Source organism: Polypterus senegalus, chromosome 1, assembly GCF_016835505.1.
Source record: "Polypterus senegalus isolate Bchr_013 chromosome 1, ASM1683550v1, whole genome shotgun sequence".
NCBI classification, from domain to species: Eukaryota; Metazoa; Chordata; class Cladistia; order Polypteriformes; family Polypteridae; genus Polypterus; species Polypterus senegalus.
Window position 1 is genome coordinate 82,537,936 of NC_053154.1, and position 122,591 is coordinate 82,660,526.

Sequence of the window (122,591 nt, forward strand, 5' to 3'; positions counted from 1 at the left end):
CTCTCAAAGATGCCCAGGTAGGATTCAATATCGTCCGCCTCTAATTCGTGCTTCGTTGCGGCCTGTTCAAGCTGCAGGGACTGAATCTGAGCTGCCATCCCTGTCAGCACGGTGTTGAGGTCCTGTCCTTCTGACATATCAGACGTTCTGTATCCTGCCGGCTACGCCACTGTAAAAGAAAGACAAACAAATCATCAAGGTTTGGGGTTTCCGGCCCCGTATACTGTAAGAAATATTTTAAAAGACAAGTAAATTCGTCAGTGCAGTATTGGATTGCCCTATGCAGCCAACAGTCAAAATGGCGGAGGGGGGAGCATTTATGAAGAGGGACCGGAAGTAGAGAGAGGTTTGCTGGGAAGGAGCCAAGATGGATGCTGGGAATGCTGACGTCATCAGGAGTTGACAGAGGAAGGGTGGAAGTGGCGGTGCGTGGTTAGCGAGTCGGGCAGAGTCATGGCAGCGGTGCGTCTTTCTTTCTGCAGGAAATAAAGAGACAGAGGTTAGTACCTCGCCATTCCCTTCTGGCATACGACTTCACGATACCGTTTAGGTCCGTACGCTGACCCCTAATCGCACGTGCGTGACAATATATATACAGGGCCAGACTGGAATTAAAATTCAAACCGGTAATCTCAAACCCACCAAGGTCTTTTACCTTGCCTAGGTAATCAGCAGGTACCACAAGACTTCACTGTTTTCTGCAGCCTTGTTAATTCTGCTGTCAGTGTCAAGTCCAAAAACAATTTCCTTCTCTACTGACACCAGTATAAAAGCCTCAAGGTGCTTCTGTGGAACAGAGGTTCTCAGCCTGTTCTTCACAAGCGTCAGTGCAGATGTCATTTGATGCTGAGCACTCCTTCACTGTCTTCACACAATTAAATTGTTTTATATCTTACAAATGGGTAGGCATGTTAAGGTCCATATTGTCGGATGTATAGCCCTGTTTGAGCTATGATGACAACAACAATATTAATTTTATTTATATAATACATTTCAAGCACAAAGTGATTTTAAGATTAAAATCTGACATCCATACAATCCCATCCATGCCACCTACTTGTATGACATGAATAAAAAAAACATTAGCATATAGGTTTTACAGGAATGAACCACAAATTCAATGCAAATATATTGCAGTACTGTACCAACACATAAAACAGATAAAAGTGAAGTGTTAATGTAAAAGCTATAAAACATTGTTTGTATAGGTCATCTTTTAAAAGTGTCCCTTGGGAAGGTGTTGTAAAGCTGCAATGAGCCTGCCATCCACTATAGTGACAACATTTAAGCTAGACATATTACTGCTTACAAAAAGGATTTGTCTTCTAACAGACATACAAAGGTTCTGAGTGACTGTCTTGTAAATATTCACTAACATCCAGAACATTGAGCTTAGCAAGTGAAACTGAGGTTAGGCTATACATGTGAGTGTAATTAGGAAATGTAAGTTGCGACGTGTTGTCATTACCCAGACATCCCAACCTCGAAGAAACACTATGTTTGTTTGTAAGGGGTCTTAAGGTCTTGTATTGATTTGGAGAGGAAGGGGCATGGCACCTTCAGATCCTTTCTGGGTATATAATTACATAAATCATTGCTACTTCATTACTCCAATTAGAACACTTTATTTGAAACTTTATAACAACATACATCATGCCTAGCTGACTAACAAATCGTCACATACCTCAAAATTATAGCTGTGTGTATTGATGAATTTATTCATTTTGCAAATTCACAAGAGCGAGCTGAATGCTGAATTCTGTCTTTATCTGAAAGGGTCTACAATAAAAGATGTTTCTTTCAGATATTCCTGTTGCTGTGTTGTTATGAAACCATGTTGTAATGTCCATGCCTTGCCTCCCTACATGATGTGCTCCAGGAAGAAGTACAAAATATTTATGCATTTTATAAAATTATACTGCAGTTTTTATTCATAAAAAGTAATGGCTTAAAACTGATAAATGGCATATAGCAATATTTGTTGTTTTTTCCAATTCTGTTAATAATTATGTTAGCACGAATTTGATTTTATTCATTTATATATGTGTGTGTGTGTGCTAGTGGTTTTTTTTTTCTTTGCATTGCCAAAAAAATTGAAAGGAAGAAGGATTTCTGGGAGTTTGAGAACCATGTGTGGGAATCTTGAAGAGAAAATGCTTATTCTCGGGAGAGTCAGGATATTTCATTACCTGCACTTAACACTGTTGTAGATTTAAATCAATCTGTGATTTTGTTTCATTTTGCAGTAATGACAAGCAGGGCTTTCTGCCTTTTTTCTCACTGTCCTATATCTCCTTGTCACCGTTTTCTCTCCATCTCCCCAATCACTCATGGAATAGGCCAAACAAGTTGAAAGAAAGGCCATGCCATTGGGAATTCTCCCAAGCCTTCTTATGGCTAGTCCGGGCCTGTATATATACCACTCCGTAAAATAAATAAATAAATTCATTATTGCCTCTGAGAAAGATAACTTGAAAGTTAAGAAGATGAAGGCCAGTGAGGGAGCACAATGTTCATATTGTACTCACAGTTCAGTGCAGAAGTCTGTTGTGGTTTTCACATTCTGGAAATGAATGCTTTTAAGGTAGACCTAACTCCCACTTCAAGCTCTCTAACTCGGTTGTGTTAGCTTTATTCAGGCAGCATTAGGCGCAGGCCAGGACGTCAGTCCATTGCAGGGCTCACTTGCACATACACACATACTGGACCGTTTATTCTGCTTATTGTACCAAAATACTGCTGTATGTTTTGTATGCAACGTTTTGTTTCGGATATTTTCATCAACGACTTTAAAGGTAGATCAGTTGTGTCTGTGTCACTGAAAGATCTGAGCCACTACATTGTGATTTATTCAAGCAGGTCCTTTTGCCGCCTGCTGTTTGTCATTTTGCAGTTCAGTAACTCGTTATTCTCCACTACAGTTTGTTCGTCTTCCGTGCCACTTCCACCTACAGTGAGCCACTTATGCTGTTGTGCCATATAAAAGACGTTATATGAAATTAAGATTTATTGATAATAATACAGAGGCAGGGTAAATGTGTATAAAACGAAACTGAAAATACGCGATGGATATTCGCAGCTCCTCCCTTCATTCAATCAGCGCTGGAGTCAGCTACTTCGACTTTCGGAAGGTCGGCTTCTGTCCCTTTAAAAATCAGACTTTCAAAGAAATCGCAGATTCCTGAATGGGAAGGCTGTGTGTGGTGGACGTGTGTGATTGACACTCCTTTGTGTCTGCCTTTCTCTCGCCGCTGGTTAGTGACAGTGCGCTACAGGAGCGGCAGCTGTAGTAGTCGGGACTCGACGCCAGAGGCGAGGTGCGATTTGTAAACTTCAGGAATCTCCACAGACTGTAGAAAAAAGTTGTCTTCACTTGAAACGCCTTCTGCTGTGCCTGAAATCCAGTTTAGGTGTCCTTCACTTCTTACCTTGGACCATGGAAGAAAACAGTTGGTTGCCGGTTTTGTTCTTGTTAACCGCAGTAATTGGAGCCGGAATATGCGATATAGACATCCAAGACATGCACGGTAAGTGAGCTCTGCGCAGCCCCAGGATTGCCCCCTCCTTCGGACCACCTCACATTTACTGTTTGCCTTCACCTGACAAGCAATGCCAGGTGCAAGTTTCATAGCATCCCTCGTCCGTTTGTAAGTTTGTGCGAGGGAGCGTGCGTGGCTACAGCGGCCACAGACGTGAATTTGTCATATCTGTTTATTTATGTTTGTTTCGGAATGATATTTGATTGAAAATGTTAACAACACTGCGGTGTCGGAAGGAATATATGGTTTAGTTTTTCACAAACTTTAAATCCTTCCAATGAATGCGGATTCGTTTTTCAGGAAATTTATTAGAAAGGAAAAATGAACGAAAAAGAGTGACGTGGTCAGATAGGACTGCATTTTTGGCCAGAGGTTCAAGATGCACATCTGGAATGCAGACGCAGGCGAACAGAATGTTGCAGCTTGAAATGTGTTCTGTGACTCAATATGTTGACCCTTTAAAACTTGTATGTCGTTTTATATGCAATCTGTGCTTAGATAAAAGAAAGAAAGAACAGCCATTCGATGTTCTGTTTTCTGCTGGTGGTCCGCCTAATTTCTTTAACCATTGCCGCCCACTTGTCAAAGTGAATGAGCGCACTGCTGTCCGTCAGAGTGTGAAGCGGAGCGCGGCGTGCGCTTCTGTATATTTTGGAACGAAAGCTTCAGTCAATGTATATATTGTGGTACACAGGCTGGCATATTAAAAATATTTTAGCCGTTTCTATATCTGGAAAAATGATCCCTAATGATAATTTCATTTTCCTAATGAGCAGGACCAGGGCTATTGGGTCAAAACACTCACAACCATTCAATGAGAAAAGTATTCTTTTAAGTAGATCCGCCCATCCATCAATAATCATATCCTCAGGTTCGGAGCCTATCCTGGCTGCGACGAAATCAAAGCTGCGACCAGCGGCGCAACTTATAATTTCACAGCAAAAGGTTACAACCAGAAAATATTAAAGATTAAAAAGCATTTCGTTGGAATTTTCTCTAGAAATTCGTCTTAGAGGAAGAAAGCTTTTTATTTTAACACAATATTATTTTTTCTTTAGAGTGAAATGCACCTTTAATATGGCTTTATGAAACTGAATCTGTAAATGTGGTAACTGTATCCTGGCAAGACGATGTACTGTGTTACGGAAAAAAAGAAAGAAAACATGCTTAAACATGATTAACACCTTTTTAGTCAATCATTCTAAAACACCCTGCAATCATAGGTTTGGTAAAACAAATCACAGTGATCTTTATGCATTTGCCATGAAAGCCTTCTTTGTTACACATGGTTGTATATAGAGCCATTACTGCATAATTAGGAACACAGTGGTTAGCACTGTTGCATTCTGCATGGCTTTTTCTCCTGCTACTGCAGTTGTCCGTCCACATCCGTAATGTCATACATATTGAGTCAAATGGTGGCTCCTAATTGGCCGTGTTTGTGTTTATGTGTGTGTCCTGCAATGCACTAATGTCCTGCCCAGGGCAGTTTCCTGGCTTGCACTCAGTATTGCCAGGATGGGCCCCGGTAACACTGATTTGGATTAAGTGGGTTTGAAAATGTTATGTTCATTTTACTTTAGAAGTGGACTTATATGAATTTATATAATGAAAGAGATAATTAAAGTTATGCTTACGTTTACATACAAAAATCTCCCTGTAACCTAAGTTTATTATTCCACAAATAAAACTGACCTCTTGAATTAACAGTTGCCAGAGTAATAAGCATAGCATTTCAAATGTGCCATAGTATGTGTATAAACCCTACAACACACTGCAAGATAATTCAGTTTATCTCATTGTTAAGCAAACGTCCAAATAACAGCCCTGCACTCTGTATAATAATTACAAATGGAATATACCTAAAGGGCTTTCAATGTGAACACAAAACATAATGTTGAAACATGAACAGAGACATCTGGCAATATATACCAAAAAATACAATTTCAAGGCAGGATAATTTTATTAATAGCCTTTGTATATAAAATATACTTGCTATAACGCAAAATATATATATCCATTCTAAAGTTTCCGAAATTGTTTTTATTGTCCGTCCTCAGTATTTACAAATAACTATAAATGTCATGTACATAGACAATACAAGATCCAAAGCCTTTGGAGAACTGAAATTTGAAACCCATGAATTATGACTTCAGGAGGAATTGGTTCACAATACATGTCTAACAGAATTGCCAGCATGGTGGTCTACCCTTAATGGTCTTGAAAAGGCTGTCAGTGCATTGTATCTTGAGGGATGAAAGGATGCTGGTTGACTAAATGAGCCCCTTCTGTTGACAAAGAATGAAAGAAGTGAGCCAGTAAAGTGCAAATCATTTGCATTTATGAACAAATATTTTGACCTCTTGTGATGTTTGGAGATTTGGATGGCGGAAATAGTATAGCCATAATTGTGCATATCCTGAACTGGCTTGTTGATTGGTGAGGTTTTTAAAAATCAAATGTTACTGAAAACTTCCAGCTTTTTAGAATGAAAACCTAGTAAGAACATGCAAAAAAAAAAAGTAGCAGACACCAATATAACAGGTGTCAAAGGAAAACGCTCGTAAGTTATCATAACCAATAAGCTTGTCTCACAGAAAAGAGTGTTCTGATAGCATGATTGGCCCATTTATCTGAGTAAATGAAATCTGATTTTTATAAAGTTTTCTTTTTCTATTTCTACAACGTTGTTAGCCCGCTTAAAATGAACCTGGTCCTTTTTACAAAACTTGCCAAAGTTTCCACCTAAGAGGCAATGGTGTTGGCTAACCTGGCAAATGAATGTGCCCAGTATGTATAACTCAGTGGCACAAAAGCCATGCTGTTTAGTTTTGTTATGTGAAAAATGCCAGATTAATGATGCTTGTAAATGTAGTAACATACTTTGTTTTAGTATACTTATCTAGTAAGAATGTCAAATGGAAAATATTATGCATCATTACATTTTAAGGAAAAACTGCAATTAACCAATACTATTCCATCATTTCACACAAAAATATGTTTCCTGGTGCTTTTATTTGCAACATATTACATGGTTACATGTGTGGTTGGTAGACATTTGGAAAATGTTTGTGGTATGAATGATCATAAAAGGGCAGCATGGTGGTGATGCTGCTAGCACTGCTGCCTCGTGGTTCCAACATGTTGAGTTTTAATGCTGTGCCCAAATGTTGTCAGTGTGGAGTCTGCACATTTTCCTTGTGTTATGTGTGGTATTTACTCAGAGGTCTCTGTTGTTCCTCCCCTACCCCCAAAGACAAGCTGTTTAGGTTGAGTGACAACTCCAAATTAGTCCTGTGTGGGTGTGAGACTGGTTATGTGTGAGGCAGGCCCTATGAAAGACTGGTGCCCCATATGCCCATTCCTTTCAGGACAGACTACACTCATTTTGAACTGGATTAATTGGATCTGAGAATATTATGTTATGTAAATTGTTCAGAGTATGTAACACAGACATTTTTTCTACTTCCCACATGCACACTTTTTGATTCCGTCCATTCATCTCCAAAACCCATTTTTTCCACAGCAAGTTTGCTGGACATCCATCCATGTATTTAGTAAATGTGCTTTTTATCTTTATATAGCCACAAGCCTGCAGTGGGCTGGCGCCCTGCCCGGGGTTTATTTCCTGCCTTGCCCCCTGTGTTGGCTGGGATTGGCTCCAGTAGACCCCCGTGACCCTGTAGTTAGGGTATAGCGGGCTGGATAATGGATGGATGGATGTCATTCATTCTCTAATTTGGATATTAAATTCTCTTAGTGGATGCGAATGATATAAACAATAGGGCAATCCTAGTGGCCCCTAATTCTATGGCCTTAACCTTTAGATTGGTGAAATCCACCCAATATTTTGTAGTTAGGATATTGCGGGTTGGATAATGGATGGATGGATAGCCACAAGCAGAACTGACGGGCATAAAACTGCAAAAACTCATTGAAAAGTGTCACAGTCCAGTATAAGCCAAACTGGCACATATGCACAGAGGGCTAAATTAGTGTGCTTAGGGTCTTTGTGAGGTGGCAGAAAAGCAAAAAGCTCTAGAGGAAATTATGAAAATATGCACTCAGAGAACAGGCCAAGAACAGAACATATGAATGTGAAGAAATGAGACACTGCACCCCCATGCTGTCGTTCACTCATTTCAACCATTCACTTACTGAACGCACATAAATTTTGAAGTCAGTAGGAAGTAGATCATACTAGTAATTGACTCAAAGCGGGTACCAGTTGTAGACAGGACATTACTCCATTGTATGGCACATATCAGCACTCACACAAACAAGGTCAGTAACCCACATGTGTTTCTGGGATTGTGGGAGGAACACTTAAGTATCTGTAGAAAAAGACTCCACACAGATACTGATCTGACTTGGGTTTTGATCCCAGTCTACTAGACCTGATTATCCCTGAACCTCAGTACTACAGTACTGTAATGTCTGGAGAGATAAAAACATAACCTATTATTACTTAAAGTGAAGAGACTGAACAGTCTCCTCCATCCTGCACTGAGGTTCAGTAAATGAACGAATGAATGAATGAAGGAATGGCCGTTAATCAAGAACCATTTTAGCATTTGATGTCCCCTTCTGTAGAGAAGGGATAGTTCACTGTGTATGCTTATGACTGGCACCATGTAAAAAATGCATAACAAAACTGGAAGGTGGAATTACCTGGAATAAGAAACGGGGTTCCAATCTCTTATTCCATGTGCTGCCCCAATCAGAAACAAATGGCACTACTGGAAAATGGCTATGCTTTAGTCTCCCAAGATGGGCCATGTGTTTAAAAGAGTCAATTACTGAAACAATCTGACCTCACATAGGCCGAGAGACATAGATATGGAAGGTACTTTGTTACAAACAGATGGATGGGATATATAGGTAGGTAGTACTTCATTCATGCTGAGAGTAAATTGAAACTATGTTTACATTTATTTAATTGTTTTACATTTTTAAATTTAGCAGATCCTTTTATCTAAAGTACCTTCCATGAGCACACAAAATGGGTAAACCATGCAAAGAAGAGGAACTTTAATCATTGTATGCACAAGTGTTAAGATACTATATAAAAGCTATTGACTAAGGTACATTCCAAGTCAAACAATGGATACAAATGCATTAAATACATAAATACTATCAGTTCATTCAGTACAAGACATGGCATCGTAAGGACTGTCGCTTGTACATTTTGTATCAACACATAAGCTACACTGGCCTGAATGAAATTGCAAGAATGCAAAAAGAGAAGACAGCCTTCAAATTGTTCACAGTTGCTGAGTGTAGGGTATTTATTTTATGAATAGAGACTGAACAGTCTCCTCCATCCTGCACTGAGGTTCAGTAAATGAACGAATGAATGAATGAAGGAATGGCCGTTAATCAAGAACCATTTTAGCAATTGCCATTCTATGTTGTCACCTGTATGCTTGGCTATATTCTGAATAGCTCTTGCTGTTATGGTAAAAGTGATTGCAATAAAAAAAATCAGTTGGCCACAAAGCCTTTCTAACAACACTGCCTAAGTCTAAGACAAAACAACTAAAATGATAATTATTCATATTCTGTATATACTGTAGGTGACTCTGCAGAATTATTCCAGATTAATGTGAGCCTTTTTGCCATTGAAAGCAAGAGTCCATGATTGTCCTTTACTTCTGAGAAAGAAGAATTTTATACCTCTAAGTTATTTGTCAGGTAACTGAGCTTCATAAATCACCATCTCTGTGGAAACTCTGGACTGCCTTCCATATGTTCGTATCCAGCTGTTTCAATAGAAAGAAACAGAAGTTCAACACTGCATTAGCTGTTCCAGTACCTCATTCAGAAAACTACATTGATGGGTCAATAAAAACCTTGACCTCAAAAAGGAAACCAAACTAACGATTTACACTATAGTATAAGGATGTTTGCTTCACTATCAATACTTTCTCCTTCAAATCTCTCCATATCAGTTGGGATGATTGCTGCTATAGTGACACTGACATCAGTCAAAGATGATCAGTAGTTAAGCTATGATCCCACATAAACAAGTATGCTGGATGGGCTACAGCATATGAATGCCCACTTCCTTTATCTGAGGCCAGTTCATTAATCTCAACTAACTCAGTATCAGAAAACATCTGATGTTACCGAGAGCCACAGTACATACCCTGTGGTGATGCCTGATTTGTCAGGCAGCAATTTACTGTGAGACCAACTGCCCCTTTGATGAGCTGAACAAAAGACAGTAATGAAAGAAGAGGGAGGAAAACCCAGATTTACAGAGACAGCTGCCAAATGGAATCTCTTGCCGCATGGTTACATGATCTATGGCTTGAATATTGGACTCCTCAGCTATCTAGAGTCAATCAAATAACTTTGATGGGTGCCATTCCCGTCTCAAGTTACTGCTGAGAGAGGAAGAGACAAGAAATAGTTGATCACTAAAATTTCATATACTGAAGGCTTCAGCTCTTTAAAAGTGTTGTTTAATCATAGGTGTGTTGCTTTGTTCAGACTATCTATCTGATGTGTTTTTGTGGTCACTGGTAACAGTACAACTTATAGACAAATATTCATTTCCATACATTTCCTTTTCAGGCTTTTTCATTATTTTCTACACCAAGTGTCCAGTTTTGGCCATGTAAGGCCACAGTGGGGATTTCTAATCATGTCCTAAAATGACATAAAGAAATGTGTTTCATAAACCTTGAGAACTGGTTTCTAAGTAAGAAAGCAAACGTCTTCTAGTTATAGTCGTCCTCCGGGGCCACCCATCCACCTAGTCATTTTTTCAATAATATGCTGCAACCTGGGCAACTAAAATCATGAGAACTGGATTGTAACTAAGAAGCTGGTTGAAGTGAAAGGCTGTAGCCACGGTTGCCCTCCAGAGTCAGGAGTTGGTCACTCCTAGTGTATACAATACTGTTTAGTACAGTACATGTGATGTAACAATTTGTATTCATTGTTTGAATGAAGGATGGCTGCGAGGGCTGTGAGTGCAGATAAGGAGGTGTTTGTTAAGAGAAATCTGTGAGCAAGTGACACACCATCTATGGTCTAGTGACCCACATCCTGCTTACAGGGCAAGTTATGGTACAGTCTTCAAAGATGACACTACAGTTGTGACCCACTGGGCTAGCTACCTTGAGCAGTTGTTTAAAGCTGACCCTCCGGCTAGGACGTTGGATATCTCTGGGTCCACAGTTCTTGAGGGTGATCCTCCAAATAGCTGTGAACCACCCAATTTCACTGAGGTGAGAAGTGAACTTCTTCAGGCTGGTGGTAAGGCTGTCTTCCTGGTATTGCAAGCAATGTTTGCTTCCATTTTGGAGACTGGCGTCATCCCAATTGAATGGAAAATGGGACTTTTCATCCCTATCAGGAAAGAGAAGGGTGATCGCCTGGATTGTGGCAACTAAAGGGAGGTAATACTGCTCTCAGTGCGGGTAAGGTCCTTGCCTGGGTTGTCCACAACAGGATTCTAGATCACATCTACCAGCGAATGGAGTAGTCTGGTTTTACGCCTAAGAAGTCTAACATCAACCACATCCTGGCACTGAGGGTTCTACTGGAGAGCAAACGCGACTATCAGCAGAGTTTCTTTGCAGTCTTTGTCGATTTTTGTAAAGCGTTCAACTTGGTTAATTGAGCTGCCATGTGGGACATCTTGAGGATTCAGGGGATCCCCTCAAGGTTGCTGGATATCTTGGCCAGGCTGTACACTGGTATTGTGAGTGCTGTGCAGAGTGGAGGCAGAATATCTGCATTTTTCCGAGTTGATTCTGGGGTTTGTCAGGGGTATATTCTTGCTCATACTCTGTTCAATGCTTGCATGGACTGGGTGTTGGGCAGGGTCATGGGGTCCAGCAGCTGATGGGCATCTGTTGGTGAAGAAAGATTCACTGATCTTGACTTGGCTGATGATGCTGTGATAATCGCAGAGTCAAATGAGGCTCTGATCGGAGCTCTAAAGAGACTGAGCGAGGAGTCTGAGATATCTGGGCTTACAAATATCCTGAATAAGAAACAAGATCCAGGCCTTTAATGACCTCTTAGGCACAGCCATTAGCAGAGTTTCTGTCTGCGGAGACAGTGTCGACCTTGTCAAGAGGTTTACTTACCTTGGCAGCGTCATTCATGTCTCTTTTTACTCTTCCTATGAAGTCAGTAAACAAATTGGGAGAGCATGGGGGGCCATGAAGTCACTGGAAAGGGGTGTGTGGCGCTCCAAGTGTCTTTGCAAAAGGAGGAAGGTCCAAGTCTTTAGAGTCCTGATGCTTCCTGCCTTGCTATATGGTTGAGAGACATGGACGCTATCCAGTGACCTGAGATGAAGACTGGAATCCTTTGGTACTATGTGTCTTTGGAGAATCCTTGGGTACCACTTGTTTGACTTTGTGTTGAATGAGTGGTTGCTCATGGAGTCCCGAATGAGGCGCATTACCTGCATTGTAAGGGAGCATCAGTTATAGCAGTACGAGGGTGATCCAGCTCGCAGTATCCTCATTGTTGAGGACCCGAGTGGCTGGACCCATGACCCATGCCCATGAAACACCTGGCTGCAACAGATAAATGGTTATTTCTGGAGGGTGGGACTGGACCGTGTGTCAGCCTGGGGGTTGCCAACCAGGATTCCGAGCTGTTTCATTGTGTGGTGGTTGTGGAAACACACTGTACCAACCTGACTTGACCCGAATGTTACATCATTGGTGTTGAACCTGTCAACATGAAATGTCAGACTGAAGTGAGCAGCTGTTCACGTTTTTTTACATGAGTAAAAATATTTTAAAACCTCAGAATCACTGAGAAGTGCAAAAGTAGAATGAGCATAAATGTGCAGAGTAACTGGATTCCTGCTAATTCCATTCACCTAATGTTAATGTACTACATGGATATGACTCCTAGACCTCAATATCAAACATGTGGTGTTAAAGTGGAAGGCCAGCATGTAGTAGAGTTCATGATTCATTATTATTATTATTACAAGAGCATTACATACAGAATCTGAAAACGTCTTTGTTGGGATATTGCAGTAACAAAATATGTATATATTGCTCCCACTATAAAAGCTGTCAAAACAAGCAAACCAACCAAAAAATACAACTGTATTTTGTTTATAAAGACAAGATTGTGATTTCTAACTAGAGTAATATAAATTATACAGTAAATATAAATCCATCCATCCTTCAATAAATTTATAAACCTGCTTAATCCAAACCATGAGACTATCTAACCTATCCTGACTGCATGGGGTACAAGGCAGGAAACAACTATGTATGGGGCAAGCATTTGTTAAAGGATACAGTTTATCTAACATGTCTTTGGAATGTGTGAGGAAAATGTGAGGCATTTCCTTTATAAACTTTTGTGTGAATTGGAGTGTAAAAATATGTACACAGCTTAAACAAAATCCAGTTTAATGCATATGCACATTTTTATACCATTTACCTTTATAAATCACAATCATCTTATAAACGTGTTTACGTAAGTGTGCCTCAATCCCCGCCTGGTTGCCACCCTGAAACAACAATATATGGATTATGCTAATCAGCCTTGTACATATGCAGTGAGGATGCTGCAGGTCGTCTTTGACTCCCTCCTGATGCTTTGAGTCCTATGGTGCACTCTGCAGTCTTCTGCAGAAACCTTACCAACATGCCACCCATCATGTAAAGTATTATCATGTCTGCCCACACTACTTTGGCTCAAAATAAAAAAGTTACAGGAGGACACAGACCACTGAGCCTTTTGCCAGTCTCATCTTGGCATCACAGATGATTTGTGTGTTAATGGAATGTATCTGCTTATGGTTAACAAAAGCAGCTTCATTCTCACTTTGTGCCCATATTTCAGCGAGTTCAGTAAAGTGCTCCGGTAACATTAGCAAAACTGGATACTGCTGCAAACTGTCATTTTATGTTGGCAAAAACATAAATGTAGCACTTTGTCAGTTAGTTAATGGCTTCCAGCACAGCGGGCATGATGGAGTGAAGCTGAGATATTTCTGACTTCAGACTCCTTGAGATGTGTTAACAGGTAGTCTATACAAACTGATGAGGAACCAAAAAATTTCTTCAATGTAATTACTTAGAATTAGCCCTCTTAAAAGGACATTAAAAATAGTCTGAACATCACGCTAATTACTTTTAAGGTTTAATGTTTTGTCATGTTAAAACTTATCATTATATTGGCTTGGTAATATGAATTATTATTTGTGTAAGTTGTCATTTAGCTGGTATTTCTGCATTTCCATGCTTGATCATGGTTGTGGTCATCTCCGTTTCCCTGAAATGTTGCATACGCATGGCTCAGAGTAGCCATAAATATATACAAGTTCTTCCATCAAGTTTTCTTTTATGAATCTGACTTTTGCATGGAAAGCTGCTGACAGACGTTTTGGCCTCTTTTTGTGCATACTTAGGTTTGATAAATCTGATCCCAGGGCTGGGATTCAAATTTAGGCTCATGGAGCAGTGCTAACTTCTATGCCACCATGCAGCTGTTTGTTTATTTATTTAGCATCAGAACTTTTTATCTACTTAGATTGCATTTCCTAAATTGCCAACTGATGCTGGACATTAGCTTTATCATTAAGTGATAATGTGTGTAATGGAACACTACATAGACACAAGAAAATCAGCCACTCATTTTCTAACCCTCTTAGTCCTGGACACCAGGGAAAACACACACTAACACACCCCACCCACACATTAGGGCCAATGTAGGACCACCAAATCACTTAACCTTCATGTCTTTGGACTGTGGGAGGAAACCAGAGCATCTGGAGGGAAACCACACAGACCTGGAGAGAAGATGCAAACTCCACACAGGGAAGACCTGGGATGCGAACCTTGGTCTCCTTACAGTGAGGTAGCTGTGCCATCACTATGCCACACAAGAAAATGATTTATCATTTCCACTTTTTGTGTCCAGTATCTACAGAAAACATTTTTTAGAAATTTTGTAGATTTGTTGTGTAATACTCTTTTCCAGAAAATCAGGTGGGACATTGGTTAGTGCTGCTGTGTCATAGTTCTGGGTTCTGACAGTGTCTGTGTGGTCTTTCCTACAGGAGCTCTGGCTATCCCCCCACATGCCATAGAACTATAGCTTATGCTTATTTTATGACTCTAAATTGTGCCTGAATGGGCGACTTTGGGCATGTACATGGGTGAGTGAGTGTGCCCTGTGCTGGGCTGGAGTCATGGGGTAAGACTGGTTTGTGCCTGATGTTACAGGGATAAGATCTGTTCCCCTCAGACCCTATAATTGGATTAAAAGGGCTTAGAAAAAGGATAGATCAATAAAAATATGTCATTTGAACATAAAAGAAAAGAAAAAAAAGATATTAATACTTTAGAAAAGAATAAAATTAAACATGTTTTTTAAAGGAAATCATATTTGACATCTTTAATGTGCTCTTCATTGTAATAATCCTGGGTATCTCACCTGTGTTCACTTAGTCTCCTCTCCTTCAGATTTTAGCTGTAAGATAAACTTGGTCATTTTGAAAAAGATGATACACGTTAACTCACGGATGCAACATTCCTGTTATCTGAAGGCTTGCTGTATGTTCTGGTAGAAGCTTACCTAACTCTTTAATTTAGCTGTTTTTTGTTCCAAACATAAGACATAAGTAAAACCATTTGAATTACAAGAATATTTAAGCATTACTTGTTTAATAGATGATAAACTTTTCACCCCAATATTAGTTTGTAGTTTGTCTTACAGGTAAAGTAAAACAAAAAGGAATGTTAGCATCAACAGAGTGGGTAACTTTTGAAAAATAAAAATTCTGGAAATATTTTGGTTTTCTTCTTTGTTTTGAAAAATATTACAAAAATCAGAAATGATTCATTCTCATCAACATAGAGTGATAGCAAAGAAAAGGAACTAAATAACAAAATTTATATGATCCCAGGTAAAGTAGAAAGGGCTTGTGCCTCTTTAGTTAAACTCTTAATTTTTCCTTAGCTTGTGGGTGTTGGAACACCCAATGGATCTTTCACCTTCTCTCTGTTTTCCTTTGCAGTTCTTGACCTGCTCATGACCCAAGACCCCAAGGAGATGGCAGCAGCAGTGGAGAAGGTGTCTGCGGACATGGAAACTGTCAGTGACATCTATGTGGTATCCTCGTTCCGCCTTCCACCTAAACTGGGTGGAGTGTTGTTTGGTCTTTACTCAAAAAAAGATAACAGCAAGTTCCTGGAGGTGGCAGTCATGGGCAAGATCAACAAAGGTGAAACCAACCTGCCGTCTCTACTGGTCCTTTTTCAGGATTGTTTTAGCTGGTCTAATTTCATATTTTTGCACACATTCATATTTTTTTTTCATTTTAATGCATCACTTTTTTGAAACTCTTTTCTCTCCTAACATTACTTTTTATTTGTTTACAATAATGTAGCATGGTGCCATCTGGCAAAGTCCCCAGCTTCTGTTTTGCTGTGGTTCTGAGGTCAAGTACCATCAGAGGTGGCCAGAGTCATCATTCTGTGTTGCTTGTAGGCCGTTTCAGCTTTCAGTTTAGTCCGGCCAAGCCACCATATTTAAACGTGGAATTCCATGGCCTCAGCTAGAGTCAACAACAGCTGTCCTGCTACCATCTCAAGGGGAGCCCTACTAAGTCTTATTCATGTCTGTGGGGGTCCTCAGATCCTTTATGTAGCTGTGAACATTTGTATACATTTTTATTGTACTATAATATTTTATTATAAAAAAATTGAAATCAAGTTCTATAGATCCTTCTATATGAATTATAATTACAAAAAAGTAAGTGAAAGATTCCATAAATATTCATTTGCTTTGCTGAGACACACTAAAATAGACTTTGAATACACAATGAAGGGGTCACATTAATTACATCTCACAGTACCTGATAAAAAGGATACCATTAGGATAAAGGAACTTTCAATGTAATTCTGTAACAATCATTTCATTTACATGCACACACATAATCAGGTTAAGGTGAATAACCCAGTTAAAACAGAAACCTGCTTTCTTATTAATTTGTGTTTACATGCGCAATTAATCTTCTGGAGTTCTCCTGTGTTAAAATGCTCTGATTTCATTAAACTGCACCAAAAAAAAAACTTAAACGTCATCATCGGCCATTGTGAATCTGAAAAACGTATGACGCTAGCAATAATTTTCTTGTCTTTTATAAATGTGTTTTGTCAAACTGATGCTTTATAAGTTTCTGTTACTGGATTGCTTGCCTGTATTATTGAACTCAATAAAGAACCTGATACGTGTGCAACCTGACAATCCAGTGCTGTTGGAATAATAATAATGCATTTATTTATACTTCAATAAGGCAAGCATTACGTTAGGTTACTCATTACTTCAAAAAGTAATTGAACTACATAATGAATGTTACTTTTAATATGCTACCCTGCTCTCATGATTGTGCTGCTGCGCTTAGCACTGTACATTCAGCTCATCAACACAAATTTAGCAATTCCTGAAATACTGAGACAGATTACGAGGTGTGACAGAAAAGTAATGAGACTGGCAACACTGCAAGCGATCTGGCAACGCTGCGCTGCTGTCCTTGATAGAGCGCGTGTATCAGTACCCTCCCATAGCTCAGTGCGAGTTTCAACTCCTTCCGTTAACTACGTGATTTTTGTGACTGCTATTAGCGAAGTTGTGTTTTTGGTTGTGCGTCACGCAAAATGGAACAGCGGAATTTGGAGCAACGTTGTGCCATTAGACGGCAAGTGTGACATTTGAAAAGTTAAAACAGGCCTATAGGGAACATTTTTTATCCCGAGCTCAAGTTTTTCGCTGGCACAAATCATTTTTGGAAGGCAGAAAACACGTTGAAGATGAACACCGTTCAGGGAGGCCTTCAACTTCGAAAACCAATGAAAACATCGAATGTGTGAACACTCTTGTGAGATCAGACCGTCGTTTAACATTAAGAATGTTGAGTGAACAATTAAATTTGAACAGATTTACCGTTCATCAAATTTTGACTGAACATTTGCACATGCGAAAGGTCTGTGCCAAAATGGTGCCGAAAAACCTCACAATTGAGCAGAAGGACAATCGAAAAAACAAGTGTCTTGATCTTCTTGACAGAATCGCTAATGAGCAAGATTTTTTTAGTCGTGTGATCACAGGTGATGAATCATGGATTTTTGAATACGATCCTGAGACCAAGAGGCAAAGTCAGGAGTGGCACACTGCAAACTCTCCTCGACCAAAGAAAGCTTGAATGAGCAAATCGAAGATCAAATCAATGCTGATTTGTTTTTTTGACAAAGAATTCTCGTCCACAAAGAATTTGTTCCTCCAGGACAAACTGTCAACCAAGTTTTCTATAAAGACGTCCTTGAAAGGCTCAGAAAAAGGGTCATTCGCATGAGACCAGACATTGCAGACAAATGGATGCTCCATCATGACAACGCCCCATGTCACACTGCCCTCTCCATAACAGAATTTTTGACCTCAAAAGGCATTCCTGTGGTTCTCCAGCCCCCTTATTCACCTGACCTCAGTCCATCTGACTTTTTCCTTTTTCTTAAACTGAAAAATGTCAAAAATGTCAAAGGACGTCATTTCGGGACTTTAGAAAACATCCAAAAGAGTGTAACGGACATGCTGAAGACCATACCGGTTGAAGACTTCCAGCGCTGCTACCAACAGTGGGAACAACGTCTCCATCGGTGTGTAGCTGCCCAAGGGAACTACTTTGAAGGGGATAACATTGATATTTGAAAAAAATAAAAACTTTGGTAAATAAAAAATCAGTCTCATTACTTTTCTGCCACACCTCATATTTCAAACAAGAGAAGGAATCATGGGATTGCCTGAATATTTACCTCTGGAAATGTGTTTTGTGGATGCTTCTACCTGTGGCTGCTGAGAGCGTCTGCAAAACAAATACATGCGCAGGCTGTCAAAGTGCAATGGATGTGCGCAGACTACCAAATCCTTAACAGTGATCAAGTTAATTGTTTACATGGCCACATAGTTGGATTATTTGCAAAGAAATTTATCTCTGTTAACCAGGTTTCTCAGAGGCTAATAACCTAATTTATCTAACAAGAATAAGGGTTTATTTGTCATTTTAGAAATTAGGTTTCTGTGAACAGTTGGGTTACGGAAGCACATGTTAACATACTGTTGATTAAAAGGGATGGCCTGGTGGTGCTTACACTACCACTCATTGTCACAAAGTCCTGATTTTAAATCCTTGCCTGGTCTCCTTCTGTGTGACTTTTGTACCACCTTTCCGTGTCTGCATGAATATTTTCTCCCACATCCCAAACATGCAAACTTCAGGTTAATCAGCAATTCTTAATCAGTCTGATGAGAGTCAGTGTACTTGTAAGGATAATCTGCAATGACTTGGAACCCCATTTAGGATTGGCTTCTACATTAAGTCCAATTCTGTCAGAACAGGTTCCATCCACACACAACTCTGAACTGGATTAAATAGCTTTGAAAATGGATTGATAGTTATTGCAATTGAACAATTAGCTAAAGGGTAGAAAAACTTCCAAGTCTGCGAATATCCCTGAAAAGAATATCCCATTTCAAAGAAATGCATGGAAAGTGTATCTTCTAAACATGAGAATAAGGACAAGAAGGGCACTAGACCTAGCAGATCCAATGAAAGCTGAGGTGGACAAAACAGTGGGTTGGCTCCTTGACTATTCTTGACTGTGAATGGGATAAATGGGTTAGAAAATGAATAAATGAACATGCAGATCTGAGCTTCAAGGCAAAAAATCCAAAATTGAGAGTTGTAGTTGACATCTCACATCTCAGCTACAATTTTTTAAAAGGCACCTTTGAAACTCTGAGCCCTAGTTGGAAGAAATTTAAATGTCTAGATGAGACCTGAACTGACCATATTCAACTTTGCACTATATTTTGTGGAAACAGAACACCACACATTAATTCCAAACACTATTCTTCCAGTGGAAGCATAGTGCTCCTAGCATAAGGGAGTACCATTGCCTGAAGGACTTGTGAAAATGAACAATAAGGTTAGTGCAGTGTTGTACTTAAAATCCAGGGGAAAACCTACAAGAAAGATCAGCAATCTGAGGTTTATTCTTCACACACTAAAATTAACTCAAGAATAGGAAGAAAAGAAGATCTATGATTTAGAGTAGACTAGACAAAGCTGGCATCTCAATGTGTCCAAAATTGCTGTTCACTGATGCTCAAAAAGTATTTGGAAAGAGGAGCAGTTTTTGAAAAATAGAATGTAGTACTAGGGTGTTGTACTGTGTTAGCCATTATGAATGTAGTGAAAAGTCAAGCAAAATGACACCTTTTATTGGCTAAATAATAAGATTACAATATGCAAGATTTTGAGGCAACTAAGGCCCCTTTGCCTGAAGAAGTGGCCTGAGTTGCCTCGAAAGCTTGCATATTGAATTCTTTTCAGTTAGTCAATAAAAGGTGTCATTTTGCTTGACTTTTCACTATGGAAATAGTCATGCTGATATGTACAAAGATACTAACAATTCATCTCTAAAAAATTCATAGCTAAAATACACATAGCTGCTAAAGATCTCACTACTAAACAACATCTCAGCTAGGTATGAATAAGAATCTATTATTTTTGCTTCATATTTATAATTCATTTTAAAAGAGCTGTAGAATTACTGAGATCAATAATTGTTACTGTCTCATCAGTAAGACAGTTGTGTGTTTTTAAATGGCCAGTCATACTATTTACTGTCACTCAGCCCAAAGCCAGTCATACGATAAAGAGGGAGTTAGGACTTTGCATGTGTTACTTGATCTTGATTTTTGGCTTGTGCATTGGGCTTTGGTATTTTGGCTTTCCTGGCTTTTGACCATGACCCATTTCAGAAAATTATTCTTTTTTTTCTCCTGGATATTGTGACAAATATTTTTGTGTCTGTTGTTTTTCAAATCTAACAGAACACAACTAAAACCTTATATAATCTTATAATTATATGTGATCCACCAGAACTTGTGCTGACCAGTAATTCTTCATAGAAATAAGCCTATACAATTGATATTATGCTTTTCATTACAATAAAAATAATGGTTATAATTTAAACAGTTATAATGTGATCTCATAATATGTGTTTTAAGATATGCTAACAGCGTTTTCAGTCTAAAAGTGATCAAGCTGCCTACCACCTAGTAGTTTAGACTTGTCACGCTGTGTGTGCATGTGCCTTTGCATGGAGAGGTGGCTTCTCAAAGGCCAGCTTAGAAAATGGCTTGATCTGAAACTACCCTTTGCAGATAAATGAACTGCCTCCACCCCACAGCTCTAGTGCGCTATGTGCGAGAGGATGGGAAACTGCACACCATCAACATGCAAAATGCCAACATCGCAGATGGACGAACCCACTCATTGATATTGCGCATTGGGGGCCTTCGGCGTGACACCCTCTCGATGGAGATGTATGTGGACTGTCGGCAAGTGGACACCAGCCAGGGACACCCAGCACTAGTCAAACTGCCATTAGAAATAGAAACAGTGGATATCCGGACAGGTCAGAAGGCGTATGTCAGAATGCAGGTAAGACCTTTCTTAAAAATGTTTAGAAAATGCTGCTGCCTTAGTAATATTAATATAATAACTGCCTTAAAAGTGTTTAAATGTTAGCACTAATGTGCACTTTTTAATTTATTAGAACTAAATATAGCTAACCTATTTTAACCAGAAAGTGACCTAATGGGCAGCACAAAAACTAGGGCATACTGATCTGCCTTCAGAGGGGCCACTGTTGTTTCAAATTATTTTATTGCTGTGTTCTTCTATAGAGTTAACAAGACATGGTGAAATGTTGCTGCAGCATTTAGAACTGTTATTTCTCAGCAGCTCCAGAATTCAGATCCCATTCTAGACACAGTGTCAAGGTGGGTTTTCATCCCACATCCCAAACATTAGGTTGGTTGACAACTCTAAATTGTATACGTGAGTACATTTGGCAGCCTAGTATCCAATTCAGGGTTAGTTCCTGTCTTGCACTTGATGAACTTTGGGCTTCATGGGTTCAACAATGAATGCTAACAAGAAGCCAAATGTATCAGATTACATGATTCTGTATTGCTACTCTTTTCCATGCTTGTTTTCTTGTGTTTCTGCAGATAGCTCATGGCACTGTTGGAATTTATTATAATTTGTTTATATGTTTTATCACTGCCATTGGTTTGGTCATTGGCTCTGCCATTTTGTTCGCCTGGTCCCAAGGTTGCTTGGCACATGATGCATGTACTATTTGGTATGTGACTTCATGGCAGTCATGATATACAGTACAGGATGCTGACTGACATTAAGCAAGCATCCACAATTTAACAACACCTATTGATATAACTTTCTGCTATCAAAAATGAAAGCATGTAGGGAACCATCTGGTTAAGACTTGTGTTATGTTTTTTGATTTTGAATTCTGGTTAGTATTTTGGTTTTCATAGTCAGTCTTAAAAAATATGTTTACTTAAATTATGTCTGGAGGACTACTTCACCATTTCAAACTGTACAATACAACCACAATATAAAATAAAGCTAGAATGACTGCCTTCATTTTGTAATTTATGCATTGGCTATATTGTTTTTCTCATTAATCGTTTTTTCACACGGCATTGCAGCTTTATTAGCTGACTATAGTGCCCACAGGTTGATGAATAATACACTTTATATTGAATTATGCATTCTGATAGATGGTGTGGTTTCTTAAAGCTCTTTCTTTGAAAGATACTGTTGTGCTTTTTCATGAATCAGACTATTCCTTGCTCCATCTGACTTTAGTACACCAACATAAGTAAAAAAGGTGAGATGAGCAATCTGCTTTGTCTGGCCGAGCTTATTCACTCCTATTCAGCTGCCCTGAGGGTTGTTAGGTGGTCTCCTCAGTTCCTCTGACATGGAAGTCATCTCAATAAGATACAATGTATTACAGAGAGACAAAACTGAACAACACAGTAAAGTCCCACAGTTAAAACCTGCTTCTCATCTCTATTGACTGGTTCTGGCAAACTGGTTGTCTGCAAGCTTTCATAGGTATTGTCACAGTACAGCTCAGATGATCTTCAGATCCATAGAAAAAGTGACTTTTTTCTAGATTAAACCTGTGGATTTAAAGATAACTAGGGCATGAGGGTCACTAGTTGACAAATGCAGGATGCAACATCACCCCTCACATAAGGCTCAGGTGATTCCAACTGTTTTTTTGGCCGAAATGTTAAACCTCATCCATATCATTCCATCACCTCTACCATCCTCTTTGGTGAGACATGCCTGGCCCTCACCCAGCAGTGTATAATGCATTTTGTCCAGTAACTCACTAAGTTATTCTTGAATCTGTAAGGGTCTCTTTGTGACACATTAAGCTGTTGTCTGTATTTATGTAGTGCTGCTATGACTGAGTTACAGTGCAGTGCCATGTAGATTAGAAAACGTTAGTAAAACACAATGTCACCTTTTTAGACAAAGACATTACTTGCACAAGGTGTTTGAGGGGACAGATTAACTGCGACCATAATATGAGCAGTCCTGGAGGAAAGTATTATGCATGTGTGAATGTGTATGTATATTTGTGTATGTTACTTCTTCCATGTACACCGAGTTCCTTCAGCAAACCTTTGTCCTATTTTCAGGCGGATGAAGTAAGCTAACCTGCCAGGGACAATTCTGAATTAGTATATCATTCAAGGCACAGCCTTTATTCTACCTGACTCTTGCCCTGTGATCCAGTAAAGCAAGAATGCCAGATTGATCCGATGGAGGATACACAATGAGCCCTCTCTGGCCCTCCTTTTGAAAGGAACCCTCATTCAATGGAACGTCATGGCCTGTGACATGAATAATGACCTTTTATTGTTGCCTTCTAAAGTCACGTAGAAATATGGAGGCATTGTAATGCATTGCTTGACCCTTGCCTTCTGTGGTTCAAGCAGTTTATTGCTTTGAATGGTATAGTTTATTTAAAGCCCTCCCCCCATTATCGCTGAGCCCTAGAATGCACTGTCTTCTTTACAAATGTCACAAAGTGTGAGCAAGACCACCTATTAACTGCAGATGGGAAGATCTCAGAGCAGAACAACTGCGTGCTACTCAGCGCTCAAAGCATATCACTCTACTACTGGGGTCTCCAACTCCAGTCCTGGAGTACTACTATGTCTGCAGGTTTTCATTCAAACCCTTTTCTTAATTATTGACTAATTTTTTCTGCTAATTAACTTTTTTCCCTTCATTTTTATTGAGTTGTTTATTTTCAAATTCAGTCCTCTGAATTGATTTTTTTTTTGTTGTTAAAATAGCACCCAAACAGAAATGTGATGTGAAGTGAGCCAATAGATGACCAGCTAAGCTGGGGTCTCAAACACCAAACAATTTCACTTCAACCAGAGTATTAATTTGAAATATGGACCATATTATTCTTGTTGTTAATTAAACCTGTTATTTAATTCCATGGCTTGTTGTTTCTCTCTCTCTCTCTCTCTGTCACAACAGACATTTTCAAAACTGTTGATTTTCTTTTTCTAAGAAACATTCTAAGATCAACATTACTGAGACCTTCACCTTTCTTCAGATATTGCATAGTGGACTCAGGTTGCTCATCATGTGTTGGTTAATTTTGTGTCTCATTATCATTTACCTACTAATTAAGAACAAAAAAAAAAAAGAAAAATAGCACGTTAATTAAAATGAAAGCAAAAGAAGTTAATTAGCAGCAAAAACTGGTCACTAATTAAGAAGGGTTAGCATTAAGGGTTAGATTGAAAATCTGCACCCTCAGCAGCACTCCTCAACCAGAGCTGAAGACCCCTCCTCTACTAAGTGGAGTCAATCCCACCAGGCCACTCAAAAGCCAGCAGAGCATGGTCTCTTGTTCTGCCTGTTGAGTGGAGATTGCATTTGTCTCCCCCAGTGTTCAGATTGTTTCACACTGCAGAAATATTGCTACAATCCCAACCCCCTGCCCAACAATATAGTTACATGGGCTACTTGAGTTCTGCTTCAGTGCTCTAATTTTGCCATCTTTTCTCCTCTGTTCAAAGGGTGCAATAGAAACGCTGAAGCTTGTGCTGGGTGGCACTGTGTCCAAAGTTGGTGCTTTAATTGAATGTCCATTTCAAGGGGATTCATCTCTCTATAATACAGGTACAGCATGTAACTCTGCTTCTTAGATGTGGTACAATGACTCCCTTCCCTTTACTTCACACTGGCACATCACTCATAATTGTACATGCACAAGAACAAGACAGTATTACTCATCATTCTCTGTCCAAATCAGATAGTATGGTTAACATTTTTTGAAATATAATAATTATTTCAACTTAATTATAAAGACAAATTAATCACACGTTCAATAGTCACATTTACAGGTACACAATGGTGACACTGCATTCTTAATGATGTATACTGTACATATCTTAGACATATTTGACATTCTTACATAGCTATCTACACAACTTGTTCAATATGCCCTCCAGATTTTACTTTACTCGCCAACTCAGCTACAGTCTGCAGGTTCTTCTAAGCTCATGTTAATACCATTGTCACACCCTTGGCTTCCCATGAACAGCATGAATGACATTTGCCACATATTTTTCATAGACTTTAGTTTTATTACCTTTCTCAAGTAATTCTGTTTTTTTGTTTGTTTTATTATTGTGAATGTTCACATTTTTATTTATTCTTGCATTAAAATTGATAGTTTTTTTTATTTCTGCAGATATTTTATTGTTTGTTTTGCAGTGAATGGTTTATTATTTCTGTTTATTGTTCTAGTTAATGGTGGTTTGAACTCCATATTAGGTAAGTAACCTGTTTTTTTTTTTTTAGCATTGCTTACTTTCTCAACATGAAACAAACAGCATTAGCTTGACATCACTTGGCAAGATTTTTTGTAGCACACTGCCATCTACTGAGCATATGGTGGAATACATTCAGACCTCACATACTGAGTTTCATCAATTGCTGTTACGATCCAACAGTCTTTGAAAGAAAAAGACTATATCTCCCCAACAACTAAAGTAGAATATTTCAAAATTTCAAGAAATAATGTATTAAATTCAGTAATCACTTAATCATGGTTGTGCATACAAACAAAAGGTCCTACAAAAGAAATTATGAAATTATGTTAACAAAAAAAAAATACAAAAAGGAAAAATCCCAGAATAAAATGGTAAAAAAAGACTACTGTATACCCTCAAATACAACCAATAATTCTATTAAAAAGAGAATGCCCAACAAGGACCAAAGAATTGACAAGTACAAAATCAATGAACTAAAAAGAAATAGCTATCCATCCATTTTCTAACCCGCTGAATCCGAAGACAGGGTCACGGGGGTCTGCCGGAGCCAATCCCAGGGCACAAGGCAGGAACCAATCCTGGGCAGGGTGCCAACCCACCGCAGGACACACACAAACACACCCGGGCCAATTTAGGGTCGCCAATCCACCTAACCCGCATGTCTTTGGACTGTGGGAGGAAACCCACACAGACACGGGGAGAACATGCAAACTCCACACAGGGAGGACCTGGGAAGCGAACCCGGGTCTCCTAACTGTGAGGCAGCAGCGCTACCACTGCGCCACTGTGCCGCCCAAGAAATAGCTAACACAAATTAATTCAGTATCAAGTATATGATTTAAAAAAAAAACAAAACAACCAAACCTCAAGACAGAGATTGTTGGCATTTTCTTTATACTATAAAACACATTTTCTTATGTATAAATATAATATGCTAAGGTCAATCAGTCTGTCACACGATTACTCACAAAGTTCTGGGGCCATAACCTTGATCTTGGTCTTAATCACAAGCTTATAACCTGATACATTCTGGAAATTCAAAAATATTTAGGTAGTGGCAACCTCATCAAAGTGGCCTGTGGTCGAGTATTTATTATTGCAAAGTGATCTCCCCACCAAGTGGCATGGCACAAAGAAACAGAAGTGCAGCAACATCTACTTAACGTCAAGGAAATCTCAGAGGCAGAATCCCTGAAGGAAAGATGAAAAGAGCAGCACGATACAGAAAAAAAGAATAACAAGATGGAAAAATGCATGTAATTGTCAAATACATGTTCAGAATTCATAATTAGATGTGAATTCTTATGAGTGCAAAGTACTGAGGGAAAGCTTTGTTGTGTCACACAACCTGCTCCCTAATGCGAAGGGTGCCTTACTTTTACATCAATGTCATGCTGTATTATTTCATGTTGAAATTAAAAAAATATGTTACCAAAACAGAAAAGCTTTGTTTGCTGTAGATGTACCAGTAGGAATAAAACACATTTTCACTTCTCGAAGAACTGAAACAAGTAACTATTTAGAAAATATAAGAAGTATCGGCAGCTCCTTATCTTTAACTTGGTTTTTATTTGCATTTTACGTTAGCACAGTTGGTTCAAATGTTTCACTAGTTATCAAGTATAATAATTGCTGTTTGTGTCAGACAATGTTGTATTGTAATTTCTGAGTCACTTCCCTCCTGCAACCAATTGTGTGATGTTTGTGATTTGGGCATGTTGTAACCTTATAGTTTTTTCTGATATTACTTTTATTATTACTGTTCTTTTTTATTTTTTATCATGATGCCATTTTGTTTCCTGTTTCTTGGCTACAGCCATATAATTTTAGCAACAGGCTGGTTGTTATGTGTCATGTGACCTGACACTGCTTTGCATATGAGATGTCATCTCTACAAAGCTTAGAAAAGATAACAGTGCACAACATTCGATGAATTAGCTTTGTTAAGGAAAGTAATATTAGTGAAGGTTAGCAACTTTTTTCCTTTTTTTTATAATGAATTTTGCTTCACATTTTTTTTTTGCTATCCTTTTTAACTTCTGTTTTTGACCTGTGCCTGTTTTCTTACAAATCTGTTTGGCTAGCCCCTCAGGCTTTTTCATCTTCTGGTAAATGCTCTCCTTTTGTCCTCTGAGGATGGACTGTCGCTTTCCATCTGAGTTATAATAGTAGCTCTTAACCTAACTTTGTTAACCATTGCACAGTATTTCTGATCTTGCAAGTTCTCTTAAATAAAGCCATCTGCCAGGTACATAATAATAATCTTTAGCTTCCTAAATAGAAACATTTAAGTTGCTTTATTAATTTTCAAAAATTATTATTTGAGTGAAAAATAAATGTGGAATTTTAATGGCAAAGAATATGGCTTAAAGTAGTAATTGCCCTTCATCTGGAAAAACGGGATAATGTTTAGTCTGTAGTGTTGGTTTTATATCACTTCAATCTAACTCCAATTATTTTTATTTTTAGCAACATTTTAAATATTTCTATGTGACTAACAGAGGGAATGATCTAGTTTACTCATTAGTCTATTAGAAATATAATTACAAAAAAATACATGGGACATTCAAGATATCAATGCCTACTTTTTTATTTTAAAGGAGATTTAATATGAAACAGACATGAGCAGTACAGTTTTTCACCCAGCTACCCCATAGCCTGGATTTATAACTTGTTCTTGTTAATGATTATGATTTGTTTAATTAAAAAGAAAATTTGTTTTTTGAACTTGTCTTCCACAAAACGGTCATGGGGCTACAAGGCAGAAACCCATCCTAGACAGGACATGATAACTGAATTATGTCTTCTGAGTTCTTTCTCTTTTTCTAGGAGATCACACAAAGGCACTTATTGGACAGTTGATTCTTTTCAACCAAATCCTGGGTGAACTGAGAGAAGACATCCGAGAACAGGTAAAATCAGTTAGCCCTTAATATATTTAGGACTTTTCACAACAAGCAGTCTCACAAGATAACTAAATTAAACATCCATACCCCATTGTAGCTACACAAACTAATCTGACTTTGATCAAAGCCTTCTGATAATTTTGCTCAGTACAAACTTCCATCAAAGCAAAGCACCACAAAATAGGGTATTGTCAACAAAAACGATTTGTATAGCAGTTCACTTCGCCATTTCCTCTCACATCTACTACAGTTAAAACTGCAGCCTCTTGATTCTGTATCAGAATAACTGGGTGGAGAAAATAGATGGATGAACTGAAATTGTTTCAGGCAGTTAGAAAACTGTGAATTTTTAAAATAAAAAACTGTTGACTGAGTATGGAAAGAAATTTGTAATTATGTAGTGTCATATGTTCAAGTGTTTGTGCCAGTCTCGTGATGCGCAAGACAAAGAATTCAGGCCAGAACTTCATTAAGAATCTTTTTTGCTCAACTGTTCTGACAAGGTCACGCAGGGTATAAACAATCCAGGTGACTATTACCTCATGTAAAACTGGTCACACAAATAAGGATTCAGTTACTTAAACCTTCCTGTCTAACCAGTGTAGACAAATGGACTCAGTAATCTTTAGCAGAAGAAGGATTTTTTTTTTTGATTGGAGATTACATGAATTTGATTTCACTATAGTTTGAACTGTGTCCTTTCAGAAAAGACACCTTCTTCAGGGTGGTGTAGAGTGCAGAAATATTCATTTTCACGCACAGATTAACAAGATGAATAGCAAAAAAGCAAGGAGCTTTGAAAAGCAAATTAATCCTAAATGCTCCTCCAATTTAAAAACCATCTTGACATTGCTGACTCTGGACCCAGTGTGCCTTGTGTAATTGTGGCTGGTAAAGCAGACTACTGTATACAGCCAGAAAAAGGTTAGGGCATCACCCTTGTAACCCTTTAAATAATAAGAACAAAGATGACAGCAGGCAAACGGCTTAAACCAAAACAACTTGTTCTTAGTAGCGAGGTAGCTAATAATTTGGTGTTCTGTAGTTCTCAGGTGCCAGTTTTGACATCTGACACTTTTTGGGAGCAGACTGGCTTTACAGGGCTGGTACTGGAAGGAACCAAGCCTTCTCTGAGGGTGAAGATAATGTTCGCATTAGCCCCCCTCTTGTCCTGGAAGTGCTTCTCTCACCAGCGCTAGGAAGGTTGTCCCCTTGTGCACATGTTGACACTTGAGTTCGACTTACTAAACATTCAAAAGTAACACTTTCATTAACCTTCTCTCAAACCCTGGAACTCTTTGATTGTGACTGACATTTCTCGACATCATTAATCTTTGGTTCCAATTCTATGTAATTTTTACAGGAGATAAGAGCTGTGTTATGATTTGGGAAACGTGTTGTGGCTCATGACTTTGAAGGGAGGTTACATATCTGAAGTTGCTTTAAGATTCCACCACCTGGTGGCTCAGTTTAGTACTGCACCCATAACCAGAAACCTCAATTGAACTACTGGGCACCAAACTAATTAATTTGTTTTTCTGGTCTCCTTTATACACTCCTCATGGATGTCACCTATGAAACCCAAAGAAAGAAGGCAGTACCTCATACATGGCCCTATGAAACTATTTCTGAGACCTCGAACAGCAGAAAGGATTATTAACAAAACTACTGCCACACATTTCTATCCTGTTGTTCAAATGAATATCTACGATGGTTGCCTTTCACCAGGAGTCAATTTTTGTGTAATTGGGCCCATTTTCTATAATTTTAGATAAAAATGAGATTTTGCACTCTCAAAAACTCTGTGTCTTCTTGCCATACATGTTTATGCTCATTTTAGTAACTTCAATCCAATAATGTAGAAACACACACAGCATACAATATGTATTGTATAAGAATAACTGCAGCACATTTGTTTCATAAGGATCTTCTGTTTGATTCTATTGTGAAATTTTCCCTCAATCTAAAGAAATTACATTTTCTAAAAGGCAACAACAGGAGGATTCACTGTCTAAGAATTAAATGCATGGACATTCTCAAGTTATACAATTGGACAGCACTAAACTGATCCATACAGTATTATGATTTATAATGACAAGTTGGTCAGTGCTGCTACCTTACATTTATATTTACCTGGGTACAAATTCTAGCCCAGTCACTCTCTTTCTGTAGCTTATACATTCTTCTGATACTCTTTTGAGGTTTCCTTAGTTTACTCCAGTATCTTACCTGGTTATCTGACAACCCTAACTGACTCTGTGTGTTTTAGAGGGTCTTGTGATTGACCCTGCTTGCTGGAAAAAGATCTGAATTCCCTGAAAAGCCCTGCCGAAGTTTATATACATCACAAGTACTATTATACTCAGTTTCCATCTTACCCCCTTATTGACATTTAGCAACTTTAATTGCTTTCCTCAGCTTGTACCTGAATTTCTTGTATGTCTCCATATTGTCAACTCAAAATGCATTGTTGAGAGCCTAACTGAAGCAAATAGGTCTATTAGGTAGTATACTTCTGAAACTGCTTTCTTATCCTTTTAACAGGTTAAGGAGATGGCATTGATAAGAAACACCATTTTGGAATGTCAAGTGTGTGGTAGGTATTTCTAGGAGTTGTGCATACTATCGCAAATAAACCTCGTGAGATAAAGCACTATGTAAAATATACTTTAGCAAGACTTATTGGCTTGACATTTTTTGTGTCATATCAATCTTTATGCTGGATTTATGATTTTAGTAAAAATACTGTAATGCATAATCATGTTCATGACAGAAAAAAACACCAGTCCATTACTTTAACAATATTCAGGAATTTACCTTTTCAATTTATTAATATATTCTGTGCCTCAAAGTTCACTTGAAGATACACATTAATATATGCTGGACGTATAACGGGTTTGCACAGTGGTACAGCCTATGTCTAACTTCCTGCTCCTTCACTGTGGAGTTAGCATATTCTCTCTAGTTTTGCCACATACTTTTCCCACATCGCAAAGCCATGCAGGTTTGAATGATTGCAAAGTTGATATTGGACCGTGTGGTAGATATGGGGTGCTCTCGCTCCCTTGAACCCCTATCCACGACTCCAGACACCAGGTAAAAGTCCCAATAATGACTTTAATAATCTTCCACAGTGCACAAAGCACCCTCTCCTCCACAATACTCATACAAATCACTAATCACAAACAATAAACAATCCTCCACTCCCAGACGCCTTGCCACCCTTCCACCCAGCTCAGCTCACCGTCTGGGAGCTCCCACAGTCCTTTTATATCTCCTGAACCAGAAGTGTTCTCCATCCCCAGTCCATGTGACTCTCAATCACTTCCAGGTCAGGTACAAGTTCATATGGACATGGACAAGAGGAATGACGTGCTTCCGGGGTGTAGGGAAAATATCCATTATTCCTCCCTGCAGTGTCCCCTAGTGGCCCCCGTGGCATCCAGCATTGCCCATGATGCCCTGCTGGTCTTCTGGGGACCTCCATGCTGCAAGGAGGGCTCCACCTGGCGGCTTGGGGGTATTGGCCGGGATAAACAGCCGGCCATCCTCCACAACTGTTATGACTGAAGTGCCTTTTTGATGACCTTGCATCAAACATACTTCTGAGAATGGGTCAGGCACCCATAACCCTTTAATAGACTAAGCAGATTCAGTAAATGAATGGATATAAATGGAATAAATGCTGTAAATGAAAACAGAAATACAGAATTTTTGAACATAGAAAAGAATAGATAAAAAGATAAATGTACTGTACTTTCTTTCATTAAAATTTCAAGTAAAAGTAAATTCTGTCCAACTTATACAGTAAGATTCTTATTAGACCAGCTTTAAAAAAACAAAGAAAGACGTCCAGTAAATTACAATTCCTCTAGACCACCATTAAGCTGTAAGCAATGCCTGAAGTGGAGACACATAAGTGCCAATACTCTCCATTTAAGAGTCTTTTTAATATAATGTGGGATCCCTCTTGAAGGTTCAAGTGGAGAGAATAACTATTGTGAGATATGGCCGGCCATTCATCCCGGCCAATACCCCCAGGCCGCCAGATGGAGCCCTCCTTGCAGCATAGAGGTGCCCCGAATGCCAGCAGGGAATTATGGACAGTGGAATTATAATGTACAGCCCTGCTGGATACCAAGGAGGCCGCCAGGAGTCGCTGCAGGGAGGCCCAGGGATTTATATTTTCCGTACAGCCCGGAAGTATTTCCAAGTCACGGGAACAGAAGAAATGATATACTTCCGGGCTGAAGAAAAAGAGAAGTTTTTACCTGACCCGGAAGTGCTGGATGATCACATGGAGTGAGGGACAAACACTTCCGGGTCAAGGACTATAAAGGACTCTGGGAAATCCCAAATGGACGAGTTGAGTTGGGAGGCAGGGTGGCTAAGCGTCTGGGAGATTGGAGGATTTGTTTATTGGAGTATTGTTTATTTATTGGAGTATTTGGGAGTGGAGGGTGCTTTGTGCACTTATTATTATAATAAATAATAATTATTTGGACTTTTACCTGGTGTCTGACGAGTGGTCTGAGGGTTTAAGGGAGCAAGAAAGCCCTAATCTGTCACACTATCTATAGACTGAAAGAGGCAGTATTTGGACTGATATTAATTTAAATTAGATTGGAGTTTTCAGTATGAAAAAATAAAAGGATACATACATTTGATCGGATCATGTGAGTGCAAAAATATATGTAATGCATGATGATACGCTACAAAACATGATGTGCTGCTGAAACGCAACAAAGACTGCTGGAACACAATGCAAAATGGCTATAAGGGTTCATCCATTTGCTAAAGTGTGTATTTCTTTCATAAATATTTGTGTTTTGAAATTGGCTGGTTATCTTAAGTTTGGTGAGAGTGACTTTTGCTAACACGTTTTGGGGTTTGCCAGACATCTTTATTGTGTACTCACATCCTTGAACGTCATTCTTTAATGAGGTTTTCCTCATTCTTCTCATCTGGTTCAGTTATTAGTTTAGTGTAATTTCTGCCTCCTAAAGATAATCACAAGGCAGGTTTGAGCCAGTGTGAAGGAAGAACCCTATCTTGCGAGCAAGTTCAGACATCTATAATTTCTGTTTCTGATTCTCTAGGTTTCCATGAGCCCAGATCCAGATGTTCCCCAAACCCCTGCTTTAAAGGCGTTTCCTGCATGGAGACATACGAATATCCAGGCTACCGTTGTGGTCCATGCCCAGAAGGAATGTCAGGAAATGGAACACATTGCCAGGACATTGATGAGGTACTAGTGCTGCAGTCTCCATGCCAAAATCCTTTAAACTATTCTGCTCACAACTTAGGTGGTTTAGGTAATATATACTGCTCATAAAAAGCAAAGGAACACCTTTTAATCAAAGTATAGCATCACGGATATTGATCTGGTCAGTTAAGTAACAGAGGGGGTTGTCAATCAGTTTCAGCTGCTTTGGTGTTAATGAAATTAACAAACAGATGCACTAGAGGGGCAACAATGAGAGGACCCCCAAAATAGGACTACTGTAGTTTAACAGGTGGAGGCCACTGACATTTTTCCCTCCTCATCTTTTCTGACTGTTTCTTCACTAGTTTTGCATTTGGCTACAGTCAGTGTCACTACTGGTAGCATGAGGCGATACCTGGACCCTACAGAGGTTGCACAGGTAGTCCAACTTCTCCAGGATGGCACATCAATACGTGCCATTGCCATAAGGTTTGCTGTGTCTCCCTGCACAGTCTCAAGGGCATGGAAAAGATTACAGGAGACAGGCATTAACTCTAGGAGATTTTTAATTTTTTTGAGCAGTATAGATTTTTATAATTACCCCTCATCTTACATTAAGTGAACTTTATTCCGTTTAATAATACTGGAACACTGTTATTTAAAACAGAAGCATTAGTTAGTCTATGGCAAAGATAAACAATGTCTTTGAGAGCAGTGGAAGTAAAGCTAGGGAGAAAACAGATTTGCAGAAGCTCCTGTCCCCAATTCCCCAGGTTAATGAGTGGACTCCTGAACCATTCAAGGTCACACATATAATCCATGAATGAATGTCACTGGCATTTCAGAGAGCCAGAGAGTAACAAGCAAATCCAAGTTATAATGTCTAGTTAGAGAGTCAATGTTTTGGTGTTTTTACAATCAGGCTTTTTTGTGCAACTCATTAATATATCGTCTGACTGCATTTAAATGAAAAAAGGCACAAAAAATTCATGCAGGTCTCTTATAGTATGCACAGATGTGAATTTATACACATGCGTTTGGAAGAAAAAAGGTCTGAAATAGTAAGCTAATGTTTACATTAAAACTGAAAAGTAAACTAAAAAAGCACTTTAATTATGAAATATAAACAAAAAGTACTTTCAATTTCTGAATGCTATACAATAAAACTTGTTTTGTCAAATAATTCACTTGATGAACTACATATTGTACATTTGTGTGCATTTCCTGGTATTTTGTGCAATTTAACGTTTACTTCATTTAATTAGCTCCCAGAAAGCATACAAATGAAGCAAACAGTACAACAAAGGGTGTTTTTATTAGATAAAATAACAACAGGAAAGGGAATTAAATAATTAATAAAAGTAGTACTAGGATGTTGTACCGTGTTAGCCATTATGAATGTAGTGAAAAGTCAAGCAAAATGGCACATTTTGTTGGCTAACTTAAAAGATTACAATATGCAAGCTTTCGAGGAAACTCAGGCTCCTTCTTCAGGAAAGATTTAATACAGAAACTGGAGTTCCCTGTGTTTATATACACACTAGGACAAGAAACAACATTGATAAAGCTTTAAGTGAGGAATCTTAAATGTAAAAAATTAATAGATTCCTTCAGGCTAGGGTTCATTTAACAAGAGAGATGAACAATGTATGGTCAGGATCTTTTAGAACTTTTGTGAGACTTTATTACGTCAGTCGTTACAGTATCAACCATGTTTTAATCATGGTTTGTTATTTGAACTAAATAAAAAGTTTTTCTGTGTCTTCATTCAATAGTCAGTCTATGACTATTGATGTCCTGGGCTCAAGGAAGAGTATGCCGGTTTTTGGCAAGCCAAGCATCACATGCAACCATAACAGTCTTCTTTCTCACAGTTCTTATGTGTGTCACAAAACTTTGCCCTCACCTCCTCCCATAGATCGAACTTTTACTTCCTCTACCCACCAGACTCCAAGTGGGCGATGGCTGAAGTGAACCCTTTAGGGCTTGACCAACAATTACAGAACATCTGGTATCACCCCAGGAACAACTTATGGGGTGAACATTGGGATTGATTATAATGAGTAGCAGGATGCAATGGGTATCACAGCAAGACCCCCTCCTGCCACAAATTGCACTGGACTTCTATTGTATTTATAACAATGCTCCACTGTCCTTTCACCAATTTACCTACCCCATTTGGTGATGAATCAACTACATAGACCCATCTTTACAGGTAATTACTGCCAATGTGTTCTTCAGGAGTATAGTTTATAACCGGACTTGTATACTCCACCTTATAAAAATTCTTGCAACACTGGTGCTAATTCAGTCTTCTGAGATCTTCTACTTAGTTTCTTAGGGAAACACAGCAGTTGATGCTGCCATCTGAAAGCTTTGTGGACTTTGTTTTAGTGTTTGGCCTAGCTGTTGTCTGGGTGGGATTTATGCATTTTCTTTCCTTAAAATTCTCCAGGTACTTTTATTTTTTTATTTGGCATCCCAAATACAATAGAACATTAAATAAATTGCCCCAAAGATGCTATATTTGCAAATTAATTGTTTCACATTCATCAGTTCTTTATGCAAGCACCTGGCTTTGTACTGGTGTGAAACTGACAATATCCATAGTTCACATTTCAGAGCTCTGGTGTTACTGTGCTCTCTATATGGCTTCACCATAATGACTCTTGTTTTCACTTATCCCTTTGTGGTGCAATCATATTTATAAGATCATTTATCTTTGAATACTTTTCTCTTTGTTTTTTTCCTTTTGCTATATCATGTATTTCAGTTATTTTGTAGCACTGCTGCCACATAGATCCTGCATCCTATGTTCAAATGTCATGCCTGGTCCTTGCCTGTAAGGAGAATGCAAATTCTCAATTGTTTACATAGGTTTTCCTCCAGGTACTCTGTTATTTTTCCCACATTCTCAAAGGAAACAGATTTAGGTAACTGTCAGTTTTAAATTGTTCCCATTTTGGGTATGACTATAGGTGTATGTTCAGGGTTGTTTCCTACCTTGCTCCCTATACTACCAAGATGGCTCCTAGGCTCCTACATGAATCTCAACTGGATTAAGTGGGTTTTCTAATTTGCATGCACTGTATCTTCTATTATTTTGAAATCAACAAAAATGTTTTAAAAATAAAATGTATTTATTAAATATACTTCTTAATGTATCCTGCTAAAATGTACTTCCTGTCTAAGCTGCAATTTTAAGTGTATTAATTAATAACATTGAAATAAATGTGTATGCTTTCATGGATTCTTTTTCCACTTTTGTCACTTACTGGTTTATTCCTCACACTGAGTCGACTGCACCTTCAATTTCGTTGTTCCTTTGTAAAACTGACAATGACAATAAAGATCTATCTATCTATCTATCTATCTATCTATCTATCTATCTATCTATCTATCTATCTATCTATCTATCTATCTATCTTCTTCTGCTGTTAAGAGTTCCACTTCTATCTCATTATAAGTTTTTGTGTTTTCTCACTCTCTTTCCAGTGTCTGCTCGCTCAGCCATGTTTCCCAGGTGCTCGTTGCGTAAACACTGCAGTTGGCTTCCAATGTGAAGCTTGTCCACCAGGTTACTGGGGCAAGACTGTAAGTGGAGTGGGTGTGGACTATGCCAAATCACACAAACAGGTAAGGAGAGGAAACCTAATGTTAGTCACATTCACAACCTGGTTAACTTGCACTGAATCTTATTCTTCTAGGTCACTGCTATGACTGACATGTCTAATGTGTAATAATGATGTCAGATAAAAGTAATCTCATTTAAGTGACATATAAAACTCATCTCGCTTAAGTGTTATTTTAATGAAAAGCATTTTTTTAAGTGTTTCATAAACAAGTTAAAAAAAATGGTGAGAGCAATTCCTATTTGTGGTTTGCATGGTTTCCAGTTGTTCATGTAATTTTACTGTGGGTACACCAGCTTCCTCCAGGATACCAGAGAGATAATGGTTAGATTTATTGGCAACCAGCAAAATACCCGCGCTTCGCAGCGGAGAAGTAGTGTGTTAAAAAAGTAATGAAAAAGAAAAGGAAACATTTTGAAAATAACGTAACATGATTGTCAATGTAATTGTTTTGTCACTGTTATGAGTGTTGCTGTCATATTATATATATATATATATATATATACACATACACACACACATTATATATATATCTATATATCTATATATATATATATATACACACACACACATTATATCTATATCTATATCTATATATATCTATATCTATCTATCTATCTATATATATATATATATATACACACATATATATATACCCTTTGGGGTGCAAGCTGCTGTTGCTGGGGGTGCCAGAATCCATCGAGGAAGAAAAATGAAAAACATTATTTGTACAAAATCTTAATTTATCTATCCATTCCTAAATAATTAAATGGGCAGGCTATTTCGTATCAGTGCTTTACGCTGCTTGTTAAAACGGATGACTCCTGCTCTTATGTGCACTTAGTGCTGCGTGGGTATTATGAACTATCGTATCTGTTCAAGTTCTATTTAAATTTTAAATATAAGTAATTTTTATTTAGCCGACAGAAATATGTTTGGTAGGAATGTAAGTTAAATTTAGTCATCACTGCATACATTTTTCTTCACCATAGAAATTTAAAGGCTAATTCAACTTACATTCCTACCAAAGATATTTCTGTCAACTAAATAGAGCCTACTTATATCCAAATAGAACTTGAAAAGTTATATTTTTTAGAATCTGAACGCGCATTGTAGAGCGACTTGACGTGCACCACATCGAGCCTGCAAGCTATTGAGCTGTCGCCTGCCTGCCTCAATAAGTGACCCTCGCTTCGCTCTTACTTTTTTACCGTTCATTTAATCATGGGTAGTCACAAAAAATTTTTAAAATGGAAGGAGGATTACACGGAGTATGGCTTTACCAAAACAATTATTGATGGCGAATAAAGTATCCATTATTCATAAAGTTTCACTTGGTGATCTGTTTTTCTGCGTTTAACTTCATATTTTTTCATACTTCTTCTCAAACTAAGGGGGTGCGAGGGTAAAATGAATCGGGAAGCTCTGATTTATATATATTGAATATATTGAAATAGTTTTATTGTCAAATAATGCAAACAATACGCGGCACGTGTTTCGCCCTAATTCTGGGCTCATCAGGCATACACACTCACTGCACCCTCTGTCAGGAATTGAACCTCAGACGTCAGCACTAGAGGCGAAGCCTCTCGTGTTGTGCCACGGCGTGTGGTTCGTTTATTTGACAGTATGTAGATCGGGATATATATATATATATATATGTAAGATAATATATATATATATATATATATATATATATATATATATATACTGTATATATATATATGTAAGATAACTCCTGTAGCCACAATAAATGCCTTTATTGAATAGACAAACCGGGGTGAACAAGTTCCTTTCTACTGCAGCCACAGCCGCGACATCACATAAAAAACATCAATAATAATTCAGAAACTTGCAAAATTATTTAGGAAAATTGCAACATTTTACTCACCAAAAATTTGGATTATTTGTAAACAAAATCCATCCTCCTCTCTTTCCTCAAAAACAGTTTAATTACTCTGTCGTACAGATTATCCATGCACTTCAGTTCCATCAAATATCCCTTTCTATTGCATTCGAGCTAATGCTGAAAGGCGAACCCGCCCTATGGTATTTCTGGCATAGGTCTGAATTCGCTTTAGGACTGAAAATGTCCACTCGACAGAAGCAGTGTACACGGGAATGCTCACCGCCAAATAGACCAATGTGAACAGCTGCCCTATGCTCTCATTCAGATTTTTCTGATGAAGGAAGTCAAGGAGATCAGTGGGAGATTTTCCTAAAAAATAATCCATGGCATACATTACATTCAGTTCTGTTTTTAGCCGAGACAGATCAAAAAGCGCTCCGTGGCTCTTGTGTTAGACTGGAGAAGGCTGCATGCGTGAAATTTTTCTTGTATTCCCGAAACTTCTGGGGCTCGAGGAGCGTGACGAACATCAGGCTCTTGAAATCAGGTCTGTGTCTGGCAAATAATATTGTCCAGAATCCTGCCATGGAGTTGGCCGCAGTGCGCATGATGATCTTTTGCTCTGAGTATTTGCGGTGCGTTTAGTGGCCTCATAGAGTTCCTCATATCGGCTTCTATCCAATCAATGGGTCTGAATACGGTGACGTTGCCACACGCCTGCTAGAGGGCCCGACTGACACCAACTCAAAATCTGATTGGTTGAAGCAACAGGTTAATCGACATTTATTCTGTGTTAGAGTGCCTACACAACGGATTATGAAAGCCTCTCTGCCTGGCAACAAATGATGGCTGAAATGTGATTGGTTAAATGCTTTAATACGAAACTCCGCCTCCCACGGCTATCGAGCTGCAGTCTATTACAGTACAGTATATGGACGAAAATATGTTCCAGTTATGACCATTACGCGTAGAATTTCGAAATGAAACCTGCCCAACTTTTGTAAGTAAGCTGTAAGGAATGAGCTGCCAAATTTCAACCTTCTACCTACACAGGAAGTTGGAGAATTAGTGATGAGTCAGTGAGTGAGTGAGTCAGTCAGTCAGTCAGTCAATCAGTCAGTCAGTGAGGGCTTTGCCTTTATTAGTATAGATTCTTAGAATGGTTCTCTGTGAATGTGTGTAGGTGTGTGCCCTGTGAGAGATAGGTGCCCAATCAAGGGCTGGGTCTTCACAAGGCCCCAATACACCTTTGACACATTCTGTGTTGCAATGAAAAAGCATGTATAGAATAGAGGAATATAAATAAAAGCAAATAAATGTTATGTCAACTTCTACAACATCAGGTATTCAAATTCTTTTCTCTAATTAGAAAGATGTATATATATATTTACTATTAATACTTAATAAACTGCAAGGTTTTCTTTGAAATGCTCACACAATTTAATACTAAATTGTCTAGAATTTATCAGACCCTCTTTCAAAAAAGCACAGCTTCTCTGATATTATGTTACCGTTTTAACATAAATCTCTCTAAATATAAAAAAAAAAATCCTGGAATGGAAAAGCAAGGCAACGATACGTGATCTTCTCGGAAGTTCTCGGAAGACATTTTAAAGACCCACGAGACAAAAAAGACTGGCCACGGAGCGTCTCACAGGGGCCGTAAACATGAGGCATTTGCCAAGAGATTGCACCAGTACAGTCTAATGGGATGTGGAACGTAAGATTCTTGCAAGACATGCCCTTTTTATCAAATAAGAGCACGGACAGCAAGCAAAACATTCAGTCATGTAAAGTCACGTGGCACACACAGATCCTGTGCTCTCAGCAAAGAAGAAAGAGCAGCATGGAGAAAAGAGACCCAAGGCGCGATACATATGCAGAGAAAGGTACAGAATATGAAAGTAGTAACAGTCGAAAGTATTGTAGCATCCCAGCCAAGCTGAAGCCTTTTTTGTTTTAAGTGACTGGCAGTGTTAGGTTCGATCGAGGGAGGGCAGAGTACAGCATTGAAGACTGATAGCTGGGTGCTGATTGATGTGGTAAGGGGGAGGCGAGACCCGTGGGAGGAGGGGACGGAGAGGGTGCTAGAAAGTTGTGTTTGGGGTTACGCAGTCGGCGATTGTTAAAGTAGAACTTTTGTGACACTTTATTACGTCAGTTGCTACAGTATCAAAAAAAGTTAGCACAGATCACATTGACACAAACAAAAGGAAATTTGTTTAAGTCAGAGAATTTCAAAAACGGGGTTTAACTCACATGCATTTATTGGTTACTTTGCAAAAAAATTATTTAACTGCTGATGATGTGGATCATTTTGTCTGTACTGAAATTCCAAACAGAGAAACCTATCCTGAATTATGGTACAAAGTCATTAAACACAAGTCTCATTTAAAAAATTCAGCATATTGGGATATGAAAGATTCCAAATATTGTTTTTACAGAAGTTCTGAAATAAAAGTGAAACTAATGAAATAACAACAATTCAAAGGAAAAAATCTTACAAGTGTGTATCTGGAAAACCAAACACGGAGGTTGGCGACCGAAGCGAGTAGGGAGCGAAGCCCCCTAGTGTAACCATATAATTCAATTAATAAAGTTTTTTTAATGATTATTTGAGTACAAGCAAATTAAGTGATTTCCTAAGTGTCCCAAAATTGAGTAAGTAAGAAAGAAGCAAGTGCAAAGCGAGTAAGTGAGCAGTGTAGCAAGGAATTAACTTTAGGGGTGAAGAGAAAATATATAAATCATAATTTCCACTATGATCAATCACTTGGAGCTGAAATAAAATATACTTCGGGTCAGGTGGTTCAAACCCAAAATCCAGACCCCCTGGCTATACTAATGCCTAAAGTGATGGATACTTAACCTCATAAACCCAAGATCCTTAGCCACTATGGCCAATGACTACATGCCTTAAGAATTTTCAGGCAGCATTTGTTTGATGCAACATCTAGTGCTGCGCCTTATAGTCCATGACCTTTGTGTCAGTCTTTATTTTAGTAAAATAAGCGACAATCTGAATCTAGTGTCATTGTTTTACTTTTTACTACATCTTATTCAATCTTGAATTTTTAATGTTCTTTCTCTAGGAATGTGTGGATATTGATGAGTGTAATGAAAGCAATAATGGAGGCTGTGTTCCAAATTCCGTGTGCATGAACACAGTGGTAAGTAAAAGTGTCACCAGTTCCAGTACTTTGTTCCTGTGTAATATTATTTGGGGATATCTAGTGTAATCTATGAGGTCAATAGTGTGAATTTCCCCTTGGGATTAATAAAGTATCTATCTATCTATCTATCTATCTATCTATCTATCTATCTATCTATCTATCTATCTATCTATCTATCTATCTATCTATCTATCTATCTATCTATCCAGTCATTTCAAGCAGTGTTAAATGAGGACCATGCAATAATGATTGTAGTGTTGTTGTTTGTAAAAATATGGCCCTATTGGTATCAGTTTTCTCATACATTCTTATATGAATGAACAGCACAGTGGTGCCAATGCTTAAAGTTGTAGTCTTACAAGTCAAGTGATCTTGGAGCAAATACAGACTAAATAGTTTTTATATTTTCCTCTGTGTTCATGTGGGCTTTCTTTAAGGATCAAATTACATCCCACACAAATATGTTATTCATGTTAGGTTCATTTGCAGCTGTAAATTTGATTTATTTGGAAATGGCTATGTGCATGAGAGTGTCCTGCTATAGACAGACATACTATTTGGAATTATGTTCTGCTTTACAATCAATGCTGTAGTAACAGGTTTCATCTCTTCATCCTGTTGTGTATGTGTGTATAAGTGAACTATGTTGTGCTTTTTTCAGTTACTGTAATGTAAATGTTTAGCAAAGGAAAAAACTATAACACCAGTTAAGTAAAGTTGATCCTGTCCATATGTCCTGTGTCATCTTGTTTGTCTTTGTTTTACAGTTTATGTAATGAGTTTTGCAGCATAAGCTGTAAAGTTATCTTAAACATTTAGAAAAATACCAGCAGAATTTTATTCCCTTCATTGATGCAAATCTTTATTCTATTCCTTATTACTGGACTGAATTGAATGCACTTCAGTAGCACACGTGAAGTAGTCGATAAAGGCAATTGTCTTTGTTAATAATAAGCATGAAAAAAAAGTGCAATAGAAAAGTAAGATTTAAAATCCTAACTTCTTATAAGTACTAATTAAGTAAAGCTTAGAGATGTCAAGTCAGAGTGTTTAGAGCAGTTTTAGTGGGAATAAATGTCAGTAAAAAAACTGCAATAGACAGATTATAAATAATGTCATTTGTCATTAATTAGGTCATTACACTTACTTTTACTGTTATTGATATATACTCGGAAATTGAATAGTGCCAGTTTACATTTTACTTAAAATTAAAAATGCTTTGTAGTGGGCTGGCGCCCTGCCTAGGGTTTGTTTCCTGCCTTGTGCCCTGTGCTGGCTGGGATTGGCTCCAACAGACCCCTGTGACACTATAGTTAGGGTATAGCGGGTTGGATAATGGATGGATAGATTAAAAATGTCTTCTTGCATTCTTTGGCCTTGTCTCTTTATATTGTTAAACTTAGAGAGCAACAGTAAAGACAAACTAAAGAAACCACAGAAAGTTTAGTTTTTTAGTAAAAATATCTTTACTGGTTTAATGAAGCGGTGCCTGAACCAGGGCTTCTTTCTGTTGCTGGGCAAGGGCTAGCCCCTCTATGACGCTGAAACAGATTCAGGCAGTTCAAAATAAAATTGAAGGTTAAAAGGTGAGGGAAATCATACCAAAAATTCACAAGCACTGGTCACGTTGAAACAAATAGGCCAAGCAAGTTTCAAGAACATTATAAAACATTTAATGCAAGAAACCTGTCTCTCCTCACTACTTTTCTGATTACGTTACCATTTCTACTTTGTTGGTCCATCTCATTTAAGTTGCAGTGCATGGCTGTGGCCCATCTCTTATAAGCCATTCCTCTGAATAAAGTGTCCTGCAGACCAGGTACCTTCTCAGTTTCTATAACAGCCCTCTCTGGTTTACATCCAATCAGTCCCATTTCCCATCTGATACCAGAGTTCTCACAGGACGACACTATGATAACTCCCATAACTACAAGCTTTGTAACCAGAATATCAGGCTTCAGCCAGTTGTTGTGATCACAAAAATAATTTGTAAGCAGATAAATAAAAAAGAAGCAGAAGACATTATAGTGGTGTATAAAGCTAAATAATCTTGGAATGTTATTCTCTAAAAAATGCGCTATATAACATAGAAGCTGTTTGTTTGATTATATATGCTGCAGATAAAATCAGCAAGCAATGTTTCTGAAAATGAATGTTAAAATTTATTACAGAGTAAACTCTTCTGTTTAAGAAAGGAATTTAAATATATTTTCTTTTACTCTCTATGAGTAATGCTCTTTATTTCTTCTAGGGTTCTTTTAAATGTGGACAGTGTAAAGTGGGTTTCATTGGCAATCAGACAGTTGGTTGTTTCCCTCGGAAATCCTGCAACACCTTGACCTTCAACCCCTGCGATGTCAATGCACACTGTGCCATTGAGAGAAATGGAGATGTGTCATGTGCGGTAAATACAAACATTTTTTATTTCCTAAGGTGGTCTTATGCTATCATACTTTTTAACAGTTAATTTATAACCATGAATGAAAAATAGTTAACTGAAAACATGGACTATAAATTATTTGTCCCGGTGCCATTATATTAGGTATATTAAAGGAACAGAAAGGTAGTACCCCATTTTTGTCAAAACAGCTTAAATTACTTACGGCTTGGAATCACCAAACTAGCAAAAATACAGCAGAGTGAATCTAGCCCAAGACAGCTGCAATGTGTCCAATAGCTGTTGCAAATCTCTATCCCAAATTGCTTGTTTCAAGTTCTCCCACAGATGATTAACTGGTGTGAAATTTAGTGACGGGGAGACCTTTTGCATCAAGCTGGTTTACTGTTGTTTTTGTGAAACAATTTCCAAACATTTCTTTGCACGAAAGGCATGAAGTGTTATCCCAGTGAAAAGGACCTTTTCACCTATGGGTATACTGCCTCTATGAAGGTGGTGAACCTTATCTGAAATGATATTAAAATATCATGTAGCATTTAATCGTTAACATCAGCACATTGGCATATATCTCTAGGGGGAACCGGAATAATAGATAGGGAATATAGCTTCCTCCATTTTCTGGTTCTTCCTGGTTCTGGTTCTAATAAAGAGGCTTCTGAGTGTAAAGTAATGTTTTATATATGTCTATATATGTGTGTTTGGTTTTTTTTTTTTGACAGTGCAATGTCGGGTGGGCAGGTAATGGTCATACATGTGGTCCAGACACTGACATTGATGGCTATCCAGATGATCCTCTTCCCTGTATTGATAATGACAAGCATTGCAGACAGGTCAGTAAACTCATTTACTCATAAATATTTGGCAGCATACCTATTGGACAGTGGTTGAGTGGCAAAGTGGGTAGCACTATTCAGTTGTAGATCCAATAACCGATTGCCATGCCCAGAGTGTTGTCTGTGTTGAGTCTGCATATTTTCTGTGTCTGTAAGGGTTTCCTCCCACACCCAAAAGACATGCAGATTAGGTTAATTGGTGGCTCTAAATTGGCCTCAGTGTGTATGTGACTGGGCCCACAGCCAGTCTGGTGCTCTGTCCTGAGCTGTTTCTTGCCTTGTATCCAGTGCATGAGACTGTGTGACTGTGACTTGGATTAAGTGGGAGAATATAGCACAAAAAAAAATTGGTAAAATGAACATTAGGCATTCATTGATCTATATAGTTATTCATTTTTCCAGCTTGTTTAATTTCTCTTTATTGTATAAAAAAGTCTAATAAGGTTCTTTGCCAAGTACAAATGTTATCTACTCTCTATATATAAAATCCTAAGCCTAAAAGAGCAATGATATTGTACAAAGATTTTATGTGACAGTTTGATGTCATGTTTTTTGTCACGCTTTAAATCAGGCTTATTTTAAAACCTACATATATATGTTTGGTATCATTCTTTTCAGAGTTTGTCAAACTTTAATGTGATGTTGTTAGATTTTCAGATTCTTATTTCGTTTTTAAATTATAAACTAAAATATCAAGAAAGTCATGGTTTTTAATATCAAGAAAGTCAAGGTTTTTATTTTTGATTGAGTAAACTTACTTTCACAGGATCAAACTATTAAAAAAATGTATCTATTCATAACACCAATGTTTGTATTTAGGTGATTTAGTTAGCTGAAAGTCAAGTTACGATGACCCATTGCATACCACTTTAGTTTTCACGTGATTTGTCCCGTTATTTAAATTCGTTTTTTTTTTTTTTAAGTTTTTTTTTTCTATAAGAATGTCAGTTAAAACAAATGGATTATTTATTTAGTTCCTTATAAATACTCATCGAGCATAGTGGACCTCAGTTTAACGGGAATACTCCAAATCGGTAAATATATGAGTAAATATTTTATTCTCATTTCATGATTTTTACTCCATTAACTAATAATTAATTTTTCTTTTACATAGTTATAGAACTTTGTGATTTTAACACCAATAAATAATTTTTCTTTTGTACATTTACAGATTTTTTTACTAATATTCTGGCCCCCCCAAGTTACTAGATAATACATTTAACTCAGAAATCCTGTACATAAAATCTTCTGCAGAACATTGTCAATTATTTACTGTACATCAATGTTTCTATTTGTCCAGAAATGAAAAATTCTTATAAAGAACAAGTCATTTTGGTCAAATATTAAAGCAAGCTTCTAGATCCATTTTAAACATTTTATTTTAAAATGTTACTTCAATTAATTATACCTCCACAAAATAACAACATTAACAAAGTGTGAGTTATGTTTCATATTTTAAATGATATTAGGATACAATTAAGGGTGCAAGGCCACAGAAAATAGGTACATTCATAGGAAAGCAGCAAAAGAGATTCAAGCTTTTAAAGTGACTGCAAAAATACAAATATTTCTGATTTTTTTTTAAGAAATATGACACTACTGTAATTTTTTGAATGAAGAAAATCAGAAGAAGAAGAAAAAAAAGAAGAAAAAGGCCAGCTAATTAAATAATGATGTCAATTAGTCAGAAAATGACTCACTAATGATGAAACTGACTGGAACAAAAACATGTAGTCCCAGAACTGAATTTGAGAAGCACTGATAATACGTCTGGGCACTATATTGAATTTTCAATCTGATATTTAACAAAAATCAATATGCTAGAACCAATATCTGATGTTCAGTATTTTTAATTTTTGATAACTTCTTCTGAGAGTTAAATAAAATCTCCAAAGACTTCACTGTTCTTTCTAAGTGTTCATTTTGCATTAACATTTATAAATACCTTGTCTTGGTGATTTTTAAGTTTGTTAAGGTCTCTTAAGGTTACTGTAAATTAAAGGAAGTCAATTATATAATCATATTACTTTTTAGATTTCAGTTTAGTAATAGGATAATTGAGTACCAGTTAAAGAAATAAAATCTGTGTGATTTTATAATGGTAAATTGTAACAGTGATTTGTTACTTGAGTGTTAATTAGGATTGAAAGTGAAAGTAAATCTTCAGCGGGTGGCTGCAGGGTATCTATGTCCACTGAAATATCATTACTCTCCTCAGATTTTTCCCTGGCGCAAGCCTTTTAAAGTACCTATTTATACCATAGAGAAAGAAGGATTCAAGAAACTGTTAAGAATACTGATTGCAAAATTGCAGGTTTCCTGGCCACAATTGCAGTACTTACTATGATGGTACGGCAGCAATACAGGCAAAGTGATGAACAAAATACATCTCTCTATTATAAAAAAAAATCTTGCAACATGACGTGATCTTTAGAAGAAAAGGAACTGACTTTTCTGTACTATTCTTTCCTCTGAATGTCCTGGAGTACAAAAGAAACAGCACCATGCAGCAACATGTGAAGACTGGCAAGCTGGGGGAAAAAAAAACGCAGTCTCTGATTACAAGCTCAAGAAGGCATGCAAATGAATATGAATAATGTTGCATCAGTGCCACAATATTTTCCGAAATGTACTATACATGTCATAAAATGAGTTATTCCAAATATCATATACAGTGCATCCGGAAAGTATCCACAGCGCATCACTTTTTCCACATTTTTTTATGTTACAGCTTTATTCCAAAATGGATTAAATTCATTTCTTTCCTCAGAATTCTACACACAACATCCCATAATGACAACATGAAAAAAGTTTACTTGAGATTTTTGCAAATTTATTAAAAATAAAAAAACTGAGAAAGCACATGTACATAAGTATTCACAGCCTTTGTCATGAAGCTCAGAATTGAGCTCAGGTGCTTCCGGTTTCCCCTGATCATCCTTGAGATGTTTCTGCAGATTAATTGGAGTCCACCTGTGGTAAATTCAGTTGATTGGACATGAATTGTAAAGGCACACACCTGTCTATATAAGGTCCCACAGTTGACAGTTCATGTCAGAGCACAAACCAAGCATGAAGTCAAAGGAATTGTCTGTAGACCTCCGAGACAGGATTGTCTCGAGCCACAAATCTGGGGAAGGTTACGGAAAAGTTTCTGCTGCTTTGAAGGTCCCAATGAGCACAGTGGCCTCCATCATCCGTAAGTGGAAGAAGTTCAAAACCACCAGGACTCTTCCTAGAGCTGGCCGGCCATCTAAACTGAGCGATCGGGGGAGAAGGGCCATAGTCAGGGAGGTGACCAAGAACCCGATGGTCACTGTGTCAGAGCTCCAGAGGTCCTCTGTGGAGAGAGGAGAACCTTCCAGAAGGACAACCATCTCTGCAGCAATCCACCAATCAGGCCTGTATGGTAGAGTGGCCAGATGGAAGCCACTCCTTAGTAAAAGGCACATGGCAGCCCGCCTGGAGTTTGCCAAAAGGCACCTGAAGGACTCTCAGACCACAAGAAACAAAATTCTCTGGTCTGATGAGACAAAGATTGAACTCTTTGGTGTGAATGCCAGGCGTCATGTTTGTAGGAAACCAGGCACTGCTCATCATCAGGCCAATACCATCCCTACAGTAAAGCATGGTGGTGGCAGCATCATGCTGTGGGGATGTTTTTCAGTGGCAGGAACTGGGAGACTAGTCAGGATAAAGGGAAAGATGACTGCAGCAATGTACAGGGACATCTTGGATGAAAACCTGCTCCAGAGCGCTCTTGACCTCAGACTGGAGCGACGGTTCATCTTTCAGCAGGACAACGACCCTAAGCACACAGCCAAGATATCAAAGGAGTGGCTTCAGGACAACTCTGTGAATGTGCTTGAGTGGCCCAGCCAGAGCCCAGACTTGAATCCGATTGAACATCTCTGGAAAGATCTTAAAATGGCTGTGCACCGACGCTTCCCATCCAACCTGATGGAGCTTGAGAGGTGCTGCAAAGAGGAATGGGTGAAACTGGCCAAGGATAGGTGTGCCAAGCTTGTGGCAACATATTTAAAAAGACTTGAGGCTGTAATTGCTGCCAAAGGTGCATCGACAAAGTATTGAGCAAAGGCTGTGAATACTTATATACATGTGATTTCTCAGTTTTTTCATTTTTAATAAATTTGCAAAAATCTCAAGTAATCTTTTTTCACATTGTCATTATGGGGTGTTGTGTGTAGAATTCTGAGGAAAAAAATGAATTTAAACAATTTTGGAATAAGGCTATAACATAACAAAATGTGGAAAAAGATATGCGCTGTAAATACTTTCCGGATGCACTGTATACCTATGTCTGTTTTTTTGTCAGTGCGGCTTTGACATCATGGACCATAAGGTGTATGATAATTCAACGTGAGCAGCAACACTCAATAAAACTGAATAAAAAAAATTCAAGTGACGGTGAGATACGAATAAGGCAGATTCAGCAGTGTTTGTGTGTCAGCTTTTATCCCTCCAGATCAGAGAATTTTCAGTTCCATTGTCTCAAAACATCACTTCTCATCTACAGTTATTCCCAGTTTCAGGTAAAAAGTAACCGCGTCAGATCTTGGGAGGAGCTAGGGGCTATATTGTATTGTGATCGTGACTGAGAGAATAAAAGTGAAAAAAAAAAATGATAACTTTTACAAGTTCTATAAATTTACACTGGCTGTCAGATAATCAATCAAGGCAGGAACTTGGAGAACTTCTTGCCCGTTCTGAAGTGGTGAGGGGGATGGTATAGCAAGCTGCTTGCTGCTTGGGCTTATCGACACATTTAAGGTGGGCCGGATTTACGAGTTTTTTCATTGGCTCTGGTAATTCTAGTGTTAAGAGGGGTTTCAGAGGAGCAACTATGTCTCCTTGGAGTGTGTTCAGCTCCCCAATTCACAACGGCGCATCGTGCTGGCGAGTGGGGGAGGGGTGTGGGAGGGGTAGGCGATCGAAGCTCAGATCACGCAGCAAGCCAGCAGCTAATCGAGCAAAGAAGAGGTAAAAAAAAAAAAAGAATTTGTTTCCCATTGTATCACCGTTTAAGAGGGGTTTTGAAGGAGCGGCCGTGTCTCCTTCGGGTGCATTCAGCCCCCCTCTTCACAACAGCGCATAGCGCTGGCGGGGGGGGAAGGGGTTGGCGAGCAAAGCGAGTAGGGGTGAAGCCCACTAATTGAATGAAAACTCAAAGGCTCAACCCTTGTGACATTCTTAAATAGATTTAGCCAGTCCAGAACTGAAGGTTGCAATGTGGGGATACCACACAGCTATTCATTAAATTGTTACATTTTGAAGAAATAAACATGTTTCCTTCTTTAATATTTCATAATATTTATGTTTGAAAATACATTAGGTTTTGGTCTCTGTATGGAAAACACATTTATGTCTATATGGAGTCAGTCTGTTTTGTTAAAATACACAGAAATACTGAATATCATATTTCAGGTTAAATTTACTGCAATATTAACAAAAGTCCATTTTGCATGGCCCTAACTGACAAAGATTATGGGCAATAGCTCAGACTGGCTTAAACGAGTAACTTTAAAATGCAGTGCTAAAAATAACAACCACTATAGAACCATTTGGTTGCCTGTGGCTTCTGTACCTGAACTAATAATAATGTTGATGACAGTGGCGGCTTCTAAGATCGTGCTGACACATCTAGAATAGAATTTTCTTCAAATATCAGAAACAGGTTTACACAAAGTATTGTTACAATATTTAAAATCTGTCTTTAAACCCATTATTTTCATTGAAAGTTCTTCCACTGGTAGCTTAACTTTAATTCTATTTTACAGCATACTGACTGCAAGTAACCCATATTTAAGATCTCATTTCATGTCAGTTTTGATATCTTAATAGCTATGAATCATGGCTCACCATCTCTTTTTCCTGGTACATTATTTCATGTTGCTTCAAAGATATTTGCTCTGTCAGTGATAAATTATTTATATTTCTTCTTTGTTTCACAAGGACAACTGTCGATTTACCCCAAATTCAGGTCAGGAGGATGCAGATAATGATGGTATTGGAGACCAGTGTGATGAGGATGCAGATGGTGATGGAATCAAAAATGTTGAGGTAAAACTCTATATTTATGTTGTGATGCCTTTATTCAATCTTAAAAAGTATGCCTCAAATTTTTAATTTTGATTTGTTATACTTTGAGGGGAAACTGTCTGTTTGCATTACCTTTGGGGGCCAAAGTGCAGGGTCAGCAGCCATTGTACAGCAAACTGCACATTAAGGGCCTTGCTCAAAAGGCACAACTGGCATATATCCTTGAGCTGGGTAGTTTAATGTAAACACAGGAATTAAAATATTATATTTTATTTTTCTGTTGTAGGTTTAAAACTTCAAACTAAATCTTATGAGAGACACAAAGTTGAGTAGTCATTGTTCAGACATAGACAGAATACATAAATGATTAACACTTGAATCCCTGAAGCCTATGAAAAAACTTGTAATCCCAAGTCACGTTAAATTTCTTTGCACCTCTCCATTAGCGTCATTTGTTTTGTAAATGTGTCGATCAGCACAAGCAACAAGCACACTATTATCCCATCCACTCACCGCCACAGCTCAACTCAGGCAAAAAGTTCTCCCACTCAAGACTGTTAATCTGGGTGTGAGGTGCCTAGAGTTGTATAGGGTAAATAATATATTGTTATTTGGATCACATGCATTTCAGGTGTTCCATATCAACAACGATCTGGGTAAATACAGGTTGACAGGAAATGTTGAGCATATACCTAAAACAGAAACTTTTTCATGTTATAGTACTAATGACAAATTTTAACATGAAGTGTATAATGTGTCAAAACCGAAGTCCAAATATCAAATAAACACTTTCACAAAAGGTATACGTATAACAAAACAAGTGTGCTTTTATTCAAGAATATAACCAAAGAAAAAGAACTTGGGTTTGGGTATGATGCTGACATGACTGCTTGGGTGGTGTAGCAGTAAGAACTGCTGACTCATAATCAAGAAGTTGCAGGTTCGATTCCGGGCGCTTCCCAGAGTTACCGTTTTGAGTAGGTATCGTGCAAAGTTCTGTTTGTGACTATGTTTTGCGATGGTCTTTATATGAAAAACATTTATATTTTACTTATATAAAAGCCACATCAAATGTTGTTTACCTATATGCATTTGCTTATCTTTCTACTGCATAAAGTCAAAGTAGACTGCAGAGCTTCCTGTGTTTGATCGGCATAGGCATGCTGACAAAGTACATGTCCAATACCACTTCTTATTCAGAAAAAGATCCCAGTCGACACACGGGAGAAAGACTTTCCAAGACTAAGGATATAAAGCTTATGGAGCTGTTTCTGGACAAAGGCAGAACCATAACAAAAGTTGCACAAAGCGCAACAGGACCTTCAACCTGCAGCTAAAGTCATTCGCATGCTGAAGCAGCTTTGCACATGTACTTTGTCAGCATGCCTATGTCGATCAAACACAGGAAGCTCTGCAGTCTAGTTTTGACTTTGCACTGTAGGAAAATAACGTAATAAATATAGGTAAACAACATGCAATGTGGTTTTTATATAAGTAACATATAAATGTTTTTCATATAAAGACTTATCACAAAACATAATCACAAACAGAACTTTTTAAGTTACCTTGGTGAGCTCTGTAAGCCCTGCTGTTTCGTTGAAGGACATGTGTGTAGCAGATTGACTGGCAGGATGACACCAAACCTGTTGCTCCATCCATCTTTTGCCTTTACGCCTGATTCAGTTGCGCTGTTCTTATATGTGACTGGGCATTTTTTGAGGGGAGGGCTTCTGTTCTCTTTCTCCAATGTAGATCACTCATCCTCATCTGAGGTGACCTCTGTTACAGCACATTTTTATTAGAAAACAGCAGTGTCAAATTGGGGAAAGCGTGAACATGACTGAGAGAATAACCCTGAATAATAAAAAAAAAAAAACACTAACCTTTACAAGTACCATAAATTTACACCGGTTGTTACAGACTCAAATCAAATGTATGTTTTTATTCTATAGTAGTAACAATAAAAGCAGCTCACTACTCAAAACGGTAATTCTGAGAAGCACCCAGAATCAAACCAGCAAACTCTTGATTATGAGTCAGCAGTTCTTACTGCTGCACCACTCAAGTGGTTGTGTAAGCATCATACCCTAACCCAATTTCTTTTTCTTCAGTTATATTTTTGAATAAAAGATCACTTCCTCTGTTATACTTGTACCTTTTGTGAAAGTGTTTATTTGATATTCGGACTTATGTCTTGACACATTCATGTCAAAATTTTGTCAATAGTACTATAACACGAAAAAAGTTTCTGTTTTAGGTATGTGTTCGACATTTCCTGTCATCCTACATTTAACCAGTTCATTGTAGACACAGAACACAGATGATATGTATGTGTTCCAAATAACGATATATTATTTACCCTATACAACTCCAGCCACCACATACTCAGATAAACAGACTTGAGCTGGGAGAACTTTTTGCCCGAGTTGTGCTGCGGCAGTGGGGGGGTGGGTAGCAGTCTACTTCCTGCTTGTGCTGATTGACACATTGGCAAAACAAAAGATGCTAATGGAAAGTTGTGAAGGAATTTAAGGTGGCCCAGGATTATGAGTTTTTTCATAGGCTTCAGGGATTCAAGTGTTAAGACAGTTAAAAGAGTATTGTGCTACATTGAACAATATATTGAGCACTAGGGCTGCAACTAATGATTATTTTGGTAGTCGACTAATCATTCAATTTTTTTCAGTTAGTTGAATAGTCGCGATTATTTCATGCCTGACTATTTTGATGCCTGCGACCTGTGGTTGCACATCCTGTTCTGGGCTCCAGTGCATGTCTTACCTCATCTGCTCACATCTGTCCACCTGTGAATGTCACCCTGATGTCTCTGCATTAACATGATTAAAGTTAATAATAATCAAATTAAAATAACAACCAGTGAAACATATCAATTTGAAAATAATCAGATGTTTTTATATCAGTGTGACCATCACAATAAAAAAGAAATACATTAAACAATAGAAACTAAAGTGCACGTAGTCTTTAAACAAAAAAAGTGCATTTAACTTAACCAAAAATGGCCACTGATGTGTCTTAAAGTCCAAAAGTTTAAATAAAACTTAAATACAAATAAAGTAAAACAATAATGTACAATTTATAAAAGATTCAGTTCATATATTCCTGATTGCATTGCAGGAACATGAGCATTACTGCAGCATCAAAACCAAATCTGCGAGGCTGCAGGAGAGTTTTTACCCCCAAGCTGTTAGACTCCTTAACACCAGGCTGCCCCCTGGGACCTTCCACATGGCCTCATCCACCACTAAAAACAGAACTTTTATACATGAAAACCACTATCCTGCTAAGATGAGTGTGCATGTAGAAAAGAACTGAAAATCTCATATTGACCTCTAAGGATTTTGACACTCTTGATATCCTTCTGCTGTGAAACATTCTGACCTGTCATTATTTACACGTCTTAAACAACTATTATCACACACTGATAATTTCTGTATTATCTATATCTTTTATTTATTATTTATTTATTTATTATATTACATATCTTACACATCAATATTGCTGCTACTTGTTTGTCCTATCTTTGCACAATGTCTTGTCTTGTTTGTGTTTTAATTTTAAATTTTTATTCTATTTTTAATTTACTATTTGCACATCATGTTGTTACACTGTGGACTCTGAGCTTCGCAATTTCGTCTATCTGTATACTTGTATATGGTTGAGATGACAATAAAGTTCACTTTGACTTTGAGTTTGACATTTCAACATGCTTTGGTGTGAGGCTGGCTCTCTTCTTTGAGACAATGTTCCCAGCTGCTGAGAAGAGATGCTCAGAGGGAGTAGAGGTAGCAGGAATACATAAGAATGACTTTGCAGACAGAGAAAGATGTTTTAATCATCAAACTCTTAAAGAAAAGTATTTTAGTTTATCACATCATGTACTATATTATGCCAAAATAAAAAAATAACGGACTAAAATATGTAACAGTGTAATTACTGCCAGCACATCGGAGCTGAGTATATTCGGAAAAGTACGTTTGTTGAACGCTGCAACCAGCTAGAGTCGGTTTCCAGTGCGGTTTGGAAGCACACCGAAGCCGAGTATATGTGGCGACATATATTCGGCGACGTACATTCATTGAACTCCACAACCGGCTAAAGTTGTTTCTCAGTGCAATTTGCCAGCACATCGGAGCTGATCAGTCAGTGCCATATATTCGTTGAGCAGCCAGCTCATGACCAATGCCGGCCCCTGCAGCCTCACTGTCTCTGGTATTGAGCCACTGCACTAAACGAGCCTGTAATCATCAGCGTTTACCCCTGTGTGTTTGCATGCAGCCAGTTCAAGTGCAGTTGGCTCGGTGATATACTGAATTTTATCAATGACTTCATATTGAACATATAGTAATAGACTGTTGCAGTAGTTTTTTTTAATAGTTTTTACAGTTCATTTGCAGTGTGTAAAATGATCAGTGTTGCAGTGATTGTGGTGGTCTTTGCATGAAAAAAAATACATGTTCCATTAAAATTTCACATTTTCTTTGTGAATTGTGATGTTTACAAAAGGCAGCTAAAAAGTATTTGGGGTCCAGGGGTGCATTAACCTCCAAGTATGTGTCGGTTTACGGGTTAACTATTATTGTCGAAACCTTGATATACACATTATAGGATAAACATCAACATTAACACGTGACACTAACTTTACTCGCTAAAACTTACCTCTCGAGAGATGGCAGCATCGCAGCTCCAGGATGCTTGCATTGGCAAACAATAACAAACGATACTGCCCCCAGATGTTCATGTAGTGCATTGCAGTTACAAAAACCAATGTGGTTCTTTGTGACTGGAGCCTCTATTGAAGGTTCTGTTTATGACGTGTTGACAATAAAAAATCCGCGTCAACGATTTTTTGTAGTCGACTTCGTCAATTACATCGGCTAACATTGCAGCCCTATTGAGCACAGGTCATAAGCTGTACAATGCACTAGTGAGGCCTTATCTTGATGTACTCTATGCAATGAGAACATGGAACATTGTTAGAATCTTGTTGATTGTGCGTTCTGCACAAACATGTTAAAGTATTTCTTCTCATACATAAATTACACCATACAATGTATCTATGGTTACCAAGTAGTGTAGCTGACAGTTTAATGCTTTAGTGACTTTCAGATCTCAACTTAATGATATTTTAGATGAACACGGATTGATAAGTTATCCAGCTGCTTTGGACTGAAAAGACAATTTTATGGTTTTACATGTGTAAGGTAGAACTGTGATGGATTACTCTTTAATCCCTGGTTGGTTCTCCTTTTTCACCTGATCTTGCCAGAATAAATGCACTAAGGTCAAAATTAGATTGGATGACTGGATGAATGCATAGTTCAAAGGTTAGCAAGTTGCATTGCATCATTTGGTTCCAATATTACTGCTGGGGTATAGAGAGTTGGATAATGGATGGATGGACATTGCTATTTTAGTGTGTTCTGTGCAGTGGACTGGCATCTTGTCTAGTCAAAGTTTTAGCCTTGCACCTTTCGTGAACTTGAAATCATTTGAGCAAACGAAAGAAACATTTTATACAAAAAACAACTACAGTTTCTTTCAAATAAGGGTCATATAACATCTCATAATTTTCTGTTCTTATTAAATTTTTTTTCTCTTTTTCTTTTTTTTTCAATAAAATTTACTCTATTATTTTTATACAGGATAACTGTCGACTAGTGCCGAACAAAGACCAACAGAATTCTGACACTGATTCTTTTGGAGATGCTTGTGACAACTGCCCCAATGTCCCAAATATCAACCAGCGAGACACTGACAACAATGGTGAAGGGGATGCCTGTGACAATGACATTGATGGAGATGGTGAGAAAGGGTTAATTAAACCATTTTCATTTTTAACTACACTATGGCTGCCAATGCTTAACTGTTCCTGAAATACCATTAAGAATCTTTAGGGGTGGTCAGGTCAATAAACATGCATAATTGCTTCATTTTAACTTTGGGCCAGTTGCCTACAATGCAGTACATCTTTTAGGTTTAAAAACATTATTATTTTCTTCTATATTAATATGTTAGCTTTTTAGAAATCTAACTTTTACACCTTACATCTATAATTCCTGTTGTTAGGTATACCAAATGTGCTGGACAACTGCCCCAAAGTCCCAAACCCTTTGCAGACAGATCGTGATGGTGATGGAGTGGGCGATGCTTGTGACAGTTGCCCTGAAATCAGCAATCCCACTCAAGTGAGTTGATTTCACTACCACTGAGGTGAAAGGCTGAAACTATGTTTACTATGTTGACTGAAGACATAATAATTCTCCTCTGTCATAATGATTCTCCTCCTTCAGCTGCAATTTAATCTCAAGGTTATTAGATAGATAGATAGATAGATAGATAGATAGATAGATAGATAGATAGATAGATAGATAGATAGATAGATAGATAGATAGATAGATAGATAGATAGATAGATAGATAGATAGATAGATAGATAGATAGATAGATAGATAGATAGATAGAGTAAGAAAAGGCACTATATAGGTGCCTGACCTGACACAGATTTACACAGGAGGCATGGATAAAACCAATAAACAATTTTTTTTTTCAGCTGGAGGGTACGTCTTCCCCGTAATCCCTCCAGCCACAACACAGTCCCAAGCACAGTACAGTACACCAAGCACCTTCTTCTCCCATTACCACTCCTCCTCAGCAAGCTTTGTCCTCCTACTCCCGACTCTGTCCCCTGAGTGGTGGTCGCTGGCTCCCTTTAGGAGCTACCCGGAAGTGCTCCAAGTGCTTGGTTGCCGACATCTGGCTGCACTTCCGGGTGTGGTGAGACCAATGCACCTGGCAGCGCCTGCGGGACCCAACAGGGCTGAACTGGACTTCAACCCCCATGAATCCCTGGGGGAGTCTGAGGTACTACTGCAAACCAGGGAGGCTGCCATCTAGCGTCCAGGGGGAGAAACTGGGTTTCCCACCCTTGTCCCCCTGGTAAATATGGTGCAGGGGCGTCCCGGCCAGGCATGGGCCCCGGCTATCTGTCACAATAGATAGAATACACATTAAAAATATTAACATTATCTTACATAACCTATGTAACATATGTTGGGAACTTGGACTGGCTTTTAAATCTAGACTCTGCTTTTAAAAGACACTAGTTAATCTCCTCCCCCTTTACTTATGACCACCATTGCTATTCCATTTTCTTCTGCACACTTTTCAACTGCCCCATGTTGTTCCAAGTGGTTTGCTTCTCATTATTATTAGGATCTTACTACAAAAACTACTACATTTTCATTTAACCCCCTTTACAGCTTCTGCCAGCTACAAGCATACCAACTTAAATGTGCTTTCCTGACCACAATTTCATACTTGTGTACTTTGTACTACCAACACTAAACATTATCACACTTTTCACTCGATCAGCATTTATCCTTCTTCTAAGCATCTTCAACACATCACATCATTTTGCCACCATATTGCCAATGTTCCAAGTCATACACAATTTTTATACTTTCTCTTACTCACCATCTCTCCTTTCTTTCTCTTGCCACCAAAATATCCTTATCAGAGTGTACTAATTTTACATTTCACCTGGCCACCTGGCTTTCCAACTTCTTGCATGTCAATGGCTGAAGGGGGTACCTTTGAAGTAGGCACACCCATTCATAATATTTTATATCATTTATTTTGAAAGTCCCCCTTAACCCTAAATTGAATTGAACAGGTTTGAGAATGTTATGTTATTATAGAGTTGTTGCAAATGACTGTTTTAAGGCAGGCACAAAGGAAGGAACCTTATTCTAAATCTGTGCCAAAACAATAGACACCAGCATGCCCAAGTGGACTGATGTTGAAAATGTTGCAGCAGCAAAAGGCCTCTGAGCTGAATAGCTTGATAAACCTTTATAATTAGATACCAAGAAAAGGGAGAATTTAGACAAGAAATTTGCTCAAAAGAAGGAGTAGGTGGGTATATGGATGTTATTGAGAAATCCCTGCCTTTTCCTCATGGCATTTCATGAAAATAACATTGTGTATCTGTAGTTCTGTGAAAGTAATGGAGCGCTACAAGAAGTAATGAGATTGGCATCAAGAAAGTCACAAGCAGTTGAATGGCTATAGTTTCAAATGAAGCAGGATTACGAGGAAAACATGGACAGGATAGCACAAGCAGGCTCTTACTGAAAGGTCCGAGGAGAACATCAGGTTTTAGCAACTATCAGATATAAGCCTGACATTTGGGAGCTTTTGTGCAGTTTAGCATCAGCCTTGTACTAAAGGCATAAACAAATGAGACCTGAAGTAGAAGGTACAGAAATGTAAAGCTGCCATGAAACTAAAACGCCAAAATATGAAAGCTGGAAACATCTTGTTGACAGTTGGAGATGAAGGATGGGTGGCAATGAAGGGCTCAGGGCAGAGACATCTGGTGTAATGGTGTTGGGAGGAACTCTCTTTGCTGCACTAGCTGTGTGGTGTGATGATTCAGAATGAAATCATTTTAATTATGAGCAAAGAAGTTGCTTGATGTAAACCTGTTTGGAACTATCAGGGCTTTGATCAGAAGATTTATGAGGTCTACCCATACACACACTATAATTTCTTCTGAATAAATGCACATGTAATATTACTTGTCTTTGTTGTTCTTCATACATGGTATTTTACAGTATTCTAAATTTTGTATTCTAAATTAACATTCTTTGCCATTAAAGAAAAATATTTTTAAGCAGATTGTACATAATTCTTAAAACAGAAAATGTCTCAGTAATTAGGCACAGTTTGCATTGCAGCCTCATGGTTTCACTGTATTCAATTTGAATCCCACATCCAGTCAATATGTGGAGTCCACAAGGATTTTCTTAGGTAATGTAAGTTTTCACTTAGCATACCTAAAATGTGCAAATTAGTTTAATCAGTTATTCAAAATTGTCCTCATTGTAATCATAGGTTGTGTGCTTCTTCTTGGGCTCTGTAACAGACTAACAGTCTGGACAGGCTCCACCCCAGCCTCACTACCCACAACCCGAGCCTTGAACTGGATTAAGCAGTTCCAAGATTATTATGCATGTTATGTTACTTTAAACTGAAAGTGAGTGAGTTGTTCCATAAATTTCCTCTCATTTAATTTCAGACTGACATAGACAATGATCTTGTGGGTGATGTCTGTGATACAAATCAAGACATGTAAGTATTTGCCAACAAGGGAAAAATGCAATTGCTATTAAAGTAGTAGAAATGTAATTACTGAAAAGATAAACTCTGTAATTCATACCCAATTAGCATATTATAGTGTAAGAATGCAACAGAAACGTAATGTAAAGATGAAAAGACTACATTTTCCAAAAAATGTATAGGCAGCATCAGCACTAAGCACATAATATGAGGTCTGTCATGAAATTGGTGTTAACATTGATTAATTTTGAAGAGACTTTTATTGTAAAAGTTATTGCCAGTTATGACATGTCAGTCCCTCCACTCCTGTAAGCATTCTTGGAAATTTTCTTGAGTGACGTCTGTATTGCTCTTTAGGTGTTTTCAGTAAATCTAACTAATATCATGATAGACTTAGTATGTCATCACACACAAGTATCTGCATATATACACTTGCATCCAAGCATATACAAAATGGAATATGTTTTCCTTTCATTTAAAAAAAAATCTGTTTCAAAAAATAAACATTCAGAGCCCCTTCAGTTATTTTCATGCTACTCTGTTTATAATTATAAACTGTAAATTTGATTCATGTTAAGAACAAAGAAAAATTGACCACAATTATTTTATTATTGTACTACACTATAAATACAAGCACATTACACGATACCTATTTTTAATGTTAGCATTTTATTAAAGTTTTATTTTTTATTGATTTTATTTCAAGAAAATAACATTACATACAATCAAGTCAAACATAACAAATCAGAATTAAAGTTGTATTTAATTCAGTTACAGTTGGCACTTTAGTGTAGTGGTTAGGGCTGAGCATTTATGGCTCCTGGGACCTTGGATCTATCCTAGGAACCATTGCTGTCTGTATGTGCTTCACTAATTCTCCTTAAGTTTGTGTAGGACCCTTCAGCTACTGTGTTTTCCCTCCAATACACCAAAGAAATGTAAATTAGATTGATTTTCAACTTTATATTGCCCCAGTGTAAGTAGGCACAAATGTGTGTGCAAACTAGGTAGATAGTGTTCAGCTCCCCCTGATTCTGTAATAGAAGATCTAAATATGAGTGATATGGTGGGGTTTTGATTAGCAGTGCTGTTTCTTAGCCCCATAAACCAGGGTTTGGATACCTGGTCTTGTTACTCTTTGCAAAGTTTTTTGTATTTTCCCTGTGTTTGTGTGGGTTTCATCCGGATATTCTGGTTATCAACCACATTCCAAAGACATATGCATTAATAAGCCTTTATAAATTGGCCTTCTGGGGTGGGAGTGTACATAAATGAGCCAACTTACACATTGGGGACTTACTTCACATATAACACTAACACAAAATCATGGTCAGAAAAAGATGGAGCTAATTATTCTCCTTTTTTGTTTCTCATTATACTGTACAAAATATGTCCTGTTGCATGGCTCCAACTGTAATATCTTCAGACTTCATTGTAAAAGCATCAGTTTAATTTAACTTTATCTGAAAGATATTATATATTTTACTGAAGTGCTAAGATACCTTTTCTACACTTACAGTTTATTCTGACCTTACAGTGACTGATGGCTATATTTTCATATTTGAAAAAAACTTCTAAGTTCAATTCATCATTCTCATGAGGCCCAGGTTTAGCACTTAAAGGGCTTAACACTTAAGTAAAAGCTAGGCAGGAATTTGGACACCTCTTTAGTTGTTGTAATGGTAAGTGATACCTAAAATGATCCAAAACAAGAGAAGCATGTCTTCAGTGATATTTGTTGAGTATATTAAGCCACTATGAATGACATTAGTTCAATGTGCTTATCACTGTGTTTGACTCCTAAGTATATGAATCAATCAGCTCCCATATCTAATAACTAGTACTTAGTTACTTGACCAGAACAACTCACACTTACAGTCATATGAAAAAGTTTGTGAATCCCTCTTAATTCTTTGGATTTTTGTTTATCATTGGCTGAGCTTTCAAAGTAGCAACTTCCTTTTAATATATGACATGCCTTATGGAAACAGTAGTATTTCAGCAGTGACATTACGTTTATTGGATTAACAGAAAATATACAATATGCATCATAACAAAATTAGACAGGTGCATAAAGTTGGGCATCCCAACAGAGATATTACATCAATGCTTAGTTGAGCCTCCTTTTGCAAATATAACAGCCTCTAGACACCTTCTATAGCCTTTGATGAGTGTCTGGATTCTGGATGGAGGTATTTATGACCATTCTTCCATATAAAATCTCTTCAGTTCAGTTAAATTTGATTGCTGCCGAGCATGGACAGCCTGCTTCAAATCATCCCATAGATTTTCAATGATATTCAAGTCAGGGGACTGTGACGGACCTTCCAGAACATTGTACTTCTCCCTCTGCATGAATGCCTTTGTAGATTTCGAACTGTGTTTTGGGTCATTGTCTTGTTGGAATATTCAACCCCTGCGTAACTTCAACTTTGTGACTGATGCTTGACCATTATCCTGAAGAATTAGTTGATATTGGGTTGAATTCATCCAACCATCGACTTTAACAAGGGCCCCAGTCCCTGAACTAGCCACACAGCCCCACAGCATGATGGTACCTCCACCAAATTTGACAGTAGGTAGCAGGTGTTTTTCTTGGAATGTGGTGTTCTTCTTCCGCCATGCAAAGCGCTTTTTTTATGACCAAATAACTCAATTTTTGTCTCATTAGTCCAAAGTACTTTGTTCCAAAATGAATCTAGCTTGTCTAAATGAGCATTTGCATACAACAAGCGACTCCGTTTGTGGCGTGAGTACAGAAAGGGCTTCTTTCTCATTATCCTGCCATACAGATGTTCTTTGTGCAAATTTCGCTGAATTGTAGAACGATGTACAGATACACCATCTGCAGCAAGATGTTCTTGCAGGTCTTTGGAGGTGATCTGTGGGTTGTCTGTAACCAATCCTGCACATATGCCGCTCCTGTATTTTTCTTGGCTTGCTAGACCTGGGTTTAACAGCAACTGTGCCTGTGGCTTTCCATTTCCTGATTACATTCCTTACAGTTGAAACTGACAGTTTAAACCTTTGTGAGAGCTTTTTGTAGCCTTTCTCTAAACCATGATACTGAACAATTTTTGTTTTCAGATCTTTTGAGAGTTGCTTTGAGGATCCCATGCTGTCACTCTTAAGAGGAGAGTCAAAGGGAAGCACAACTTGCAATTGACCTCCTTAAATAATTTTCTCATGATTGGACATACCTGTCTATGAAATTCAAGGCTTAACGAGCTAATCCAACCAATTTGGTGCTGCAAGTAATCAATATTGAGAAGTTACATGCATTCAAATCAGCAAAATTACAAGGGTACCCAAATTTTTTCACAGCCAGTTTTTCTCATTTGATTTAATTTCATACAACTAAATACTGCTTCACTAAAAATCTCTGTTCGGAAAACACCCCAGTACTCAGATGTTCCTAGAAAATGACAGACATACCACTGTTATCTTTTTGTTGAAAGGAGAGTCAATTATTATGCAGGCTGAGAGGGCTTCTCAAACTTTTTCATATGACTGTAGTTGTCTGATATGCCTAACACCTGACTCTTGGTCTAATGTCTAATTTTAGCTCAGCTGAAAGGCATTACTGGGATGCACGTGGAACAAGTGCCTTACAGGCATTTAGAATAACAGGAAACGTTCTGAAAGAGATGGATACATGCATACATACAGTGTTCAGTACTTCTGTACTGTCTACTTAACATTACATGGTGTAGCCCAGCTGATCCAATTCAGGCTTTTGAAGGCCAGATTTTCTCTGAACAGGAATGGACACAAGGCTGAAAGCAACCATGGATAAGATACCAATTCAATTTTGACAGATATTTGCAATGCCTGCACTTTGTTTACAATTGGTTATCTATTTTAGCTATATACATATCCACCTTAAACATTTAGATTTATTAACTAAATCTGAGGTTGTAAAATCCTGGACTAGTAAGAACTTAAAGGTCTCTAATCATACACAGTCATTCTCCAGTAGTGTTTTTCAGCTATTAGTCTGTAGATATTGTAAAGAAGGATAATGTACACTAGTAACAACAGGCTACACATAGCTTCATGAGTCATAATGAGTTCATTGGATTTAGAAATGCCAATGTACAGATGAGATTCACAACTCGATTGTCAATGCTGTTCTTCACTCCATCTTACCTAAGTAACTGAATGCTTACATCCTCTTCTTGGCTTCTCTGTTTTCAGTGATGGAGATGGCCACCAAGACACTAAGGATAACTGTCCTGAAATTCCAAACAGCTCCCAACTTGACTCTGACAATGACGGAATTGGAGATGATTGTGATGATGATGACGACAATGATGGTATTCCAGACTTTGGAGCACCTGGGCCAGACAACTGTCGGCTCATTCCAAATCCAAACCAGAAGGATAGTGATGGTAAGGCCCAAATAATTCTTGTGAAATAGACTGAATCTTAACTATAACTGGGAGAAATTTCTAAGAGATGTTATTATATAGACTGCCAGAAAAATAACTGTCCTGGCCCATTTATTTATCTCTATATTAATGTAAAAAACATTTAGCAGGAATTTTACTGTCAGCCACAGCTATCACTGTAAATAAACTTTACAGTACTTACTATGATTTATAATATTTGCCTTAAAGGCATCTCCTAACTGTGTAAGTATGCAATTTTGTTTATTTTCTTTTTTCAATAGATATATATTATATTGTCAATTATCCTTCCAAAAACTTTAGATTAGATTAGAGTGACATGCATGCTGCAAATGTTCCCTTTTTAGTTTGATTTTTTTTTTCCTTTTAAATTCAAGACCTGTTTACACTTACCACTTTCAGGTTTGTTGAGGCATATCATGTGTTAACATAAACAGAATATTGGTTATTAAAACTTTTGCTTGCTATCAGTAACTTAATTTACCACTGTATGGTTTATGACTGCCTGGCTCTATCTAATACAGTGTAAGGTCTGTTCCATGTCAGTTTTGTAATATGCCAGGGAAGATATTTAAACTTAGCTGAATTCATACTTCCCTAGCATAATGATCTCTACTGTACTGTGGGAAGATATATCCCTAAAAACTGGTTACAAAGAGATGGTACAAACCAGCAAACTATTAAATGCTTCACACTCATAAAATTTGCAAGATGGGTCCTACTGTTAGAAACTAGACCATTCAAGTGCTGCTTGCTATGCAAAGTGGAATTTGCTGTATGTGGTCTTATACCTTGGTAATGAATTGATATACAGTTTGGTAAATGTCCTGCAGTATCAGTAGAAACATATGAAGTTGAAGTATCTCCAGGTCTAAAACTGTAACTGGGGAAATGTACATTAAATATTCTGTACTTAAAATAAAGATGGATAAATAATGTTAAGAGCAAGATCAACAAATCTAAAATCTGCATTACATGTTTGAGGTTTTGCCATTTTTTTAAACCTGCCCGTTTGTGGTTAGGTACTGTTTTTGCAGGTCGGAAGGCATTTTACTATCACCTTTCAGGCTAATTTGGCTGAGTTCTTTAAAATGGTTATGTAAAATTATGTGAGTTTTCAACTCTTCTTCTAATTAAAATGGAATGAAGTAGTCAGCTAGGCAACAGAATTTTTTCTTTCACTCTATTGTTAAATGAATTATTGTACCTACTGTGCTGACTTTTATATTATAGTATATACTTCCTTCTATAGCAAACATCATCTTGTAGCACTTTACAAATACAATGCAATGGTTTAAAAATATTTTTACTGTTTCAGTACAGGCAGGTTAAATGACATGCTTTGGGTAATACAGTGGTTCAGAGGGAGGAATTGAACCACATCAGTTTTATGGCTGAAGGTCCACATTACACTGACTGTCAAGACATAAAAGATGCTACATTAGGGAGAAGCCATCTATAAAGACATGTTTTACTTTGTTCAAAATAATATTTTTAACACCTACCCACCTCATGCAGTAGGTGTTTATGTTTGTGGCTGACAGTTCATATACAGTATTCAAGCCTACTGAAAAACCCTCCCATATGTTAAAATAAAAGGTGTTATCAGTGTTGTTTAATCTTTATTTTCTGAATCAATTAAGTTTGATGTTGCAATTGTAACTATCACACCTATGCAAAAAATATCATTGAAAATATTGAATTAGCTTTCAATATTTAAATTATATCCAGTACCTGACCACAGCTGCTCATCTAGCACTTTTCCCACTAAAGATAAGCTTTATCATTGTGCTTTATTTGCAAGCACTGTGGATGAAACAGAATATTACACATTTTACTCTGAATTTAAAATTAATTGCTTTTCCTTACATGCTTGTAGTTATCAGTGTTCTAAAGCTTCTACTTTAAGTTGCCTTTTTCTGTACATACAGTTGCTTTCAAATTTCAGCAATGTTGAATGGCAATTTTGTGTATTATGCAGATAAGCAATTCTTGCCATTGATCAATACTAGAACTCTAGAATAACAAAATTGACCACAGAATTTTATGGATGAAAATGCGTTGACAGACTGAGTTGTTAAGTATTCAACATCTTTGTTACCAAACATTTAAATGGACTCTGTTGCAACAATATTCTTGAGGTTCCATAATTAGTTAAATGTAGTTCACCTACAATTAAAGGGTCCCCCATGAGCTTAGATTAAATATACTGTACATAGCATTTCATTTAGTGCAGTTCCACATAAAAACTACATCATGAAGACAAAGGAACCGTTAAAGCAAACCAGGCATAAGATTATTGAAAAGCAATGATGTGCACTTAGGGGAAGACTACAAGAAAATATCTCACACCACAGTAAAGCTCTTTGTAAAATTATGCAGAAATACAATATCACTGTGAATGTGAATAGCAAGAGCTAAGATGGGAGAAACTCTGGATTCAAAATGCCATGCTAAGCACAAAGCACCATGTAATATATACATTACTAGCCATGTGCGCCCAACTACGTTGCGCGTGTTAAAGTTGTCTGTGAAGGGCTCCCTGTTTAAACCCGGCTGCCAGTCGTGAACTGGGCCCTTCGTTGCACAGCATTATGATTTTTTATAAGGGAAACATACAAAAGAAAACCCTTGAACTTTGATTCAATAGGAACGGCCTACTCTGTCCGAATCGTAATTATGTGGTGGTGTAGGGCCATTTCTGCTTCTGTCCGTTCACAGTCTGTCTCGTTTTCACGACGCTATCGTTTCCTCTCACGATGTCTTCTCAACCTTTCTCCAATCTCGCAAGTTGCTTTGTGGCAATCCAAAGAGTAAGGCAATATACACGGAGCAATGGTTATAAAAGGGGGACACATAGGTATCCAGGCTCTTCAAAGCATAAATAGGGATCACTTTACTGACATGTGAGCAAGCCACAGTACAACTGTGAGATGCGCAGCACTCGCCGGCTACAACGTAACAATAATTATTTCCGGAACGTGCTGTTACGTTGTCATTCATTTTACCCACTGTCTTTCTTTCATTTATATGTTACGTAGGCACGTACCTATTATCTTCGGCAATCTCATTCTCTAACCAGGCCTCAGGAGCTAACCAACGTAACACTGTCCACCACCCCTTTCGTTATTCCGGCACATTGTTGACAATCGTGAGCAACAACAATGTACTAAACTGGACGGTGGTCTACGCATGCGTGGAATTTGTGGACAAACAAAGATCAAGATCTAAATGAAGATCTCTCTAGTTAATTTAAAGCACAACAATTTGTTTAGTTTGAATGTTTGTGTTTTCAGGTGTGACTGGAGTACTACAGTCTTCAGTAGTATAAGCCTGGAGGAGATTCTTAATGCAATGCCTATGTTTTAGCTGTCTCTCTACTGCCATCTAGTGCTTCTTCTTCTAATTCATTCACTGACAAACAAAGATCAAGATCCAAATGAAGATTATATATAGAGATATATGAACCATTTTCTTATGGGGCCCATTATCATTAGGAAAAGGTTAAGTTAAACTTTAACTTACATGGCCAGCCACTTTCCAATATACTATAATACAGAGTCCAGTCCATGCTCTTCTTGGAATATAATAGAAGTTTGACACTGTGTTTGCCACTCATGTGACCCATTCCCTTTATATTCCAAGTAGTGGAGAGAATCATTTATTTAAAGTGTTAACACTGGCGAGGGAATGGAAAAATAAAAAAGAATAGAAAATACTGTGCACAGTAACACCTGATGACAGTTATTTATGCATTTATTAAAAAAACATTATGTACAGCCTCACCAGATCTTTTAATAGTCACAGTACATACAGTATATCTCTCTATTATAAAAAAAATCTTGCAACAAGATGTGATCTTCTGAAGAGAGACAGAGAGACTCTTCAGAGAGGCAGAGACACTTTCACTTCGTGCGACACGGTCAAGTCACGTCATACTGACATCCATTGGAAGCATGTTCCCATGACATGGTGACCTATAGGCAAGTAATGTAATAGTCAGCACGGAACAAGTGGAATTGCAGGTCCAAACAGGGTCAGAAATAAAAGACAAAGAGTAAAAGACACAGTAGAACTTCATAAAGACGTTCAAAAACATTGCCGCTTCTTCATGCAGAGCAGGTTACAGATTATGAAAGCAGTTGAATTCGAAAGGCTCAAAAAAACCTTGGCGCGATGCACATGCAGACAGAGATAGAGGTTAGGAGCACGCACTGATACAGCCCATTGCTGCACCCATCACATGACAAACAAACTTAGAATCCCTGGTTAGGACCTGAGTGCACACATGCAGAGCAAGTTCAAAAATATGACAGTAATAAAAGTCGAAAGTGTCAAAAAAAAAAAAAAGAGTACAGATCGCATTCACGCATACAAACGGAAATTATTACTTGGTGAAATAACCTAACAGCAAAATGAGATTGAATATATGGATATTGGTGATATGTCAGAAGTATGTAGATATTGTATGGCTTTAAAATTTAAGTCGGAGACTTTTACATCATCTCATTAATGTTGCCATCAGGAAAAAGTACTGCTGCTTCCCAATGAAGAGGCATTTCTGCAAGAATTCAGATGTGTTCTTTGTGAAAGTGAAATCCACAAACACTGCAGGCAAAATATATGCGTCCACAATAATCTTTTCACGTTAGCATCATTCAATGAACAAAACATTGATTTACACAATAATGGACCATACGCTATGAGAATCTGTGTTCCCGCAACAATTACAGCTACAGTAACTTTAATTTCGAAGAAAACACAATTTGGTCAGATGTATCTTTATGATCACAGAGAAGCGATGTAACATAGCACTGAAACAGTTAAATGATCTGACATAATAGAAATTATACAGCCAATAATGGATACAAATCCATACGTCCAAAAGTATCGCACTCTACATGAAATTTATCAGCAAAAGAAAATTTTTTTGATTTCTATATGAATCCAAAAGATCACAATCGCATTTGTAATAAACCTACATGTGATGAATTATTAGCGATAATTATTTCGAAAGACAGAGATATCAAAGACAGAGTAGATCTTCGTCTATATCCAAAGGCAAAGCATGATTCGTCAATTTTGTCAAATACATCGCCACATGCCGACCCTTTACTCTTTCCTTTGCTTTTCCCAGATGGCGAAACTTGATGGTTGTACAATATGAAACACATTCAGAACAATGAATAACACCCACACAATATTTCGGGTTAAAATTAGCAATAAGTTCCCATGTATTTAACTCACTTCTATCATCTCAACGTCTATCGCAACATTACAATATTAATGCTAATGTAAAAGTTGCAGCTATTTGTCTCTTTCTTATTAAATCGAATCAAGCTAAACTTAGAACGGAACATATGCAAGGGCTCATTGATCATGTTCAAAATCCAAATATCAATAGTTTAGACACATTCAAAATAGGTAAAACAGTAATATTACCATCTTCATATCAAGGTAGTCCAACAGCACTGCAACAGTTATATCATGATGCAATGGCAATATCCAGAACTATCGGTTGGCCATATTTATTTCTTACAATGACGTGCAATCCACAATGGCCAGAAATCCGCAGCTTCTTGAGAACAATGCCACTGGCTATATCGGATCTGGATATTCCCACTTTTGTAAGTAGATTGTTTTATCAGAAAGTCTTATTTTTACTGAATGATGCCATTCATATTAAAACGTTTACAGTTTCCCATGAGAACAGATTTTGCAATGACAACAAATGACATGGACAAACATTTGAAAAAGTCAGTTTATTTATAACAGAGTTATACGTTGCATTATCACACTGACAAGGAATCAAAATTCAATGTGATCTTGAAGAAAAGTTCATTCCAAATATTGTTTTTACTGAAGTTTTAAAGTAAAAAGTGAACATAATGCATACAGTATGTAACAATTCCCATGAAAAAAAAACACTTTAAATTGTATTTGCACATGACCAACCCAGGGGTTGGCGAGCAAAGTGAGCAGGGGGCAGAGCCTCCTAGTACTAGAAAGAAATGCTCAGGTAATAAACATAGACTGATGAGTAAGACCATACTGGTTAATTCAAATCATTTGTCAAAGCTTAAATGTTCCCCTGTTTTTAGGTAATGGAGTTGGTGATGTCTGTGAAAATGATTTTGACAACGATACAGTAATGGATTTGAATGATGTGTGCCCAGAGAGTGCAGAGGTTACATTGACTGATTTCCGAGCCTATCAAACTGTGGTTCTGGATCCTGAAGGGGATGCACAGATTGATCCTAACTGGGTAGTCCTGAATCAGGTAGGAATGTCCTTGAAACCATACTCTAACATAAGCCATAGTACAGTCAGTACTGGGAGATTTTTTTCTCTCTGCTTTCTTTTCCTGTCTTTCTGTGGTGGTGTTTTGCATAAACCCCACCTAATAGTGGCACTGTCAGCCACCTCTAGTGCTTGAAAAAAAGCGGGTATCTCAGCTGTCCACAAAACCTACAACATCGAATCCTCTACGACTAAACCTGAAAACAATGAGTGACTTGGCAACATGCATGTTAGGTAGAATGCTGGGTGGTCTTTTTTCGACTTGGAACCCCTGAAGATTTTTTTTCTTTTTTTTCTGCCCTCCCAGCCATCTGACCTTATCATCGTAATCATCATAGTCTCCATTAATGACTTAGAATATTATATTATATATAAGGAGTTTTCTACTAATATATATTTATATTATGTAAGCTTTTATAGGCAGAGTGGTGGCTTTGAGGCTAGGGATCTGCACTGGCAATCAGACGGTTGCCAGTTTGAATCCCGTAAATGCCAAAAGGGACTCTACTCTGTTGGGCCCTTGAGCAAGGCCCTTAACCTGCAATTGCTGAGCACTTTGAGTAGTGAGAAAAGTGCTATATAAATGCAAAGAAATATTATTATTATTGTATTGATTTATTTTTTTATTGCTTATTAATTGTTACTCTTGCCTAATTTAGATTGTTTTTCCTTTCTTGTTAACTATGTCTTTGACTTCTTGTAAGTACTTTGAGCTACATTGTGTATGAAAATGTGCTATAGAAATAAATGTTTTAATATCAGGATATTTTATTACTATTCGGTTTGTTATTATTTTCTCTTTTCTTGTCTTTTTAAACTCTTATGCCTCACACTGAGTTCACTGCACCTTCAATTTCGTTGTTCCTTTGTAAAAGTGACAATGACAATAAAGATCTATCTATCTATCTATCTATCTATCTATATTAGTCCACATAGGTTTAAAAAAAAATCACAGTACAATTTTTTATTACAGTATATCTTATGGGGAATTATTTGGAGAGTAAAATTAAAATGGATGCTTTAATAGTCAGTTTTAACCATTCAGTTTAGTGAAAACTTAAAACTTGCAATTAACTGAAGAGTAGAATTAAGTATATTTATAATAGCAGACACATAGTAGAATAATAAAATAAATTATATGACTTTTGAGTATTGAATGCAATTCACCATTTCAGTCTGTACAGTATAAAGTTACTTGTACCCATCCATTCATTTTTTCATACTGGGGGTACTGAAAATGCACATCTGTTGTTTCACTGGGGACTAAGTGTGTCAGATCCATTCATTTTATCTCCATCAGTTAGTTGCTGTTTTGCATCCTAAGCTTAATCCTCTGTCTAGTGATTCAAATAATAATGCTTCTTAAATTCATTAGTAATAGTTAAAGCATTATGTTGTCAAATATCTGTTTGCAGGGTATGGAAATTGTGCAGACCATGAATAGTGACCCAGGACTGGCAGTTGGTATGTTTTTTATCTATCTAAATTAATTAAGAGCCTTGACTACAATTATGGAAAAAACACTGATATTTTATGGACTCCTGCATGAATATTTCTTAAAATGTTTTTTTGAACTTTAGAAACATAATAAATTAATGTAGTCCAAAAAATAGCACACACAAAAAATGTACACTGTCATAGGTTTATTGAAAATATTGTTTAAATCTTCAAGATCAAGAGTGAAGAAATTATGTGGAACCTTAGATTTAGTAACTGGTAAAACTTCCTCTGGGAGGAATAACCCTATACTATACCTGCTGATCAGACCAGAACAAAATTTCAGCCTATTCCTTTTTACCAGATTGTTGTAGTTTACTTTGTCTTCTGGATATCTTGAATGAAAATCTTGGTTTGGACCAATAGGATTGTGGCTAGGACTCCGACTTGGTCACTCTGAAAAGCAGAATTTCTTTAAAGCCACTTTGCCATTGTTGTAAGTTGTCAGATTTGGGTTTTATTTTTTGTGCATTTTTGATATTTTCAATTTTCATTATTATATACATTTTTATTATTTAATGTTATTTCCTCTCCTGCTTTTACTGTGCTATTTTGTTTTCATGTTCTCTTAAGATTGCTACCATCTTGGGTTCCTGTTTCATGGCAAGTGGTCACGGTTGCGGTTGCTACAGTCATTGCCAATAACATGACAAAATCATGTGTTACCTCATTATATCTCCCCTGTTTAAGATGGCAGTGGGCATAGTTAGCAGTGGGCATCTAAGTTTTTTGATAAAATGGAAACCTTTGTGAGATCTTAGTATAATTATGGAATATAATATTAGTCATAGTTAGGATCATTTTTTTTCTACATTTTGACTCCTGAGTTTTGATCAACATTTTGATTTTGTTTGCAAGATCACATCAACTTATTTATCTTTGATCCACAATACTTTTTTGACCATTTTTTGATTTTCCATTTGGCTCTAATTTCCTAACATTGGCAAGTGTCCTGATATTCCCCTGAATAATTCCCAGATGCTGGTTGGAATTCATTGTTTCCATAATGTTTACAAGACATTCAACCATTGAGGCAAACATGAAGTCCCACCCCATGATGCTTCACCCACCATGCTTCAGAGTGTAGTTATTACACTGTCTACTTTTACTAAAACCTTTCTTTCATTTTTCCACATCACAGCTGAGTTGTTTTGCATTTTTTTAGAAAAGCAGTAATTTACCATATGCAAATATACATAAGAGTTACATGCAGAGAGCTGTCACCCAAGCATTCACTATCAGCTTTGCTCTGGCAATGATCTTTGTAGAGCATCCACGTCTGGGAAGACAGAATCGATGCTAAAGGAATTCCTCCTTTTGTACTCTATTTACCTGACTGGACTAATTGAGGTCCAAACTTTAGAAATGCCTTTGGAAGCCCTATTCAGCAATATGAGCTTAAACAACCCATGACTTCTAAAATAATTTTTGTATAGGCTATGTTGCGCTTGAACAGGTCTCTGTTGTAAAGAGAGAACAAAAAGTTTGTAATTTTTTAATAAGGTAGGGCATCTCAGATTTACGTTTGAATGTTAGTTCATTAATTTTCAAACACTTGCCTCCAATTACTTACATTCCCAAGTGGTCTACCCTGACACTGAACAATTAAACAACATATTCCATAAAATATGACAATGTACACTTTAGTTTGTATCATTTGTTTAACTACATTACCTTTATTTTTTAAAATAACTAAGATAGCATACTGTAATGTGACATTCTCAGAAGTCTGTCTTGAGAGCATTGGGTAGAAGACACCAGGCCTGTACAGGATGTCCATTTATGCACTCACCCATGCTTGCACCCAGATAGATAGAATGTGGAAAGAACATTCCAAAAGTCTGTGAAACCAACCTTCACTAATATCTTTGTCTTTGTTCAAAAGAGACATTTTGTTTGTTATGTTTTGATTGGACAGTGAAAAATACCAACAGTAACAGAGAAAAATACAAGCACGATGAAATTCCTAAAAACTAATTGTAATGACAAATTATGACTGTGTCCCCCTTTCCTAGGCTACACGGCATTCAATGGTGTAGATTTTGAAGGCACATTTCATGTAAACACCATGACCGATGATGACTACGCTGGGTTCATCTTTGGCTACCAGGACAGTTCCAGTTTCTATGTGGTCATGTGGAAGCAAACAGAACAGGCATACTGGCAGTCAGTTCCATTCAGAGCTGTGGCAGAACCTGGCCTACAACTCAAGGTGAGATATCAGTTTTCTCTCTTTAAACCTTGGTAGAAAATAGGTCATAGCCTCTGTGAGTAAGAAGACAGTGAACCCTAGGCTTTCCCAAGGCAAGTACTGATGAAACATGTTCAAAAACTGTTTTAAATCACCACAAAAAAAAAACCTATCCATACATTTTTGAACAATCATGTTCCAGTTTAGCGTTAAGGGGGCACCACAGCTCATCTTGGCAGCACTGGTGCAAAACAGGGACCAACTCTGGATAGGACATGAGTTTGTCACAGGCCACATTCACTTATTCATACTGGCCCAATATAAAGTCATCAGTTAATCTAAATTATGGGAGAACAGTCTGTGCAGAAGAACAGAGAACTTCCAAACTCCAAACAGTTAGTGAATGGACCAGAGTTCAAACCCAGCCTCTTGGAGCTGCAAAGTGGCAAGAGAAACCAGAGCATCACAGTGCTGCTCCACCATAAAATAGCTGTTTTTAAATAATGGGAACACTTTTATGAAATGATTATTATTAACAGGTTTTAAAAAACACTTAAGGTTATTTCTTGTTTGCAAAAGTCCTCTGATTGTTCTTATTTTTTTTAGCCAAACGTAACATTTATTTTAATCACGTATACTTATTGATGCAGGCAAAGTTTATGAATCCACAATTTAGTACTACCTTTTGGTCTGCCGTTCTACAGTACAGATTCACCAAATGATATTGCCAAACTACAAATGAAAAAATAATTCCTGGTTTAGAAAATGACTGAATGAATGAATAAATCTTGTATCTGGCCTGACGAAGACATTTACATTAACTCACAGCATTTAGACTTGCTTATCAATGCATAAAACAGCTGGCAGAAAATGCTATATATAGTTTATTTTTAGTGTATGACCTTAAGTACTCATGCTTATGTTATATGCTTCAATTTTGAATGGAATATTTACTTTAAGACCACTTGCTTTTACAACTGTAGTTTGTCCTTAGAAAGTAATATCCCAATAACAATAATAAAAGTAACAAGAGTTCCACATCTCTTTTACAGTGTCCACACAATCTCTTAATCCATCTTTGTCATGAGTAGAAGTTAGAACAGAACTTGCTGCCTTTGAACAGGTTAGTGTTCTGGTGTTTTTGTGGGTGTTGCTCTTATGGAGCAAGTTGACACCCTAGCTAGCTACTCAGAAAGATCTTCTTTATCAACTCTCCTGCAGTTTGTTTCAGTAGATTAGCCAGTGTTGGCCAGATGTTTTTACTTTATGCCCATGTTTGCTTAAGGCGCAGTCTTCAGTCACAGTGTTAATTTATATGACTTCAGCCAAGTCAGAAGCTGTCATGGTACACTCATGTGACCATCAGTCATGTAGTTTGACATCCCCAGTGACTCATTCAGAATGGTTTGAAACTCACACTGGTAAAATCGAACGGGTTTGTTTTTGTCCTCTGTGTGTGAGAGTTGACAACCAATGAGCAGACTCACTAAAGTATAATGTATAGAATGCAGGCACAATTAATAAGAAACACGGGTATTTTGGACAGAACAGAAGCTTATCTATCTGATGTGGCATGTTTCGTCATCCCACAACAGAATGGAAAAAAAGTTCTGGGATTGTATTTGAACTTGCCATACCTTCATACAGGCACCGGTGCTGTAAGGCAGCATGTTCACTGGCTGCCCACACATGGTGAGTTCCTGAGAGTTTAAAAGTGGTGGTAAGTCAAATTCTGTTAATCTGTTAATGTAAGATTTTTTTTCAGCAACTTTGAGACTCAGACAAGATTTATATGTTAGCAATTTTGGGGAAATTGAAGTGCCAATGACCAGCAGTAATTCAATAAATCAGATGGAACTCCTTTGCATCCCCTGTTGTTGGCTACATTATTGAATACAAATACTGTTATAGTATCATTCTCTTTTTTCATCTTTTGGTACCTAGAACATAACATTATTTCTTTAAGGACAGTGCCAAGAGACCCTTGCAATTACCATACTGCCTGCTTTCTAACATCATGTTAGACTGGGACATATAAAGAGAGAGTACTTTCATCTTATTTCCTTTGTGTGCAGAATCTTTCTATCAAAGGGAACAATAACATTTAAATGTTGATGTGTTCTCATCTACCTGCCAAGGGAGAAAAACTCCAGTCTACACAGATCCCAGAAAATAGAACTCTGTGGATGTCATTGTCATAGGAAGGGGCAAGTCAAAGGCTATTTCACCTAAGCCAACCATCACTTTAGGAGAAAAGCTTGGTAAAAATTTTATTCTATTTATGGTTTTATGCATACATAAATATACAGCTTCATAAGATTTTTGCATTACCAACAAGTTCCTAAACAGAAGTTGCAAGGCGAAGTGAATGTATTGGCTTATGGTTTTAAGAATTCATAAACAGTGTCCTATATGAAATTTTATGCATATCCCGACACATCTTTATGACTTTTTGTCTGTTTTTTTTGTTTTGTCTTATACATTATTTACTAAAAGATATGTTTAAGAGCTGTGACCTCCAGGAGTTGTAGCAGAGCTCCAAATCCCTCAGACAAAACTACACAACACAGTCTTGGGTACAAACACGAGATCTTCTTTATTTTTTTTTTTTTTTACTTCCCCCAGTTTCCAAATTCTCTTTTGCAATAATACAATAATAATAGATCTCTTCCTTCCTTCCACACTTCCCTTGAAGCTTCACCCACACTCCTCCCGACTTTGACTGACCTTACAGAAGCTCAGCTTCTTTTATACAAGAGACAGAAATACTTCAAGCTCCACAGCACTGCACACTGCAAGCACTTCAGGTTTAGGCTTTAGTCTATAAAAAGGGTATAATGATCCCCTGCAGCACCCCCAACAGGGCTGTCCCATGGGACTGCAATTCCCAGCCTGCCCTGCAGATATTCCTATGGATGTACCACCAACGGGATTCTGCCACCATGTGTGCAGGGGGAGAACATAACTTTGGGCAGCAGACCTCTCTTGTCCCTCCACTGTGGTTTTCCTATTGTGGCTGTAAATCAACCTCCATCCCGGCCGGAATTCCTATTTGTCCAACCCAGAACTCACAGGGCATTAAGGTAACACAGTGGGGAAGAGATTGGGTTTGAATCTTGGCCTGATCTTGTCACATTAGTTCACAGATTCTCACCAAATGAGAGCATTTTTTCTGGAATTTTCTAAGAAGCTTTCTGACCACATTCTAAAGAGAAGCTGGTTAGGTTACTTGCAAGCTTTAAATTGTCTCAGTGTAAGTTAGTATGGGCATGCAATAAAGTAAATGATGTACTGGGTCCCCATTAACTTCTTGTCTTTCACCCAATGCTTCTGTGATGGTTTTCAGCTCTCAACAACCCTGAACTGGAATAGGCAGATTAGCAAAAGAGATAGATGGATGGAAATGTGTTTAAATTTTCTTAAAATCACAAAGTAATAAAATGACCCAAGATAAAAAATATGGCTGAGTTTAAATGCAATTTATTTCACTAGTTGAGAGAATTCATCATTTACATATAGTCACCAACTATGACTCTGGAATCTACAATCAGGAATTAGAAGTGTTTTTTTTTTCTGCACATTATCCCAGACTTTCAGGTTTACTTGCTATATGTCTAAAGTATAATAAGTATAATAAATCAATGATTGAGATGACGTGCTGTACATCGTAACAGTCAATTCAGTTTTCATAGATGTCACTAATGACAAGCAGAAATTCTAGGTTATTTAATGTTATGTATGAAACGATTTAAAAAGTGGATACTTCTCAATATAGTACTGGCATCTTGTGTGTGTTTAGCCATGCCTAAATGTGACTAATGGCATTTAGATAAGGGAAGTAGAAAATAAACTCTACGCCAGATAGATTAATCTTCAAATAAAAGAGACCAAAACCACAAATTCTCTAAGGGAAGATTCAACAGATGTTATTCACTCAAAGGACAAAATGTTCTAATCTAAACTATTTCAATAACAAAGATTCACCATGCATTTTAACTTTAGAAAAACTGTATAATAATATACGGATAATGCATCCACAGACAGTAAATGTAAAGACACACAAACTCTGCTGAGAGATCATCTACTGTAGTTTAATATTATGCAAAGTGCTACATTAGATAACATACTTTCAGTTTTAATAGAAATACAATTTTATGGTTTTCTGTTCTACATCCATACAAGGAGAGGAACAGTTCACACACAAAAAATAATAAACTAAAAAAACTACAAACTACACATTCGCTATCCATCTACAAATCCAACTTAAATTGATATATGTTCAAATCAAGTGTATTCACTGCACGTTATCGTGCAGTGTGCCTTTACTGGTTCTGTAATAATTAAGATGGAATACTGAATGCAGTGACAGTTAAAGAGGCAAAATTCAATGTTTATGAAATAATGGACTTCATGTTTATGAAATAATGGATTTCAAACTCTTTTGGCAACATGAATAAGACCAGAATTTCAATTAAATTTTGAAAAAGCTTACTTATTAAGCTGCGACAAATTTACAATTGCATTAATGAATGAAGTTCAAAAGGCTAGATTTAAAGTAATATTTTAGTCAATGGAAGATTATTTTATATCAAATGTTTGAAGCAGGACAGATCACTCCTGCAATTCATAATAAAATAAACATGTAAATAAAGAAAACCATTTAAGGGAAAAATTGCAACTTTATTCAAGAGGCTTAAGAACACAAGAAAGCTACAGTTAAATAAGAATTTGAAGTTAGTTGTTAAATATTGATAACTGAGCAACAATCAACTAGTTAAGTTATTTTGCAATGAAATTATTTAAATAATTACAACATACAAAACAGAGATGAAGTTTGTCAGTATACAGTAGAAATGTTAACAGACAGCATAGTTTTTGGACATTTGATATTATGGACAGTGTACCCAAGGGAAAGAAAGTGGTGATTAAAGCAGATTTCAATGGACATGTTGGTGAAGGGAACAGAGGAGACGAGGTATGGTGTCAAGGAGAGGAGTGAAGAAGGTCAGATAGTGGCTTTTGCAAAAAGGATGGACATGGCTGTGGTGAATATGTGTTTTAAAAAGAGAGAGGAACATAGGGTGACATATAAGAGTGGAGGACGATGCACACAGGTAGATTATATCATATGTAGGAGGGTCAATCTGAAGGAGACTGAAGACTGTAAAATGGTGGCAGGGGAAAGTGTTGTTAGGCAGCACAGGATGGTGGTTTGTAGGATGAAGTTGGAGATCAAGAAGAGGAGGAGAGTGAAGGCAGGGCCGAGGATCAAATGTTGGAAGTTGAAAACTTGAAAACTGCAAGGTTGAGTTTAGGGAGGAGGCAAGACAGGCACTGGGTGGCAGTGAAGAGTTAACAGACAGCTGGGCAACTATGCAAAAGTAGCAAGGGTGACAGCAAGAAGGATGTTTGGCGTGACATCTGGACAGAAGGAGGACAAGGAAACCTGGTGGTGGAATGGGGAAGTACAGGAGAGTATACAGAGGAAGAGGATGGTGAAGAAGTGGAATTATCAGAGAGATGCAGAAAGTAGACAAGAGTACAAGGAGATATGGTGTAAGGTGAAGAGAAAGGTGGCGAAGGCTAAAGAGAAGGTGTTTGATGAGTTAAATGACAGTCTGGACACTAAGGAGGGAAAAAAGGACCTGTACTGATTGGCTAGACAGAGGAACCGAGCTGGGAGAGATGTGCAGCAGGTTAGGGTGATAAAGGATAAAGATGGAAATATACTCACATACGAGGAGGGTGCGTTAAGCAGATGGAAATAGTACTTTAGGAGAGGCTAATGAATGAAGAGAATGTGAGAGAGAGAAGGATGGATGATGTGGAGATAGTACATCAGGAAGTGCAATACATTAAAAAGGAGAAAGTAAGGACAGCTATGAAGAGGTTGAAGAATGGAAAGGCCATTGGTCCAGATGACATAGCTGTCGAAGCATGGATGTGTTTAGAAGAGATGGCAGTGGAGTGGAGTGGAGTGGATAGTTGAATATAATCTTCGAAATTGAGAGGATGCCTGAGGAGTGCAGAAGAAGTGTACTGGTACCGATTTTCAAGAATAAGGGGGATGTGCTGAGCTGTAGTAACTACAGTGGGATAAAATTGATCAGCCACAGCATGGTTATGGGAAAGAGAAGTGGAGGAAGGGAGAAGGGAGGTGATGATTAGTGAGCAGCAGTATGGTTTCATGTGAAGAAAGAGCACCACAGATATGATGTTTGCTCTAAGGGCGTTGATGGAGAAATATAGAGAAGGCCAGAAGGAGTTGCGTTGTGTCTTTGTGGACCTGTAGAAAGCATATGACAGGGTGCCTCGAGAGGAGTTGTGGTATTTTATGAGGAAGTCGGGAGTGGAAAAGAAGTATGCAAGAGTTGTACAGGATATGTAAGAGGGAAGTGTGACAGTGGTGAGGTCTGTGGTAGGCGTGACGGATGCATTCAGCATGGAGGTGGGATTACATCAGGGATCGGCTCTGAGCCCTTTCTTATTTGCAATGGTGATGGACAGGTTGACAGACGAGATTAGACAGGAGTCCCCACGGACTATGATATTTGCTGATGACATTGTGATCAGTTAACGACACTGGGGAGCAGTTCGAGGAGACACTGGAGAGGTAGAGATATGCTCTAGAGAGGAGAGGAATGAAGGTCAGTAAGAACAAGACAGAATGTGTGTGAATGAGAGGGAGGTCAGTGGAATGGTGAGGATGCAGGGAATACAGTTGGCGAAGGTGGATGAGTTTAAATACTTGGGATCAACAGTACAGAGTAACAGGGATTGTGGAAGAGAAATGAAAAAGAGAGTGCAGGCAGGGTGGAATGGGTGGAGAAGAGTATCAGGAGTAATTTGTGACTGACAGGTATCAGCAAGAGTGAAAGAGAAGGTCTACAGGATGGTAGTGAGACCAGCTATGTTATGGGCTGGAGATGGTGGCATTGAGCAGAATGCAGGAGACAAAGCTGGAGGTGGCAGAGTTAAAGATGGTAAGATTTGCACTGGGAGTGACGAGGATGGACAGGATTAGAAATTAGTACATCAGAGAGTCAACTCGGGTTGGACGTTTGGGAGACAAAGTCAGAGACAAGATTGAGTTGGTTTGGACATGTGCAGAGGAGAGATGCTTGGTATATTGGGAAAATGATGTTAAAATGTGCCAGGCAAGAGGAAAAGAGGAGGGCCCAAGAGATGGTTTATGGATATGGTGAGAGAGGACATTCAGGTAATGGGTGTAACAGAGCAAGATGCAACGGACAGGAAGATATGGAAAAAAGATGATTCGCTGTAGCAACCCCTAATGGGACCAGCCGAAAGAAGATTTCATGAGGTTTCTAATGAAAAAACTAAACATTAAACTAGAAGATACTACAAAATTGGCATGCAAATCACTGCTTAAATGAAATGATGGGTTTATATACAGTAAAGAGAGGGTATCTTTCCAGATAAGCGGATATAAAACTGGGTTCTGGAAAGAGCAAGTCCTGGGCTGTTGTTCTTTTTAATTTCTAAAAATGTTTTTGATAGAAGCTGTTTACATATTAAGGTGACACTAAATTCCATGGGTTGGCATATGCACCATTATCAGAAAAATCCCTAGAAGTGAATTTACTTAAAATTAAGAAGCAGGGTAATTTGTAGGGTCATGCTTCCTGTTTTGCTATATGGTTGTGAGACATGGACGCTATCCACTGACCTGAGATGAAGAATGGACTCCATTAGTACTGTGTCTCTTCAGAGAATCCTTGGGTACCGCTGGTTTGACTTTGTGTCGAATGAGCGGTTGCTCATGGATTTCCAAATGAGGCACTTTGCCTGCATCTTAAGGGAGAATCAGTTACAGCACCTCGGCCATGCGGTGTAATTCCCCACGGTTGATCTGGCCCACAGGATCTTCATTGTTGAGGACCTGAGAGGCTGGACCAGACCAAGGGGACACCCACATAACACCTTGCTGTGCCAAATAGATGGTCATTTCCTGATTATGAGACTGTACCTGGATCCCGAGCTGTTTCGTCATGTGTTTCATCACTGCATGCTCCCCAGCCTGACTTTGACCTGTACTTTGTGGCAAATTAATGGTAATAAAGCTGTGGGATTATAATTACATAATAAACATCACTAAAAAGTACACTTTAATCAAAATATATATATGTTACGGCCAAAACCCAAAATCGGCCAAAGCAGGAAGTGTCCGGCCAAATCAGGAAATGGCCAATGTTGCTGTAAATTGACTGGCCAATGTGCAATCTTTTCCTCGATTTCAGGATTTGGCCAGGCAGGCAGCATCTTATATATATATATATATATATATATACCTATATATACCTGTATACGTCCTAGTGGAGCTGCTGTCCACAAAGAGAGAGTACTGAAGGCTGATTCAAAAGGCTGATGGGATACTTGGTTATATAGCTTGCTGTACTTATGACAAATAAAGACAGACAAAGCTTAGCCTGTGAAGTACATTTGGTTGTTCACCTCTGGATTCCCATGTGAATTTTTTTACCTCCATATTAACAAGTGCCATGGACCAAGTACTCAAAGTTATTAAGGAATAGGTCAGACTGAAGGCAATTGTTACCTTAAAATAAATTCTTCCTTCAGAATCCAGGAACAAAGATGAAAAATAAGTACAACTAAGTTTTACACAAAGGTTCCACATAGAATTTTAGATGAATGGAATATTTTATCTTGACGTGTCCTGCCAGATAGCACCTTGGAATCTCTGAAATCTTGACTCAGCTTTCCAACTTTCCAAAATAATGCTATGTTAGATAGAATGTCCTGTTTTTATGCAAAGTTTTCTTCTCATATTGTTATTCTATAAAAGGCACGGTAGTAAAACATTCATGGATTTTCACTGCAAACAGCATACAAGACAGTTTCTGCAGCAAACAGCAACAAAGCAACACAAATATCCAGACAGATTATGAGGTTATTCAACCAAACATAAATTATAAATCAATGCTGACAGTATGAGAATGGTCTTCAGATGTGCTGGCTGAAATTCACAGTATTACACCATTCACACTGAAGTTCAAGTTCAAAAGTTGTATTTAGCTAGCTAGCTAGATAGATAGATAGATACTTTATTAATCCCAAGGGGAAATTCATACTCCAGCAGCAGCATACTGATAAAAAACAATATTAAATTAAAGAGTGATAAAAATGCAGGTAAAACAGACAATAACTTTGTATAATGTTAACATTTACCCCCCTTGGTGGAATTGAAGAGCATAGTGTGGGGGAGGAACGATCTCCTCAAATCTGTCAGTGGAGCAGGGCAGTGACAAAAGTCTGTCACTGAAGCTACTCCTCTGCCTGGAGATGACACTGTTCAGTGGATGCAGTGGATTCTTCATGATTGACAGGAGTTTGCTTAATGCCTGTCGCTCTGCTACAGATGTCAAACTGTCCAACTTTACTACTACAATAGAGCCTGCCTTCCTCACCAGTTTGTCCAGGCGTTAGGCGTCCTTCTTCTTTATGCTGCCTCCCCAGCACACCACTGCATAGAACAGGGCACTCGCCACAACTGTCTGATAGAACTTCTGCAGCATCTTATTGCGATGTTGAAGGATGCCAACCTTCTAAGAAAGTATAGTCGGCTCTGACCTTTCTTACACAGAGTATCAGTATTGGCAGTCCAGTCCAATTTGTCATCCAGCTGCACTTCCAGGTATTTATAGGTCTGCACCCTCTGCACACAGTCTCCTCTGATTATCACAGGGTCCATGAGGGGCCTGGGCCTCCTAAAATCCATCGCCAGCTCCTTGGTCTTACTGGTGTTCAGGTGTAAATGGTTTGAGTCGCACCATTTAACAAAGTCTTTGATTAGCTTCCTGTACTCCTCCTCCTGCCCACTCCTAATGCAGCCCACAATAGTCTTCCTCCATAGTTTAAACATGGTAATGTACCTTTATACAAAGACTGGACTCACACTTTTCCAAAAATCTCACATGGAGTCACATAAAACAGTCACCAAAATGAAGGATTAAAATGCAATTCCAGTGCCCTGAGCCACATCACTGGACTTAGTACTCCAATACTAGTGGTGCGATGAAGGACATTGATCACATCCTTGTGGGCAGATGCTGAAGGCTCCTACAGAAGTACCCATTTTGTGAATTCTGACCACAGACTTGTTGCTACTCTGAAAATCCTGTTAGGTCCATTAGGCTACCACCTACTAGCAGAATGAGGCTGAACCTGGCCAGACACCAAGATAAGGCTGTTTCTAATGAGTTTTCATGCAGTATGTGTAAGGAACTTGCAGACATGGGTGCAGCTGCTGTTCCTAATGTGATGTGAGAAACCTTCCTTAACAAGACCCTGAATGTTGCTAAGGGTTGTGTTGGTATTGCCGGTATTCCCAGAAGATGTTTCATCTCTCAAGGCCCCCTGGATATCATTGAGAGGAGTCACAGTGCATGGCTTGATGGCAACTCGGGTCTCTACAGGGAACTGAGAAGGACAGCTGCTAAGGCTCTGAGGGCAGATAAGGAGGTGTTTGTTAGTGGAATCTGTGAACAAATGGCACACCATCTATGGTCTACTGAACTACATCCTGCTTGCACAGGAATTGAAGCATTACACACATCCAAATCCGTTCCTCGGAGAGTCGCAGTCAGGATGGCTGATGGAATGGTCCTTATAGAAGACTGAAATTTTGACCCGCTGGCTAATTTAATCTTCCAGCTAATATGTTGGACATCTCTGAGTCCACATTTCTTGACGCTGATCCTCCAATTACCTGTGAACCACCTAATCTCACTGAGATTGCACAAGTGGTGAACTATCTAAGGGTGGGCAAGGTTGCAGGGATCTGTGGAATCTGGGGTGAACCTCTCCAGGCTAGTGGTAAGGCTGTCCTCCTTGCATTTCAGGCAATCATTGCTTCCATTTGGGAGACAGACATAATTCCAATTGACTGGAAAACAGGACTTGTCATCCCTATCAGGAAAGGGAAGGTTGATCGCCTGGAATGCGGCAATTACACTAATCTTGGTGCTGGGTAAGGTCCTTGCTAGGGTCATCCTCGATAAGATCCGTGATCATTTGTTCGCTTCCAGCAACTACAGTCTGGTTTTTACGCCTAAGAAGTCTACCATTGACCACATTCTGGCACTGAGGGTTCTTATGCAGCGCAGACACTAATATCAGCAGAATTTCTTTGTTGATTTTCTTAAAGTGTTCAACTCAGTTGATCGAGCTGTCCTGTGGGATATCCTGAGACTTTGTGGGATGGCCGGCCTGTACACTGGTACTGCGAGTCCCGTGCAGAATGTAGGCAGAACCTCTGCATTTTTCCCAGTTGATTCTGGGGTTTGTCAGGAGTGGACTGGGTGTTTGGCAAGGACAGTCCAGCCGCTGTGGGACATCTGTTGGTGAAGAAAGATTCACTGATCTTAACTTTGCTGACAATACTGTGATCTTGGAGGCTCCAATCAGGGCTCTCATGAGACTGAAAAAAGGAGTACAGTATGAGTGTCTGGGCTTGTGAGTGTCCTAGATAAAATCCAAGATCCAGGCTAATGTAATGACCTCTTGGGCACAGCCATTGGCAGAATGTCTGTCTGTGGAGAGAATGTCGACCATGTCAAAAGGTTTACTTACCTCGGTAGCAACATTCCTATCTCTGGTGACCCCACCTATGAAGTCAGTAGACCGACTGGGAGAGAAAAGGATGTCATAAAGTCACTAGAAAGGGGTCTGTGGCACTCCCAATATCTTTGCAAAAGGACGAAGGTCCAAGTCTTTAGAGTCTTGAACCCTACTTTTATACTATATCATTGCGGGACATGTATGCTATCCAGTGACACAAGATGAAGAATGAACTCCTTCAGTACACTGTCTCTTCAAAGGATCCTTGGGTATCATTGGTTTGACTTTGTATCGAGGATGGATGGATGAAAGGTTCCTCACAGAGTCCCAAATGAGGCACATTTGCTGCATTCTGAGGGAGTGTCAGTTATGTGGTATGATTACCCAAGGTTGATCTGGCTCGTAGGATCCTCATTGTTGAGGATCCGAGTCGCTGGATCAGGCCAAGGGGACACCCACATAACACCTGGCTGCAGCAGATAGATGGTCATTTCCCCAATTATGGAATTGGACCTCATGCTGCCTGGGAGGTTGCCAACCAGAATCCCGAGCTGTTTCATTGTGTGGTGGGTGCAGCAACGCTCTATGCCAGTGCATGCTCCCCAACCTGACCTGTCCTGTTTGTCAATTGAGGTAAGATTAATATTATTTTAAGACATGCTAAACTAAAAATTCAATTGAACATACCATATGTATCTGTGTTAACTAATAATACTCATATTAATGCTGGACTAGTTAATATACTGTATAATGTGGTTTGACTAGGAATTGTTGCATGAATGTGTCACACTGTAATGATCTGTGGTCAACTATCAGTTAATGGTAAAAGACATCATTCTGAACATTAATTTTGTTTAAAACAAATAATGTAAGAGTTTCCCTTTATGAATGTACTACATTTCCTTGGTGTCATTTTCCTGTCCACATTAAAATGTGTTACACAATACAGTAATAAGAGGACCAGGTTACTCCATTACCATTCATCTCTAAAAGGATACACACAGCCTCATCCTGCCATTATTTTCCTTCAAGTTCATATTTCATTTTTGAGATCTGAGGTACATTTTGCTACAGTAGTTCTGGTTACAAATTTTTCTTCCCCTTCTCATTCTATGGACACAAAGTTCTTCATACTTCTGTCAAGCAATTGTGCATATTAGCCATGAGTCTATATGTAGTATTAGATTTTAGCAAACTGCAATTCTAGTTTACAAAAAAGAAGAAATGTTAACAAGTAACATGAGGCAAACCCTGCAAGGGGCTGTTAGAAAAGGCAGAGGAAAGAACACAAACTGGGAATTTGTTACTTGGGGATGCAATTTGACTATGATTTAAAGTAAAGAAAAAGGTACAAAATAGTATACAAACCAAACAGCCACAACTAACAGACAAAAATCATCAAAGAGGGAAGACGTCATATACAGTCTAAAGTGCTCAGATACCAAAAGTGCAAAACAGAGTCCAAGACTACTGTATTTGAAAAATTCAGTGGCAATAGGGAAAAAAGTACATTGGTGACTGGTTCACATGGCTAAATCAGTATCCAGTAATTTCTGTTTTATAATTATATATAGGGCATGGATAATTAAAAACTGTTCACAGCTGTTACAGTATATAAATCGGCATTTTAAAGGATGTGAAATACTGGTAAGATGAAAATTCTACTGGAATAGACTTTGTCTGTCTTAAATTGTATTTAATGCAGCTGTATCACAGTTGTCTGCATTGTATTAATTTTATTGTCTGAAATGACAATTAAAATTATTTTTTAAAAGTTGTCTTTTTAGAGGTTCTGTCATCACAGATATGAAGGGATTCAGTAAAGCAGTCAATGCAAGTGGTGGTTACTTTAATGCTGTTTGCAGCTTAATTATAATCTGTTGAATTGTGTCAGTGTAATTCAATTATCTCACATTCTGGAATCCAGTTTTTCTGGTGTTACCAGGTAGCTCCATTCAAGTTATTACATTACCTCACTTGTTTTTGTATGCTTGTAGGAACCTCAAACGATCTCAGTTTACTCTAATTCAGCAGGTTACACATCCATCCATCCATTATCCAACCCACTATATCCTAACTACAAGGTCATGGGTGTCTGCTGGAGCCAATCCCAGCCAACACAGAGCGCAAGGCAGGAAACAAACCCCAGGCAGGGCGCCAGCCCACCGCAGGCAGGTTACACATTTAAACAAAACTATAAATCATGAGGTCTCCATATCTCATATTTTTAAGTCATGTGTTGTACAGTACAGTATTTTTCTTTTAATTTTGGTCTCATGGAATACAAAATGTATATATGGCTACTGATAAATGAAAGCTGGGAGCAGCCAAAATATTAGTTGTTTCTTTCTTTTACTTTTTGAGTACAATTAACTTTTGCCATTTTTTTAGCAGATGCAAACTGACCCAGCCACTAACAGTAGCATTACCACAATACCAACTTGCCACATTTCTTACAAACTACCACCATTCATTTCCATATACTTATAATACAGGTAATGCATTTGTTTGGGGTTGAATGGTCTTCCAAGCTATTGTGGGTTTCATATAAGAATTTCATATTTCTCACCATGGACTAACCAATGCCACTGTGCAGGTTTAAATCTGTTTGAAGGTACCCTCTAATGAACTTTCTTTACTGCTTTGAAACTAGTTTGTCTGAGGTGTACTGTTTTATGCACAGAAAATGATATTGAGTATGGAAAACATTTTTTATAAATATTAAATAGTATATAACAGAATACTTCCACAATTATTTCTTACTTTAGGCCAGATCTGCCTATCATGCCAGGAAAAATGGACAAAAACATGTTTAGCACAGGATAAAACCACTGAATAGGCAGAACTTGTTTGTAGTTTCATCAGCATTCTTTTCTCATTTTGTCAATGTCACACTTTCCCTTCAAGGCAGTAAAGTCAAAAACAGGTCCTGGGGAGTACCTGCGGAATGCACTGTGGAACACAGGCAATACATTGGATGAAGTGACACTTCTGTGGAAGGACCCCCGTAATGTGGGCTGGAAGGACAAAACATCATATCGCTGGCAACTGAGCCATCGGCCTCAAGTTGGCTACATCAGGTAGGTCTAAAACTAGGAGTACATATTAGTATAAGTGCAATGTTGCCATAATAGGAAACAGAGAAATGGAGGTGTATTAAAGATATGCTAAGAAATGTATAGTATACAGATGTATAGTGCCTTCCTACAGTGAATACCATAATAAAGGGCTTCATGAAATTACAATATTGAAAGTTTAAGTAAGCTTTTTTCCTAAATCCAGCTTTTGAACTATTACTGAATCAGACGATTTACACCGAATTGGAAATTTTTTACAATAATAAATGAGTGTTTATTACTAAAATACAATATCAGTTTCTTTATGAAGCATCCTATAAAATCATTTTCCAAGCTAAAGAATACTGTGTTTGTAATGCTTCATTAGTGAAGTTGACAATCTTTTCTAAAATTGTATATACAATTGCCTAACTGGGTTAGACAAAGAGTAGGCAGTAATCAGGACAGAGTAGTAGTGTTTAAAAATTAACTTTAGACGGATATCAGATTGATGAAGGCTAAAGGAAAATCGGCAATATAAATTCTAAACAGATTGGCACTGTTTGATACATTAATTGGTATCTTGTGGGAAATGCAGAAGTTGAAGTTAGTAGGCATGTTGAATAGCCATTATAATGATGAACACTAGAGGGCAACGCTAGTTTCTAGAAACATCCATGCTGAAGGAAGGAGGAACAACTTGGTCTTCTTTTGAGAACTTGCAGGCAACATCAAAGAGATGCTAGGCCCCAAACGAGCATTGTCCTAGTTGTCATAGTGATCAAATCCTTGGCAGGAATTTTGCGGCTCAGAGAACTCTTTCACATGCAAAAATGTAGGCCTTCACCAGAGTGGGGGGTCTGGGGGGGGCATAGAGAGAGAACCATAGATATACTCAGTGATTGGACAGCATGATAAAAAAGAGGATTTTGGAGGGCAGTGTGACACACAAACACACACACAAAGCTGCTGAGCAGACCACATTTTGCCCTCCAATTCAAAATGTGGCTTCCCCTTGCAAATTATTGTTGGCTGGCTTGGTTGCATCAGTATACAGACACTTCTGAAATAAGGCAAGCATAAGACAGGAGTAAAGAAGAAGGAGTAAATTAAAAGGTGAAAGAAGCAAGTTGGGATGCAAGCCCACATTTCAGAAATTAAAATCAAAACTAGAAAACTAAACAGAAACAAAATGCAAGACAAAAATAAAGCATAGATGTGCTTGCCAAAACAAAATTTAAATACAAATTAACTGTATTTTCAAATTTTAGTAATTTATACTAAGGCTGATTTATTTTTAAAGTTAATGATTACAAGGGCTACACATTATTAAAAATACAAAGTCACAGAACCTGAAAAAAATAAACCTGCCAATCATTATTTTAAATATATGCCTATAAGGCTGTAAAATAAGTGCACTTTTGTATTTTTTTTTAATATTCCACTACCTTACTGTGTGGCAATCACATTCATTTTATTTTGTATTCAGTAGCATAGTGGTAGACTGGATTGAGAAAACAACCAGGGAGTTAAAAGCTAAATGCCAGTGAATGAAGAAGAATGAACATTTTGGCAATATTCCTGCAAAATGTTTTCTTTCCCCCTTCAGTCTTTCACTTGTGTTCTTTAAAGAGGATGACATCATCGAACAGGGAAGGAGGCAGGAAAAGGGGAAAATCAGAAACGAAAGGGAGTTTAAGAGTGTGGGAAACTCTAGGAAAGTTGCAGACCAAATATGTGCGTTAAGGGGCTGTAGAGGATAAAGTATCTGCCATCCACTTTTGCTTTAATGAAGCCTTCCTTTCAACACGCAAATACTAAGTGATTCTTGATTAATACTCTTGCTGTAGAGAAAAGAACTGCACAGACTCAATTTTTACCATCCATTCTAATAAATCATTTGTAATTTAGTAGAGAGTAATGAGGGAAGTCACATTAAAAGTACAATATTAAGTAACGGGCTGCCAATTTCATTCAATGAATTAAACACTAGGATTAAAAAAAGAGAGAGAGCAAAACCCACTATTTCAGCTACCATTTGAGTTTTATAAAAAAAAGAATATTTCTGTATGTTTTATTATTTGTGCATGCATCGCTAAGTCCACTTATTTTTTTTATTCTGTGTCAGATACAATGGTGTATAAATATAAAATTAACTTGATACTGTAACATACTTTCATCAGATTTCTCCCAAAAATCATCAAGAATTTTCAGTTCACTGTCAACATCAAATAAGTGCTGAATGGAAACCTATTTATAATTCTAATCTTACTCTGTCTTTACAAAAATGTTTACTGGTCACATTAACTAACTTTGTGTAAACAACAGTTATTAATTAGCCTCCTCAATCCAGACTATGTGTAGGTTATTAATAAGCACAAGTTATAAAAATTTTTTATCATGATGCTAATGTATTTTATGTAAGGCACCAATTATTTTCAAATATTATATCTGAATAATACATTATAATTAATTATTCTAATTATTATAATTAATAAATTATTAATAGCAAATTAAGAGTTACAAAGTATTTGAGAGATAACCAATTGCTAGAGCAGTAACTGCTAAATACATGCCTTGATGTACAGAGGATATCATTAACCAGGTTTGAAAACCTGACACATTGTTGAAAAGAGTCAAGTGACTACACAATTTACCTGGGCTGTTTAGGGTGCTTATACTTTGTTCAATATTATTACATCCCTTTATGGTATAAATATTCTAGTTTCTAAGTAATGCTTGCTCTTACTTGTGGTGTGTTGACTTCTCATTTGTTTCATTTAATTTAGAGTGAAACTTTATGAGGGTCCTGGACTGGTTGCTGATTCAGGTGTGATTATTGACACCACAATGAGAGGAGGACGGTTAGGTGTTTTCTGCTTTTCTCAAGAAAATATTATCTGGTCCAATCTACGCTACCGCTGCAATGGTAATCCAAATATTCCTTTTATTGCATGTTAATGTAGTTTTGTTAAAATTTCATGAACACTTGCTAGAAGTCAGTTTGAAAATCACAAAACTTTAATACACTAGACAGCTTTAAAAGTTCAATTAACTTTATGCATGATTTGTACTTCAGCTGGTTCAACAGTCTCTCTCTAAAGACAGTGACTATCCTACTTAAAGACCAAAGTTAATTTAAAAAGGGCATTTCAAGCAGCATGTGTCATCATTTACATATCCTGATTTCTCAGTACTCTGTGATTAAAGTTATTTACATTACTTATATTTATATTACACCAGTCCATTTAAAAGAAGGATATAACCTGGTATTTTCTTTAAAATATGTTTTGACTTCAGTATAGGAGGAGGAGGAGGAGGAGGAAGAGGGGTTAGAAGCATGCTTTAGTATAGGCTAAAAAAAACTGACACTGACAAAGTGGATCATTCTTAAGCTGCTTTAGAGCTTTGTACAAAACCAAGTTTACTATACAAAGCAAAATTTGTATATTCTTCTATTTGGGTTTTGGCACAACCAGTTAATTAGTGGGAAAACCAATATAATTACATCTCCAGTGTTACAGTCTTGAAGGTCTTGTGGTTATTTGAATTAAAATTTTTGGTTTAATATTTCAGACACAATCCCTGAAGACTTTGAACCATACAAGAAGCAACTGCAGCTGAACTACAGCCACTGACAGGCAAGACAAAAACCTACAAACTTAAAGAGACTTAAACAATCATCTGTTCAAACCTCCTAAAAACCAACAAAGAACACTGGACTGGGTGTGATTGGACAGCCAGGTTTCATGTAGCAGGGCAGTCCCATAAAGATTAAGATATGTGTTTGGAATACAGCCGAGTACAAAAGCAGAGAGCAAAAGAAGAGTTAATATCTTGTTCTTCAACAGCCATACAAGGTTTTTTTAACTCAAAAATATAAAAATAGTTCTACTGAATTGGTTAAAGATCTGTATTAATTAATGCAGTTAAAATTTGTTCTGTTCTAAAATTTGTTACAATACCATGTGAGCACAATATGGAACAAACCAGCTAATTAAGCAATTGGAATATTTTCTAGATGCACAATCAAAGAATATGCACATCGCTTTGGCCCCCCACCATTTTAATCTTATGACAAATACTCAGGGAAAGAAAATCCAGATTACAAACTATGGTGTAAGTTTTCTCTCTTTGGGTCTTAGAAAAAAAAAATCATTCCTTGGGGGCTTGGGTAACTAGAATATTTTTTTTTCTTTTTATCACAACCATTCTAGTGCATTTCTCCTTCTGCCTTGCCGTAAACTGGAAAGGCTTACATACATGCACCACATCCTCACCTTCTTTAAACTGGCCTTTCTTAACCATAGACGGTTATTAAAGCAATTAACTTCTTATTGACTTATATTTGAAAGTTCTTCTAGACACCTTCTACAAAAAAGCGCTTATAAATTTAACCGATTATAAATAATATAGTCATAGTATTTCCATACCCAGCAGCATATTTTTATAAAACACTTCCCCCTACAACCCTATCTATGCAAAAATGGCTCAAATAAACTATTTTATGTTCAACCACAACTTTAATGAGGCAGAATGAATAACCGTATTTTGAGTCACAAATATTTTATCTAATTATATATTTATCTAATTCCTAGGACTCCCTCTCAAAAGCTGCTACAAGTTCATTTGTTTATGTGGAGACAAGCACATCCTAAGTATGCACACAGTTGAAAGTCAATAGAATAAAAATGTTAACTTTAACAAAATTGGTTACCACATCATTATGTCTTTTTTATGCATCTAGAACATTATTTACTTGTCTTTTTATGAACTTGTTTTATTTTACTACACAATAAATAGTTCATATTTATATTGCTTCACTTTAGGTTTGTTATTCACTATTAACCAAAAGAATTTTCTTAAATAAAAATGTTTGTGCTTTTAAAATTTGATATCAATTACTCTCTGCTCCAAAAAGTTTCACATCAATTTGCCTATGTCCTGCAGATGGACTTTATATATTAAACTGTCTGCCATTTCTTATTATTATATTCAATGTTTTAGCTGTATCACCCAAAACCACCCATTCAGCATTCATATTACGTAAGTTTAGGTTGAGTAAATCACATTTTTTTATTCAAATTCAACGTTTACACATTAAACTTATACGTTATTATTTCTATGCACATTCTAGACAATACACAATGATTTACAGATTTGTTTTGAAACACCTATACAAAGTGTTGACATGGTGTGAATGAGGGTGCTATCCAAATATGGTGGTATACCAGCCTGTATTAGCATTTGCCCTGCACCTGATCCTGCTAAAATATTCTTTGTCCTTTAAACACAATGAAAATTGGAAAATTAACTAAACAAGGCATTGAGGTGTTTTAATATGTACTCGGCTGAATAAGTCTACAAAACATGCTCATTATTAATATTATTTAACCAAAAGAAAGGAAGATTAAGTTACTTTCTTTGTGTCAAATTGAAAGTAATCAATTAATAATAAACCTGAAATCATGTGATTTTCAGTCCAACATCTTGGCCACAAAATCGGTCCACAATTATAAGAGCAGTCATTGCTCGAAGATTCTATTGTAATATTAAATCCATCATCTAAACTTGCATAATACAAATAAAGTGTCACTTTTGAAGGAAGATATTTTAACAACATTGGGTAAAAAGCAGGAGTCAGTCTAGGACATTGTAAGAGCCAAACACAGGACATACTCACATGCACACCTACTCTCACTAGGACCAATTTACCAATTAACCTAAGGCACACATTTTTTGTAATGTAGGGGAGAAAACTACTAGCAGACAAAAGACTGAAATGCAAACTTAATAGTGACTGTGCCAGAATTTAAATGCAGTCCCATGACTATAAATATAGTTTATTTAATTGTTCTCCTTATTTCCCCCAAGTGTTTGCCTAAATTACCACAGAACATTTAAAACTCCTTCAGTACTGTGTCTCAGTAGATAATCCTTGGGTATCACTGGTTTGACTTTGTGTCGAACGAGCGGTTGCTCACGGAGTCCTGAATGAGCCACATTACCTTCATTGTGAGGGAGTGTCATTACGGCACTACAGACATGTGGTGCGATTCCTCTTGGGTGATCTGGCTTGCAGGATCCTTATTGTTGTGGACCCAATCCGCTGGACCAGGCCAAGTGGACTTCCAGGTAACACCTGGATGTGGCAAATAGATGGTCATTTTCAGAGGGTAGGACCGGATCGCCTGTCTGCTTGGCGGTTGCCAACCGTGATCCCGAGCTGTTTCTTCATGTGGTGGGTGTGGCAACATGCTGTAACAATGCAAACTGCCCAACCTGACCTGACCTGTAAATTTAGCTTAACATAACTAAGTGGCTAAATTGATTCCACAAATTTTATAAAAAGAAGTCTTGCTAGGACATTCCAGTTACCTAAAACTTACAATCGATTATGAATATCCTACACTACATGGCACAACCTTTAAATACAATCACTGTGGCAAAGTATGGATATTGTAGTTGGAAAACTGGTGGCCTCATCACTATTTTATTGAATAAACTGGACCCTCTTCTTGTTCACTCATTATTTTCTAACAAAACACACAGCAACTTATTACAATAACACTCTACTAGTTATTCTTTAAAGATAACAGGGAATTAATCCTGGACTGCTCAGGGCTATGCTGTGGGACTAACTATAACTAGCTACTATTTTTTGGACCATGTTTGCAGTTTGTGATTTTACACAGAGAAGGAAAAAGAAAGTTGTCTTAAGAATTTTTAGTTATGCTTATCATTAACCTTTTCCTATTTGCCCCAAATAACTCGATTGAACAAAAAAAATCACTTTGTACCTGCTGCTGGAACCAAAATTTTATTTTAATAAAGCATTCAAATAAAGTACGCTATTATATAAATATAATAATTTAAACAAAGCACTCTGAATACTTCAGCCGTAATATGGTTAGTTTTCAGCGTACAGTAATACAGTATACTCACAAAACAAAAAAGAAGAGAAGCCATTAAAAAACTTGTTTTGATGTGGCAACCCAGTATAAAAAACAATAAACTTGTCACAAGATAATTAATTAGGTATAGTGTAGAACTCAATGAAATACAATGACTATGTATCATTATTCTGAACTACTTCCTTTATTTAATGCCATGTTTGGTTAATGAAGATTTAAAAATAAAAAGTTGAAGAAACTTCAAAATTGATCAATGCAACTTCAAACAAAAATATCGCAATGGTTCTAGACTTTCACCTTTAACTGACATGTTAAAAAATTCAGCTATGCCCATTGCTATTCCACATATTCAACTTCTCAAATCGATAATTTAATACTGTACCAGAGCTTTTTTGTGTAAATTGTATTATATATTCTTCTAATTACATAATAGGTAAAAAATTCAGAAAATCCTACATAAAGTAATTTACATAAAAAACTGTTAAATTGAAGCAGTGGTAATACAATATAAAATATTAGAATTTAAATAAATAAAACACACATTTTGTTAAAGCTGTTTGTCAAGGGTAATTTATGAATTATAAAAATAAAGAGATCGAAAAAAGCAGATGAAAAGTTTCCACAACAAGCCAAAATCTTTGAAATCCACAGAGATATTAATGTCTCCTATTAAAGTCTCCTTTTTTGCACTCTTGGCCCTTATTTTTAGGGGTGGTGTTTGAAAAATAACTCTTTTTCATCATTAAGAAAAGGAAAAACTGAGTGTTTACTAGTAGTATTTATTCAGCTTCCACCTTGACGCAACCACTAAAATTTAATGACAGGAAGGCCTTGATAACTGAGAAATTGAAAATCTCTTTGATTCATCTGTAAAAGCACACTTGTAAGATACATTATAAAACACCAATTATAATAAGATATTAATCTACACAGGATCATGTTAACTTTTGCTCTGGGAAACATGCTAACTTTTCTAAGTATTATTAAACAGATTTATAAATTTCAAATAATAATGGCCTAGTACACCAGAAGCTCATTTCTCGTTTTAGAGGAACTTTTCAATTAAACTATTTGTTTCTGGTCAGTCAGGCAAACAGTATAGTGGATTTCATATTCTTCTATGGCATAACAAACATTTGATTTTGCACACAACTCTTTGTACAAGTGATCCAACATATGCATTTTATGCAGATAATTCAAATGTTAGTGCCAAGGATACATAATTACTTTAGATGTAAAGTATTGAAAACAAATCAGACAATTTTGAAATTATAATGTATGCTTGAAAACTTAAAAGTACAACAAAGAAAGCAGTTTTAGCTAAGTGGATCATGAAAATACAAACAGAAATAAACAAGACGAAAGTAAAACAAAATTAAATGATCGATAAATTATGGCTAACCTTTTAAAGAGCAGGAATGAGCGGACTCCAAGAAATTGAATAAAAGCAGTTCCCCAAAGCAATTAATTCAAATTTTTTTCTTGCTGTGTTTAACAATACTGTTTTTATATTTTTAATGTAGCATTGTGGCCTTATGCTTTTCACTAAATCCAGCAGTTGTTTATATTATGAACCTTCTATTGCAGATAAGCCCATAGTAGCCTGGAGGCCGGGACGAGTGCAATATTGAGTGGGTATTTTACAACAATGCACTCGTGTCCCATACCTACAGGCCCCTTGGAAACCAACACTTGTAGCCAGTCATAGCTTTTGATTATGTTTTGCTATATATAAAGAATAAAACTTTACTTCATCCACAAGGCAAAAACTATGATCCGACGAGGTATATTTTAAACCAGTTAAAAACCTGGTGCCATATGGGTGAAAACACACTTTTACTCATACCCATGTCAATACTTTAGAAGAGCAAATTCACACTCAGTTGGACATCTTTGTATCAACCTGAAGAACTCTCTTTTTCGAAGGAGACATGCAGGAGGTAACCAGTGAATAAGCATCACGCAATCCACTTAGTAGGGTGCCTCTTTTCAGTACACTGGTGCAATAGATGCAATTCCCCTAACAGTCATGATAACATGCCTGCCTAACAGTTATTCTAAATAACCATGAGCTATGCCAGCTAAATGAGATGGTCTGAACAGATTAAGAAAAGAATGAACTCAACACCATATATTGACCTAATAACAGGCGGGAAGCTGAAGTTAAAATAATTATCTACAGCATAAAACCTTTGAAAATATTTCCACTTTGTATAAATTAAACAAAGATACAACATGCTTAACAAAGAAAACATTTACAAATTGTTGTGTTAAATGGTTGATTTATATTTAAGAAAATAAATTTGAAAAAGCAATTCTTAAAAAGTAATTCAGTAAACAGTTATTAAAAGAGAAACTGCCATATGCAGCTGAATTACAAGGTACAGAACAGGGATTTGCCACAGTATTGCACCTTGTATTTTAAAAAGTATTTCTATTTGAGGCATCCCAATCATAAATAATGTTAAAGAAAAAAAGCTTGACAAATGGATGCAGAAATATGGATATAAAACATAAATTACTCATGATTCAGTGTCATATTAATTATGGCAACATTTAAAACAATATATAAAAAGAAAAACCTTTAGAATGCAGTCTATGGTTTCAACACATCTGAGGGATTCTTGCCAATATAATTACAGTCTGCAATAAAACAAATGATTTAAGTGCCTTTTTAAAGAACTTACAACCCAAAAGTTTTACGAACATCATATTTTGTGAAAAACTCTCACACAAATTTGTGTTTGCAATGTGCTTCCACCAGTTTGATAGCCATTCAAAGCACAACTGATATTTACCATGTTTTTGGAGATTGTGTAATATTGACATAAAATACCTTCCATAATTTACTTTCAGTTAATTCTGATGTGATCACAAATAACTTGAAAACAAATGGTAATAACTTTTTGACATCCACTCAATCTCACCCATTATTGGGCTTTCAAAGAACATGCAGTAAATTAATGAAAGACTAGGCAATTAACCAAACCATAAAGCACAACTACAGCATACATCACTGTCTTGTTTTATGGAGGGAGAGGCCCAACATGTGAGGCTAAGGTGAAATCCTTGCCAGTGCTCAACAGTGAAGCTTGCACTGATCTTCCATTTCGCAGAATCAGAATCCAGATTGAGTTCTGCCCTTTAACTAAATGATGGTCAAATGGTTCATTATCGCCAACACCCGTGAAATGATTAATTTCTCACACTTGGCAACATTCTGACTACAGCCACGATAAATTAAATTTGGCAAACGTTTGCTGCCATGTCAAAGGCTGAAATGCTTTATGCTATCACTGGCACACATTTCACATATATAGAAAATAAAGTTTCGTAAAGCACAATCGAAAAATATACATCTTCCAATAAAAGCACGAGTTGAGTCCAAAGGAACACGGCTTGCAGTCCAAGATGATGCCGCTCCCAACTTTTGAACCCTCGGAAGTGTTAACCTAGAACTAACCCCCCAGCTCCCCTCCCTCCGTCTCTTCGTTTCTGTGCCTTGTAAAAGTGAACAAACCTGAGCTAATGAATAACTTGGTGGCATTCAACAGTTGCCCATGCGACTGTCTCATAGCAACGGACTGTAATCTTTTTGAAAAGCCTAATAAGTGCGATAACACGCGCAGAAACTGAACACGTCTTTTCCTACGTGCTAAAGTAGATAAATGTCAACACTTGCTTCGCTTTACGATGTATTCCATACAAAAAAAAAAGCTTACCATAAAGTTTTCCAACAGTCGCGGCTCCACACCATTGTCATCGAGTTATGTGGTCACACACCCACTGGCGCATGAGCATACTGCTTCACAATGGCAATACCGATGGGCTCCCCCAAATTTTAGACGCGACCCCGAGAAAAAAAACCCCGTCCACTGTGGTTCATACTCTTGATTTGCACTTGCTGTCGCGCTTCTCCTCGCGTCGCGTTAGGCTCGTCAACAACTTACCTCCCCGACTCGACTACGCGAATGCGGACCGCGACGAACAACAACGCGCGACCATCTGCTTGACTTTTTTGTTTATTTCATATAGAATTGTAAACCTGCACAACAACAGGACGCAAAAGTACAGGCTAACAGGTTCCGGATGTTCAGCTAAATAACCCCGTCGCCTCCTCGGTACAGCCCGCTGTTATCACTTCGGCCCCGATAATGTCTTCCCCAGAGAGTAGCCAGGGTCCCTCGCTTTTCCCAGCTCTGAAGCACAATAGCTCATATCCCGGCGTGAATAGCCAGGCTTGGGCCGACGCTGGACCCCGCCTCCATTGCCACAGTAAACAAAAGGCAACTTTGCAGGACTCATTGAAGCATGCACGACGCTGTTCTTAAAAGGGGGCTCTGCACGAGAAAGTTAGGCGCTTACCTCACGGATGCTGTGGGCTCTTCTTTCTCAGAGTTAGCATATTCGACATTTAAAGAGGGGAGATGGCAAGTTTGAACCTGATGCACGTGGGCGCCGGAACTTCACACTTTTCTTTCGGCTTGCATTTTTCATCTAAGTATGTGATCTTTTTAGGAGGCGTGTTAAGTAAACGAAATTCTTCATTTTTAACTAACATTTGAATTGTATAGTTTGGACATACTTTTCAAACCGGAGTACCGGTAATCAACACCGTGTAACAACTGTAAGCGTAACGTAAGGTTCTCAATAACGGCTCCACGTTATAATTGGTCTACTGCAAAGGTTCTTGTTTTTGACTTATTACTATCTTGTGTTAGTGCAACAGGACTCCATAGGTTCAGACCCCAAGCTGCGTATTCAATTGTTCGGCGGCTTTCCTCGAAGATGCCAGTTTTTAAAATAAAAAAGCAGTGAACCAGATGCGCATTGCACGCGTGCGCACTCCACACCAAACTCGCACAGCTGCTTCTTAACCAGAGTCTGTTTTTCTGCACTTTTTACCACCCCGCGCTAATCCGCCAAAATCCACCCCCGCATACTGCAGTCTGGATGCACATACTCTACAGCTGTGAAGAGGCGTTACTCGGAGCAAACGTTTTTGCATAGTGGTAAAGGGACTGTCTATCTAAAAGAGTAAAAAAAAAAACAAGTTAAAGGCGATCTGCTGGTGTGAGTTCCTGTCTAAAATTGCCGCAGTGAATTGGTTCGATTTAAATTAAAATACATCTGCAGATGAAGTGTAGTAAGTCAGCTCGACTGTAAATGAACGCCAATATTTTAGAACTCGCCCAGTTTACCAACATGCAACATTCGATTTTCCTGCACTTGCTGTCCCACTCGCGTTGGGCACAGGTGCCAAACTGTAATCCCAATGGTCTTTAATGGTTGCAGGCTTAGTTTTAGCCACTTTCTTAATTTTTAGTTGCTCTGTCTAATGAAACATCTTTCTTTTGCCTTTATTTTAATTGAATTGTTTTATTTTTTAGATTCAAATCCCTTCATTTTCCTTAACTAGCTGCCAAAACTAATAAGATGAATAGTGAGTTAACAAAATTTAGGTGGGTAGGTACGTAGACTTTATTATCCCAGAGGGAAATTTGTTGGCAGCAGTAAAGAACAAAATATGAGGCATTGTTTCACAGACAGGAGAAAATAGGCAAACTAAGAAATAGTGTTATCATGAAGTACACACACTCAGGATAAATAAAAAGAAAAATATTTACCTTTAACTGTGCACAAAATAATAATTAAGGATTCAGTAGCATCTCTACAAGTAACATAATTCAAAAGACTTATAGCTGTAGGAATAAAAGTGTTCTTAAATCTGATGCTCTATACCCTATAGCCTGAACGCAACAGCTGAAGTTTAGGAAAAAGAGTAAGGTAATTAATTGTCTGGCAAAACTGAGTTAGCCTTCTTTTCACACTGTTTGTTGTACAGGTCTATAATAGGTCCGATGTAAAATGATAATTTTACAGCTAATGCCAGTTATGGTGGGGTTTCTGGGGGACTGTTTGGCCACAATTTTTACTCCAGCATCAGTATAATAATTCATAATTAGAAGCAGCTTCTTGCACTTAAGCAAACACATTATTCAATTGTAAGGCTTCATAGTGTTCTTCTTCTCCTACATCAGGCATTTCCTAAACTATTGATTTTTACTATTTTCTAAGAGCATAACCAAAAATGTGCTTTGTAAGTCGCCTTGGATAAAGGTGTTTGCTAAATAAATAAATAATAATGAATGTTTGGTGGATAAGAGCAGATCTGTATTTCTCAGACCTTTGCTTTTTTCTTTTAAAATATTTTATTGAAACTAATAATATGATAGGTGTATAGGTGCAAATGGGATCGAAGCTATTATTCATTTGATGGATGACTGTGCATTTCATTATTTTTTGTCTGCTGGTTAAGTGAAAATGAAGCAAGTATTCTGAATCTTAAAAAGCAAATCAACTAAAATTAAGGCAAAAGAAGTATGCTGCGTTTGCAGCATTAAATTGATGCTAATTAAGAAAGTAGCTGGAGCTAAAACCTGCAAGAATGACTTCTGTGTTTGCCATTGTTTTAAGTTCTTCACACTCATTTGCCCCTTTACTATTAATTCACATATTTCTGTGGAGTGTGCTCCCATAATTTTATCCTAATGCTGATAATTAATGGTGAGTGGAGTAGACACCAGGGCAAATGTCAGGCACACTAGTTTATCATTATAGTAAATAACGGCTTAACACTGGAAAATAAAGATTTTGCTTCCTGCACATGTTTCTGTGTATCTTATGGATTTTAGCACACTGATCACAATAACAAATTTTCCTATTATATACCATTTTATTGCAATCACTTATTTTTGTGATTTTCTTTCATAAGTGTATATATATATATATATATATATATATATATATATATATATATATATATTTAGTACAACAACTGGAACATCTGTGGTGATCTAAAAGTAGGGGCACTGCTACTAGGAATGCCGCTCAGATATACTAAATAATGTTGTTTCATTTGTGAATGGGGCAGACATGCTAAACAGGCTCATCAGATTAAAAAGAACCTGACCACTCCGTAAGCATTTGGTTACAGAACAGAAAACTGGGATACATAAACCACATTTCAACCCAACAACGATATTTTTGCCTCCTCTTCGTATTAAACTTGGATTGATGAGAAATTTCATGAAAGCAATAAGCAAGGGAAGTGAAAGATTTCAATATTCAAGACAGATGTTTCCACAAATAATTGATGCTGTACCTGATAACTAGTGGGGCTGGAGGAAATCATGTCAGGCATTCAAAGATGTTGTTGAGAATTTTCATGGCAGCTACAGAGCACCAAAGTATTTCCAGGTCATTGACAACATTTTTCAAGCATTCAAAACCTTGAAGAGGAACACATCTCTAAAAATTAATTTTCTGCATTCACACATGGACTTCTACCCTAATAATCATGGCGCAGTCACTAACAAATATAGTAAAATGTTTCACCAAGATGTTGCAACATTGAAAGCAGTATCAGGGCAAGTGGAATGCATCAATGCTGGCTGATTGCTGTTGGACATTGAAACAAGAAGCATCAAATGCTGAGTATAAGCAAAAGTCAGCAGCAAAACAGTTTCAGCTCAATTGATGTAATGCAATGTGTCAGCATCATTAGGCAATTAAGTGTTATTGAATTTTGGGTGTTTAATCTCATGTTTCTCCAGTTTCCTACATGAAACAGTTATACTGAAACCAATATTTGTGGTTATCTTGAAGCTGTTTCATAATCATCAAAAATTTTTCAAGAAGTAGGACTTTTGAAAACAATTGGTTGTTCAGTGAAAAACCTGGAAAAGGTCATATTATCCACATGTAATGCATTTAAATGTTTGTTGCATTCCAATAAAATTGAGCAAACCCAGTTTTGAAATTTGTGGTGTCAAATCTTTATTTGCCTTGGCATCTAACTTGTTCATTATTAATTGTCATTATTAGGATACAGTTAAGGGAGCAAACTCCACTGTAAAAAGAAGAATTAATAGGCAATGACAAAGGCGAGTTAATTACTAGGACAATGACAACATTTCAGACTACTGCTCATTTGTAAATAACAGAAGAAAAAAAGACCAGCCTATTAAAAAAATAGACCAATTCAACTCACTTATTGTGAAACTAGCTGGCAAAAAAAACTGGGACCTCTGAGCTTCCTTGGGACTGAAATTGAAAACCATTGATATAAAATGACAGAATTAAGTGCAAGTTGTAGAAACAATCTATTACTGAGAAATTGAGTAACCTAATGAAGAACACTTTAGCTTTTTTAAAAATTCTACAGTCTGGGATTTTAATGCATATGACTGTGAAATTTTATTTGTGAGAAATATGTTCTTTTTCATGGCATATAATTCTAAATGAGAAAAAAATAATAATAAAATAACAGAAGTTTAAAACTAAATTGAAATGCCATAATTTTTTTTTAAATTTATTTATTTTTATTAATTTTATTACAATCCATACAAAGCAATCAAGTTTTTACCAAAAGAAAAATAGAGTTAAGAACAGATCGATCCCCACCCTTGAGAGAGAGAGCAAGCCAAACGGCATAAACATTTTACAGCTTTTAAACATACCTAAATTAATAAATTCTCTAAGCATCATGAACTTATTTTAAAATATTACTGATTAGATCCTGCCATGTTTTGAAAAAAGTCTGTACAGATCCTCTAACTGAGTATTTGATTTTTCCAATTTTAAATAGTATAACACATCAGTTTCCCACTGACTTAAAAGAGGAGAGTTTGGGTTCTTCCAGTTTATCAGAATAAGTCTGCGTGCCAAAAGTGTAGTGAATGCAATCACAATTTGTTTGTCCTTCTCCACTTTAAGCCCCTCTGGAAGAACCCCAAACACAGCTGTTAATGGGTTAGGAGGGATTGTGAGTCCAAGGCTGTCTGAAAGGTAATTAAAAATATTTGGTCCAGAATAATGTTAATTTGGTGCAGGCCCAGAACATGTGACCCAGTGAGGCTGGGGCTTGGTTGCAACGTTCGCAGGTTGGATCATGCCCTGGAAACATTTTGGAGAGTTTTAGTCGAGACAGATGTGCTCGATATATAATTTTGAGTTGTACAATTGTATGCTTTGCGCATATGGAGGTCGAGTGAATTCTCTGCATTGCTACTTTCCACTCCTTTTCTGATATATTAATTGAGAGATCTTTTTCCCAGTTTCCTCTTGGATCTTTGAAAGGGAGGGATTGTAAAATGATTTTATATATTGTAGAGATGGAGTTTAAGTCCTTGAGATTGAGCAATATTTTTTCCAGCATGGATGAGGGTGGAAGATGAGGAAAATCTGGAAGGTTCTGTTTAACAAAGTTCCTGATTTGAAGATAGTGAAAGAAATGCGTAGCTGGAATGTTAAATTTGGAATGTAATTGTTCATAGGATGCAAAGACATTGTCTATATAAAGATCTCTAAGCAAGTTAATTCTAAATTTTTTACAGATATTAAAAACTGCATATGTTTATGAAGGTTGAGAAATGCCATAATTTTTTAAACAATGATCATCCTCGGTTTGCATTCAGTTGACCTTAATTTGGGGCTTATAACAGAAATTAATTATTTTGGGTAAGTGTTAAGTTTGTTCATGGTAAAAGAGCAATGTACAGTATATCCATTTCCGCATACAAAATTCATCTATCTGTGTAAAGTTACCTGAGAGATTTGAAGGACAGCAATGCTGGGGTCCTTCACAAATATTGGATGGAGTTAATGTCAGGCCTCTAACTGAGACAATACAAGGCACCTGGTTTCTTTGTTTTAAGACACTCCATTTGGATAATTGTCCTGTAGAAATACAAATTCAAGGATCTTTATTGTCATTCCACGATTCATATGCAGAAATGAAATTCAATATTCGGGCCCCAGTAATTAAACAGTCCCCACAATAACCTCATAAAAACTTTATAATAAAAAGTACCCCATAAGTAGCCCCTTAAACCCGATAAACTGCATAATAATGGTATCACAGATAAATACAATAATATGACAAAATCATATTAATACATAAAATAAAGTAAGATAACTATAAATAAAACAAATATTGTAGTATGCCCTGTAATTAGCAGCAGCAAAAAGGTAGCAGCAAATATTTTAGTTCATGAGACTACTGAAACAAAACGTGAAGTATAGTATAAGTCAGAGACTGTACAGTCAGATGTAGTGATGATGTATTCATTAGTCTGACAGCATCCAAGTAGAAGCTGCTCCTCAGCCTGGTAGTGCTAGCCCACAAGCTGCACAATCTCCTGTCTGATGGGAAGGGGGCAAACAGTCCATGTGCAGGTTGAGTGACATCTTCCATAATGGAGTGGGCTTTACTTTTGCACCTGCTGGTGTAAATGTCCTTGGTAGCGGGTCGGCCACTGCTGCTGATCTGCTGTGCAGACTTAACCACCCATTGCAGTGCTCTCCTGTGTGCGGCCGAGCAACTGTTGTTCCAGACCGTAATACAGGAGGTAAGGATCCTCTCTATCACACATTTGTAAAAGGAGGTCAGAATACAGGGGTACAGATCAGCCTGCTTCAGCCTCCTCAAGGAGAGGCGTTGGTGGGCTGTCTTTACCAGACTAGCTGTATTGTAGCTCTATGAGAGGTCAGTTGTAATATGCACCCCCAGGTATTTGAAGCAGGTGACAATTTTAACTTCTTCTCCATTGATGTAAAAGGAGAGAGGAGGGAGAGTACTAGTCTAGCAAAAGTTCATAATCATTTCCTTAGTTTTTTTGACATTGATGCTAAGGTTGTTGTCCAGTCTATCAACTTCCAACCTGTATGGTGACTCATCATTACGAGTGACATGTCTAACCACCACTGTGTCATCTTCAAATCTCACTATGTACTTGTTCAGAGTGTGAGATATGCAGTTATAGGTCATTAGAGTGTACAGCAGGGGGCTCAAAACACATCCATGAGGGTAGCCGGTGCTGAGAATGATGGTAGAAGATGTAATGTTGTGGATTCTGACTAATTGGGGTCTGTTCATTAGAAAATACACAATCCAGTGGCAGAGTACTGAGTTTAATCTAAGTAGGGGTGGTTTGGTCACCAGTGTTTGGGGGATGATGGTGCTAAAGGCAGAGCTAAAATCCAGGAAGAATAATCTGACGAAGGAGTCCTTCCTCTCCAGGTGGAAAAGAGCCAAATGAATCACAGAAACGATGGCATCAGCAATGGAGTGGTTCTTCCTATAAGCATATTGATGAGAGTCCATCTCTCCAGTAAGAATTTTTCATCAGAAGGTTGTGGATTTTTAGCCAGTACTTTTCTTCTTTCAATTGGAGTTTATAAGAAATATGATGATTAGTTTTTAAATCTCATAATTTGCTTTTGGTGTAAATTATTGATGGTATTAAATTGCGTCTGGCTAATTTAACATGATTTGCAAAGCTTTGTAAATTAAAAGTGGAAAAATCATGTTTAAACTGATTTCAAATTTTATAAAAATATTAAAAATGAAGTCTTAATACTTCCTCATGGCAGTGTCCATGAAGCAAGCAAACATTACCTATACTGTACTTTTAAATGATGAAAAGCCCCATGCAGATAATTTTCTCATTTGAATCATATATGAGTGTACAGGATGACAACTAATAACATTTGAATATGATAGAAAATTAAAGTTTCTGATCTTTTAATTTATTTACATGTATTCTTAGTATGTGATACTAATCACAAAAGGGATGAAACAAACTATTGCACTGTACTTAACCAAATGAGCTATCAGTGTAACATACAAATCATTAGTTATATTTGAAAAGATTACATATACAGGGAACTTCAGCTGTGAAACATATTTTAATAGCGGATAATCTGGTTCTATAGCATTTAGCACTGTGACAATTTGTCTATATAATATTATTGTTTGTTTAGTGCTTGCATGAATCTTTAAAGATGGTTTAATATTAGTGTTCAAACACTGGCAACAGCATACTTCTGTTTTAAGACTATACTTGACAAGGCACTTTGCCAAATAATGGAAAAATAATTTATCTGTAATTCTGATACATTATAATACACTTACAGGTCCTTTAAAGGTGAATCCTGATTTAAAATTATTACATGCATACATACAAATGTGTACATACATCATGTAATCCAATGTCATTTTCCACGGAATGGGGCCTGTCTCAACAGCACCAGATGCAAGGCAGGAACAGCCAGTTTAGAATTGCCAATTTGCTTAATCTGCATATGTTTGTGGACATGGAAGGAAAATGTGAAAACCATGAAGACACTGCCTGGGTGAATTCATAAACTCCACACAGAAAACAAATGGATGTGGAACTCAAACCCAGCATGCCTGACCAGTCAGGAGAGCAGCACTAACTACTATGTCAGTTTTTATTTCAGTAAGTATTATGCCTGAAAACTGATACATTTTATGTAAAGATACTTTCAAAATTGTATTTTACATCGATCCATTTTCTAAACATCCTTTATCCACTGATACCTGAAAGTCAAAACTTACTTCTTCAACACTAGACACAAGGCAATATACATCCCTGGATGGTGTGCCAAGCCATGTTTGGTCACTCAGTTTGCCTAAGATGTGTAAACCAGAGAACCTAAAAACAGATCCTGGAGAATATGTGTACTACAAAAGACCAGTTTGTGTGTGTGTGTAGGATTTGAACCCAGTCTCAAAGAACTGTGAATTGGTCAAATATTTAATAACTATTTCCCATCCTTAATTTTTCTGAATATGCAGAGATGATGAACAGAAAATGCCACATTTGTGCTGTGTGAGTGTTTGGAATTGTGCCCTGTCCAGGGCTATTTCCTTGTTTGCATCCAGTGTTGACCTTAAATTGGATTAACTTTGCAGGGTCATTTTAATGTATGGGCACAGGAGCATAGGATCCCACAATGTTTCTGATATCTATGTATGTTTCTGTTTTGCTATTAAAACAGGGGCTCCAGCTTACTACTTTGCCCAGGGGCCTATGATGCTGTTCAGAAGGCTTTGGAATTAACTGGCTCTGAAAAATCAATTCTGTGTTTATCATTGATGTGGATGTGGTGGAAATGTTGAAGGTAGCGGTGGAAGGGCTGTGGGGAGTCAGTGTTTTGGTTAGGTATAGGGCAGACATTGCTGGAAGCCAGCCTAACCCCTAACCGCATTGGTTTCAAGGCAAAATCAGCTTTTAGACAAGCCACCAGTCCATAATAAGGCACACATCTGAGCTAGACTGTTATAGCTAGCTAACTATTGCACAGAGACAAGCCTACTTATACCAGGTCATTTAGTCATCATTTAACCTAACACACATAAAGATAAAGTACAAAACTGGATTTTTCAGAGAAACGTCAACCGAAATATTGAGAGAATATGGAAATGCTAAACAGATTGTAGTCAAGCCTCGAATGAGCTCAGGCCGATGCAGCTGTGAGGCACCAGTGCTAAACACCGCACCACCATGTCACACTATTATAGTTATTATTAATATTATAATGCAGTCTAGCTGCTATTTTTATTATTATTATTATTAGTAGAAGTAGTATTTTGTAAATAATAACAGGTAAGTGTAGATAATGCAACAGAAAGTAAGAATGTAGACATAAATGATTCATCCTGAATAGATCTGTATCAATTATTTATTGTCTGATTTTATATAGTGACACTTTTACCGACGTTATTGTAAACGTTTTTTTATTAACTATCGTTATTTTAGTCGTGCACTAAATTATATTCAGTTGTATTAAAAGGAACGGAAGTGCAAACCATGCCATTTTGGCTAACTTTTTTCATTTGTTTGTTTCTAACTTCCCAAATCGTTTTCTTTCTTTGCTTGTTTGGAGACGATTCAGTTTTAAGTGTGGTGCGTGGCTGCGCCTTTAAAATGAATTACAAGTACTGGAAACAATGCAGCAGATGGCGCCACGGTATAAGTGGGCAGTTAAAAAACAAAAAGTGGCTCTGTCCCAAATTGATTTACTGTAACAGCATATTTGAAAAGAATTGTTCAAGTTACTGACGTTTTACGCATTAAGTCGATACAATTTTAATACTCAAAGGACTGCTTCCTATATATTTAATTTTTTTTATTTTATATTTACCTTTTATTTGTGCAGATTTCGGTGTAAAGTCATTGAGGTTCGGAACATAATTAACCCCGTAAAATCGTCTGTTTCACTCTTTAAGTATTATTTTTCTGTTTTATTTCACTTTATCGTATTTCATTCGTTTCCTCTTTTGATGAGCAGTGAACTGATCTAAGATGTTAACGCCGTGCCTTATAGTTTTAGTCCGAAGTGAAATTTGGATAGTGCGGCACTTCAGATTTACTACCATAAAGGCTAATTTGTAACCAAATCTGAGGTAGGGTTTTGGGAAACTGGGTTGGGGTGATCAGTGCGGGGACTGGGGTGTTACCCATATTCTCGGATTTGTCTAATGCCAGTGTTCAAGCAAAACATTCATCTCTGGTGACTAATTTGTAACACAGGAATCCACCAGGGGGCGCATTCTCGGTAATTTTTGTCTCTTAACTGATCGCTGACACCACGGACACATTTATTAAAATGTAATAATTGCTAATGGGGCAAGTAATTTAAATAGTTTGTTATCGGGAATGGTTTAAAGGAATTAAAATAATTAAAAGATGAGAGCTTTGTCAGTCATTCATACTAATACAAAATTTAAGGTCAATTAATTACTGCCCACTAAAGTATATGATTCCTATTAAGTATGTTTTTAAAGTATTTAGAAATTCACACCACTGTTAATTACTAAGATCATAGACATGCTAGAAAGATGTCTTTTCATTGGATGGTATGTTCCACTAAAAAGAATGTTTTTCATTTATATTGAGCCAATCTAATTTTTGACTTGGCCTTTTTATAACTTCACTTTAACTTAATCCTGATACTCTGTATGTTCAATTCTTCATAATAACTATTCACAGTGGCTCCAAAATCCGTACTGACCCCAACTCTCTCTTCTGTTTCTTTTTCCGGTTTCTTTGTGGTGGCGGCCTACGCCACCACCACCTACTCAAAGCATCATGATGCACCAACATTGATGGACTGAAAGCCAGAAGTCTACGTGACCATCATCATCAGGTCCTTCCATGAAAACCCTAAATACAAAGAGGACTGTTTGACTTGTGTTAGGTAGATTGCCCAGAGGGGACTGGGCGGTCTCGTGGTCTGGAACCCCTACAGATTTTATTTTTTTCTCCAGCCTTTGGAGTTTGTTTTTGTTTTTTCTGTCCACCCTGGCCATCGGACCTTACTCTTATTCTTTGTTAATTAATGTTGACTTATGTTTATTTTTTATTGTGTCTTCTATTTCTCTATTCATTTTGTAAAGCACTTTGAGCTACATTTTTTTGTATGAATATGTGCTATATAAATAAATGTTGATTGATTGATTGATTGATTGTTAAAATGATTTTAAAAATAGCAGCTGCCTGAATGAAAATACTAATTGTCTGCTGTTGGCCTATTTGTATTTTAGATCCCATAAAGCAACAGAAACTACATTGTTATATTCTAAAAATCAAAATAAAAATCAGAATATTGCAGCTCTATTCAGGGTCATAGATATTGAAGCCTATCCCAGTTGCATCAGGTGTAAAGGAGGAACCAATCCTGGACAGGGCGCCCAACTATCAAACAAGTCACACACACACTCCTACTGGACAAAATTAGAGTCAGCAGATAACATAATATGCATGAATGTGGAAGGAAAACTTCATGCTGGTGTCGAATGTGAAGATATGTTTGATGACTGCTAAAATATATTCAGCAAAATAAATACTTAAATAAAAAAAAGCTCTTGTACAATCTAGCTTAATTGTTATACTGCACATTTATGTAGTCCCTGTGATCCGTTATGGCATTAAGTAATTTTGAGAATGTATTGATAGCTGTACAGTGAATACCACTGCTTTACAGAACTATAACACAGTGAATGTTCCTTGAATTTGAAAAAGTTGATATGGCAAATGTATGATAGGATCAGTAAGAAAGTTCAGCTATAGCTTTTCCATAATCTAATGAAAAACTCTTTTTCTAGTCCACGAATCCAATACAGGCCATCACTTTTTGCTCATATGTTTTAGTCACATCTAGACCTGCAACTTAATTTTTATTACGTTTGACTTGTTAAGATTATTATAAAATTACAGAACTCACAACCCAAATTATGTTTTAAAAACCAAATATACCTTTAAGAACTATAAATAGTTATCTAAATGTAACAAGGATCCATTTTCCTCACCTTTGTTCTGAAGATACAGGTATGAACCATCTTCAAATCAGGGTTTTACATTTGATACTATTGTAGAAATGCAGGTTCAGAAATTGAATGAACAATGACTCAAAGTTATTTCTTATCATATCCTGAATGATGCAAATTAATATTTAAAAATGCAAAACAGTGGAAATGCTTTCAGACTGAGATAGAATTTTTACAGCTATGTGGAACTTATACAGACATGATTTTTCTTTGGAATTCTGTTTTGAGGTATCTATCTACTTCTTCCTTGTCCCTTTTACTGTTTTTTATTCTTTAACTTGTAGTCTTGTGGGTTATGATGTCCAGGCCCACAAAAATGAAATTTGAAGTCCATGCCTGTTTAAAAAAATGATGAAGATCTATAAACCATAATGTAGGACTGGAACCAAAGCTCAAAAAGCAGGTTTGTGGCCTACACATTTTAAAGGGGCCACGGTGTAAGAATCTCAAAGGAAGAGGGAAAGCATACAACTTTCTGACTGAAAGAACAAAAACTGAGTTTCCAAGCAACAATAACAAAAGTTTATTTGAAAAATTGTTAAACACAGTAATAAAATGTTATCGAATGTTGCAACCAAAGAGCAAACAAAAACCATTTCAACAAGACAAAATTGTTATCTAAGGGCTAAAGAAAAAATATCAAAGAAATGTAAAGAATCAGATAACTTTCAAAATCATAAAAGAGATTCCAAGAAAAGGAAGCCAAACAACAGAAGCAGGTGCCAATGCCTCAGCAAAGAACTGAGACAACATAATAAATAACCAAGACAATACTCACAAAGAAAAAGTGAAATAAAACAGAAAACATGTTCAATAACATAAATTACAAGAGAATAATTAGAAGACAACAAAATAAATGAACAAAAAGCAAAGAAACTAGAGTTGGGGTTGAAACTGAGTGAACTATTAAATTGTGAACCCTGGCTGTAGAACAATACATTTTCATGTTTATTCTAAATATAATGTCAAGGATATCAAGTTTCATTTCAATTACATTTGTCTGAGTTCTCTTTCTAACAGAGAGTTCCACATATACAGTACATAAAAAAATAATATAACACTCTCAAATCTAATTAATGGAACACAAGGTTTTGTTGGGTCAGAACCTGTCCTAAAGCATTGTGCACATGAGAACCCACCATGGATGGGATACTAGTTCATCCCCGGGTTCACTTACAAGCACAACTATACTCACACACACACACATACAGGCACAATGTAGGAGTGTGAAATTATCAGTGCAGACAAATGAAGAATACTAACCTTTACACAGACTACAACCGGGTTCTCAAGGCAGCAATGCATTTGTCTTGCTTAATCATATATATGAGTGGCCTAACCCCATATATATATATTAAAAGAAAGAATAACCAAGAAAAAGCAAACAGAGATAAAGCAGTGCCAGTCTGGTAGCATGGAAATCACTGAAATTTTCTTTGAAAGATTATTTTAGAGAAATGTTACTATGCAGATGTATGTTGAGGCTGTTAACATCACTTCAAGAGAGGCCAACTGATTTAACACACTGATTAAAAGGGGCAACTCAATTATTGGATGCACTCTTGACTACCTGGCGGTCATAGAAAAGGAGACAAAACTGAGTGCCATTATGAACAATGCTGCACATCCTCTCTCTGACACACTAACAAAGAAGACTTTGAGCCAGTTTTAATTTGTCCCCTTTTTTAGTAATTCTAGTGGTTGTTCAGAAGATTGTGTGTTTATTTGTGTATTTGTTTAAAGTGCAGTGGCAGTGATTTTTCACCCCAGGAATGACTGTAGGTGACAGTTCTGTGTCTTACAGACACAAAGTAGGGAAAATTGGGTCTCAAGAAAAAAGGTTTAAGAAACACTGGTATCGAGTTATTACAATATCTGGATCACAATATAAAAATACTGGGTTATATTTTATATTTTACAATATAGTACAAGGAAGGACCCAAAAATTCCTTGAATTGGTCAATAGCACAGTAGTAGAGTGTAATTATAAACTGTGCCATGAGGTCTCACATATCTATAGTCTTGTTAAAAACTTAAGTGGCAAGTTGATCACAATGTATGTTCCTCACATCTGTCTTACAATTGCATAGGTGACTTAGGTGATTTTTATTCTACATGCTGAAAAAAGCAAGTCAGGTTATATCAACAATGATGATCACTTTTTTTTTAACATTAACAGACTTGTTAATAAAGAATTTCTAAGTGTGTTAAAAAGAATGTTAATCAGCAAGACTATACTAAACTGCTGAGGCACCTGTGAAAAAGAATCAGGAAAGAATGTCTGGAGTAGCAGCACATGCAAAATAGCACCATGACAGGCACCTGCACACACTGTGTTGTCAGGTAGAGAGTTTTTGACCAAAAAAACAATGTGATTGTTGCTTTGCCAGATCTTGGTCTCTGTGACTTTTTGTTTTCCTGAAATTAAAATTGAGAGTGAAGGGCAGACAGTTTGCTACCATGTTAGAATTAACGGAAAAGTCACAGTAGGCACATGACATGGTAACAAAACATGAGTGCAGGAAATGTTTCCAGGAATGGAAGAAGTCCTGGGACAAGGGTATTATATCTCAAGGGGTGTATTTGGACGGTGACTAAAATGGAATTGCTGAAGGTTTTATAATACCTTTTTTTTTTTTACAGTTGCAGTTTGGGTTCCACTCCTAGTATATTAAGTGTTGTAATTCAATTCTATAAATTATTCCAAATTATTAATAACCTTTTTAATTTGACATTTGACAGAAGTTAAATTTATGTATGTGTCAGTGTATTATATGTAATAAAAATAACTGAAAAACTGAATGAATTCAACTCATTATTTTTTGGTATGACTGGGAATACCAAAGTACAGCACATATTGTTGCACTCACTTTAATGCATCTATCTATCTATCTATCTATCTATCTATCTATCTATCTATCTATCTATCTATCTATCTATCTATCTATCTATCTATCTATCTATCTATCTCAGGTCAAAAGGAACATTTATTTCTGCCTGTTTAATAGTTTGTCAGTAGCTGAGTCTGAATGCATAAAATATTCTTCCCAGAAGCATTTGTTATTATTAAAATACATTATTGTTCTTTTTAAAGAGCAACTCAGTTTTGTCTCTTCTTGAACATAATAATATAACAAAAAAGACACCTTTTGCATTGTTAAGTGTTTTGGGTTGGTGAATCAAAGCCTATCCTGACAGCCACGGGTGGACAACAGGAGCTAACTCTTGACAGTGCACAGTCACACATTTGCCCTTACTCAAAGTGGCCTGATTTTGAGACTTCATCAATTTAATGTGTGGATGTGAGAGAAAACGTATGTACCTGGAGAAATAAAAAACAACGTTAACAGCCACTATGAGAGGGACTGAACTTTCCAAACTCACCACTGTGCTACCCCCAGTCAGTTTGAATGTCTGTGTGTAACAAACAGTGGTGCATTACGTGCAAGAGAGGAACTGCAGATCCCACAATTCCCCAACAGATGACAGTGTTCTGAAAAAAACAAATAAGTAAACGCCTCAATAATCAAACATACTGTGAAAATGTTTATAGCAAATTAAACTTAGTCATCATAATTAAATGTTTTCAATTTCCATTGATATGCCCAATGTAGTTTCTTATCTTGTGGTGGCTGGTACAGGTCCTTTGGTCCTGAAGTTTTCTAGATATGCATTTGCACGTGTGTGTGTGTGTGTGTGCAGCCTGAACTTTTCAATTCTGTCTTAAGGCTCGAAGGACAGAGCCCTTAAAATCAGCACAGTGGTTAATTTTTTTATGATGCAATTTATTGGGTATGTTGTCTTGCACATTTCATTATTTTGGAGTAGGTGTTATGATTATCATGAATCATGCTGATTATTTATATTCAGTAAGATGTAGCACTTTGCCTATTATACAAAAATTGGAATGTTCATTTGCAATTCTGCTTTTAGTGTTCAGCATTTAATGATGAGATAGATTTTAATACTGTCATTTAATGGTTCTCCTTTATGGCAAAATGATGTGTTGATAGATGTTCTTATTTTGGGTTTTTTTTAATGTCATTTTTTGGCTGACATTTTATCATTAGTAGCACTGAAATCTTAATACATTTTGAAGCATTGTGTTTGTCTCAGATGAGGTTTGCTGGAGGCTGTCTTCTTCCTCAGCAGCCCAGCAGCACCACTGCTGCTCTGATCTTCCATAGCTCCTTCCACACACCTCTTATTATCTTTTCTATGCCATCTCTACTGCCTAAATATTAATGCTGTTGGCTCCACTTCACAACACTCACCTGGACTCAGAGGTAACACAATATGCACTAACTTTTCCCCAACTCCATCAACATTTCCAAACCAGGATCCTTACTAAGATCACCAGCAGCCAAATACCCAGACCAATGGATTTAAGTAATGAATTGGGTCTCATAAGTTCTGCTCTTTAAGTGTGTCATTATCATCTCTATCTCTCACTCACACACACTCTCCTTCTGGCAGCTCTATCCCAGGGCTGTATGGCCCCACCATTATTTTCATACAAAAAAAAAACACAGGGCTCAACTGAGTGTACCTTTTACAAAGTATATAAGTGACGGCACCCTCTTGCTGTTAAAAACCAGTATAGTCTTTAAGAGCGCAGAGTTCTCCTTTATCTTAATTGGCTGTTAGGCCTGATTTTGATAACTATGCAGAGTGCAGTCACCACTAGGCTGTGAAGTGCTGGTCTTTTCAGATTTCTCTCTACATGATGACAAATTAAGATTCCCAAGGTCCTAATTTCAACCACATTGGTTCTGACTACTGTCTAAAGGCCAATTATTGTGACACATGCATTCTCCATTATTGTGAAATCTATTGCTTTCTCAATTTCTTTAGCTTCTTTCCAGATGAGAGAGCACAAGGGCTTTCTTTACTTATATCGTATTAAATCTCTTTAATAAGAACAAAAGCAATGCAGATAATCTTTCAGTTGTCCTCACGCTAACAGAATATATTAGATTTAGATTTTTCCCCAGGAGTAAAAAAACTTAAGTATTTAATATTCTATTTAAACACAAAAAGGAAAAAAGAATTGCTCTTATATATATTTAAACAGATCAAATGCTCCAGATTCTACACATCAAAGCCCCTTTATTCAGGTCAGAGTCACTTAAATGATTGCAAAAGTAAACTAAAATAAGTTAATTGTTTACTAAAAGCACTTGATTTTTATCCATATAAGAAATTAGATTTCTGCCCTCTTGGTCAGCCAATATCTAAATAGAATATGTCCAGATTAAGGTTGTGTGGAGCTTGGCAGCAGCCAGCAGGGGCAGGTACCAAACCAGAATGAATTGACAAAACATTAAGTTCAGAGTCTATTTTTATTTTTATCTTATAATAAAGTCAGATATCTTGACAACATCATCTGTTTATTTTAAACATACTGTACTTAGTTCAGGATCAAAAGGAACTGGTACCTATCCTGGAAGAATCCAGCGCTAAGCAGAAATGAACTGTTGCTGTAGTATAAAATCAATAATTAATAATAATTACCTGGACATTGACACACATATATAGACATACACAGGTTTGGTTCACAATAGAAATGACATTCTGCAGTACTTATTTATATTCCTTGCTTTGTACCCCTGTAAATACAAGTTATCACCAATATTCTAACAACCCAATTGTGCTTCACTCACTCAGAATACGGAACTAATGTAGGAAGTAATTCAAGATAGAGAAGCTTTTATCTGTGGCACCTCTGTATGATAACCACGTTTTTCCAACCTCTCAAACGTATGCAGTTTTTAAAGTTTGGAAAACATATCCAGGATTAAATCACTCAGAGATTTGCACATAGATTACGTTTTCTCATTCTACGTACAATTACACTCCAACTTTAACTTTCCATCAACACTACCTCCAAATTTGAAACTTTGCTAAACATAATCTGCCCAATTTTACCAGTCCCATTACTTACAGTCCTCTACCTTTTCTGTTCATTCATAATTCATCGGCAGCTCCCGCCACATCATACAGCCTCCATCTTTAGCTCCTTGTCTCTGCATTAGCATAACAGCCCTGAAAGTGCTGGCAGATATCTTGATGCCCACTGTGGTCTATGGCTGGCTTGTCATCCCGGCCAGTACCCCCAGGCCACCAGATGGAGCTCTCCCTACAGAATGGAGGTGCCCCGGATACCAGCACTGAATCATGGACTATGGAGTTTTCCCCTACAAACCTGCTGGATACCCCAGGGGCCAACAGAGGACGCTGCAGCGAGGTCCAGAGAGTCACATGTACCCTATAACCCGGAAGTGCGTCATAGGCAAAGCGACAGCGGAAGTGACGTACTTCCGGGATGAAGAAGAGGACTTTTTATCTGACCCGGAAGTGTTAAGCAATCATGGACTGAAGGATGGGAAACACTTCCGGGTCAGGGACTATAAAAGGATGCTGGGAACTCCCAGACGAGGAGTTGAGCTGGGTGAAAGGGTGGCAATGCGTCTGAGAGTGGAAAATTGGTTTATTGTTGAGTATTGTGTTTAATTTAATGAGTATTGAGGAAAGGAGGGTGCTTTGTGCACTGTGCAGTTCAAATAAAATAAGAATTTGGACTTTTATCTGGTGTCTGGTGTCTTGGACAATGGTTCAAGGGAGCGATTGCGGCCCCAAACTGTCACAACACTTAGATCTGAGGATAGGAGAGGAGAATGTGTCCTGGTTGGTCTCATAAATAGTGTCAGGTTCTTCTGATTTCATTTGATTGTCTGTTGCTGAGATTTTTCCCTGATTGGAGAAACAGTCAACCTTGATGAAAGAAAACTTGGTTTCCAGGTGGAGGCAGCTGCACCCAATACTACACATTCTCCAATACCCAACCCATCATTCTAGAAAGGCTGACGCAAGGCTCTTATATCAGTGATGTTTTGATGGGCACCTGTTGTCCAAAGATAATCCCTAGAAAAATCTTGGGTGGCATCTAACCATTCCTGCAATTGCATCAATATACAGGACCTAAAACCTCAGATGGCATATCAGGGTAGCCCAAATGCAAGCTCAGCAGGGTTCATAGCTCTGTGCCCAACATCAACATGGACAGGTGTATACCCGGAGGACTCCTGAACAGCAGACTGACAGGCAAGCAACACTAAGGGTAGCTGCTGACCCCAGTTTCTCTGGTTCTGACATATAGTGAGGGCCAATTTTGTTGTGGGAGTCTGTATAAATCACTCTACCAACCCATCACTCTGACGGTGGAGGGGGATAGTATGGGTCTTTCATATGCTCAACTGTTGGCACACCTGTTGGAATACATGACTCTCAAACTTCCTGCCCTGGTCTGTGAACAGTTCAGCTGACAATACAGACTTTCTGAAAAAGTCCTTAATGAGAGCCCCCACCACAGTCTTCACTTCCCGATCAGGTAGAAAATAAACTTCAGGCCACTTAATGAAGTAACCTATTGAAACCAGGATAAAACTCTAACCTTGGGGGCAATGGGAAAATAGTCCAAGAATATTAGTAAGCACCTGCTCCAAATTAGCCCCAACCTGATATTCATCCCGTCTCTGTATACTGCTGTGAAGAACCATACTGTCAACCATGATCTAATAAATTAGACTGCAGCCCCATGGTCATGCAGAACCATGTACACTCCTGAGCTCCTCACCTTGGAGTGATAGGGCTATATTCCTTATCCTAATCAAAAAACAGATACTATAAGTGACATAACTTGTCATTGTAGACAATCTAAAGATGTGACTAGATGCATGGCCCACACAATCCCACCTACACAGGTTTCTTGCCATTTCCTTATTGTTGTGACTTGGGACCCACTTCAACTTTCTTTATGTCTGAACAGAAATGGTGCAGGTGCCCTACTCCTGTATCACCAGCAGGGAGTTTCCCTGGGCATAATGAACTTCGTAGTTAGGAGAACAACACTGTCATGTGTGCTGTTCGTTCCTCCTACTCATGCATATCTTCTTGTATCTGTTGATTTTGAAAAATGCTTTGCCTGTCTAGATGAACAGTGGTTCCTATAGTTCCCAGGCTCTCTTTGGCAGCAGAGGTCTGCCTTAGCTGTTGCCTTATGCTTTGATCCAATTCCACTCACCGAAACTGTCACTCCAAGGCATCCACTAGCCTGTCCACTTCAAGTGGTTCTTCTTCTCCTACATCTGTCAGGGCTATCAGCACAGCACACCCCCCAAAGTGGCAGCTAAATGTCCTGCTTGTTTCTGGGAGTGCCATCTAATCACCACTGCCAAAATACGGAAGTGCTTGTAGTAACCTTCCCAGTTCTCATCTCCAATAAAGTGCCCTGGTTTTAATGGTGGTCAGAGCAATGCAGGTGCCTGCAGCGTGTTCAAGGACTAGCCCCCCACTTTCACTCTGCGTTCTCACTTCTCTGTCTTTTAGTGTCTAGTTTTCCAGTAGGGTTAGATATGCAGAACATCCACTGCAACCTTGGGGCAGCACTTCTGCTTCCCATACCCAGAAGGCTACCTCTTCTTGTCTGTCACTGAGAATTTCTCAAAGCATTCAGTGAATTAAAGCTCGGCTTCACTAAAGAAGACACCTGCCCACTGTTGTTCTCCATATGTATTGCTGTTGCCACATGTAGTGTCTGCACTTTCCTTCAGGCACTGGTTTTAGGCTCTAACATCTCTCCAAAATAGCATGTGGCAATTTGCTTCTGATTGGATTTTTCTGCTTCCATGCCCTTCTGACACCAGTGTAATGACCAGTGTGTTAAGCCAAAACAACTTCAAGGTACCAGAGTTTCAAAAATTTTCTTTTCGTAACAAACGGTGCCCTTTTCTACACTCTACTATCTGGGTTACAGGACACACCTCCAAAGCAATAAATGAAATGAAAGCTCTCCTTATCTGTCAGTTTGTCTGATTCCACTTGGGTTCTGTCTTTCTCCATCCCTCAAAAACTCCTGCTTGTTACTGCTCTTTCTCATAAGAGGTGTGCCCACAAATTACAAGACAGAACCTTTTTCCCATCCCCTTTATTTACAGTGCTCTGCCCTCTTTTCATTCTTAGTCCATCAGAACAGGCAATGGGGTCATCACATGATGGCTAAGGTCTTTAAAATAGAGCTGTGCCAGTGATATACTGAGCACTTCTCTACCCTCTGTAGTCCTTTTTTGGCTCTGAGCTTAAAAATGTAATGCAATGACTCCTCTGAAAGTAACAGATAAAAAAAATATATATTATGAGGGGGTGCAGGAGTCCAGGTATCTGGTGAGGATAGATTTGTTCATTTTATTTATTATATAGCTTTTCTGGTCTCTTAGTTGTCCAGGTAAAATAAGCCCAGTGTCTTTTGTAGCACATGTGGATGTTGAAACTCTCCTCCACCCCCTGGGAACATTGTGGCCTCCAAGTGGTGATTGAAAAAGGAAATATTTTCACTACTGGGTGTAAGAAAAACTCCTCTACTGTGTGACCTTTATACAAAGAATGACGTGCGTCTATTCATCATGAATTGATGACCCTTTAAAAAAGTATTTAAAGCGTAATAAGTAAACACTTGTTAAAACATAGCAAATAAGACTACTGCAAATACACTTACGTGTGCTGATACTCTTAAAGTAAAACTCAAATTCCTTCAAAGCTTTCTTGGGGAAAAGAAAGGAAAACATATGCCAACATTTTTTTGGTGCCACCCTAATTATGAAGTGCAAAATGCTCCAAATGCCAAAGGTTTTGTTATCAAAATCCATTAAAGGGTGGGTCCACTATTCATTAAGACTAAATAGTTTATGCCTGACTGCTCTTTTGGGACCTTATTACAATGGACCTTTTTCATACTACCTATCACAAAAAGGGTACAACATAGAGAAAAAAAAGTGATCAGTTGGGGTCCTTAAGGGTGTGAAGTTTAATGTCCCAAAAAGAAACATAAGCAAAATATGACGCAAGAGCACCAAAATCACAAACAAAATAAGTAAAGGTTGC

The 122,591-nt window shown here is 37.5% G+C and overlaps 1 protein-coding gene across 2 annotated transcripts; it reads left to right on the forward strand.

The window, feature by feature from the left end:
- The first annotated feature begins 3,130 nt into the window (after window positions 1–3,130).
- On the forward strand, window positions 3,131–100,305 carry thbs3a (thrombospondin 3a). 2 transcript variants are annotated; one of them, XM_039752308.1, is made up of 23 exons: window positions 3,131–3,527; window positions 15,556–15,762; window positions 20,792–21,045; window positions 24,531–24,633; window positions 25,264–25,290; window positions 28,119–28,201; window positions 30,740–30,791; window positions 33,295–33,443; window positions 36,897–37,037; window positions 41,975–42,052; window positions 44,307–44,459; window positions 45,173–45,283; window positions 51,260–51,367; window positions 57,010–57,169; window positions 57,434–57,552; window positions 60,446–60,498; window positions 64,684–64,877; window positions 70,997–71,175; window positions 72,611–72,659; window positions 74,708–74,904; window positions 89,392–89,564; window positions 92,330–92,469; window positions 93,117–100,305. In XM_039752308.1, the coding sequence occupies exons 1-23, from the start codon at window positions 3,437–3,439 to the stop codon at window positions 93,176–93,178; spliced, it is 2,883 nt and encodes a 960-aa protein (XP_039608242.1). In that variant the 5' UTR covers window positions 3,131–3,436; the 3' UTR covers window positions 93,179–100,305. The 2 variants fall into 2 exon arrangements, with proteins under 2 accessions (XP_039608242.1, XP_039608250.1); XM_039752316.1 differs by lacking the exon at window positions 3,131–3,527 and having other exon boundaries at window positions 15,682–15,762; window positions 20,766–21,045.
- Window positions 100,306–122,591: the final 22,286 nt, after the last annotated feature.

Coding starts and splice junctions, on each gene's coding strand:
- thbs3a (XM_039752308.1), top strand. CDS start 3,437: ATGGAAGAAAACAGTTGGTTGCCGGTTTTGTTCTTGTTAACCGCAGTA. Junction 24,634..25,263: donor TTCATCTCTCTATAATACAG/GTACAGCATGTA, acceptor TTATTGTTCTAG/TTAATGGTGGTTTGAACTCC. Junction 37,038..41,974: donor ATGCCAAATCACACAAACAG/GTAAGGAGAGGA, acceptor TTCTTTCTCTAG/GAATGTGTGGATATTGATGA.